General features: G+C 38.1%; 2 protein-coding genes across 4 annotated transcripts; both read left to right on the forward strand.

Moving 5' to 3' along the window:
- The first annotated feature begins 26,736 nt into the window (after nucleotides 1-26,736).
- Nucleotides 26,737-61,235, forward strand: ahnak (AHNAK nucleoprotein). The gene is given in 7 exon segments (XM_035532018.1): nucleotides 26,737-26,998; nucleotides 33,653-33,703; nucleotides 36,635-36,698; nucleotides 37,283-37,439; nucleotides 37,584-37,789; nucleotides 38,986-45,567; nucleotides 45,569-61,235. Coding segments are annotated over 4 exon segments (21,705 nt in total). The 5' UTR covers nucleotides 26,737-26,998; nucleotides 33,653-33,703; nucleotides 36,635-36,698; the 3' UTR covers nucleotides 60,329-61,235.
- Nucleotides 61,236-61,335: 100 nt separating this feature from the next.
- klhl4 (kelch-like family member 4) lies at nucleotides 61,336-113,031 on the forward strand. 3 transcript variants are annotated; one of them, XM_027016754.2, is made up of 11 exons: nucleotides 61,336-61,651; nucleotides 84,267-84,434; nucleotides 85,629-85,765; nucleotides 86,120-86,316; nucleotides 100,954-101,166; nucleotides 101,407-101,593; nucleotides 101,922-102,146; nucleotides 103,063-103,225; nucleotides 110,320-110,532; nucleotides 111,269-111,440; nucleotides 111,801-113,031. In XM_027016754.2, the coding sequence occupies exons 2-11, from the start codon at nucleotides 84,274-84,276 to the stop codon at nucleotides 111,858-111,860; spliced, it is 1,728 nt and encodes a 575-aa protein (XP_026872555.2). In that variant the 5' UTR covers nucleotides 61,336-61,651; nucleotides 84,267-84,273; the 3' UTR covers nucleotides 111,861-113,031. The 3 variants fall into 3 exon arrangements, with proteins under 3 accessions (XP_026872555.2, XP_026872548.2, XP_026872563.2); XM_027016747.2 differs by lacking the exon at nucleotides 61,336-61,651 and adding an exon at nucleotides 67,466-67,962; XM_027016762.2 differs by lacking the exons at nucleotides 61,336-61,651; nucleotides 110,320-110,532; nucleotides 111,269-111,440; nucleotides 111,801-113,031 and adding an exon at nucleotides 67,466-67,962 and having other exon boundaries at nucleotides 101,922-102,073; nucleotides 103,063-103,219.
- Nucleotides 113,032-144,179: the final 31,148 nt, after the last annotated feature.

Below are 144,179 nucleotides of genomic sequence, written 5' to 3' on the forward strand. Positions count from 1 at the left end.
TGCATTGTGGCACAGAGATGACTATCAGTTTCCTGGAGGGGGCCCATCTCAGGCCCAGTTGATCAGGCACGCAGATCAGTCCCCTCATCAATCAGGCATAGAGACGGTGACCCCCTACATCAGATGGGCCCCACTACATGGACAGAGCATTGAGTGGTCACCCCCTATATCAAGAGAGTTGGTGGCCTCTTTGTTGAGAGGGTTCTTTGGTCGACCAGATCACCATGCTCAAACACAAAAGGTTTAAATAAGGAACAATATAAGGACATAACAAGACCTAGGTGGTATGACCAATGAGGCAGGCACATACCACCCAGGACAGACGTGGTGTATAATCAAAATGTAAACAAAAGCCACATACAGACCCACTACCATCTGATGAAGGCTACCAGCTGGGGTGGTGGGGGGGTTGTCACCAGTCTTCTATCAATAATCTTCCAGCTCATGTGGAAGGAGAGCCTTCTTAACTATAGAAAGGCACTTACTACCACTTGAAAATAACAATCCTATATTTTTGCTTAGTAAAATTGCACAACTGACTAGGAATTAAAGCCCAGATTACATCATCACACAATAGGAATAACAACATTAAAGACCAGATTACATCATCACACAATAGGAATAACTTCAATACTTTTTTCAATGGGAAAATTAAACACATTAGAGATAACATTTAGAGTATTATTGTGGCATCAGGGAGTTAGAATTCCTTACTGCTATCCAAAAGCATCTTTTAACATCTACTTAAAATCTTCCACCTGCTTTTTAGATTCACTGCCAACACCATTTCTTAAAGACATTCTACCTGAAGTAATTAAACCTCTATTAAATATAATAAACCTCCCTGAACATTGGTTATGTACCTAAATCATTCAAATTAGCAGTCATCAAACAGTAGCAGTTCTCAAACTACAGGCTGAACTCAAAGCTTCCCTTTATTTCTAAGATCCTGTAACTCAGCAGCTGAGCTCATACTTGCAACAGAAACAGATACATGAAGTCTTTCAGTCAGGGTTTAGGCCTCAACATAGTAAAGAGACATAGTTAATGACCTGTTGTTGGCTTCTGACCAGGGTTATGTAACTTTTTTTTTTTTTTTTTTTGCTTGACCTCAGTGCAGCATTTGACACCATTGATCACATCATTACTAGACAGACTTGAAAATTTTGGGATTAGGGGAATAGCCCTTTCCTGATTTACCAGTTGTTACCAGTTTGTGAAATTACAGTACACACCAAGCTTGTTTTTGGTGTCTCAAAAGAATCTGTTACAGCCCCACCCGCTTTTTTCTTTATATATGCTACCTCTAGGTGCAGTGGTTGCTCAGTAGGTTAAGGTATGTAACTTGTAATTGGAAAGTTGCTGGGTCAAGCTCCGTCACTGTTGGGCCCATGAGCAAGGCCCTTAACCCTAAATTGCTCAAGTTGTACTAATTGTAAGTTGCTTTGGATAAAAGTGTCATCTAAATGCCATAAATGTAATGTAGATGTAAATTATCCATAAACACCTTGCTAGTTTCCACTGCTGTGATGATGATACTCGGTTAAATGTCTCTGTCATGCCAGAGGCCAATTATCAGCTCAGTATTATCAAGATACATGAAAAGGACAGAAGTCACTGGATGTTGAGAAACTTTAATTTAATCCTGACAAAAGTGCTTCTATTAGGTCCACAGTCTTTTATGAATATGCGACCTCATTGTTACCAGTAAACTGGGATGTTATCATGTTGCTTCCCCACTGTTTTGTCACTCAGATTTATTGCCTGAGAATGGTGGAGCACTTCTGTCTAGTTCGATCCAATTAGCTGTGCTGCTCTAGCTACATCTGCCAGAGTCAATCCCTGCACACTATAGATACCTAATTTACACACTTTAGTATATGACCATGCCTAATAATGTATCCTTTCTGCCAAGGTACAGCCACTTCTGGTGTCATGTTGTTGCTGAGCCTCACCTCAGCTCACCTCAGCTGCTATGGCTCCTCCCACCACCCCCTGATACCCCTGCTGTGGCCAATCCCCCTCCACCCCAGCCATCCACTTGCCCTGGGCAGACACTCGTTTCAATTGGGTTTTGGACAAATCTACACTCATCAAATCCAGACTAAGACTTCTAGAAACCTGGAATAGACTTTCAATATATAGATAGCTTATATATTTTCATTGCTTATTTTGTTCTTTATTGTTTATATTGTTGTGGTGTCTGGTGTCATCCAGAGGAGGATGGGCCTCCCCTTTGAGTCTTGGTTCCTCTCAAGGATTATTCCTCATACTCTTAGGTTTTTTTTGTTTTTTTTTCTCGTCACTGTCACCTTTGTCTTGATCACTGGGAGCTTGGACTCAGACAGCTGTAAAGCTGTTTTCTAACAGTGGCTCTTGTAAAAAAATAAATAAACAAACAAAAAAAACCTATATAAATACTTTGACTTTAACTTTGGTATCAGCTGGCCATTGTAACATTGTAAGATCCCTGTGAAGATCAGTGGGACCACGGTGGAGAGAGTAGATAGTTTCAGGTACCTTGGTGTTCACATCTCGCAGGACCTGTCCTGGTCCCGCCATACCAGCTCCCTGGCAAAGAAGGCTCGTCAGCGTCTTTACCACCTCAGACGCCTAAGGGACTTCAGACTGCCCTCCAAGGTACTGCGGAACTTCTACATCTGCACTATCAAGAGCATCCTCACGGGGAACATCACACTCTTGTTTGGGAATAGCACCAAGCAGGACAGACAAGCACTCCAAAGGGTAGTGCGTTCAGCAGAGCGCATCACTCACTCAGAACTTCCTGACCTGCAGACCATCTACTACAAGCGGTGCCAGACCAAGGTCAGGAAAATTGTGAAGGACCCCACCCATCCCAACAATACACTCTTCTCTCTGTTGAGGTCAGGGAGGCGCTTCCGCTCCCTGAAGACCAAGACAGAGAGGCTGAAGAGGAGCTTCTTCCCACAGGCCATTCGGGCCCTGAATCAGGGAAACTGATAAACTGTGGGGACCACCACCACCACCATGTAACATGACTGTATATCTGTACATCTGTATATATAGATTTAGATTTATACTCAATTACCCTGTTACACAACAACTGTAGATATGGTATTATACAAAATGGATCTGTACATTCTGTAGATTGTGTACATATATACCCAACCATATACATTGTACATTGTGTATATAATCATACTATACATATATTGTACATACATTGTTAATATATTTTTGTACATACATAGAATATATATATTTATCTGCATATATATATTTTTTTCTCTATGCACCCCTGTTTCTCTTCCTCAGTTTGGACAGAGCACTCTCCACCATTTCACTGCGTGTTATACTGTGTATGACTATGTATGTGACGAATAAACCGAACTTGAACTTGAACTTGAACTTGAAGTAGGTTGATAAGCATAGGGACTTAGAGTAGATTCTGCCATTATTGCAATACTTTTATTTTCATGGACCTTATTAAATCTAAATGTCTGTATATATCCATCATCATTATTTACGAATAAAAGGGGATATGTCGAAGGATATCATTTATCAGTTGAATTAAGTGTTAAAGGAATGTGATTAACACTGCAGCTCAATGGCACAAATACCAGGGGTTATTCTTGAAAGTTGGTTTAACAAGCCTTAAAAACTTAACCTTGAACTCTGAGTTGAACTAACACAACCCAAAATATTCAGAGTTATCGGGTCCAGATCAGCCTGTTAAAATCTCAGTGATGGAAATTAGTCAACTTTGAGTGTACTGAACTTAACTGAAGCATGTTCATGGCTAATTTCAAAAGCTATTATCAGTTGAACACTGATAATGGGATTCAGCATGGATGCAAACACTAAAAACTGTATAGCTTCTTATTGCTATATATCAGAGCAATGTCAGCAATGGAACAACAGTTGATGTTCCAAAAGAGATGACTGAATTAGTACACAAGTTTGTAAAATTGCAGCACTGCATTGTTTATTTAGTCATTCAACAAATATCATATGTTTTACTGGTTTCTGCCCTTTTAATTTGGGCTTATTGTGGTGGTTTTGTATTTGAATATAGCCTATGTAGTCCAAAACTAATTAAATAGCGTTGACGGCAAAGAAAATGTAAAATACATTTTTTAATCAGAATTCAAAATGGGAATTTTGGGAATCAGAATTCATTTTTTTTAACCCATATCAAATTAGTTTCTCTATAAGCCACAATTGTCTCATTATAACGCAAAGTCAGAATTATATATGATTTTTACAGACAATTTTCAAATTGGTAGGGAGTCTCATAACGAAACAAATTTGAAAACATTTTTCTTTTTCAGTAAAGCCTTTACTGCCTTCCTCAAACACACCTGCAGGGGGATGGTGATGGTCATTGTATGGTATGCCAGAGTGTCCATAATACTAAACAAGCCACATTAAAATCTCATGCCTTCTTAGAAGTTATCCTGGGTCCCCTCAGGCACTGTAAACTGGCCTGTTTCTATATGGATCCTGGATCTACTACTGTAGTGGGTGAAACTGTAGCAGGGTCAGGGTGTGGTGCCATTAGACATTAGGCAGGGGTACTCTCTTTTTCCAAGAAGGAAACCATCTGTCTTAATCAGATGGGAGAGAGTCTGTGGTTATTGTATGCCTTATGCAAATGTGTTGTAACCTACAACGTGTATATATGTAGGCTATGTGAGCCTACAAATAAATTATTAGACAATTATTATTAGGCTATTGTTGACTGTTATTTATCTGATATGATGTGGGCTGCTGTTGTTCTCTGACTTGTACTGTAAATGGTTTAAGGGCAAATAATAATTTTTAAACATATCTATAAGCTAGTTAACGTCATTATTTAGTAACGTCCATCGATAGCAGTGTATTTTTGGCCACTTATTTGCTGTCCCCAAATCCAAACCCATTTTCAAGAAAGAATACTTTTATTCACTGTCTGAACAAGTTGTTGGAAAGGCCGTTCCTAAAGACATACCTCTTCAAGGAGTGAGGACACGAGCTATATCAGAGATTGGCGACGAGAGTTCTTCCAGAAGAGACGGAGCGGATGTAGCCTGTGACTTAGTTTCTTGATATGAAACTAACATGAGCGCATGTAGCCTGTGACTGTTAGACTTTTAGTTTAGCCTACGAGTTGCTAATTCATTACGGCTAATATTTTCTCTCATTAATGATGGTACTTCTCTAGTAATGTTGTAAAATAATATTAGTGTGGTTTCAACTGTTAGTTGCAATGTGCGTGATGTATATTGCGTATTATTCTGCCCAGTGGTGCTACCTCTGTGTCGATCGAATGTTCTAGAAATTCGCATCCAAGAATATTCCGCATTCTCCCCTCTAGAGGGAACTGCTGGACAACCTAAGTAACCCCCCACCAAATTGAAATTAATCTTATGTCATGGAAAGAACTTGAAAACAGTTAAATCAAGTCTGATTTTATATCTGATTTTATCAGTCTGATTTGCTTTTTTTTTTTTACTTTTCAAACTGTAAGCACATCCAAATTCAATCGCAAACTATCAGTTGTCTAATTTTGTCTAATTCAATTTTTTTTTTATTTGAATTTTGTCATTCCACTTATAGAAACAGGTGAAACAAAAAGGAAAATCATACATTGCATTTTAATTTGCGTTTTGAAACTTAATCAAATATTCAGTTTGGTTTTGCTATTTCAACTTGAAATTCTTTTCTTTTCCAGGCTATTCAAATGCATCCATTTTATCCATTTTAATTGTTTATTATACAGCAAATGCAGGTATTTCATTTCAGTTTTCATTTTGGCAGGATATGTAAAAGGAAATGGCAAGTGTGGATGTGCATTTTCATTGTATTGTTTGTTACAATGGGCTTTATATTTGTGAACATCACAAGCTCTCATGAGATGCAAACATATATATATATATATATATATATATATATATATATATATATATATATATATATATATATATATATATATCTTTTTTTTTTCTTTGTGAAGAATAAAATTAAATATATAAATCTAAAATCACTTTTCTCATTTAAAAGCCTGCTTGCTGTACTAACTACAATTTGTGGGTACATGTTTTCCACACACCTGGCAGAGAGAAGAGACAGCAGTAGCAACAGCTGGAGACTTAGCTGGGCCCACTAGACTACCCACGTAGTGGTCCCAGAGGAGTCAGTCTACTGAGTGGAACCCAGAGAAAAAAATAAACAGTTGTAGCTCTTCAAATGTCCATGTAGCAGTATTAAAAATGTCATCAATATAACAATATATTCAGATATGTGAACGGTTTCGGTCCAGTATATTGTTCAAAAATGTTTCTCAACATATCCAATGAAGGTCTGCATAAGATGGTCCCATACTAATTCCTCTTATTTGTGAGTAGAACTTGGATTAGGTGAAGCAGTTTAGAGTTGTAACAGCAGGGTGCCGCAGGGCAAGGAGCAGGACATTCAGACTTGACGGTGATAGTTTATTGAGAAACACAGAAGACAAGGGCACTCACACAAAAGGTGTAAATGTAATACATGCAACATTGTGAAACACAAAACACTTAATGAGCAATGATACACATTACACATCCACATCCAACGACTGACAACACAGCGCACACCAGCATCGGTTTAAATACACAGACAATACACCCACTAAACTGTCTGCAGGTGTGCGTGGACACCAGAGGTGTGGCTATAAACAAAAACAATTACATTGCAATGCACTGCATGCAGCAGGCCGAACCACGTGACCAATGGAAAGAGGAGCAGTCCGTAACAGAATCCCGCTCCAAGGGCTGCGGCTCCAGATGCATCCTTCCTGGGACTGCGAACCCCAGGCCGCCGTGTACACATATAAACAAACACACAAACAAACGGCAATGCCTGGTGCCCACCCAACACAAGGCAACTAGGAACTGCCAACAAGGGTGACCTCTCAATAGGCGGGAGAAAGGCAGAATCCATGCCTCTCTCAGGGCAGTCCAGTTAGCTCCACATAATGTGACAATGCGCCTGTAGTCACACAAAAGGCACCAATACACACAAACAAATGCACCTATTTACACACACATACACACAGGCATTGAAGTCGTGTCCTTGGCCCCACTGGACATGGAGAGGTACACATCCTCCCCAGCTCTGAATGTGCTACTCTTTTCAACAGTCCTCCTTTTGCCAGCCATCTTAGGAGCGCTTCGGAAGCAGTCCACCTCCTGGGCTATGGGCGGACCCATCCAGTACTCCTGGCATGTCCACGGAAAAGGAAGAACTCCTCCAGAGTGGCCGCAAACGCCAGTCACGGTCCTCTCCAGGGATCCCAGCAGCAGCTTGGGACGTGCCTAAGCACTTCCCTCTAGGAAGTCTGTTTGCCATCGAGAGAGTAGGTGCCCTTGTATCGTAAAACACAAAACGCTTAATGAGCAATGATACACATTACACATCTACATCCAACGACTGACAACACAGCACACACCAGCATCAGTTTAAATACACAGACAATATACACATTAAACCCTCTGCAGGTGTGTGCAGACACCAGAGGCATGGCTATAAACAAAAACAATTACATTGCATTCCACTGCACAGGGTGGGCCGAACTATGTGACCAGTGGAAAGAGAAGCAGTCTGTGACAAGAGTTAACACAAGTTCTGACAGACTTCAGAGAATACCTGTAGAAGGGTTCGTCTCAGATCTTGCATCAAGAAAATGTTATAAAGCTTTCAAACCTAGGCATGACTGTGAATACACGTGTAGAAAATGTGAAGGGTCCTTAACATATGTAAATAAGGACTGAACAGTTGGTTGAAAAATTTCAATATATAATTTATATAATTTATATTGGACAGGAACATGCAAATAGAACATCCAGAATTATTATTTTCTTTATGAAGTTTAGGCATAAGATAGAAACTGCTGAAATATATATATATAATTATTATTATATATGTCCCTGCAAAACAAACTTTTTTATATTGCTGATATTTAATATTAATATTTTAATGTAATATTAATATTTTCTTAATATTTAGATGGAAATATAAACTTAAGCAATGCATAAACTGAAAATGTGACATAATGTCATTTATGATGATGAGAAGAACTCAAATACTGAAGCAATTCATTTGAGTATACTATGAATTTGTAATCACAAAAAGGGGCACTGTTCTCTGCTGATATATTGTGCATTACACAACCATGGTGATTGCAAGGAGGAGCCCAAGTTTCATCAGCCAAGGAAAATTCTCTGAATGATATCTGCCAATGACTTCACTTCACCAGATGTTATTTTCATGGAAATGGAAAAATTGGGAAAACAGTGATTTGATATTCTGTCATAGTGTGAAATATTGGAGTTTTGTTTAAGTATAAAACCCAGTAGTCTTTATCACCATGTAATTTATTCACATTGTTACCTTCCATTTTTTGCCATTAAAAATTGCTATTGTTTTACTCAGTTAATATAATATTTTGGAAGAATGAAGAAAGAAAAGAAATTAGATTTTGCCATAAACTGATTGGTTTAAGAGACCGGCAAGGTCTAGCCTCCTCTCTCCTTTTTTTGCATTTGTTCAGTACATGCAGTATGTTTTTGTGAAGGTCTGGAAAGGTGAGGAATGGTAAGCTACAGGACTGAGACTGGACCTCTTTTGCATATTTGGAGAACAACCTGTAGTTAGTTAGTTTCACATTTAGATATGAGCAATAATCAGAGAATGCATTTTAACTTAGTTTAGTCATGTGGTATGAAAAAAGCTAATTCATTGAAATTAATGCATGGCCCTTTAATCTTTGAAGATGATACAAGAGAAAATGAATGGTCTGAAGTTATCTATAGGTTTTTTTTTTCTGTGTTATGCTGATTTTGGAATGTTTCCCTGGAGCCTGTCACCATTCTAGTCTTTGAAGAAAAGATTACAATTCTAGTTTCAAATCAAAGTAACAAAGATAACATAAAAAAACAAGTTAACAGATGCATTGTCTCTACTGTTTCATGTGAGAAATGTGTGCTGCATTGTGCTGACATGTTCATGGATGTCTTTGAGGAGTAATGGAGATTTTTTTTCTGAAATGCAGGGAATGATTTCTACATTCCATTGCAGGGGTCGGAGGTCAGCGTGCTGATGGCAAGTAGGTGTTAAAATATCAAGCAGAATAGACAACTGGCAATTAGTTTGTTCAGAAACTTCTTTTATTTCAATATTTTTAAGCTTAGCTTTGTGCAGTGGCTTAGTTTTTAGTTAGTGGAATCGAAGGGGAGAGGGAAAACAGCCCCTGTGTTTTTGGATTTGAGACCCCATACACTTCTCTGCAAGGTCAGATTACTAGTCAGGGAGGTGGAGCATCGGCATGACTGAACTCGTCCAGAACACAGCTACAAAGCTTAGAAATATCAGGTAAGAGAAATATATGCCTATTTATGTATCTTGTTAAGTACACAGGATGTGGATACAGTTGAAATTTTTATTCTTCAAAGTTTAGATGGTGAAATTATTAAGTAACAGGAAAATGTCTGTTGTAGCCTAATGCATATGAAATATCGATTGATTTGACACTTTCAGTCATAAAAACGAAACAGATTTTGGAAAATGCTGTCAGGAAACGTGACAACAGGTAGTTTCAACACTTTCATCAGTTCTTGTCTTTATATTATACAATGATAAAATATAGTGAAAAAGTAATTTGCTTACTAAACTCTATATGCCCAACTTTTCGTGATCATGCAAACAAACAAAAAATTTGGCACAATAACACAATGTGATACTGCAGGTATTTTCATGACCATAGGTACACGCAGTAACCTGATAAAGAGCAGCGCAGTCAGAAAATGTCCAGAAATAGAATCCAACAGAATACATATTTAGCTCCGATGAATGATGCTTATCTGACACCTGCATTTTAGAATTGTTTGCATATGTTATTTTAATCAGTTTATATGATATGGTTATATTACTCTGATACTTAAGGTGGCTAAGAAGACCCACCATGCTGCAAGCATATATGACCCAATCCAGAACTGCTGGTAGATTTAAAAGTATAGAAAGCAAACAAAAATACTAACCAAGGTCAAACCTATTAGTGAAGGACCAGAGAGCCTACACATCCATGGTCATTATGCATGAACCATGCTTCACCATACCAGCTCCCTGGGCATACAAATCAGGCATTGATTTCTGTCATTATTTATTTATTTTTACATGATGTCCTATCACTGATGCTGAATGTGCCATAATTATGAGGACATCAATAAAGATATTCCACAAAGTATCCTCACGGTTTGGCCTGAAGAAGCAATTTCGCCTCACTTTGTGCATGCATGTGACTTTTGCATGTCTCATTTGCAACGTCTCTATTCATGTTATTTTTTGCACTAAAAAGCTTATATTGACAAACATTTTTAAGTGTTAAAGCAATTTTCATTAGAAATCACGAATGGAAACATGACCACTGACCTCGACAGTGGTCCCAGAATAAATGTTGTTAACATATTTGATGACAGATCACTGTCCAATGATATCTTAGCTTTCCCAGTTGATATCATATGTTGTCTGCACTTGATGCCATTTGTCTGAATAGTCTTTTATCAGCATATTATGAAAAATAGAGATTTTCCTGTTTATCTTTCCTATCTGTTTCTATGTTTTTGATCCATGGGATTCAGACATATGACACATGGTCTCTGAAAGCATTTCTTTACTTTGGTACTTCCCACAGCCCCAGTCTCCACATTTAGGCTCACATGCTGTGCCAATACTATCCCATCTCCACCATTCTAGGAAGTCCCTGAGTGAACTCTTCACAGAGCCTGGGACGAGTTCCTCCAGCTGTCTTCCCCAGTGGCATGTCCCACAGCATGAGGTCTCCAATGACTCTGATTGTCTGGGATGCTAGTTAGCTTTCTCTGTGACTTATGACTTAATTTTATTCTTTGGGTCAGACAGGCTCATTTAGCCATACTTGTCTCAAAATCATTTCTGCTGTTGCGTTGGTGTCACCATTCTGTGAACATCTACAATGCTGTCTAGTCCATAACATACCAATTGGTTAAATCCAGTGGTGCTTTTGGGAGTCTTTACTAGAGATCTTTAAAAGATACCGCATCATGATAACTGGTAGTTCTTGCAATCCATCTTCCACCAGGAGGCTTGGCTGTTATTTTATGCTGTTGAAGGCCCTTGATATGGTCTTTGAGAACACTTTTTGACATTGTTCTGCGAATTCTGGTGAAAGTTTACCAACTCCTCCTGCTCCTTTGTATATATCCTCCTGTCTCCATCTTCCAAGCTTCTTCTTCTCAAACCCCTGCTATTTCTACCCTTCTTTGCTTCAGCACTGGGGCACAGAAAGTAATGATGCTCAGGTGTATGTTCATTCTTGTAGTCCTGTTTCTTGCATAGGTAGGGGGTTTGCAGTGTGAACCATCACTGTGAACTTTGAGACACCTCTTGCACATCCCCATCCTCTTTACTGCAGCCCCCCCCCCCCACTATGTTTAGTGCTTGGAAGTGTTTGTAAAAGTAGAGCTTATTTTTGTGTTTAGCATCATCACACACTCTGGATGATTGTTGACTGATTTGGTGGGCTTGGTTCTGGCATGCCTCGTGCACTCAGTTTCAGCTGTTTGTAGCACTGTGGATAATTCAGAGTTGGGCAAAGAGCCTCCTCTAATCTAGACTAGTTTTAATTCACAATTATTTGCAGTATTTATTAGGTTGGCCCTTTGCTTTTTTGTTATTACACCTACTTCTTCTCTGCCCACCTCTTCCTTCAGCTCTGCTGGGGTCCAGCCTCTACATCATCACTGATCTCCATAATTCTCAGTCCTTAACGTAGAGCCTATTGAAAATGTCTCTGAGCTCTTCTTCAGACATGTGTTTATAATCCTCATAATACTACTGAACAGACAAGAGAATAATCTTTGTCATTCTCTTTGCCTTAATTTGCTCAGTTGACTTCCATAAAACTTGCTCAGCCATGCTTAATTTTCATCTGCCTTCCATTTTCTGAATCACCAGTTCCGAGTCTTCCAGTTTTCCACTGTCAAGTTTGGTTTAAGGATCTGTATAGCTTATTGACTTGAAAGGGCTTTATCTATCTGCACAGTTTTAAACTGGATTCTACTTATTTACCATACTGGTTTTCTTCTTTCTTCTTTTTATTTGACACACTCAGCAGCTTAACTCAATAGCATAATTTTCCATCAGCTAATAGCTTTGCAGTTAGAAACTGTAACGGCACAAGTGCCACAGGGTAAGGAGCCGGATGTACAGACTCCCTAGACGGTGACAGACGTTTATTGACATACAGTGAAGACAATGGCACTCACAAAAATGGTGGACGTGAACACAAATAACTTGGAACATTGTGAATTAAAGACGAACACTAACACTAACAAAGGCCATGACAAACGTATGACTGACAAAGACACACATGCAAGCAACGGTTTAAATACACACAGACATTACAACACTAAACCATGTTCAGGTGTACGCTGACAACAGGGGCGTGGTTACAAACAAGACACTGAACTGCTACTGCATGCGGCACACCAAACCACGTGATCAGTGGGAAGTGGAGCGTTCCGTTGCAGAAGCCTTTACAGTCATAAGGTGAAAATCCTTAAAATAGAAATCCAAAGAAGTAAAGAGACGCAAATTAAACATGTCAGTATTCAAGATAATAAGCTTAAATTATTTATTTTTGTTAACAAAGATATACATTTCTTCACAATAAATGAAAATAAAGTTACTACCACTGTTATGAATCACATCTTAAAATTGAGTAATATTTACAATTAAATGTATTCTTATTCACTATAAACATATTTGTTTAAAGTAGCAACTGAGCAGAATCTACAGATGAATACTGAACAACTAAACTACTAACACATGTAAATAGGCTAATAAACAGAAACTAGCTAGGCAGCAGTGGTGATCCCCACTAGAAAACCAGTGTCTGTGGTTGTTATGATTTTGCATCTCACTGGCTGTCTCTCTGGACTTTGTAGATAACTGAGTCCTGCACAATATTGTCATGAAGTTCAATGCTGTTTATGAACTTTTTAATCACTTTCTTATAGCACAGCAATTGTTAGTGTAGACTCACTCTCCGTGGCACTATGCATTTCTTCTCTTTTAAATGCTGTTTTAAAGGCTGGACTCAACCAGATCAGTTCTGTCTGGGTTACTTTTTAAATATTTCTTATGACTGGATTTACACTATTACTTTCTTTCGTGTTAATAATCATTTTCCTCAGTTTTAATATTCCTTGTAAACCAAAGTTTGACTCCACATCTGTAATTTTGTCAGATTTGTTTTTAATTTGTTTATTAGACTTACAAGCCTAAAAGGCCAAGCCTAAAAAGTTAAAGTGAACATAAGATTAATTAAAATTATTTTGTCACATGTATGCTGTACACAGACAAAACTGACATTGCAAAAATGCCCTCAAAGCATTATAATCAGCTCTGTGCCTTTTTAAGCCTCCTTAAAGCACCATTCAAAAGGTCATATAAAAGGTATACTTCATGTGTTCTTTCTAGCCATATGCTTTTGTGAAACAGCTACACACACACATGTTAAGAAGTATGACCTATGGTTGTGTGTAGGACATATACATGATTGACTAATTGTAGTCTGTGAGAAGGTGGGACCTATAAACCCTGGTCACAGTGAATGAAGTAATCTGTTAGATGGACATTGCACTATGTGTGGTGGGAATGCATCCATGCTATTTGCCAAGAGAATTCATAAAAGTGGTACTGTGTGCAGTGTACATTCCACCTTCTACCAAAGCAGATGTCATCCACACTATCATTGCAAGAGTGCAGAATTAAAGTCCCTGTACATTCATCGCATTGTTTGGAGATTTCAATCATGCTTCCTTCTCACCATGTCTGCCCACACCCAACCAGTTTGTGAAGTGCAAGACCAGAGAAAACAGGACAGGACACTGGACACTTGTCATATGTTAATATTAAAAGAGCATACAATTCTGCTCTCCCTCCAGTGGGCCAATCTGACCACAATCTTGTACTCCTTACTATACAGTATAAGCCCTTGGTACGCAGACAGCCAGTGTATACCAAAAAGTGAGAAAATGGAATCACTGCAATCATGTTTATTCTATTAGGATACATTCATTTTCACTGTTACTTTTATCTGACATGCTATTAAATTTCTCTATATTTCTACTCTCTAGACTCACCAATTTTGTCACTGTGATTCCTATGGTTAATATTTTTACTGACATTTTCACAACCTCTTTACTCCATTATTGCAATAATTACTTATGCTGCTCTTGTTTATGTCAAGTACATTGTCATTTATATATACAGACATTTCTCACTTGTGTTGTCATATGTTTTATCACTTAATATGTTTCTTAATGCAATACCTTCCAAGTCTGCTCTTGCATATGTCATGTACATAATATATATGTAAACACTGACCGCTGAAGGATGCCAGGGAAGAGGAGCAAGAAGAAGAAGAAGGGGAAGAAATCATGTAATCGTTCCTCCGCAGCCCTTGCAGGGAAACTCCCCATATTCCTTGGAACTCTCTACACAGGTACAACAGGGGAGAGTGTGCCTGGGAAATTTTTTGGGGGCCCTGAGTGTAGTACGGGGTCGGACTCGGCAGAGTACTACAGACCCTCGGCGGAGTACCGGAACGGCCACAATGGTGACCAGTTTCCAGGGTCGGACTCCGGGCTCTTACTAGAGGACCGGGAGGACTACGGGGAGTATAAGCAGAGTGAGGAGTATCAGAACGCCAGTCTCCGGACAGACTCAGAGGTCAACCATTTGGAGAATGCCATGATAGAGGTAGAGGAAGCCCTCCATGAGGATTCCCCTTCTGTGATGGACATGTGGTTTGCAGATTTTGAGAGCGACGAGCCTCCAGTGCCCAAGGCTCCACCCAAGGCATGTCACACTAGAATCAGCAAGCTGCCCCACATGACTCACAAAGAGGCAGTGCCGTCATCATCTGAGGACACTCCCTCACCTGGGGCACACAGCCCCAGGGCTCGTATGCCTGCGCGCAAGCCTCAAGGAGGCAAGAAGAAGGCATTGCCAGTGCCTGGCCCAGAGACAGGCAAAACCACTGGTTCACTTCCTAAGGCGTGTGCCCCAAATTCAGAGAAGCCACCGCCACCCAACTTGGCGAAGGGCGAACCCCCCACAGTAGAGTCGGACTCTAACCCAGCCAATGACTGGGGGACAGGCTGGGGCTCTGGCCAGCTTCCCTGAACTTATTCATACCCATTGTTTAATTATGTTCATGTACCTGTCCTGGTCACTGTGCCAGTCCCAGTCACATTTAATGTGTCTGTCGCTTTTTCTCCTTTTGTGTCTGTGCCTGTGCCCGTCAGTGGTGCTGTCCCTGTGTCTGTTATTGTTTTGGTCCCTGTCCTTCCCCCCGCTGTCCTGCTCGCACTGACCCGTGTCAGGTTGCTCGGTCCTCCAGCTTTGCCATTTGGCATAGGGTTTCAGGGCCGTAGCCTGATTGGCAGGAGTCACGCCATTGGAGAGGGGCTCTGTCACGGTATGGCCCCTTTCCCTGTGTGTGTGTGTTTGTGTGTGTGTGTTCATCCATGTGGCCATGCCCCCATTTGTTTCACATCTGCTCCCCGTTGTGCTGTTAGTGTGTACATATATAAGTCCTTTGTGCAAACGTAAATGTTGTTAGTGTTTGATCCCGTGATAGCCGTAGTGCTACGTTGTCTTCTGTGTCTCAAAATAAACGTCGTTATATGTATCATGGCTCCTTTTTGAATCCTGCCAAGTCTCCACGTGTTGCATATATAGACCCTTCTAACTCTTTTTATTTTCAGGTTTATAGTTTATCTGTACCACAATTATTTAACTAATTTCTACAAGCCTGCCCTATTTATTTTGATTTAATGTATGTCTTCTCTTGTGCAATATGTATAGTACTGTGATGCTGCAATTTCCTTCAGGATCAATAAAGTCTTGTCTTATTTATTTATTTACAGCATTTAGCTGATGCATTTATCCAAAGCGACTTACAATTATGACTGAACACAACTTAAGCAATTGAGGATTAAGGACCTTGCTCAAGGGCAACCTTCTGATTACTAGTCAAGCATCTTAACCCCTAGGCTACCACTGTTGTCTTGCTTGTCTTGTTATCTTGAATGGTTAAAACAATGCAAAACAGATCATATGGTCACTCTGTCAAAAATATTGTCTAAAATAGGGGTATATAATGTGTAAGGGTACACTCTGGCAGCAGTTTGAATAAAAGAGCCAGAAGGTAACAAAGACATGAGGGCTCCCAGAAACATCCGCAATCTGCCACTCTCAACCAAATTTGAGTGACAAAAAAGACGTGAAGTGACATCATCAGGACATTCCAATTTACCATAACTCTCAATGCCCATGAACTCCCAGATCTATGCCTTTATCCAAGATGGGAAATATTTAATTAATTAACTAAACAAATAGATTTTCAGCCTAGTATCATGATTGGCCACCTTCCTAGCATCCCTGTCTCCATGGTTTCCATAATAAAAGTTGTTCTCAGCATATGCGTCCACCTTGTGATTGCTTGTTGTTACCCCTACCCTTCAATATTGAATCATATATAGAATCAGTATTTCGCTGCACTCTCAGTGATGTTGCTGCACTTAAGAATAAAAAATTAGGGATAAAAAAATGTGGTATAATGATCACATTTTCAATTTAAAACAGAACACTCGAAAGACAATATAAATGACACCATACTAAACAAGCTCCAGGTAGTTCAAAATGCAGCAGCCAGAGTTCTTACTAGACCTACAAAAACTTGAACACATCTCTCCTATCTTAACTTTGCATTGGCTCCAAGTAAAATTTTGGATTGATTATAAAATACTTCGAATGACCTATAAAGCACTGAATGGTCTTGCCCCCACAGATGACTCCTAGTGCATTATGATCCACCACATCTGCTTAGATCAACAGGTGCAGGCTCTTTAATAGTACAAAGAATAAGAACATCTACCGCAGGGGGCAGGGCCTTTTCCTATAAAGCTCTCACACTATGGAATAACCTTCCTGTAAATGTTCGAGACTCAGACACAGTCTCAAAATTTAAGGCTAGGCTGAAAACCTATCTGTACAATCAGGCATTGTATTAACTACTTCCCATCTTAGGTAAAAGTGTAGCTCTGGGAGTCCATGGGCATTGAGAATTATGGTAAACTGGGATGTTATTATTTTGTCACTGCACCTCTCTTTTTGTCAGTCAAGGTTGTTGACTGAGAGCGGCGGAGTGCTGATGTTCCAGGGTACCCTCATGCCTGTGTTTCCTTCTGGCTCTATCCTTTTAGCTGTGCTGCCATAGCTAGATCTGCCGGATTCCATCTTTGCACATTATAGTTCTCTAATTTACAAAACCTTGTACCTGGACAAGCCTAATAAACTATTCTATCTTTCTGCTGAGGTACACTGACCCCTGATGTCATGATGTTACTGAGCCTTCCACCACCCCCTGATGCCCCCTGCTGTAGCACACCAAACCCCCCCCCACCAAGCCAACTACTTCTCCATTGTTATTGATGGACATTCTCTTGCGGGATGGGATTCGGACATGTGCACACCATCAGGACAGCACTAGGACCTCTAGAAAACTGGACTAGACATTAATTGCTTATTTTTCATTTTATTATTATTTATTTTTATTTATCTTAAAATTGTTACTATTGTGGTGACCACTGTCAGCCAGAGGAGGATGGACCTCCCCTTTGAGCCTTGGTTCTCAAGGTTTCTTTTTCATGCTCAAAGGAGTTTTTCCTTGCCACTGTTACCTTTGGCTTGCTCATTTGGTGCTTGGACTTGGACATTTATAAAGCTGCTTTGTGACAACATCTGTTGTAAAAAGCGCTATATAAATAAATTTGATTTGATTAGCTTTTCTGCATCAAGTGAGCAGAGTATGTTCCTAATCTTTGCAATGTTCCTGAGGTGGAGAAAGGCGGTCCTAGAAATATTATTTACATGAGCTTTGAATGAGAGACTGAGAATTACTCCAAGCTCTTTAACTGTTAGAGAAAATGTGTTGGGAGACTATACATGTTCATGTAAGGGTTAGCATTAGTGTTTATGTGCATTGTTCTTATGCTTATGTTTTATGTAATGCTGCACTAGCTTATATCTGCATGCTGTTTTTTTTTTGTTTTTTTTTTTCCATTTGTGTCTCCTGTAAAAAAATGTCTGTCTACGTTTGAGAGAGGTCTGTGCATCCTCCTACTTGCCCTGCGGCATTTTAACCAACATTTTAACCAACAAGAAACCTTACTAGACAGCATGTTTGGGATACTCATCCGAGTCAGCATTATGTAAATGCTTCAATAATGTCAATAATATACTGATTGTGAGAGTTGAGTAGATTTTCTTTTTCTTCTTGTACTCCAAACTATAAACAATATGCATAACACCAAATAGGCACTGATCAATTTGAACTTTTTCCAAAGTTATTACTGTCCTTATCTTTATAAATGCTATTAGAATTAAATGCAATATTCACTTACTGGTCACCTTATTAAAACAAGCTCCTTGTATCTGCACTCTTGGTTCAGATTATTAGATCCACTGCTCATATAGGTGCAATTTTGTTCTACAATTACAGACTGTAATCTGTCTGTTTCTCTGCACACTTTGTTACCCTGTTAAATGGTCAAGATCACCTCAGAGCAGGTATTTGGATGATGGATCAATTTCAGCAATGCAGTGACCTTGATGTGGTGGTGTTAGTGTGTGTTGCTGGTATGAGTGGATCAGACATAGCAGTGCTGCTGGAGTTTAAAACCCTGTATCCACTCACTTTCCATTTTAGTAAATACATCTACCTTGTACATTTACCTTTAATAAATATAGTCAGAGACAGTAGGTCATCTGTTGCTGTAGTTTGTGTTGGTCATCATCTAGTCCTTCACAAGTGGTCACAGGACACAGGAATGACTGGTGGACAAATTTTGAGTCCATCAGTGATGCTGAGGGCTTTAAAACTCCAGCAGCATTGCTGTGTCTGATCTACCTGTACCGGTGCAACACACACTAACACACATCAGGGTCACAGCAGTAGTACTGCTATGGCTGTCCTGACCACCTTAAGGGCTAACAAAGTATATATAGAGATACGGACAGCCTGTAATTGTACAACTAAGAAGTGCAAATATGTTCAGTAGAGCTGATACAAAGAGGTGGTTTTAATAAAGGTCAGGATAAATGAGAAATAAATTTGTCCATCGTAAAACCCTGGATGTCCTCATGAAGGGTATGCATGTTGGACTTCTGCTGGGAATTGAAGGTGTCCTGCATGATACTTTTCCTCATGAAATTATTAACATGGCCATGGTGGTAGATGAGGCAATTGCTCTTCATGACCTCAGAGATGTGCCCACTGGTTTTCCTAATTAATAGACACCATCTACTGCCCTAATCTGGAGTACCCTGAATGAAATGCTCATTTTAATTTCTGCAGAGGGTCATCATGAAAATAAAACCTGACCAATGTTCAGATAGGATACATAGACTTTGAAAAAACTGCTGAAGTATCATTTATAGACTGATGACTGCACAGCTCAAGCCTTAATTGGGAGGGAAATGTTACTGTTGTAACAGTTGAACAACACTGCTGTACTGAATATCGTTTCCATGGAGAAATTAATAATGAGAAATTAATGACAAAATGTTAAGAAAGAGGATAGACTTGTTTGGTACATCTCAACATGTTGGAGGACACTCAATGTGGTACTGTACAAAAAGGTTCTTGCAGCCCATGTCAAAGCCAAGCACTGTTGAAAAATCTTTTGTTTTGTTACAAGGTTTGTCAAGTCTTGAGGAAACATGAGAGGAAGTCTGAGAGGAAACATGTTATGTTAATCTGCAACATTCAGTGTTGCTTGTGTAGAGTGACTCCATATAGACAGAATGTGTTGCAGAACAATTTAGAGGCAGAAACATAGTTAAAATGATATCAACTTGGTAGTGTGAATCTAAATGATGGGGAATTATATTTATTTGACAAGATAATGTAAAGTAATAAGTTGTTTTAACTCACTGTATCAAGTTGAAGCAATTAATGATCATTAAACAACTTCTAAATCAACTATTTCAGTTGAAACATAGGTTGTCATCAAGTTGAGTTTACTCACCTTTTTAAGGCAGCAGGTGAATTTAAATTTCTAAGTTTAACAAACATGAAAAGTTTTGCAGTGTACCAGTCTGCTATTCTGTAAGCATCTGGGATCCTGATTTTATTAATTGATTTAGCTGTTAAAGAAATGGGATCAAAATTGTGGATCAATGGCACAAATCTCCACTTCTGTTGCCAAAATACATGCGCAATTTTCTTGTGACATTGCACCTGAAACCGTGTATTGGAACACATGATTGCATGGAACACATGTTTGTGTGATGGCAAGATCATATCTCTCTCTCTCTTTCTCTTTCTTTCCTTGAGGCACCTGACTGCCTTCAAATATATTTTCTGTATATATGTACACAAAATGTATATTGATCAACAAAATATTATCTTTGTCTTCACCCTGAACACTAGTCTTTAGAATTCATTGTGAATTTAGTTAATTTTATTGGAAAAAATATATATATTCATTAATGTATATACAATAATTCTATCCATGAATATATTCAATGTATGAATTAGCTATATATTAGCTAAAAATTGTATAAATAACCAGAAATCCCTGTCTGCATTAATGCATTATAATAGTTCACTTCAAATGTAATTAGATGGATCTGAACACTTAGAACATTGCTTTTGATGTCTCGCATGATTTAAAAAAAAATATTTATGTTGTTTACTTTTTATTAAACTGTTTTATTTATTTATCTTTAATTTTGCTGTTGTGTTGTATTAACGTATGTGCGCTTGGTTGCTGTTATATATGTACTTTATTTGTATTTTTTAAATAAATAAAAAAGCAGTTGACTATCTGTGAGTGAGCCAGTACAGCAAGAAAGAAGAAATGTGGTAACCCCCTCTCTGCCCAGAAATCGTATGTTCTGCTTTCAGAAAACGCACAAGCCCTTACAAAATATTACGTTACTGTAATTTGAAATTTAATCAGCTATTGCCTCTTTTCCGCTGTAGGTCCAAAGGTTCCTGAATACGGACAGCATCCTTTCTAATCGCATTTCCGCATGAACTACGAAACGTATACAAAGCCTGTTCAGTGAGGCTTTCTCAGTATGGATAGCTAACCGTGCTCTGGGAGGCAAAACGTTACGAGTGGGATGTCTTTATGACGTAGGGATTAGATGATTGGTTGTACAAAAATGAATTTAAGCCTCCTGTTGTTTTCGCTGTCTTTGCCAACCTAATAATTTCTTGCGGCGTTTCGTGCACACAAAAGAAACACTAAAACAGTCTAAATGCTCCAATGTATTAATCTCGTCACAAATACGCAACCAGTGGAGATTTGTGTGACATTTTTATGACGATAACCCGTCGCCGCCACAAATACTTCCTGGTCCCGATTTCCAATTTGTGGAAAGAGAAAACGTAACTGGTGTCAGGAGTCCGCAACGGCTTGACACGAACCTAGGATCTGTTTAGCTCTACAGTGCAAAAAGAGGCTAATGTCAGGACGAACGTGGGATGGATACACCCCCGTTTGCCGCAGATTAAGTGAATCAGGCTAGCAGTCAGGACAAATATCGTTTTGGACGTATATTAAATAAAGTGGGTTTGCAGCAATGGATTTCCATTTGACGGCCCGAGTTGCGCGTTTCCACCCATGACCACTGACCACTTATAGACCATCCTAGTTGGCGACCCAAATGTCAGTCGATCCTCTGAATTATGCGATCATTCGGCTAAATAGTTAAGATACAATTGCTAAAACAATTACTGACGTTTGCTAATCTTATATTTTTGACTCAATAACGACCTCATAATTTAAACAATCCAGTGATGTTTGCTAGAAAAATGTACAAAGAACAAAACGTATTGTATTAAGATTTGTTAACCTAATACATTTTCAAAAACTATTTTTCTCATTGGCAAAAAACCTTAGATCTGGAGTAACTTATATAGCCAAAGTTAACAGCATGGCATCAACGAAGGAATGATGACACGACTTAAGCGGTGTGTTCCTGGATACAAAAATAGCGAAGTGGGGAAAATGGCCCCCCTGACGGCTGACTACCAGCCACAAAGAGCTGGACTGAAGAAAAACATATGACTGGAATGTAAGAAGTATCTTGTAAAACAAACAAACACAATACATAAATAAATAAATAAATAAATAAATAAATAAATAAATAAATAAATAAAAATGAATAAATAAAACCAGGAAAGAAAACGCCAGCAAAAAACAGGCGACCATTTATTTATCACAAAGTACTTATCACTGGAATTAATTATTTTTGCCAATAATGTTTAGTTGATCCATGCATTTTTATCTATGCATTGGGCAATTGCACAGTGTAGATTAGTACATAATAATTCCAAGTGGAATAAAAGTTTAGCAATATCCTGATTTAGCTTACTTACTCTGAAAAGTGCTGCATTATTTTATACCTGTAAGACAAAAATAAAGATGTGAAAGTTCTTAGTTAAGTGAGACAAAGTGAGACAAATGACATTTCTGTATAACAAACACAGATTTAAAAGTATAAAAAGATGTTAGATACTGTTATTGTTAATAGTTATTTATGGTGGCATTAATACTGCAGTCACTGGGCCTATCTAGGTGTAGATGTCAGTGAGTGTCATCACTTTACAGTGCATGTGCAAAGCATCAGATTTTACCTTCTTCAACAAGTGTTTTGGCTTCTCATATTTATATACACAGACAAATTATCACTATGGAAACATTCCTGCAATAGCCTGCCCCCTTGCTTATTATGTAGCCATGGCAGCTATCCCAGAATAGTCCTTTTGGTTCGTCTGTCCCTCGTGTTGGTGAGTCATAATCTGCAGGGCAAACCACAATTCAAACCGTCTGACATTCTATGCTGTTCTCTTTTCTCTTTTCTTACTGGACAGCCATACAATCACAAGACACAGATAAGGGGAACCCCATGATATTAAACTAATAAACAATGTGACCATAGCAACTAATCTTATATGTTAGTAGAAAGGTCTTTCTTTATCTCACATCAATGAAAATATTTACATTTACAATGTTTATTTTACTTAATGTGACATTAAAATACAGTGAAAAAACAATAGCTTACTTTTAGAAAGAGAATGAGATAAATGAGAAGCAAGCAAAAGGAGAGAAATGGTACATGGCAATGGTCTGGTAATTGCTGTTTTCTGAAGTAGATCAACTGGAATGTGCAGGTAAAAGTGGGGCATGCCTAGCAAAAGGTGTTAAAACAGGACCAAATGGCCTAGATCAGGTAATCACAGCAAGGCCTTGAATGAACATTTTATAGTCAAACTAAAAGTGCTCTTTTGTGAACACAGTTGCCTGATGTGCTGCTTTTTCCAGTTCATGAGGGATGTGATGGCTTGTTTCCACAGTTGTACTGTTGTTCTCAAAAAAAAAACAACAAAAAAAAACCAGCTAATGACAAATGCATGTGGCTAAAGTGATATCCTACAACATGAACCAAAAGTTTACATCATTGTAAAATGTTGTAAAAAATACAACTTACATTCCATATGAAAATTAAGTAAAGCATTTAGTTGTCAATACTGTATAACTCATGTATGTAAAGATGAATGAATAAAGGTGTATAATGTCCATTTTAAAATGATCCTAAGGTTGCATGACCACAAGGAGTTAGAAAAGTGTCCTCCTCTATATATATCCACCTTAAAAATGTGTGACATATGGGGATGTTTCTGTAGAACTGTACTGAAGAAAGACTTCCAGTGTTGTTAGAATCAACTTTGGAAAAGTTGTTTAACAATATCATTACGTTTCAGAAGAGCCTTTTCTAAAGATGTTCTTGAGCTGAATGAGTGCAATTGTTTTCACTAGGAGAAATATAACTATTTTATCACAAAGTCAAAAAGGTTTTCGCCATGCCATTTCCATGGTGTTGCCTTCTCTACTGTTTCTTTTCACTTAACATAAAATGTTCCTCCTTTTATTTTTTGAAGTTGATTCCATGACACACCTAACAAACTCAGCCCCTTGCCCCTCCCTGTTCTTTTCCTTTGCTCCATTCTCTGCATGAGTGCTATGGTGTGTATTGTAGTCCTACAGGATGACTCATCCTGACACACCAGCACTCACTCTTGTTATTTACTCTACTCTAGTGCACACAAGCAGACACACCTATGCACTACACACCAGGAAACACACCCATTACCACATATCCTAGTATTAAGCTATTGAGACATTACATTTTACATACAGTTTACAGTAACTTAAAGCATGGGATAGATTTGCTGTGACTACAGCAATGAATCTTTTGTGGATTGTCCCACCTCGTAATTTCAGAAAATGTTTAATTCTTTGACATTTTTTCGCTGTTTTGTAATTGAGATGCTTCAAACAAACATAGAGCACTGGGAAAGTATGCAGTAAAAGCAACAGGGCCAAATCAACAAGGAATTTTAATGTATTACATTATTGCAGTGTAAGCTGTTGTTAAACCCTACTCTTCAATTCTCTTGCTTGCAAAATAGTTTTATTGTGCTTTTCTGTCTGTTGCAGCAAAGTCTACTGACTTTATTCTTGTCCTTAATTAAAATCACTTTCTTTACCCATAGTAGCTTGCCACACCCTGCTGTTCTTTGCTAAGAGAGGCAGTATAATAACCTATTCTTTGTTTACTGAATTCACCTACTGTTTGCTATTTCTCTGTGCTGAATATGGGTGTGACATAAATTTGTCGAAGTATTGCATCAAGGTTAAGCCTTTATGCACCCACTACTCCATGCAAACTGCTGACATGGACATTACTGTATTACTATATGTCTGTATTTCTGTATCTGTATTCTGTATGTTGTCTGTTACATAGCAACAATATCTGGCCAATACATGGCTGAATTTCTTCAAAAATGTTGTGCAATTAATGATCACTCATAGGAGGCAGGAAAATGTATCATAAGACACAGCCTTCATGCCAACTGTAAAGTACACTGAGAAATACTCTGAGGTAAATGGACATGTAGGGTAATTTCATGCAAAATCTTCTGAGACCAAAGTTCATCGTTGCTTTTATAATAGGTGGTACATAAATATAAAAGAACATTTCATTCTGTCCTGACGCTATGGGAAGCTGTGACATTCACTGAGAAACTAGTACGGTTTTAAAGTGTAACATAATGGAACTGTAACAGGACAATAGTAATGAAAGTATTTGCAAATAGCCCCCAAATGCTGCAATGCAATAATTAATAATACTAAAAAGGTACTAATTTTGTAAAACAAAAAGTTTTAAGCTCCATGCATACAATAAACATGCTTTACCTTAAAAGTTTGGCATTGCATTTCAGTTTTTGTGACTGTGCCTGCTTAATCGCCTTCCCTATATGATCATGGGATTTTTAAATCTTTCAAAAACGTGAGTGAAAATAAGAAACAATATATAAACTTTGTTGTTAATAAATGTATTTTTACCATTAATATCTTAAGCCCTTTAGGTTTCTGTTAACCAATGAATACAGTATTTGTAATGCCTGGTTAGAATGTTAGAACAAAGTAGGAATCTGAAAGGATATTGGGACAGTAGAGACCTTGGGAAGAGACTGTGTTGATAGGTGTAAGTAATGTACGCTGCAGCAGTTAAAAAAAGAAGAAGAAAGGATTGCAAATGGGAGAGGCCGTTTGGCACATTCTTAGCATGACAGGTTCGTCAGGTAAGTCAACAGCCATATAAATCAGATAATAGGCATGCTGGTTTTGTAGGATAGGTATATTGTCTTTTTCAGCATAGCAGTTCATATTTCATTTGAAAGTTCATTCTTATCATATTTAGAACATTTCAAAAATATTGTTCAGCAGAAATATTTAAATTCTTTCCAACCTAATTCATACAGATAATCTACATGGATTACTTTCCAATATTGAATATGCATGTATTTTATGTAAATCACGTGTAGCTTATGTATTTTTAAACAGACAAAATAGTTTGTGTGGCTGCTAATTATGTTGCAAATTAATCTTTCCTACCGAGACTAAGAAAAAATACAATAAGTTCTGGAATATGCTTCTCAAAATAACTCTACTAGTAAGAAGACTGACAATTCTCTGTAAAGGATGAAATAATCTTGAGTACTTTACAGTGTTTGGGGAAAATCACCACTGCACTAGACAAGAACAGACTAGTTAACATATAAGTGGCTCAGTGCCTCTTAACAAGCTCTATTTAATGACTGTTGCTTTGAAGTTACATTCATAACCCTTTCATAAATACTATAAAATATCTGATTCCAAACACATATGAAATATGTATTACTACAATATGTGTCTAATCAATGAATAATCACAGTCCCAACTATAAACCATTTATCATTTCATATGTGTAAATACAACACCTATTACACTATCATTACACCACTTGGGAAATAACCTTATTCAGTTATTATTAACAAAATCGCATTACGTTACATTAATGCATTGTAGGCCTTCATGAGTGTTTTGTACACATTAGTAAACTTATTTCACTATGCCAAATTCGTCTCGACAACAAGGCTGTGAGTGAATCAAACAGTGGGTGGGCTGGACCAAAGCGCAAACGGCCACTCCCTGTTACACCGTTACCTCCCCCCTTCTTTCCTACTGAAGATCTCTTCCCTGCTGTACTCTAAGCCATTCTCCATAGCCCGAAGTTACGACGACACAACTGTAAAAGAAAGAACAGTGAGAGAGTAAGGCAATTTTAAAAAAGTACAAAGTGCTTTTAAACCACGTGGAGAAAACGGAGAAAAAGAAAGTTTCCAAACTTTCAAAGAACACGTTTTCGGCAGTATTGGCTGTGGGAAAAAAAAAAAAAAAACCTTTTCGGGGCTGTGGAAGAAAGACGTGGACATCAAAAGATGCTCATGCCAAGGTGTTAAAAATTTGGAAGCAGGACCTACTCCCAGGTAATAAATACATTTTTTTCCAAAATTCTTTCTAGTCTACAACTAAATTCCATAAGTACTTGCATTACGTGCAGTCCTAAATTCCGTGTACAGATCAGTGCAGTTCCTGAAAAGTATCATAACGACAAAGTTACGATGGAATTACGAAAATTATAGGGACCATAAATAGGTCCCTATAACATTTTGTACATAACGTCTTGTATGTAAATGCCTATTTATGACTCTTACAACCGATAACTCCAAAGAGGGGTAATGCGAACATGAGAAGTGGGTGTGTATCTAGTTGCACAAATAATCTGTTGCGCATTGTTTTTTGGGACTATCAGCTGCAGAGTCAATGTTAATTTTAAAAATATAGTCTAAATCCGACATTAATATATTGTGTTGAAAAAATTGCGGCCTCATATTCTTTAAAGGCGATGTCAATAATATGCTCTATTGTGATAATATACAGAAGAAAATGTTTGATATTTTGCATGTTATGCAAAGAATACCACCACACTTGCAGTCGGTGGGGAAACTTCACCAGTTCTTTGGGGTTTGTGCAACGTGGATGTATCGGTCTGACTCGCTGAAGTAGACTACGCCTTTGGTTTTGCTTAAACATTTTATGCAACATATGGGAACGTTGTCCACGCTGGTTTAATTTTGTAATTAAGATTCTCATTTATTCTCAAGAGTTTCTTTTTAATAATCGACATTATTGTATTCATTTTTCAGAGTTATTTTCACACCCAATCTCTTGTGCAGTTTCATACCCTGCCAAATGTGGACACAGCCCAGTTTTTGGATAACGTCATCAGATATTCTGCTGTATGACTTTAGAAGTGGAACAAAAAGAAAAAATATTACTTACACTGGCATTATATCAATTATTCATTTAAACATTTTCTGAAATGAAGCTTAAATGTACTGAAATGGGTGGAGTTCCCTAGTTCTAGCAGTTTTGCCTCAATTTTCTTAACCTGGGATCCTGTCCAGGGTGTGGAGAGTGAGGAGGGGGAGGGGGACTGATGGAATGTAGTGGTTTGGAAAGACTTACTAATTGAAACCAGGTCTGAAGCAGAAGAAGGAAAAGTACAGCTTGTTAGAATAAGAAAGAATGAATGTTTTATTCATGCAACACTCTTATTTTCTTATTTAATATTATGTTTCCTTTAGATAAATTAACCCATCTTCAAGTTTCTTAAAAAAACCCCAACATATTTGTTGACGGGTGTAAAAACAGAAAGAAAGTGGTGTAATTTCTGTTACTTTTGTAAATGTTAAACACCAGCTTTTTCATAAAAGCTGAAATGAATAACTACAGGTCTGGAAAGTCATTTCGGCTGACAAACTGCATTTGTAGATCCCATCCCCCTCTCTTGCCACACCCTTCTAGCTCCCTTTCTAGCTAAATGTATCAAAAAATAAAAGTGTATCAGTGAGATTTGTTGATACAATATATGGAAGATGAAGTATAGCTTGTTTACATTTTTATTCTTTCCTTTGCAATAATTTCACTAATGGGATATTTTTATGATTTGCTTTTTCAGTCATATCAACAGTTATGATCAGTCAAAGTCGAGCGTTGTCTTATATTTCAAGTTTAATTATCTTTATGTTACTGTGTGTGCCTCTAGTACATGATGAATGTTCAGTGAACAATTCTTCAGAAATGGTTTTTGATGAATACTCTGTATTGTATGTTTAGACACAGAGTTGTGGGTTAAAGCATCCTGGCTCACAGGAGCTAGTCTCAGATGGAGGCACCGTTTTCTCCTGTGAGATGTTTATAGGGTAGACAGGAGGGCTGCCTTTGCAGAGTTTGCTATGCTAGTGTGAAACGGAAAGAGTCTGGACTCACACACACTTCCTCTGTCATTTCCTTACAGGCTTTTAGAGAGTTTGCTTCTACACCAAAGGGAGAACTGTAGAGTAGGAATAATCCCCTTAAAAACAGAATGTTATATTTCTTTGTTGTATCTTAGTGTGTTCCTGAACAAACATTTCTTGGCAAAAACTATTTAGATATAACAACAACAACAATAAGACTTTTCATCTTGTTCTTCTTCTTCTTCTTCTTGTTTTTCTTCTTCTTCTTCTTCTTCTTCTTCTTCTTCTTCTTCTTCTTCTTCTTATTATTATTATTATTATTATAAATTGTATTGTATGTATTGTATTGTATATTAAGTTTGTATTTATTCAGATATAAACTGTCTGTGGTTCATTTGGTTCATCACAGATATGTTTGGACCACACATATACTTGTTATCAAAAATAGTGAATCCACTCAAAGATGCAGTTATGATTGTATGATGATTAACACATTTTTTTTTTTGACTTCTCTGGCATTTTTGTAGATGTTCTTTGTGTTTTAACTCGTACAAATCAAGCCACACCTAAGAATTACTGACTGAGGAAGTTAGGAACAATTGAGTAAAAGAAGCAGTCTCTGCCAACATGCCAGTGACTTAAAATGCATGTTGATTTTTTATAATTTCACATACAACTGAATCTTGTAAAATAGCTTGGTTCATGTATTTTGAAAGATACAGAATAATATGGATTTTTTTTTCTTCTGGCCATAAAAAAGGGGGGAGGGGAAATAAATATCAATTTGTCTATGTATTTTTACTGTTAAACTCACAGTCTTTCCAAAACCCCAACTTTGTACATGCACACCATTTTCTTTAGTTGATAGGTGTGGCAACAGTATAAGCAATATGAATCTATGGGTACATCTTTTGCAGGAATGAACATGACTAAAAGATCAGAATTAGTGCCGAGGACTTCATGTTCAGTTAAGGTATATATGTGGTAAATGATTCTTGACAGCATAACAGATCTTTCTCAACTTGTTGATACCTGTTTGATGTATTGACAGAACTGTTACAAGAAGCCAAACACTGCTTTTAAATGTTATTCTGATGTAAGAGCTGTTCCAATACCTTTCTCCTGAAAAGAATTGAATTGGTTACACAAGATACAGTCTTGATTACTGAATTTATTAAGTTAGCAAATAGATAAAAAAGAGGATACTGGCTATGTCAGTGGCAGAAGTTAGCAGACGTGTTTATGTCACTCTTCTCTTAGTTACTCATCATTTGACACATTTTATATTATAATATTATTTCTATATTGTATAATTATTGTATTTTTTGAACTTTTATATTAGAAGGCTTAGCAATGTTTTACATGACCTCTGGTATGTACAGAATTATATGAAGCCACCAGTCTTCTGAGTGACATTAAGCTCTGCTTCTCTCTGTCCTTCACACTCACCACTATGTACAAATGTTCATACCATGGTCTGTGTTTATCATGGAATATTGCTTGTGGTATTATAAATAATACCAGTATTTATTACACATTGCATTCCTAAATTGGTCCATATAAATAGTATTCCTTTATAACAATCATTAGTTAAATTTTATATGCATCTTTTTTTTGGGGCGGGGGGGGGGGGGGGGGGGGGGGGGGCTGAGAATGCTATCATGAGTCATTACAGCATTTCAGAGTTCTGGACTACACTTTTTTCACTTCATGATTTACAGAGGTATTAGTTACTGAAAGTGAGCCAGTACTTTACATCAGTTCATTCTATTTTATATGTACAAAGACCACAACCAGTAGATTTATTGAGTATTGGGATCATCTAGAAGTGAGTTACCATGTGCATACTTGTCCAATTAAACAATAGAACATAAAAATTAAAATAACCAAAGAGGATATATTAAAACTGATTTTTTGTTCAGTGCTCATTTAAGGTAAGAGGAAACGTAAATTATGACATCATAATTTAACTGAAAATAATTTAACTGAAAGACTAATGCATTTTAATACGCTGTCATACACTCAATACAATATACTCTGCAGACCTATGTTTTATGTGTTATAAACAACAAGGTTAAGCCCATGGTTAAGTCCAAGGTTAAGGGTATAAAATGTATTTTACTCTTTTTTTTGTGAAAAAGAATATATAATTCAAGTCACTTTGTCTTCAATCAGTGTTAGGAAACATTTAACAAAATGGGGTGATTCTGTACGGATTCACTGGGGGAACAAAGTAATTGGCCAAGTGTAGAACATTGTTTTGGAGTTAGTCACTGCAGGAGGGGCTGGGCACTCTTCCAGCTGGCCCTACAGATCTATAAAGGAATGTGTGTGACTGGAGGCCAGGGTGGGGCTTTCTGCTCTCTGCTCTCTGCTCTGTGAGCATGGGAAGATGGCCTGCTTCTCTTTTTCAAATTTGGGTGTGTCTAGTATTACTTTATAGGCAGTATGTGATCACTAGGATGTACCATATACACTAGTATCTGTTACATTTTTGTTAGGTCTATTGGGTTTTCCTATCCCAAAGTCTGCATCTGTTTAAACTTGTACTGTGAAAACTTTGTAACTCTTACCATATTTTACATGCATATTTTGTTTGACATTGTTCTTGAGTGGGTCCATTAACTAAAGTCAGATCTTGAACTATTTAGTTTTTGTATTTTGTGTCCTTTGTTCTAGTGTGCTGACTCCAGCTTTAGCAAGGTGACCAGAATGATTATGGATTCCACTCTGAAGTGTACACAGCTGTTCTACCAGACACTGTTCTGTGCAAACACAGTGGCAAGCTCACCCAGCCTGGCTTTTATTGCCATAGGTCCATGTCTATTTCAGTCACAGTTCTGAAATAACTAGCCATATAATGAAACAACAGGGTAGTGAAAGGCACAATGTTTTCAGAATTATGGATGATGAGTTTTGTGCAGTTGAGAGACGAGTGAAACTAAACATTTCTATGTTGTTTATGAACAGCTGTGTACTATTGATATAACCACCATTAAATTGTGAAGGTCTCCATCTTGATCAGCTTTATCAGGTGAGAGTCAACACTTGCGCTAAGGAAGTATCCAGGTTTCTGAGTTTCTAATTAATCACTTTTTCAGTTATATAACTTGGATCCTCAATTCAGTCTATTAGGACAAGTGAGATTCTTAAAATTCTTAAAACTTTGAAATGCGAGTGGTAACGTGTTAAATCAGGATTTCTATTTATTGTATGTTAAGATGACTATTGACTCCTTTCATAAAGTATCTCTTTATTTCCAGTCTTTCTTAAATAGTTATTTTCTTTGAGTCCTAAATGGTCATTAGACTTAAAGTAAAACCACACTGAAGAGGCTTAATTATAGTTGTTTTTCAGCACTTGGGCAGGTCTCCACTGGCACATACCTGTCTGTGATTTTTGTTTAAAGTGTCAGTTAATGACATGGGAATTTTTTATTCCTCCTTCAGCTGCTCCAGTTACTTGTATCAAAAAAGCACTGGTCTTTGAAACAGGAAGTTTTGAAGGTTCAGTGAAAAAGTCTTAACATTCATCAGTTGTCATTTTTTAAATATACTTTTTCTCATCCCATGGTAAATGACATAACAATGAAATTTTGTTCAAACAAAGTGAATGCACCCCTGTTTTTCTTTTTCCTCAGTTTGGACAGAGCACTCTCAACCATTTCACTGCAAGTTATATTGTGTATGACTGTATGTGACAAATAAACTGAACTTTAACTTGAACTTGAATGTTAAGCACTTAAAGGGTTTTAAAAATATGATCTATCAATTCAGTGTTAGGACAACAAACATAAAAAACATCAATATTTTGCATCAAGTTTAAGTAATTAATTATTTTATCCACTATCAATTGTTACATTATTGTATAAAAGAAGACATAAGAAGCAAAATTATGTTTCAGTATTTCTTTTACAGTGTCCTGAGAAGAAAATCTAAAAATTCGAGAAAAAATAAATAAATCAGTGGTTGGTGTAGACAGTTAGTTATCCTGTTTAAGCACAAGAGCTTATTATATAATGTAACACATTTCATACTGTGAAATCATGATATACTGTATGCAGAATACCTCTGCAAGACTGGGTAGTCAAATTGGAATTTGCATGTGATAGCTTCCCTGTGAGGAAATCACAGGGTAGGGGAATAAATATTTAGTCACATTAAACCTAGATTATACCTGAAACCTGAAATTGCAGATTTAGTATAAAAGATTATTAGGCTGCCTTAATTGATTGTTTCCCCCTGAAATGTGTTGTATTTTTTTTATTTGGCCAGATAAAACAGATATAAGTGATCCAAAGTAGTGGGAAGATGCATTTAATTTTAGGTATGTAGTTGTAGCAGGTGTTGTACTAGATTATCTCTCATTTCTCATCTTCAGTCTAACATAGAAATTAACTAATTTTATACATGGGAATTAACAAATCTCAACCTTCATGTTCCAAAAAATTGAAAGCAAATGTTTGAGTGTGTGCAAGTTTAAATAATCTCATAATTATGGCTTGTTTATAAGAATGCTATCTTTATTGTTCTTATGCAGTATCCATTTCATTCACTGTCTCCCTCTGAGGTCAAGGCAGAGAAAGTGGAAAGCAATGGGTGTGGCTATATTTTAAAGAGAAAGTAGGGGAAAAAGGATTTTAGGCCAAGCAAAGCCAGTATAAACTGGTTTTCATGTGCATTCCAATATAATATCATATATTAAATATAGTTTTTAGTCTGTACAGTAATTGTTTTATGTATTGTGAACATGAGAGACAAGGTTTTCTTATGTGGCTATTAAATCATCCCAAACACTCTTAGGGGTCTACACTAATAATATTCTTTTACTTTTTTTCAGAAAACAAAGACAAGAGTGAGATAGAGTGTCAGGTTGTGCATGAGCAACCTGGTAGGTTTCTTTATTTATGTTCTAAAAGTATTAAGTTTAGTTTGGTTGAAAACAAAACAGATTTATTACATGGCATGCACAGATAACATTTATTACATTTTTGATTTGAAAATCTCTATCACTGCCCAGTTCTTGATAAATTAATAAAATGTAAAGCAAACAAAACCAAATCAATTTTCACATTATTAATGTATATACTGTACATATTTTTGTTATTTATATGTAGAATTATTATTATAACATTTATAACATGTAGAAAAATGTTGATTGATATAGAGGTGAGGGGGTGTGAGGGATGAGGGGAAGTACTGCCCCCTTTAGAGTCATGAAGAAATAACAGTGTGGCATGCCTAAAACAGGCAGAGGAATAACATGCCATTCTCAAGTCATTGCGAAGACAACAATCTTAGTTATTTCCATCTGCTGCTCTGTTAAATAGATATGTTAGCCATTGATAATAATGAGTCTAGTCTTAGGGCTGAATTGCACAGCTTCTACAACTCCTAAATTTTCTACCACTAAAAAGATTCTGTAAAAACTTTGATGTTTTAAAATGTTTCATAGAATACAGAGAACAAAGAAAATATGTATGAGTTTGAGTTTACCCATACTTTAAGAGAACTCAAAGGTGAACACTCAAAGCTGTAGCAGGTAATGTTGCTTGGCTGAGATTTTTTAAAAATTACTTTAAAATTAAGGTTACTGAAGATGCATGGTGATTTAGAAGAACATAATTCTGGGAAGATATTTTATACTACAAACCTATTCACAGTGTCACTATGTTTCCCAATCTTCAATAAACTTAACATCTTTATTATAATTAAAAAAAAAAATTATTCCTGTCTTCTATTGAATAGGAATAGCATGTTTTTATTATAAAGCTCTTTATTATACAACTTGTCTGTCTTTGATAATCTCTTGGAGATCAAGGCTTTTTTTTTTTTAAGTAGTATGTGTTTTTTTTTTTTTATTCAAGGGAAAATCAGTTAACCTTATGTGTATTTAACAAAGTTTGTGATCCTACTGTATCACATTGAGAATTGTTTTGAGCGTCAAATTATAGCTGGATGTGCATGTATTCTAATCACAGCACTGTACCCTGTAGTTAAGGTACATGCTTTGCAGTCAGAAGGTTACTAGTTCAAGCCCCACCCTTGCCAATTTTCCACTGTTCAGACCTTACTTTCTCAAGTTGTATGTTGTTTTAGATAAAAGTGTCAGCTAATTGTACCATAGCTGTCAGAAGTAGAAAATATTTTGTCAATTGATTTGCTATAAAGCAATGCTGTATGCTGTCAGCTGTTCTGTTAGCACTGTGTTCCTCCTTGGTTTTATGGATGGAATGTGTGTTTAAGTTTCTTCTTCAGTGCATTTGCATTTTAAGTCATACTTTGCATAACTTAAGATACTTGTTGGCATGCAGTTTTGTGTACAGTCATAATATTTTGGTTTTGGAGACCTTTGAAGAGTTGTTTAAAACAGTAAGAATTTATATTTTCTGTGGTAATCTGCACCAGGTGCAAATCTGTCCATACCTCCAAATGTTTACTAGCTTTTGTGTTATATTTAAATTTCATAATAGCACTATGTTTGCACTGAATGCAAATGGGATGTCGTGTGGAAAATGAAATTCTTACAGAATACTAGTCATTCAGGGTTGAACTATTCTTGGGGTAAGGAAACTCAAGCAGTATTTTAAACCATATCCTGTTGCTCTCTCAAATTTCCACTCACAAGAATATCCTTTGCGGTGTGAGAGGATTTATTTTTAACAAAAATCTTTGTTGTGGGTATGCTAAAGTTTTCAATGGCATTAACTATGCTTGGTCAAAGGAATAAACATACATACATTTTACCATCAGCTTTAACTCTTTGACCCCTTATATTATTGTCTATATTGGGCATTGATATTTGACCAGCAATGATTGGCATTTCTAAGGTTAAACCTATTGGATTAAACAGGGTCTTCTTGCATATTTAGTACAGAAGATACCATATAAAATTGTAAAAAAAGTAAAATGAATATTATTTTTGAAAATACCTGGTATTTTTCATCAGTAAATCCATATTAATCCTAATCAGAAGGGTCTCAATCACTCTGTTGTGTGAAATATGCATGTGGGTGTATTCATAACTAAAAGATCTCATGGTTACAGCTGAATGGATTGTTGAGGGGGTGGTAATAAGAAAACAATGAGATTTCTGTTTGAAGCTGGAATGGCAGTCCTACATGTTTACTGGACATCCTTCAGAAACATTCAGAACTAATAAGTTGCATACTATTACAGGCTTTAATCTGTATGCTTGGAACATTACATAATGACTTTTTAAAACTACACTAAATGAACCTGACCTGGTTGCAATAAAGTAATTTAGATGAGCAGATGGAAGTTAAGGTTGCAATGTAATGATAATTCTACAGTAACTTAATTTTACTGTATTCTGATTTGCACAAATGTTACAAGCTGTAATGTGAAATGTGAAGAAATGTAAACTAATATTATTTACAAAAGTACATTAAAAAATGAAAATACTTGCACTGTAACTTTTTATAAGGGTATTCCTATGGCATTATCTTGGCATTATTCTCTGATATTGAATCTGACATTTGATCAGACTGTTTTGTTCTGAGGATTGGGCATGGTGTCATTCACAGAATCAGTGAAGATTTTTTATAGATATTTTAGACAGGCATTTTATTGCCATCTAGTGGCATTCATCTAGCCTATCCATGGAATTGCTGGGAAAGTAGGCAATTTGGACCATCTTGTAGATGATTATAATATTATTAAAGGTTTGAAACTTAACTGAAAATGTGAATAAAATTGAAATCTTTGCAATACTGCAGATGTTGGTTATGGATTAAAAACTTAGAATGTTTACTATTAAATGTTTTATCTGGATTAATAAAATATTCTATTTTGATTTCAGGAAAAGAAACTAGAGCTGATTTAACCCATTCCAGCAGCCAGGGGAAGGAGAAACAAAACTTGACGTAAGCCTAATCAGAAGGGTCTCAATAATGAGCTGAGCATTAAGTGTTTAATTATTATTTAACTATAGGAAGCAGTGCCCTATTAGATGTTGAAAAACTATTTGAATTGTCTTATGTCATGTTTTTATGTAGTCATTAACAGTTCTTAAAGACAATGGTATTAGCAGAAGGTGCCTTACATTAAAAAATAATTGATTACACACATAGCTTTATAAAAAATCATATTTTATCACCTGGTTGCAAATTGCTTTCAAAACAAAGGGAGTTTACTCAAATAATGAACACACTGCTGCATGCCAGCAAAGAACTCCTGCTGATATTATTGTCAAAGAATGGGAAAGCATCTATATTCTAAGTATGGTTTAATGCAAAATGCCCTGTGGCATTACTTTATTAATTTATAATAAAGTAATCTCCTTTAAGCATTTATTAAAATAAGCATGAAAATTTTAATAATCAAAATGCTCAGTTGATCATTTGATGATACAAAGCAAAACAACAACAAAACACTACAATAATGCAGCATATCAAAGGCCAACTCAAAATTGGAAAACAATAATTTACCTTCTTTCCTTCTTTCCTAGATGGCTGATGATGAGGACACAAGGGAAGTCCTCTTCCCACAGTGGATGGGCCCTGATAAACATGGACTTAAAATAGAGCAAAAAGGTCAAGGAGAGATTTTCATCAAAGAAGTGACAGAAGAATCCCCTGCATCTCACACTGGGAGAGTATTTGAAGGTAGAGAACAGTGTTTCCCTTGATATATTCATATAGATATTTATTATAACTTTGCAGACTCTCTATCTAATAAACAAAACTTCCATGTTTTCAAAAATAAAGTGCATCTGCTGTCTAATTGAAAAATGTGTCCCACTTTGACAGGTGATCAAATTGTTGGTGCCACAATTTATTTTGAGAATATGAGCTCTGAAGAAACAGCTGAGTTATTGAAGACTCTTAACCGACACAAGGTTGGACTAAAACTTCAACACAAGACAGGAGATAAATCTCCTTGTCGTTCTCCCATGGGTACTTTGTCATGGGAAGGACAAGGTGGATTTGGAGGCTCTAGTCCTGACATCATTCTAGTAAGTAAATGGTTTATTGCTGGTGCTCTTCAAAAACATTGCACTAGCTTCTATGTTGTAATAAGTTAGACATTTCTGCTTAAAATGTTTTTAAGGGACATATCAGCTTTTCAGCTTCTTTAGTTGGCTGTATGACTGTAAATGTATTGAAATTATATTGCTAATGTATTGCTAATGTGTATTGCTAATGGAGTTACTGAAAATTATATTGATTTACAAACAAAGCATGAAAGACATTGAACTATATATTATAATGTGCACGACAACTCAGGAACTGAGATGTCATTACTTATCTGAGATATCACTGACCATTGCTCAGTTATAAGTAAAACTTTTGAGGGCCTGTCATTTGCATCTGTGTGCACCACTGGTCTTATTTTCTTTTTATTAAAATTATGAAAGTAATATTTATAGTTGTACTTAATGACATTTCTCAATATTTAATGATGCAAAAAAAAAACAAAACACACAAATCTCTAGTTAATATAGGCTATCAAATGAACAATCTCATCATTGACCGTTTTGTCACCTGATTCTTAAACTTATGGGGCTCCATTTTCTTGGAAATATTGTTTGCTATTTTTATGACTGGCACAGACAAATTAATCCGATGCAGAGTGGCATAATTATAAAAAGAGGTTAGATAGACTGAATACATGATCAGAAGATGTGAATTATTTACATTATTTAACATATTATTTTCTATGTGTAATGGCACTGATTCACATTTAGTAGTAACAATAGAATTGTTTTTCCTTTAAAAATGATTAAATAGGTTAGCAGTTAGTAATCGGGAGATATAGTGTGCTCTTGTTTGTGGTCAAAACCATATAGTGAGAAATTGGACACATCTTAAGCTGCATGTTTGAAGTGAGAGCAAGTCTGAGAAAGCAGCAGTGCAAATGGTGTTTTAAGTCAAACAGGGATAACAAAAATACTGTTGCACTGGCAGATATTACATGTCACATGTCACCACCTACCTTGTATCAGACATATGTATTTCTGTCCATCAAATTAACAAATGGCAGTAAATGTGTGTGTACCCTACAAAATTAGAAAAAAATGTGGCTTTAACACTCCAGTGCAGCTACAAAATTAAAGCCCATGTTTTTTTTCATCTGAGACTTTCTGGCCTAATTTAATAAAATATAAAAATATTACAGTGAAGCATCTGTCAGTGATTTTTTTCTTTGCAGAGTGGGGATGATGAGGACTACAGAAGAATCTACACTAAGAAAATTAAGCCCAGGCTGAAGTCTGAGGACCTTGCAGAAGGAGTTGATGTTCGCACAGAACGTCACAGCAGCACCAGCAGTGATGGCAGCACCATTACTACCATTACTCGTCGCATCACAACTTACACTGTGGACATACCAGGTGGACCTGGCAAGCAACAGATTGATATTTCAAGCCCAGAATTCAAATATTTTTCACAGCATGAGCAATTAGAAGGAGGCTCTGCTCAGATCAGATTACCACATGGCAGTGTTATAAGCAAGGTTGGTGCAGCAGAGGGAGGTGATATGGGGGAAGTTAGATTCAGAGATCCAGAGGACACTGGCACCTCTGAGAAGCACTGGAGTTCAGGGCATGTCAAAACCACAATTATAAGAGGGACAGAAGGGAGTGGGAAGGAAAGGACATTTAATATGTCTGACACTGGATATGAGGCAAGAGCAGGGGAAGGGGAAGTGAGGCCTTCTAGATGGAGTGAGCTTGAGGGTAATTCAAAAAGCATGGATGCTTTCACTGCAGACATGAGTACAGGTATGGAGTTAGAAAAAGATGTAAGTCATGTTAACAAAATTGACCAGCATTTGAAAGAAACTGGAAAAGAACCAGCATTTAGCATTAGTATGAACACAGAAGATGTAATGATTCCACACTCAAACAAACATGAAATTGTTATTTCCAGGCCAGATACTGAAGCTGCACTAAAAGATTCAAATGTGAAAGGAGGAACTGAATTTGTTTCAGTGTTTTCCACAAAAGTGAGAACATTGGACAGCACAACAGCAGGAAAAGGCATGGAAACATCACATTCCGGTGACGTAAAGCTCTCAAAACTAAGCACAGATGTACATGGGTTCACAGTAGAAGGTAACATTAAAACACCAAGGGCAGAAACTGCAGATCTGGATGTATCAGTTCCAAAGGGAATTGATGACTTAGTTTCAAAAAAAGCGGATATGAAGATGCCGTTTGAATGTAAAGGTCTGAAGGTAGAGGACCCAGGAGTAGTTAATGTAAACCTTCCCAAAGCTGAAAATCAAAAAAAAGGTTTAGAAACTGATATCAAGTTATCAGAACATGATAGTGAAGAAAGTAATGGAAAAATCAAAATTTTGATACCATCTGTCACTAACACAAAGATTTCCATGCCTGATGTGGACATGAACATAAAGTGTCCAAATATCAAAGATGATACAGATGCCTCAGTACCAAGAGCTGAAGAGAATGTAAAAATGCCTAAAGCAGACATTAAGGCTGAAAGGGTTGATACTCAGGGACTTCAAGAAGGAATCAAGATGCCAAAAGTAGATATCAGTACACAACATAGTGAAATTGAGGGACCTGGGGGAAAAAAGAGGGGTCATCAATGTAAGCTACCATCTGTCTCTGATCCAAAGATCTCTATGCCTGATGTGGATTACAATGTCAAAGGCCCTAAAACAAAAGGGGATGATGTTTCTTTTTCAAAGATAGAAGGGATGATTAAGGTGACAAAAGGAGATGCAGCTTTTCCACAGGCTGATACTGATGGGCCTGATGTAGGATACAAATTCCCAAAAATGGAAATGCCTTCATTTGGACATAAGGGTCCAAAGACTAAGGGTTCTGATCTGGATGCAAGTTATACAAAGGCTGAAGCTAACATAAAAGCACCAGCTGAAGGGGCTCTCAAAGCACATAAAGTAGACCTTAAAGGTTCAAATGTGAAAGGCCTTCAGATGGATGTAAGTCTTCCCCATTGTGATGTTGATGTGAAAGAACCAGCAATAGATATCAAGGCCAAAGAATGTGAAATTGAGGGATCTGAAGGAAAAGTGAAGGGTCCAAAATGCAATATCCCTTCACTTTCTGGTCCAGAGATTTCTATGCTTGATATGGACTATAAAGTGAAAGAGCATAAAGTAAAAACGGCTGTAGATGTTTCAGTTGCAGAGACTAAAGGAGAAATCAATGTACAAAAAGCTGAGACTGAAGGGCCAGAGCTTGACACTGAAGGCCCTAATGCAGGCTGTAAAATACCTAAAATCAAAGTGCGATCAATTGGATTCAAAAGCCCTCTGATGGAAGGCGCTGATGCTGATGTAAATATTTCAAAATGGGACACAGATGGAAAAGAAGCTATGACTGACATCAAAAGGGCAGATACTGATGTTGAAGGACCAGAAGAACACATCAAGGGGCCCAAATCCAAAATGCACATCATATCTGGTCCAAAACTCTCAATGACTGATGTGGATTTCAATATTAAAGGTCCTAAACTAAAAACTGATGTAGACATCTCAGGTCCAAAGATTGAAGATGACATACAAAAGCCAAAAGTTGACATTAAGTGTCCAGATGTTAAAATTGAGGGAACAAAGGGAGGGGTTAAAATGCCCAAATTTAAAATGCCTACATTTGGATTCAAGGGGCCAAAGGCAGAGGGCGCTGATGTTGATATAACCATACCGAAAGGTGATATTGATGTTAAAGGCCCTAAGATTGAACTTAAAGGTCCAGATATGGAGGTTGGAGGACCAGAAGGAAACATCAAGGGTCCCAAACTCAAAATGCCCAGTATATCTGATCCAAAACTCTCTATGCCTGATGTGGATTTAAACATTAAAGGTCCAAAACTAAAAACTGACGTAGACATCTCAGGTCCCAAAATTGAAGGCGACATACAATTGCCGAAAGTTGACATTGAATGTCCAGATGTTAACATTGAGGGACCAAAGGGAGGGGTTAAAATGCCCAAAATGAAAATGCCTTCATTTGGATTCAAGGGGCCAAAGGTGGAGGGCCCAGATGTTGATATAACGCTACCACAAGGTGACATTGATGTTAAAGGCCCTAAGATAGATGTTAAAGGCCCAGATATGGATGTTGAAGGACCAGAAGGAAACATCAAGGGTCCCAAATTCAAAATGCCCACCATATCTGGTCCAAAACTCTCTATGCCTGATGTGGATTTCAACATTAAAGGTCCAAAACTAAAAACTGATGTAGACATCTCAGGTCCCAAAATTGAAGGCGACATGCAATTGCCGAAAGTTGATATTGAGTGTCCAGATGTTAACATTGAGGGATCAAAGGGAGGGGTTAAAATGCCCAAAATGAAAATGCCTTCATTTGGATTCAAGGGGCCAAAGGCAGAAGGCCCTGATGTTGATATAACCCTACCAAAAGGTGACATTGATGTTAAAGGCCCTAAGATAGACCTTAAAGGCCCAGATATGGATTTTGAAGGACCAGAAGGAAATATCAAGGGTCCCAAATTCAAAATGCCCACCATTTCTGGGCCAAAACTCTCTATGCCTGATCTGGATTTCAACATTAAAGGTCCTAAACTAAAAACTGATGTAGACGTCTCAGTTCCAAAGATTGAAGGCGACATGCAATTGCCGAAAGTTGACATTGAGTGTCCAGATGTTAACATTGAGGGACCAAAGGGAGGGGTTAAAATGCCCAAAATTAAAATGCCTTCATTTGGATTCAAGGGGCCAAAGGCAGAGGGCCCTGAAGTTGATATAACCCTACCAAAAGGTGACATTGATGTTAAAGGCCCTAAGATTGACCTTAAAGGCCCAGATATGGATGTTGAAGGACCAGAAGGAAATATCAAGGGTCCCAAATTCAAAATGCCCACCATTTCTGGGCCAAAACTCTCTATGCCTGATCTGGATTTCAACATTAAAGGTCCAAAACTAAAAACTGATGTAGACGTCTCAGTTCCAAAGATTGAAGGCAACATGCAATTGCCGAAAGTTGACATTGAGTGTCCAGATGTTAACATTGAGGGACCAAAGGGAGGGGTTAAAATGCCCAAAATGAAAATGCCTTCATTTGGATTCAAGGGGCCAAAGGCGGAGGGCCCAGATGTTGATATAACCCTACCAAAAGGTGACATTGATGTTAAAAGCCCTAAGATTGACCTTAAAGGCCCAGATATGGATGTTGAAGGACCAGAAGGAAACATCAAGGGTCCCAAATTCAAAATGCCCACAATATCTGGTCCAAAACTCTCTATGCCTGATGTGGATTTCAACATTAAAGGTCCAAAACTAAAAAGCGATGTAGACATCTCAGTTCCAAAGATTGAAGGCGACATGCAATTGCCGAAAGTTGACATTGAGTGTCCAGATGTTAACATTGAGGGACCAAAGGGAGGGGTTAAAATGCCCAAAATGAAAATGCCTTCATTTGGATTCAAGGGGCCAAAGGCCGAGGGCCCAGATTTTGATATAACCCTACCAAAAGGTGACATTGATGTTAAAGGCCCTAAGATAGACCTTAAAGGCCCAGATATGGATTTTGAAGGACCAGAAGGAAACATCAAGGGTCCCAAATTCAAAATGCCCACCTTATCTGGTCCAAAACTCTCTATGCCTGATGTGGATTTCAACATTAAAGGTCCTAAACTAAAAACAGATGTAGACATCTCAGGTCCCAAGATTGAAGGCGACATGCAATTGCCGAAAGTTGACATTGAGTGTCCAGATGTTAACATTGAGGGACCAAAGGGAGGGGTTAAAATGCCCAAAATTAAAATGCCTTCATTTGGATTCAAGGGGCCAAAGGCAGAGGGCCCTGAAGTTGATATAACCCTACCAAAAGGTGACATTGATGTTAAAGGCCCTAAGATTGACCTTAAAGGCCCAGATATGGATGTTGAAGGACCAGAAGGAAATATCAAGGGTCCCAAATTCAAAATGCCCACCATTTCTGGGCCAAAACTCTCTATGCCTGATCTGGATTTCAACATTAAAGGTCCAAAACTAAAAACTGATGTAGACGTCTCAGTTCCAAAGATTGAAGGCGACATGCAATTGCCGAAAGTTGACATTGAGTGTCCAGATGTTAACATTGAGGGACCAAAGGGAGGGGTTAAAATGCCCAAAATGAAAATGCCTTCATTTGGATTCAAGGGGCCAAAGGCCGAGGGCCCAGATTTTGATATAACCCTACCAAAAGGTGACATTGATGTTAAAGGCCCTAAGATAGACCTTAAAGGCCCAGATATGGATTTTGAAGGACCAGAAGGAAACATCAAGGGTCCCAAATTCAAAATGCCCACCTTATCTGGTCCAAAACTCTCTATGCCTGATGTGGATTTCAACATTAAAGGTCCTAAACTAAAAACAGATGTAGACATCTCAGGTCCCAAGATTGAAGGCGACATGCAATTGCCGAAAGTTGACATTGAGTGTCCAGATGTTAACATTGAGGGACCAAAGGGAGGGGTTAAAATGCCCAAAATTAAAATGCCTTCATTTGGATTCAAAGGGCCAAAGGCAGAGGGTCCTAAAGTTGATATAACCCTACCAAAAGGTGACATTGATGTTAAAGGCCCTAAGATTGACCTTAAAGGCCCAGATATGGATGTTGAAGGACCAGAAGGAAATATCAAGGGTCCCAAATTCAAAATGCCCACCATTTCTGGGCCAAAACTCTCTATGCCTGATCTGGATTTCAACATTAAAGGTCCAAAACTAAAAACTGATGTAGACGTCTCAGTTCCAAAGATTGAAGGCGACATGCAATTGCCGAAAGTTGACATTGAGTGTCCAGATGTTAACATTGAGGGACCAAAGGGAGGGGTTAAAATGCCCAAAATGAAAATGCCTTCATTTGGATTCAAGGGGCCAAAGGCGGAGGGCCCAGATTTTGATATAACCCTACCAAAAGGTGACATTGATGTTAAAGGCCCTAAGATTGACCTTAAAGGCCCAGATATGGATGTTGAAGGACCAGAAGGAAATATCAAGGGTCCCAAATTCAAAATGCCCACCATTTCTGGGCCAAAACTCTCTATGCCTGATCTGGATTTCAACATTAAAGGTCCAAAACTAAAAACTGATGTAGACGTCTCAGTTCCAAAGATTGAAGGCGACATGCAATTGCCGAAAGTTGACATTGAGTGTCCAGATGTTAACATTGAGGGACCAAAGGGAGGGGTTAAAATGCCCAAAATGAAAATGCCTTCATTTGGATTCAAGGGGCCAAAGGCGGAGGGCCCAGATGTTGATATAACCCTACCAAAAGGTGACATTGATGTTAAAAGCCCTAAGATTGACCTTAAAGGCCCAGATATGGATGTTGAAGGACCAGAAGGAAACATCAAGGGTCCCAAATTCAAAATGCCCACCATATCTGGTCCAAAACTCTCTATGCCTGATGTGGATTTCAACATGAAAGGTCCAAAACTAAAAACCGATGTAGACATCTCAGTTCCAAAGATTGAAGGCGACATGCAATTGCCGAAAGTTGACATTGAGTGTCCAGATGTTAACATTGAGGGACCAAAGGGAGGGGTTAAAATGCCCAAAATTAAAATGCCTTCATTTGGATTCAAGGGGCCAAAGGCAGAGGGCCCTGAAGTTGATATAACCCTACCAAAAGGTGACATTGATGTTAAAGGCCCTAAGATTGACCTTAAAGGCCCAGATATGGATGTTGAAGGACCAGAAGGAAATATCAAGGGTCCCAAATTCAAAATGCCCACCATTTCTGGGCCAAAACTCTCTATGCCTGATCTGGATTTCAACATTAAAGGTCCAAAACTAAAAAACTGATGTAGACGTCTCAGTTCCAAAGATTGAAGGCGACATGCAATTGCCGAAAGTTGACATTGAGTGTCCAGATGTTAACATTGAGGGACCAAAGGGAGGGGTTAAAATGCCCAAAATGAAAATGCCTTCATTTGGATTCAAGGGGCCAAAGGCGGAGGGCCCAGATGTTGATATCACCCTACCAAAAGGTGACATTGATGTTAAAAGCCCTAAGATTGACCTAAAAGGCCCAGATATGGATGTTGAAGGACCAGAAGGAAACCTCAAGGGTCCCAAATTCAAAATGCCCACAATATCTGGTCCAAAACTCTCTATGCCTGATGTGGATTTCAACATTAAAGGTCCTAAACTAAAAACAGATGTAGACATCTCAGGTCCCAAGATTGAAGGCGACATGCAATTGCCGAAAGTTGACATTGAGTGTCCAGATGTTAACATTGAGGGACCAAAGGGAGGGGTTAAAATGCCCAAAATGAAAATGCCTTCATTTGGATTCAAGGGGCCAAAGGCAGAGGGCCCTGATGTTGATATAACCCTACCAAAAGGTGACATTGATGTTAAAGGCCCTAAGATTGACCTTAAAGGCCCAGATATGGATTTTGAAGGACCAGAAGGAAACATCAAGGGTCCCAAATTCAAAATGCCCACCATATCTGGTCCAAAACTCTCTATGCCTGATGTGGATTTCAACATTAAAGGTCCTAAACTAAAAACAGATGTAGACATCTCAAGTCCCAAGATTGAAGGCGACATGCAATTGCCGAAAGTTGACATTGAGTGTCCAGATGTTAACATTGAGGGACCAAAGGGAGGGGTTAAAATGCCCAAAATGAAAATGCCTTCATTTGGATTCAAGGGGCCAAAGTCCGAGGGCCCTGATGTTGATATAACCCTACCAAAAGGTGACATTGATGTTAAAGGCCCTAAGATAGACCTTAAAGGCCCAGATATGGATTTTGAAGGACCAGAAGGAAACATCAAGGGTCCCAAATTCAAAATGCCCACCTTATCTGGTCCAAAACTCTCTATGCCTGATGTGGATTTCAACATTAAAGGTCCTAAACTAAAAACAGATGTAGACATCACAGGTCCCAAGATTGAAGGCGACATGCAATTGCCGAAAGTTGACATTGAGTGTCCAGATGTTAACATTGAGGCACTAAAGCGAGGGGTTAAAATGCCCAAAATGAAAATGCCTTCATTTGGATTCAAGGGGCCAAAGGCAGATGGCCCTGAAGTTGATATAACCCTACCAAAAGGTGACATTGATGTTAAAGGCCCTAAGATTGACCTTAAAGGCCCAGATATGGATGTTGAAGGACCAGAAGGAAATATCAAGGGTCCCAAATTCAAAATGCCCACCATTTCTGGTCCAAAACTCTCTATGCCTGATCTGGATTTCAACATTAAAGGTCCAAAACTAAAAACTGATGTAGACGTCTCAGTTCCAAAGATTGAAGGCGACATGCAATTGCCGAAAGTTGACATTGAGTGTCCAGATGTTAACATTGAGGGACCAAAGGGAGGGGTTAAAATGCCCAAAATGAAAATGCCTTCATTTGGATTCAAGGGGCCAAAGGCCGAGGGCCCTGATGTTGATATAACCCTACCAAAAGGTGACATTGATGTTAAAGGCCCTAAGATAGACCTTAAAGGCCCAGATATGGATTTTGAAGGACCAGAAGGAAACATCAAGGGTCCCAAATTCAAAATGCCCACCATTTCTGGTCCAAAACTCTCTATGCCTGATCTGGATTTCAACATTAAAGGTCCAAAACTAAAAACTGATGTAGACGTCTCAGTTCCAAAGATTGAAGGCGACATGCAATTGCCGAAAGTTGACATTGAGTGTCCAGATGTTAACATTGAGGGACCAAAGGGAGGGGTTAAAATGCCCAAAATGAAAATGCCTTCATTTGGATTCAAGGGGCCAAAGGCCGAGGGCCCTGATGTTGATATAACCCTACCAAAAGGTGACATTGATGTTAAAGGCCCTAAGATAGACCTTAAAGGCCCAGATATGGATTTTGAAGGACCAGAAGGAAACATCAAGGGTCCCAAATTCAAAATGCCCACCATATCTGGTCCCAAACTCTCTATGCCTGATGTGGATTTCAACATTAAAGGTCCTAAACTAAAAACAGATGTAGACATCTCAGGTCCCAAGATTGAAGGCGACATGCAATTGCCGAAAGTTGACATTGAGTGTCCAGATGTTAACATTGAGGGACCAAAGGGAGGGGTTAAAATGCCCAAAATGAAAATGCCTTCATTTGGATTCAAGGGGCCAAAGGCCGAGGGCCCAGATTTTGATATAACCCTACCAAAAGGTGACATTGATGTTAAAGGCCCTAAGATAGACCTTAAAGGCCCAGATATGGATTTTGAAGGACCAGAAGGAAACATAAAGGGTCCCAAATTCAAAATGCCCACCTTATCTGGTCCAAAACTCTCTATGCCTGATGTGGATTTCAACATTAAAGGTCCTAAACTAAAAACTGATGTAGACGTCTCAGTTCCAAAGATTGAAGGCGACATGCAATTGCCGAAAGTTGACATTGAGTGTCCAGATGTTAACATTGAGGGACCAAAGGGAGGGGTTAAAATGCCCAAAATGAAAATGCCTTCATTTGGATTCAAGGGGCCAAAGGCAGACGGGCCTGAAGTTGATATAACCCTACCAAAAGGTGACATTGATGTTAAAGGCCCTAAGATTGACCTTAAAGGCCCAGATATGGATGTTGAAGGACCAGAAGGAAATATCAAGGGTCCCAAATTCAAAATGCCCACCATTTCTGGTCCAAAACTCTCTATGCCTGATCTGGATTTCAACATTAAAGGTCCAAAACTAAAAACTGATGCAGACGTCTCAGTTCCAAAGATTGAAGGCGACATGCAATTGCCGAAAGTTGACATTGAGTGTCCAGAGGTTAACATTGAGGGACCAAAGGGAGGGGTTAAAATGCCCAAAATGAAAATGCCTTCATTTGGATTCAAGGGGCCAAAGGCCGAGGGCCCTGATGTTGATATCACCCTACCAAAAGGTGACATTGATGTTAAAGGCCCTAAGATAGACCTTAAAGGCCCAGATATGGATTTTGAAGGACCAGAAGGAAACATCAAGGGTCCCAAATTCAAAATGCCCACCTTATCTGGTCCAGAACTCTCTATGCCTGATGTGGATTTCAACATTAAAGGTCCTAAACTAAAAACAGATGTAGACATCTCATGTCCCAAGATTGAAGGTGACATGCAATTGCCGAAAGTTGACATTGAGTGTCCAGATGTTAACATTGAGGGACCAAAGGGAGGGGTTAAAATGCCCAAAATGAAAATGCCTTCATTTGGATTCAAGGGGCCAAAGGCGGAGGGCCCAGATGTTGATATAACCCTACCAAAAGGTGACATTGATGTTAAAGGCCCTAAGATTGACCTTAAAGGCCCAGAAATGGATGTTGAAGGACCAGAAGGAAATATCAAGGGTCCCAAATTCAAAATGCCGACCATTTCTGGTCCTAAACTCTCTATGCCTGATCTGGATTTCAACATTAAAGGTCCAAAACTAAAAACTGATGTAGACGTCTCAGTTCCAAAGATTGAAGGCGACATGCAATTGCCGAAAGTTGACATTGAGTGTCCAGATGTTAACATTGAGGGACCAAAGGGAGGGGTTAAAATGCCCAAAATGAAAATGCCTTCATTTGGATTCAAGGGGCCAAAGGCAGACGGCCCTGAAGTTGATATAACCCTACCAAAAGGTGACATTGATGTTAAAGGCCCTAAGATTGACCTTAAAGGCCCAGATATGGATGTTGAAGGACCAGAAGGAAATATCAAGGGTCCCAAATTCAAAATGCCCACCATTTCTGGTCCAAAACTCTCTATGCCTGATCTGGATTTCAACATTAAAGGTCCAAAACTAAAAACTGATGCAGACGTCTCAGTTCCAAAGATTGAAGGCGACATGCAATTGCCGAAAGTTGACATTGAGTGTCCAGATGTTAACATTGAGGGACCAAAGGGAGGGGTTAAAATGCCCAAAATGAAAATGCCTTCATTTGGATTCAAGGGGCCAAAGGCCGAGGGCCCTGATGTTGATATAACCCTACCAAAAGGTGACATTGATGTTAAAGGCCCTAAGATAGACCTTAAAGGCCCAGATATGGATTTTGAAGGACCAGAAGGAAACATCAAGGGTCCCAAATTCAAAATGCCCACCTTATCTGGTCCAAAACTCTCTATGCCTGATGTGGATTTCAACATTAAAGGTCCTAAACTAAAAACAGATGTAGACATCTCATGTCCCAAGATTGAAGGTGACATGCAATTGCCGAAAGTTGACATTGAGTGTCCAGATGTTAACATTGAGGGACCAAAGGGAGGGGTTAAAATGCCCAAAATGAAAATGCCTTCATTTGGATTCAAGGGGCCAAAGGCGGAGGGCCCAGATGTTGATATAACCCTACCAAAAGGTGACATTGATGTTAAAGGCCCTAAGATTGACCTTAAAGGCCCAGAAATGGATGTTGAAGGACCAGAAGGAAATATCAAGGGTCCCAAATTCAAAATGCCCACCATTTCTGGTCCAAAACTCTCTATGCCTGATCTGGATTTCAACATTAAAGGTCCAAAACTAAAAACTGATGTAGACGTCTCAGTTCCAAAGATTGAAGGCGACATGCAATTGCCGAAAGTTGACATTGAGTGTCCAGATGTTAACATTGAGGGACCAAAGGGAGGGGTTAAAATGCCCAAAATGAAAATGCCTTCATTTGGATTCAAGGGGCCAAAGGCAGAGGGCCCAGATTTTGATATAACCCTACCAAAAGGTGACATTGATGTTAAAAGCCCTAAGATTGACCTTAAAGGCCCAGATATGGATGTTGAAGGACCAGAAGGAAACATCAAGGGTCCCAAATTCAAAATGCCCACAATATCTGGTCCAAAACTCTCTATGCCTGATGTGGATTTCAACATTAAAGGTCCTAAACTAAAAACTGATGTAGGCATCTCAAGTCCCAAGATTGAAGGCGACATGCAATTGCCGAAAGTTGATATTGAGTGTCCAGATGTTAACATTGAGGGACCAAAGGGAGGGTTTAAAATGCCCAAAATTAAAATGCCTTCATTTGGATTCAAGGGACCAAAGGCAGAGGGCCCTGAAGTTGATATAACCCTACCAAAAGGTGACATTGATGTTAAAGGCCCTAAGATAGACCTTAAAGGCCCAGATATGAATGTTGAAGGACCAGAAGGAAACATCAAGGGTCCCAAATTCAAAATGCCCACAATATCTGGTCCAAAACTTTCTATGCCTGATCTGGATTTCAAAATTAAAGGTCCAAAACTAAAAACCGATGTAGACGTCACAGTTCCAAAGATTGAAGGCGACATGCAATTGCCAAAGGTTGACATTGAGTGTCCAGATGTTAACATTGAGGGACCAAAGGGAGGGGTTAAAATGCCCAAAATGAAAATGCCTTCATTTGGATTTAAGGGGCCAAAGGCCGAGGGCCCTGATGTTGATATAACCCTACCAAAAGGTGACATTGATGTTAAAGGCCCTAAGATAGACCTTAAAGGCCCAGATATGGATGTTGAAGGACCAGAAGGAAACATCAAGGGTCCCAAATTCAAAATGCCCACAATATCTGGTCCAAAACTCTCTATGCCTGATGTGGATTTCAACATTAAAGGTCCTAAACTAAAAACTGATGTAGACATCTCAAGTCCCAAGATTGAAGGCGACATGCAATTGCCGAAAGTTGATATTGAGTGTCCAGATGTTAACATTGAGGGACCAAAGGGAGGGATTAAAATGCCCAAAATTAAAATGCCTTCATTTGGATTCAAGGGGCCAAAGGCAGAGGGCCCTGAAGTTGAAATAACACTACCAAAAGGTGACATTGATGTTAAAAGCCCTAAGATTGACCTTACATGCCCAGATATGGATGTTGAAGGAGCAGAAGGAAATATCAAGGGTCCCAAATTCAAAATGCCCACCATATCTGGTCCAAAACTCTCTATGCCTGATCTGGATTTCAACATTAAAGGTCCAAAATTAAAAACCGATGTAGATGTCTCAGTTCCAAAGATTGAAGGCGACATGCAACTGCCGAAAGTTGACATTGAGTGTCCAGATGTTAACATTGAGGGACCAAAGGGAGGGGTTAAAATGCCCAAAATGAAAATGCCTTCATTTGGATTCAAGGGGCCAAAGGCAGAGGGCCCTGATGTTGATATAACCCTACCAAAAGGTGACATTGATGTTAAAGGCCCTAAGATAGACCTTAAAGGCCCAGATATAGATTTTGAAGGACCAGAAGGAAACCTCAAGGGTCCCAAATTCAAAATGCCCACAATATCTGGTCCAAAACTCTCTATGCCTGATGTGGATTTCAACATTAAAGGTCCTAAACTAAAGACTGATGTAGACATCTCAGGTCCCAAGATTGAAGGCGACATGCACTTGCCGAAAGTTGACATTGAGTGTCCAGATGTTAACATTGAGGGACCAAAGGGAGGAGTAAAAATGCCCAAAATGAAAATGCCTTCATTTGGATTCAAGGGGCCAAAGGCGGAGGGCCCTGATGTTGATATAACCCTACCAAAAGGTGACATTGATGTTAAAGGCCCTAAGATTGACCTTAAAGGCCCAGATATGGATTTTGAAGGACCAGAAGGAAATATCAAGGGTCCCAAATTCAAAATGCCCACCATATCTGGTCCAAAACTCTCTATGCCTGATCTGGATTTCAACATTAAAGGTCCAAAACTAAAAACTGATGTAGACATCTCAGGTCCCAAGATTGAAGGCGACATGCAATTGCCCAAAGTTGACATTGAGTGTCCAGATGTTAACATTGAGGGACCAAAGGGAGGGATTAAAATGCCCAAAATGAAAATGCCTTCATTTGGATTCAAGGGGCCAAAGGCAGAGGGCCCTGATGTTGATATAACCCTACCAAAAGGTGACATTGATGTTAAAGGCCCTAAGATAGACCTTAAAGGCCCAGATATAGATTTTGAAGGACCAGAAGGAAACCTCAAGGGTCCCAAATTCAAAATGCCCACCATATCTGGTCCAAAACTCTCTATGCCTGATCTGGATTTCAACATTAAAGGTCCAAAACTAAAAACTGATGTAGACGTCTCAGTTCCAAAGATTGAAGGTGACATTAAATTGCCAGAAGTTGATATTGATTGTCCAGATGTTAACATTGAGGGACCAAAGGGAGGGGTTAAAATGCCCAAAATTAAAATGCCTTCATTTGGATTCAAGGGGCCAAAGGCAGAGGGCCCTGAAGTTGATATAACCCTACCAAAAGGTGACATTGATGTTAAAGGCCCTAAGATTGACCTTAAAGGCCCAGATATGGATGTTGAAGGACCAGAAGGAAATATCAAGGGTCCTAAATTCAAAATGCCCACCATATCTGGTCCAAAACTCTCTATGCCTGATCTGGATTTCAACATTAAAGGTCCAAAACTAAAAACCGATGTAGACATCTCAGGTCCCAAGATTGAAGGCGACATGCAATTGCCGAAAGTTGATATTGAGTGTCCAGATGTTAACATTGAGGGACCAAAGGGAGGTGTTAAAATGCCCAAAATTAAAATGCCTTCATTTGGATTCAAGGGGCCAAAGGCAGAGGGCCCAGATGTTGATATAACCCTACCAAAAGGTGACTTTGATGTTAAAGGCCCTAAGATTGACCTTAAAGGCCCAGATATGGATGTTGAAGGACCAGAAGGAAACATCAAGGGTCCCAAATTCAAAATGCCCACCATATCTGGTCCAAAACTCTCTATGCCTGATCTGGATTTCAACATTAAAGGTCCTAAACTAAAAACTGATGTAGACATCTCAGGTCCCAAGATTGAAGGCGACATGCAATTGCCCAAAGTTGACATTGAGTGTCCAGATGTTAACATTGAGGGACCAAAGGGAGGGATTAAAATGCCCAAAATGAAAATGCCTTCATTTGGATTCAAGGGGCCAAAGGCAGAGGGCCCTGATGTTGATATAACCCTACCAAAAGGTGACATTGATGTTAAAGGCCCTAAGATAGACCTTAAAGGCCCAGATATAGATTTTGAAGGACCAGAAGGAAACCTCAAGGGTCCCAAATTCAAAATGCCCACCATATCTGGTCCAAAACTCTCTATGCCTGATCTGGATTTCAACATTAAAGGTCCAAAACTAAAAACTGATGTAGACGTCTCAGTTCCAAAGATTGAAGGTGACATTAAATTGCCAGAAGTTGATATTGATTGTCCAGATGTTAACATTGAGGGACCAAAGGGAGGGGTTAAAATGCCCAAAATTAAAATGCCTTCATTTGGATTCAAGGGGCCAAAGGCAGAGGGCCCTGAAGTTGATATAACCCTACCAAAAGGTGACATTGATGTTAAAGGCCCTAAGATTGACCTTAAAGGCCAAGATATGGATGTTGAAGGACCAGAAGGAAATATCAAGGGTCCTAAATTCAAAATGCCCACCATATCTGGTCCAAAACTCTCTATGCCTGATCTGGATTTCAACATTAAAGGTCCAAAACTAAAAACCGATGTAGACATCTCAGGTCCCAAGATTGAAGGCGACATGCAATTGCCGAAAGTTGATATTGAGTGTCCAGATGTTAACATTGAGGGACCAAAGGGAGGTGTTAAAATGCCCAAAATTAAAATGCCTTCATTTGGATTCAAGGGGCCAAAGGCAGAGGGCCCAGATGTTGATATAACCCTACCAAAAGGTGACTTTGATGTTAAAGGCCCTAAGATTGACCTTAAAGGCCCAGATATGGATGTTGAAGGACCAGAAGGAAATATCAAGGGTCCCAAATTCAAAATGCCCACCATATCTGGTCCAAAACTCTCTATGCCTGATCTGGATTTCAACATTAAAGGTCCAAAACTAAAAACCGATGTAGGCATCTCAGGTCCCAAAATTGAAGGCGACATGCAATTGCCGAAAGTTGACATTGAGTGTCCAGATGTTAACATTGAGGGACCAAAGGGAGGGGTTAAAATGCCCAAAATGAAAATGCCTTCATTTGGATTCAAGGGGCCAAAGGTGGAGGGCCCAGATGTTGATATAACCCTACCAAAAGGTGACATTGATGTTAAAAGCCCTAAGATTGACATTAAAGGCCCAGATATGGATGTTGAAGGACCAGAAGGAAACATCAAGGGTCCCAAATTCAAAATGCCCACAATATCTGGTCCAAAACTCTCTATGCCTGATCTGGATTTCAACATTAAAGGTCCTAAACTAAAAACTGATGTAGACATCTCAGGTCCCAAGATTGAAGGCGACATGCAATTGCCAAAAGTTGATATTGAGTGTCCAGATGTTAACATTGAGGGACCAAAGGGAGGGGTTAAAATGCCCAAAATGAAAATGCCTTCATTTGGATTCAAGGGGCCAAAGGTGGAGGGCCCAGATGTTGATATAACCCTACCAAAAGGTGACATTGATGTTAAAAGCCCTAAGATTGACCTTAAAGGCCCAGATATGGATGTTGAAGGACCAGAAGGAAATATCAAGGGTCCTAAATTCAAAATGCCCACAATATCTGGTCCAAAACTCTCTATGCCTGATCTGGATTTCAACATTAAAGGTCCAAAACTAAAAACCGATGTAGACATCTCAGGTCCCAAGATTGAAGGCGACATGCAATTGCCGAAAGTTGATATTGAGTGTCCAGATGTTAACATTGAGGGACCAAAGGGAGGTGTTAAAATGCCCAAAATTAAAATGCCTTCATTTGGATTCAAGGGGCCAAAGGCAGAGGGCCCAGATGTTGATATAACCCTACCAAAAGGTGACTTTGATGTTAAAGGCCCTAAGATTGACCTTAAAGGCCCAGATATGGATGTTGAAGGACCAGAAGGAAATATCAAGGGTCCCAAATTCAAAATGCCCACCATATCTGGTCCAAAACTCTCTATGCCTGATCTGGATTTCAACATTAAAGGTCCAAAACTAAAAACCGATGTAGGCATCTCAGGTCCCAAAATTGAAGGCGACATGCAATTGCCGAAAGTTGACATTGAGTGTCCAGATGTTAACATTGAGGGACCAAAGGGAGGGGTTAAAATGCCCAAAATGAAAATGCCTTCATTTGGATTCAAGGGGCCAAAGGCAGAGGGCCCTGAAGTTGATATAACCCTACCAAAAGGTGACTTTGATGTTAAAGGCCCTAAGATTGACCTTAAAGGCCCAGATATGGATGTTGAAGGACCAGAAGGAAATATCAAGGGTCCTAAATTCAAAATGCCCACCATATCTGGTCCAAAACTCTCTATGCCTGATCTGGATTTCAACATTAAAGGTCCAAAACTTAAAACTGATGTAGACATCTCAGGTCCAAAAATTGAAGGCGACATGCAACTGCCGAAAGTTGACATTGAGTGTCCAGATGTTAACATTGAGGGACCAAAGGGAGGGGTAAAAATGCCCAAAATGAAAATGCCTTCTTTTGGATTCAAGGGGCCAAAGGTGGAGGGCCCTGAAGTTGATATAACCCTACCAAAAGGTGACATTGATGTTAAAGGCCCTAAGATTGACCTTAAAGGCCCAGATATGGATGTTGAAGGACCAGAAGGAAATATCAAGGGTCCCAAATTCAAAATGCCCACCATATCTGGTCCAAAACTCTCTATGCCTGATCTGGATTTCAACATTAAAGGTCCAAAACTTAAAACTGATGTAGGCATCTCAGGTCCCAAGATTGAAGGCGACATGCAATTGCCGAAAGTTGACATTGAGTGTCCAGATGTTAACATTGAGGGACCAAAGGGAGGGGTAAAAATGCCCAAAATGAAAATGCCTTCTTTTGGATTCAAGGGGCCAAAGGTGGAGGGCCCTGAAGTTGATATAACCCTACCAAAAGGTGACATTGATGTTAAAGGCCCTAAGATAGACCTTAAAGGCCCAGATATGGATGTTGAAGGACCAGAAGGAAATATCAAGGGTCCCAAATTCAAAATGCCCAACATATCTGGTCCAAAACTCTCTATGCCTGATCTGGATTTCAACATTAAAGGTCCAAAACTAAAAACCGATGTAGACATCTCAGGTCCCAAGATTGAAGGTGACATGCAATTGCCGAAAGTTGATATTGAGTGTCCAGATGTTAACATCGAGGGACCAAAGGGTGGGGTTAAAATGCCCAAAATGAAAATGCCTTCATTTGGATTCAAGGGGCCAAAGGCAGAGGGCCCAGATGTTGATATAACCCTACCAAAAGGTGACATTGATGTTAAAGGCCCTAAGATTGACCTTAAAGGCCCAGATATGGATGTTGAAGGACCAGAAGGGACCATCAAGAGTCCCAAATTCAAAATGCCCAAAATTAAAATGCCATCCTTGGGATTCAAAAGCCCAAAGGCAGAGAGCTCTGATGTTGCTATTACTCTACCAAAAGGTGACATTGATGTTAAAGGAGCTAAAATTGACGTTACATGCCCAGATATGGATATTGAAGGTCCAGAAGGAAACATCAAGGGTCCCAAATTCAAAATGCCCTCAATATCTGGTCCAAAACTCTCTATGCCTGATGTGGATTTCAACATTAAAGGTCCTAAACTAAAAACCGATGTAGACGTCTCAGTTCCAAAGATTGAAGGCGACATGCAATTGCCAAAAGTTGACATTGAGTGTCCAGATGTTAACATTGAGGGACCAAAAGGAGGGGTTAAAATGCCCAAAATTAAAATGCCTTCATTTGGATTCAAGGGGCCAAAGGCGGAGGGCCCAGATGTTGATATAACCCTACCACACGGTGACATTGATGTTAAAGGCCCTAAGATAGACCTTAAAGGCCCAGATATGGATGTTGAAGGACCGGAAGGAAACATCAAAGGTCCCAAATTCAAAATGCCCACCATATCTGGTCCAAAACTCTCTATGCCTGATCTGGATTTCAACATTAAAGGTCCAAAACTAAAAACCGATGTAGACATCTCAGTTCCAAAGATTGAAGGCGACATGCAATTGCCAAAAGTTGACATTGAGTGTCCAGATGTTAACGTTGAGGGACCAAAGGGAGGTGTTAAAATGCCCAAAATGAAAATGCCTTCCTTTGGATTCAAGGGGACAAACGTAGAGGGCCATGGTGTTGATATAACCCTACCAAAAGGTGACATTGATGTTAAAGGCCCTAAGATAAACCTTAAAGGCCCAGATATGGATGTTGAAGGACCAGACGGAAACATCAAGGGTCCCAAATACACAATGCCCACTTCATCAGGCCCTAAGCTCTTTATGCCAGACATGGATTTCAACATTAAGGGTCCGAAACTAAAATCCGATATCGACATCTCAGGTCCAAAGATTGAGGGTGACATGAAACTGCCCAAAGGTGACTTTGAGGTTACAGATATTAATGTCGAGGGACCAGATGGAGGACTTCATATACCCCAAATTAAAATGCCATCCTTTGGATTCAAAGGCCCAAAGGCAGAGGGCTCTGAGGTTGAAATTACTCTACCAAAAGGTGACATTGATGTTAAAGGCCCCAAGATAGACATTAAAGGCCCAGATCTGCATATTGAAGGACCAGAAGGAAACATCAATGATCCCAAATTCAAAATGCCCACTATATCTGGTCCAAAACTCTCGATGCCTGATGTGGATTTCAACATTAAAGGTCCTAAACTAATGTCTGATATAGACATCTCAGTTCCAAAGATTGAAGGTGACATCAAATTTCCAAAAGTTGACATTGAGTGTCCAGGTGTTAAAGCTGAGGGACCAGAGGGAGGAGTTAATATACCCCAAATTAAAATGCCATCCTTTGGATTCAAAGGCCCAACGGCAGAAGGCTCTGATGTTGCTATTACTCTACCAAAAGGTGGCATTGATGTTAAAGGCCCTAAGATTGATCTTAAAGGCCCAGATATGGATGTTGAAGGACCAGAAGGAAACATCAAGGGTCCCACATTCAAAATGCCAACCATATCTGGTCCAAAACTCTCTATGCCTGATGTGGATTTCAACATTAAAGATCCTAAAGTAAAAACCGATGTAGACTTTTCAGGTCCAAAGGTTGAAGATGACATGAATGTACCAAAAGTTGACATTGAGTGTCCAGATTTTAACATTGAGTGTCCTGGAGATGGTTTGAATATGCCCAAAATTAAATTACCATCCTTTGGATCAAAGAGCTCCAAGGTGAAATGTCCTGATGCTGATGTTAGTCTTTCCAAGGACAGTAAAATCAGAGCTCCCAAAATTGATGTCAAGATCCCACCTTTTGAAACTAATATTGAAAGCCCTCATATGGATATGAAGGGGAAGAAGGGGCAATTTAAATTGCCAAAGGTGAAAAGTAAAGTGAAAACTGACATTGATGTTGATACTAAAACTGATAATATGAAGTTAGATACAGACTCACCTGACTTCCACCTTAAAGGACCCAAGGTAAAGAAGACATTGTTTGGAAAAATACATTTTCCAGATGTTGAATTTGACATTAAATCCCCCAAAGATAAAGGGGCTGGCTCAGTAAATGTACTTTCAAAATCAGCCGATTTAGATTTATCACCTCCAAGACTTATGGCAGATATTGAAGGTGTTGACATTCAGACACCATCTTTCAGCTCTAAGGGACCTGATGTAAAATCAAAAAAAGCCAAAGTCAAAGCTTCAGATGTTAGTTTAGAAGGATGTAGTTTAAAAGTTAAGGGAATTTCTGATTCAACTGGAGTGAAGAGCCAAGGCTTAAAAATTACCTCTCATGACAAAAAAATCTCTGAAATGTCTACTCCAGAGTTTAGTTTGAAGGGTATTGAAAGAAAGGGAAGCTTTGAAGGTGCAATTAAGTGTCATACGATTGATAAAGAAGGTGTTAACATTGTAGGAGAAATTCAGGATATAGAACTGAAGATTCCAAATGAAAAGATTAAAGTGTCCCATGGAAGTGATTCAGCTGAGAAAAGCAGAGAATCTGGAGAGAGTACTAATCTAACAACATCTGGATCAATTGAACATCCTGAGGGCAATATAACCTTTCCTAAGATCAGGGTACCAAAGTTTGGAATTGTTTTACCTAAGGTAGATGGAAGGGAGATGGGTACAGATGTAGATTCAGGAGAACTAACTGCTACTGGTAGTGTTAGTTCAGAAAGTCCACAGATGCAGAGTCCTACTACTGCTTTGAAAAGCAGTGGTGGAAAAATAAAATTAAAAAAGCCACGATTTTTTGGCAAGTCTAAAATCAAGGGTGGAAGTTCATCTGATCTTACCCTTCAGGGACCTGAAATTGAAATCATTGGTGAAGGGGGTTCTAAGGTGTGTAAAGGATTAAGTATGAGTTCTGGAGAATTGGTAGAGGGTGGATCTTCTGGATTAAAAATTTCACCAAAGAGTAAATCAGCTTCACTTGATCTTTATAAAAAGTCTAGGCCTCGTTCTTCCTCAATGAGCGATGAAGGAGAACTTGCCTCTCCACTTTCTGTTGAAGGGCATTTACAGACAGAGGGTGGTAATATTTCAATGGATGTTGGAGGGGGTAAGGCAACAGGCAAAAAAGGAAAGTTAAAGTTTGGCACATTTGGCGGGTTTGGTTCAAAGTCCAAGGGTTCATATGAAGTGACACTTGGCGATGATAGTGAAGCAAGGGCTGAAGGAGCTAGTGGAACTTTTTCATCAAAGAAGTCCAGAGTGTCATCATCGAGCAGTGATAGTGGTTCAAAAAGTGGTTTTCGCTTCCCACAGGTTGAAATAGCTGTTTCCCCCAAAAAATAATGCATTGTGATACCATTAAGGGGCACTAATATTCTAGCCATTCTCTGTGCTATCTGCTGATATACAACTATGCCTCCTTACACTACAATGCACTTCCATAAGTTTTGTTGCTATGTTTTGCTGCATTTCTCTTTTGAACCATGAATAATCAGCCTTTCATTTTGCTGGGGTAAATGTCAAGTCTTAAAATCACAATTTAACTGTAAATAAGATAAATCTGTATTGTAATTTTAAATGTCATTTGTAAATAAAACACTATTGGGCCTACTATCACAATTTATATTCAAGATCATGCCCAATGGCTAGTGGAGATGAAATATCTGCATCTGGTTTTTAAAAAAAATTATGATATATTTTTTTAATGATTAACCTTTATTGGAAAGGGTTTAGCATACATCTGTCACAAAGAATCCATCTATTGTTACATATAAGAATATATTTGCAGTTGCAATAATTAAAGATTTTATAATTTCCATGCTCCAATTAATCAGTGCTGTATAATACAAAAATGTAAGCCACATAGCATTCAAATGTCATCATATATTTTAGGACTGTAAAAATGTAAATAAACTGCTGATACAATATATAGGAGGCATGGCTTTGGTATATATAATCAGGATGCAATCTATATAAAAATAATCACTAAGTATTTATCTCATTAAACTATTATACTGACATAAATTTTCTAACAACAAATACTTTCTGCATGTACAATAAAATCCAGAAAATGGTCTATCAACCTAAATTGTTTGCCATTTCACTAACATAATCTTCTCCATCTCACTCACATTAATTTTTACACAGAACAGGGCAACCCTTATGTGGGATGTTATACATTTCTAAGTTGTTTCTTACTTTCATTTTCTGTGTTAGCTGCAAAAAAATTCAATAAAGTGTTCAATACTTAGTGTGTATGTGTGTTGAATATATACAAAGATTCTCTTAATTTGAAGTTCACAAATATTCATACTATTATAAAAAGGTTAACTTTGTAAAACATTACCTAACAAATCACTCCCTGCTACCATTATAGTGAAGAAATATGCATGAGCACTTCAAACGGATCTTTAGTACAATTCATAAGCCAAGAAAACAGGAAATGATGCCTTCCTGATTGTTCAGAGTCAGCCACTGAGGCCATTGTCAAGGAAGGAATGTATTAGGAATTTCCTTTTTAGTAGGAAAATGTATTTCTTTCTAGCACATGTTTGTCAGTAGAGTAGAGATATGAAGAACAAAGAGGGGAATCATTGAATTCACTTAAAACCAAGAAAAAAACAATTTTATTCAAATAAAAAGACATTTTCTTGTAACATTTGAAAGGTAAGACCTCATTTTTATCTTATCCCATCATTTTGAACTGATAATGATAATGAAATCATCTCAAATGAATGCCAATGTTCTTTTGATTAAATAAATTCAGAACAAATTTTTCTTTATAATCAATATTTTTATTCAACATTGCAATGGAATGAATGCAATACAATTGACAATAGTCAATAGCTCAAAAAGTAAATAAGATTGTGAAGACTAAAGTGAAATTACAACTAAATGAACTTCAAAATTGTTTTGTTTTATAAATGATTTTGGTGATATATTTGCTTGAAATTCAAAGAAATCAAGAATAGTTATTTAAAAAAAACATAAAAAATTAGGCTGTTGTGAAGGTATGATTTGAATTTGGCATAATTTCAATTGTTAATATAGCCTGTGTATTTCAATGGCATTGACACCATAGTAAAAATATAGTCTAAATATACTCTTAAAAAGTAAATGACTATTTAGAAATACAGTTTATACAGTATTCAGTTTTCTTGCAGTGCAGAGTTGGAAAAAGTTTAATTTTGTATTTTTCAGTTGTTAGTTGTCACAGCTAACAATAAATGTTAAATAAAGTCTGTTGGCTCTCTTGTTTAGGTTCATTACAGCAATGGGGAGGTACTGACATATATAAAAGCACCATGTTACACTTGAGCAAAGAAGATAATTATGCATTTTGTCCTGAACTGCTTGACTGCAATGTCTTTAAAGTATTTAAAAATGTGACTGATGTTTAATGTTACATAGCCAATATTGCCACCAATCCATTGGCATTGGGAAAAACATTGTTCTGTGCAGAACTGCAATGAGCACAGGCAGTCATGGTGAAAATGCTCCTGTACGGATAGGAAAATATGGTTTACAACCAACTAGTTTTTGCAACTACTAACTACTACTTGGTATTTGTGGTTATCCACCATTTTAGCCAAAAAAGTGTTCTGAACCAATTTTAACATTTCTAATATTGTGTACTCTTTGCAGAACTTTTGGTTTTGTTGTAGCCTACATGATCACTACATTTAGAGTGCAGTTGCTTCAGTTTTACTGACTGCTGCGGTACGCTGGCATTGTAGCTGATGGTACATATCTACCCATTGACTGTTAACCAGTTACATTTGTTCTGCCTCCAAGGCAGAGCTGCCTTCAGAAATCTATTGATTACTGATTTTGCTTCCCCCTTTGCATCATTAAGTTAGCCAACTCTGTAAAAGAAAGTAGACCGATGAATGTTAATGTGAAAGTAAGGTGTTGTAATCTGACAGCATTAAGGATATTCTAATATATAATATTCTGACTAGCTAGGAACTTACAAATTGTCTAGCATATAATCAACAGAAAAATATAACAAGTACAGCAGATGAACTACTGATTTCACTGATTTTATATAGCTATTGACATTTCCTTGGACCACCTAGTTACCGTTTACAGTTATTTAGTAATGGGCAGCATATTGGCTTGGTAGTTAGCATGTTTGCCTCTTAGTGCTGGTTCATTCCCCTGTCTGGGTGGAGTTTCCGGGTTCTCCCAGTGTCCATGTGGATTTCCTCAGGAGCCTCTGGTTTCCTCTAAACCCCTAAAATTTTCCTGGTGTGATTGTGTGAAGTACTGTGTGTCTGCATGCCCAGTGATGGATGGCAGTGTGTACAGGACATGGGTAGTACAGTAGTTAAGCCACTCACCTAGTAACTAGAAGCTTTCAAGTTCAAGCCCCACCACTGCCAGTTTCCCACTGATAGGTGCCTGAACAAGGCTGTCAACTTCTCAAAATGTTTTCAAACATAATTATAAGTCACTTTGGATAAAAGCTAAATGCTGCAAATGTAAATCCTCTCTTCCCTTCCTCTGCCTGATGCAGACCTTTAGGAGTTGCCGCTATCTCTTACTGGTGTGTTGAATGGATGTAAAAGCTGTCATTTGATTGTAAAGTGTTCTTGGTTTTCTGAGAAAGGTGCTATATAAGTGTAATTTCATTCATATCTAGCTACCAGTCTTTCTAATTGGTCACCACAGTGTAAATATCATGAGAAGTAAAATGTCTAGTTACCTTGGGCAGGAATATTCTCACTAGTTATGTGTCACAAAGTGATTACCAAATTCACTGTTACACTTATATGCACAATATCTAGAATATCAAAAACTTTATCATGTTTTTTATCATGTCATAGCAAGTGGTTAGTATAGTGCTGTGGGAAACAATGCTGCCTCTCCTCTGGGGGATGAGGTTCAAACCTGATCTGGGCTACTAACTTTACATTCAAATACCTTTGTAATATGCTTGAAATTGTAAGTTGCTCTGGATAAGAGCATCTGTCAAATACATAGAATAAAGAGTTAGTCTCATGTTCTCTTCATAGTAGAATACTGACACCTCCAAAGCTGCTTTTGGATTTTGTCCAATTCAGAAATATTAGGACCTTATTTCCCCTTGCCACATAAATACAGAGCAATGAACAAACTATGTTCATCAAAGTTGTCATAACCGCATCCATTACTTTTAAATGTATGTGCCACTTGTGGTGTTATTTTGAAAGGCTCTGAAGTGTAAGTTTATCCTAAAAATGATAGGAAATCTGACCAATGGCCCTTCTCAGCATTCTGAAGGCATTATTCTGAAGGTCTATGGTATTATTAGTAAAGCGGTGACAATACTTTTGTTTTGTCAGCTGTATTCATATTTCTACTGCCTTTTGAGGACTGAGTTGTAATTTCTGAATCAAATATGAACCAAATATTCCAAAATTTTGAATTCACATACATCACTGTGTTCCTGAGGCCAAATATAGGCATATAGCAATATGCCTGCATATGGCCAAATCATATACCTGTACATTTTAGAAGGACAGTGTAATAACTGTATAAGTAATATGTCCTTATTCCAAAATGTAATTGCCCTGTCACCTAAAACCCAGATCTGATAGAAAAATTCTAAAACAATTTCAAATCCAGCCTGCTCAGGAATAGCAGTATGGGACATAGAATGAAAGACAACCTCTGTGTGACTGTGTGCATCAACATCATTGCCCAAATTATCAAGACATTAGAACATTTTCCCTAGTTTTTAAAATGTTTTCTAATGCAAGTCTGATGGTGAAATGCAAGATGCTGTCAACAGACTAGGTCTGAATGGGTCACCAGAGACCAGTGGATCAGTTCTGTTTCTAGCAATAAATACATGGCAAACTTCAATTTATAATATTGTTTTACTTATAATTATCTGTACTTATGTTCTTGTAATACATCACCCAGAATGTATAAATGGGTCTGAGTTTTCTACATTGTCAAATAATTTTTATTTTATGATTGTTCATGTTGTTGAAATCATACCATTGAAACAGTAAAAAAGGTTTACAGAAGCAGCATAAACAAACATCTAGTGAAGGGCAATCTCATATTGAGAACCCTATATATAGCAAGCATATTACAAATGTATAAATATGCATGTTTGATTGATAATACCATATTATATTTGCAAGAACAGCACATGAATACATCATTCTATTGATTGTAGATGAATGACAAATCCTAGTAAATAGAAACAGATGATGAATTGTGAATAATACTGTGTAGGACACTAGAATGTGTTTTCTTAAAAGTCTGCATATAATCATATCCCCTCAGTAGTTGAAAATAAAATCATTATCACAAAGAGGAATAATGGAAAAACCTGAACTAACAATTTTGAAAAAGTTGTTTGCCTGTTAAATATATATGCACATTCAATCTTGGTCTAGGCACATTATAAGGCTTCTGTTGGTTTTTGTAAAATCATTGACCTTATGACTGGATGTATTTCAAATTTGTTCCCAAAGACATTGTTGAAGTTGTGAGTCCTCTTCCACTTTACAGCATCGAATCATAATATACCATCAAATTTTTTTTTTTAGCATAAGCACAGCCTCTGACATTGGTTTCCACTGTAGAGCTATATGTAGGTGGCATTTTTCTACTCTTCTTTTCCATTATCCATGTGCACAGTCCTAACTGTAGAAATGTAAAAGCTCATATAATGACACTAATACAGTAAAATGGCAACATCAAAAAAGCATATAAAAAAACATATTAATTATCTTTTTCATTTGAAACAAGATGAAACTTTAGAAACCTTAATAAAACATTTATGTTCACATACATACAAAAACGTTTTGTGCTATCGAACTATAGTGAAGAACAAAAATGCTCTCATGAAAAACAAACAAAAAACCCGAATTGACATTCACCCACAGCAGTAACAGCTGGTGTAAATTGAACATATAATTCTCCCCTTTTCCAAATTAAGTATAAGTGTTATATAATTTGCCTTATTTGCTAGTATAATGGTAGAACAATGATGCTTTGTCTAACAATCAATTATTTTAAAACAGAACTTACAGAGAAGCATTAAGAAGTTATTGAGCATGGTAAAACTTTTCTTGTAGGCCAAAAGTCATTAATGAGTAAATCCCAACTATCAACTACAGCCTCTGATCTACTGTTGGAAGCATTTTTGGCTACTGTTTTGATAACATTTTGTACCTCAAAATGAATAAATATTTACAACACATAAAATAAATAGCTTTGGATCTATGTGCACTAAGTATACTGTGTGATGTGACAAGCAAGGTCAGATGCTCATGGATATAAGGTTGCGGTTTTATTGCAGCTCAAATCAATGGTGGGTGAACAAGCCAGGGTCAAAACCAAAAAGACAAAGCCAGGGGTAATCCAAATCATGAAGTAAACCAGTCTGAGTCAAAAAACCAGAGAGCAATAGGTAACCAGGCAACCCAATGCAAAGAGAGGCAGACAAAAATCAGAAAAGAGAGGAACCAAAACCAAATCCGATACACAGTATATGCAACAAGATAATAACGTTTGTTATGCACTGTACTGGAGGCAATACTTTGCAACATAGATGAGCTCTAAGCAGTCTTTTATACATTGACCTAAGTGACAACAGGTGAAATCAATACTCATGTGACGTGGATCTGACAGTATGTCTCTGATTGGCTGAGTCGCCATCTGGGTGACGAACAGCCTGCTGGGCAGTGTAGTGCACCAGGGGGATGGGCGGTATGACATAATGAAATATTTTGAGAATTATTGATTAAATAACCTTATTAGTGAAAGGTTAATACATATCTCTTGTGACTTCAGCAAGTTGTCACAAATGCTTGCGAATGACAGTGAGAATGTCATTGTTTTTCTGCATGGTTTTCTGCATTGAGATAAAGCCTGTTTCCCATGGGACCTTATCCAATCAGCAAGACTGTGCAGTGCATGTGTATGTCTGAGTGGCTGTATATGTTTGAGTGTGTGTGTGTGTGTGTGTGTGTGTGTGTGTGTGTGTGTGTGTGTGTGTTGTGTGAAAGCGAGAGAGAGAGAGAGAGAGACAGAGAGAGAGACAGAGAGAGAGAGAGAGAAAGCACATAAAAAGACTTGCAGAATATAAACAGGCGCAAAGAGGATGCTGCTTGTAAAAACATACAGCCCTATTGCTGCATTTTCTTGCCATGGTAAATTATTTACTTCACTAAAATTTGACCTCTGCATCTTGTTATTTTAGTACCATCCTTGCTCAACATTATCAGATGCTGGATAGTACGCTGTGCTTATGAAAGTCATCTTCATTTTGGCTTTTTTTTCTGTGCGTGTGAGTCACATAGCGACTGAAGGGACAGAAGGAGGGTGATTGAGACAGAGTGTATCATGCATGTGCTATAACTGAGCACTGGGAGCAGCAGACAGAGCTTGGGGGGGGGGGCGGTAAGCTCAGACAAAAGCTGCAGACTGTTCTCTCAACGACCACAACCAGCAACAAAGACAAAGGAGGAAAACCCACTGAAGCTGAGGCAGACTCATTTCCTTATTACTGCAAGAATTCTATAAATTGTGGGCATCATACTGAGGCCAAACAGAATGTCTGTATCAGGAAAGAAAGAGTTTGATGTAAAGCAGATCCTTAGGCTTCGCTGGCGTTGGTTTACTCATTCCTCCCAGACATCAGCAGGAAGCGGGGGCCACATACATCAAGACAGCTCGGAGCATCACAGCTCACCAGTCCAGAGCCGCTTCAAGAGTCACTCCCGGGACAGAGGAGGAATTCGCAAGTGCAACAGCCCAGTGCACAGCATTCTGGATCCCATTCCTGGCTCCACACCCATCTATGTCAGGCTGGGCAATCAATTATGGCACCGGCAAAATATCATGCAGCAAGCTAGCGAGGATATTCCTAAAAACAGTTCACCTGCCACTGTCAGGAAAGAGGAAGGCAAATGCAGTCAGGAGCATATGAAGAATGACTCGGAGGAGCCCTCTGAGGAAAAATCCACAGACAGGTAAAAAAAAAAACAAAAAAACAAACAAAAAAAAAAAAACAGCAGAAAAAGAAACCAAGGGGTAGATATCTAAAGATATGCCAGCAGCTGTCAACTAATGTTACATCTATAGACAATTTCTCAAAAAAAATAAAAAATAAAAATTCAGCATTGAATGCATGCAGTAATTAAGTACTGTAACTATCTTAAAAAGTTTAATGCCACAGCTATCAATTTAGCACCAGCTGGATTTATAGTAACTCTTAAAGACAGTGTTGAGTGGTTTAACTAGCATTATGTAGGCACTACAGTCTACAGTTTTGCTTGCCACTGTACTGAGGCTAATTTAGCCACTTAGATGCACTTACTAATGACAGGGTTTGATTTACTTTCATTTGCTCTGTTTACTAGTCAGCAGCATTGCTAGTATAATGGCATTATCCTCAGAGGGCATAATTTTCCAATAAACTCCACCATGCAGCTGCCAAACTGCTCACCTGGGGGCAGTCCATTTATATGGCACACTGGGTGTAGAAACAAAGCTGTGGATATATTATTCATTAGATGGATATATCACTTTCAACTGCTGAGGAGGCTCTGGCTTTTATCACAGAAATAAGGTATACGGTATGATACAGTATTGTTCACAGAGCTTTGCTGTCCTCATTATTTGTTTGCATTTTCATAACCTGCAGCATGCATATTTCATTGCATGTTAATGTAATCATATTCCGATTTCCAAGGAGAGCACTATTATGACTGACACTACTTGTGCAAGTGCTATAAAATTAGGAAGGGCTAAAGCATAAATAATCTATAGAAGGGATTATATTTACATGCAAATGCTGGTTGATGAAGTCAAGATTTAATTAATTTGCCTAAAGCAATTGACATTTATGAGATCCATAAAGATCCATAAATGCTTATTCATGTTTTAAATGCCTGGTCTTCAGGTGAAAATACCTTGTTTTTCTTTTGAGTAACTCTGTGTAATGTTATTATACAGTATGACAGGAAGTAAACAAATTTTTTAAAGAGAAAAGACCTATGGCAGAATTTTGATGCAAGGTGCTGCCATTAGAGACAATGTTAATTTCCCTAGCTCAACTTTCAGCTCATGAGTGAATGCTTTTATGACATTCTGAAAGACATATGTCGATGCAGAGCAAACAGTTAAAGAGGTTAGTGAGGGTTTTGAGATCAGAGGTCTTGAGCAAAAGTAGAAAAAGGAAGGAGTGCAGCCTTCTTTTTCAGGATCCTTTTAATTTTGTGAAGACCTTATTTAGTAAGGAAAAATCTGGGAGGTTAAAAGTTGGGAAAAAGGAATAAGAGGAGCATTTTGATGCTGTGTATTCTGATAAGAATAAGGCAAAGGAGCTAGAGTTGCCACTGGCTATTCTAATAGAGATACACTAGACATAGAGTGGTCATCGAATGGATGTCAGCCCACAGAAGTGGAGCTGAGGTCAAAGGCATGGTGCTTCATGCAAAGGCAGGTTCTGCACTAGGGCCTAATATTGTCCTGTATTGGATGTATAAAAGTACACTTGAGGTCTTGAAGGTCATATGGAAGATGAAAGTTGTAGTCTGGAAAAGGGGATTATACCAAAGGAGTGGAAAAGAGTGGGTATCATTATATCAAAAGAAGGATTCTGTGGATCTTAAACAGTTTTGGCCTTCATAGATGACATGACAACACTGACAAATATTGTGCCATGTACCTGGCAGTTGCTAGAGAATATTGATGATAATTTTAGGTGGGAAAGCATGAAAGTCTAGTCTAGAAGTTTTCAATTGTGAAAGGAAAACTTGTGTGGGAATTTTATTTAGTGGAAGGAGAATTTATGTTGGAAAAGTCAGTTAAGAGTTTGGATAAATAGTATAGTGCAGCACTAAAGGATGATGAGAAAGTTGTGGGGCTAAAGATTAATTGGGCAATAGCATTGGAGAAATGATGGAATAGCAGTAAGGTACCAGGTTTACCAGGTAAATTGAAATTTTGGTGTCTCCAGTTTGGCTTGCTGCTTTGTTTCAGATGGTTTATGAATTTGCTATTAACAAAGTAGAGAGGATGTATTATGAACAAGGCTATAAGGAAGTGGATAGGGGTGCCATGTTTTGTAAATAGTGTGTAACGGCCCGAGTGCTGCGGGGGCAAGGTGCAGGATGTACAGACTTCCTCGACTGTGAACAATGTTTATTGACGTACATGGAAGACAATGGCACTCACATAAATGGTGAACACAAAAAACATGAAACATCATGAACACTAATTTTAACATTAACATGAGAAATGACAAACGTACAGACATATACCAATCTACATAGCTAACGACTGACAAAGCAGCACTCACCAACATCGGTTTAAATACACACACAAACATTACACACTAAACCATATGCAGATGTGTGCAGAAAACAGAGGTCTGTTTACAAACAAGAACAACTATGAAATCCCACTGCACACAGCAGGCCTAACAACGTGACCAGTGGGTATTGGAGAGTTTGCTGGATTTACTGATGGCAAGTTTAGCTGAAGAATTTAAATGTGCTAAATCAAGAGATGATTTTGTTAGGATCTAAATATTTGGTGATAAAACTGGTGACACTAGTCACACAATCATGGAGAAATTGGAATTCACGATTGGTGGTGCAGTTAGCCAAGTGCAAATGAGAATACAGGGATGTGATAGGCAGAGTGCAAAGTGGAATAGCAGTACTTCATGTCAGGTGATTGATGGAAAGTGTTTAATAAGGCCACATCACCAGAGAGAAGATGAATGATTACTAATTCTGTTTGTGAACAGGAAGAGGAAGCACAGAATGCAACAGCAGAATTACAAGGAGAACAAGGTCAGTGACTTCAGTGGGAAAATCTAGAGAAGTGGGGAATCACTTGTCTAGAGTGGTGGGCAATGGACGTGAGTTGCACTAAATTTTTGCTTGGAGCAATCCAATATGTCTTACAAACCCCTCAAAACCTTGGACACTGAGTACATGAGGATCATAGTTGTAAATTATGCAGGGGGTTGGCACACTAAAGCATATTTTATTGGCATGTAAGATTAATTTGTTGCAGTGACAATATACAGGGAGACATTATCAGGTGCTTAGCGCATTAGCATGTTTGTTTGATGACAAGCATTTAGACATTAATGCTTTTCCAAGCATTGATATGAATAAAGCAGGTAGGTTTGTGCATGAATGTGTATTGGAGAGAGCATGCAGGCTATAAATATCAGTACATGAGTTGATGCACAAGATTGAAAAACTGGTAGCACAACTGGGTAAGAAACTACAGGTCCCAGAGTGTATTGCCTTAACTACACTGAGCAGGATGTGGTGTTGTACTCTAAAAGTAAATAGAATTTATTTTATAGAGTTAGCAATTCCATGTGAGCATGCAATTGGTGGCCCTGAGTCATTAACAGTATCAGTGGGGGATGGGTACAGCCTTAGTGGCTGGGGAAGCCAGTTTTGGTTTCTGTTTCAAGAGTTATGTGGTTAGGTTAAAGTTGATCTTGCAGGGGAGTGGGACTGGGAAAACAGATTGACTGTTGAGCCTCCTGGAGGTATAATAGTCTTAATTCAGCAAAACACAGATGAAGGGAGGCACCTGTGAAGACCCCTATGCAATATTGTAGTTTCTAGTGAGTGGGCTGGGCCCTATGTGCAGCTCTGATGATTTGATATTTTATCCTGTGTATAATTACAATAAAATCTAAAGCTTGTAAGTCATGCCATTTATGGAACCATACCACATATTGCCAAGCTTGACTGGTCACATTGTTATTGTCTGTTAGAAAATCAAGGTAGGTACCTTTCAAATTATTTACTGTAGATAGAGTTCCATAAATGAGTTGAATTGAACTGACAAGGCTCAGTGGTGTAATTAGTTCTGCTAGAGCCCAGAGGTAAACAAAACTATATAACTATAATGATAACTCTAATCAGTGATAATTTGACTTTTTTTTCTTATAAAATCATATGCCTGTAACGATTCAATGACTCTAGATATGCTTACTCATTTTAAACACATTTTAATGACATTGTCCTCTTTAAATAATATCCATGATACTGCAGCTTTGGTTGTCATAGTCAGCTCAGCAATAGTCTATCCTGTATCAGCATTTAACAACCACAATAATAATGAATACATTTTATTTATAAGTCACATTTTTACACCTCAGCTGCAGGCACATCACATGATAGCTGAAAATCAAATGACAAAAATATAGGAAATTAATAATAAGGACTCAGGGACCTCATTCCATAGTCATGGTCCAAAACATGAAAAGCCAAAGAGTTATGTACATTGACCTAAATAAAAGTGTTTATTGCATTAAAGTTGTAGTACATTTCTCTAAAAAATTGAATATACATATTGTAATCTCTTTTTTCTTATTTGGCCAGTATGATGACAAATACATGAATCAGCTTTTCTGCCAATTCTTGCATATATATGAAAATCTATATGAAAATTGTTATGTTGAGGAGGCAGAGTAGGATGCGGGGATGAGTTGCAGAACACAGAACATATGTTACATATAATACATAGTACAACGACTACATAGCTCACAGGCTATCAAGGTGAAACATCGACAACATTCATATTTAAAAACGAGACTTATATACACGCACACTAAGGATACACAACAAGGAGCAGGGGTGAAACACAGGGAGGGCGTGGCCATACGGACGAATGAACACACACGCACATACGGAGACATTTGGGGGGAGAAATGATTACTGGTTTTGGGTGACCATTTTAGTAATTTCAATGTGCATTCGTTCAATTAAACTGTAATTAAAACAAACTGTGAAATCTAAATGTAACGCGTGGTGGCCCGAGTGCCGCAGGGGGAGGGGCAGGACGCACAGACGTCCGCGACAGGGACGAACATTTATTAACATAAACGACAGCAGCACTCACACGTATTACAAACGATGAACATGAAACGATTGACGTAAAAAAAAAAAAAACACGTTACATTCCGACATCACACCGACAATGACCAACGACGCCGCGTACCCTGACGTGAGTTTAAATAAACACAGACAAAACGAAGTACAGGTGTGTGCAGGTGTGGCCACAAACGAAAGTCCTCCTACTGCACGTGGCTGGCCAAACCACGTGACTCGTGGGAGGCGAGCGTTCCGTGACAGTAGAACATATTAAAAAGTAATTATTTTAGTAATGGCATCAGTACATGTGTATTATATACCTGAGAAAACCTGATTGAAGTTCTGGGATGGACTCTTGTTTTGTATTTACATTGACCGTCTGTCAGTCACTTTATGAGACTCTCCTCAATGCCCTATTAATTCACTTCCATTTCCATCTGAGAATATGGCAGAACCAGGTAAGCACCCTGTCCTTGTACTGTGGACAAAACAAAACAACATGCTGTTCTGACAAAAAAAAGAAGAAGAAATAATTTATTTGATGGGGGAGAGCAGTGTTGTAGACCTCTACTTATACGCACCATTTACAAGGCTTCTGTGTACAAGTACTACATATCCAACTCCAACTCTGAGATAAAAACTACCACACAGTTCACTTTTGCTAACAAATTGTTAAATAACTAAGAATTGTTAATAAACAGTATAACTCATTGCTCAAAAGTAAAGTTGTGGAAAAAGGTTGGTAATGCTAGAAACTGTAATTGCACTCCTCTTGCCATGGTAGCTCTTAGAGGCTTGCAATGTGTTCATGAGTAGAAATGGAGAACAGATCCAAAGAGTGAAATTAAATGTTCCAGTGTTTTTCTGTTCACCTACCTAACTACTAGAGGTAGTGTTTCAACATTTTGACTAATGCACATTTAATTCCAGTCTTTCTAATCTGTCTGAAAGATTGTGCTGAACAACAATCTCCTATTTAGCACTGTTGAAGTTAGGTACATGCTATTTTGCAACTTCAATGACCAACATCTAAAAAAGGTAGACTCTAACTTTTAAAAGCTTAAGAAACAAGACATGCTTCTTTTCTTAAGGCATAAGGGTTCTTATCAAATTAATATTTCTAATATACAGCTTTGTATGTAAAGAACTTTTAACTTCAACCTTACAATAGGTGTATAATAGGCAAGGACCATTTAACATATAGTTAAAAATTTAATAAAATAAATCTGCAATATTACTGTGAACAACCCACATGTTAATATTTATTTGCCTGAAACAATTATCTAAATCTACTAAACTTATTTAGTTTTGACCTTCTAAAATGCAGCAGTGTGGACAGAGACCATCACTTAGGAAGGTTAATATACCAGGGAGCTGGCTCTTTGGGCCAGTGGGCAGTGCTCATGTTTACCTCCTGTCAGCCCTGGGTGTGAATCCTGTGTAGGGTAGCTGCCTTCAGCCTTTGTTATACATGGTGTCAGAAGTGGGATAGTGGCAAGGTCATTGGGAGTGTACCCCATGTTGATGAACCCACTCCAGTTAAGAGGGAATGGTGTAGCCCAGAGGAAGGACCTCTGATGAGGGGCATGGGTGTAGCCCTGATGAAATGGGCAGTTGTTTGCAGAGGGACATGTAGACATGTCATGTACAGGGACATTCCCTGGAGGTGAAGGCATTGTGATGGAGATCATCACCCTCTGAAGGAGAGGATGGTGCAATGGAGACTTAGGATGAGTAAATGGGTGCTCTGGCTGATATGCCAGAGAGTTGGCTCTTTGGTCCAGTGGTCAGAGCTCAGCCCTGGGTTTGAATCCTGTGTAGGGTGGCTGTCTTTATCCATGACTATGTGTTCAAGAACAGCTGAATGTATATTCACTTCACAGAGGGTTTTGTGTATATTGTCTTGTTGATGTTATTTTTCCAGGCAGTTTACTCTCATTAGTTATGATCATCAAACACTTCTAAAAATAGTGTAAATAGCAAAACAGTTCAGCAAGATGCAATATTCAGTGTTTTAGACCTGAAGTTGTTGTCTTGGATCTCCCATGATGGATCTCCCAACATGGCTTTGACAACTCACCTAGGAAGAGACACATGGAAGAGACACATGTAGAGATGGGGCTGCAGGACCAATGTGTAGGTGAGAATAAAACACCGCAGACTGTGACCCCCAATGTTCAGCATTTTCCTTGCCAACATTACATCTCTAAACCACAAACTGCATGATCTCAGAGGAAGAGTTGATTTCCAAAGAGTTGGGGAAACTTTATTTTCTGCTTCACAGAGACATGGCTCACCATGAGTATGCAAGACCACACAGTCCAGCCAGAGGGCTTTTCAGCCTACCGAGACAACAGGACAGAATCATCAGGAAAGAAAACAGGAGGTGGTGTATGTTTTCCCATAAACATACACATTGCATGGACATGAAAGCATTTTTACTGAACTGCTTTCCAGACTTTGAGCTTTTATTCATCAAGTGTTGACTGTTTTACCGGTTCAGTGAGTTTTTCGTTGTGTTTATGGCTGTGGCTTACATTCTACCACAATGGAACATACATAATGATATGGGCAAACTGTACTGCTGTCACAGATTCCAGGAACCACAGTCATCCCAGCACTGCCACGCCAAGCTCTTCCCACCGACATCTCAGATCTTTAGACCTGCATAGAATCTGCGTTTATAATCTCAGTATAAATGATTGTGAGTGGGACGAGTTGAAGACAGCCTTCATAATATGACATGAACACTATGAGTACCTAGTCATGCCTTATGGTCTGTCCAATAACCCCTCTGTTTTCAAGGCATTTATGTATGGAATCTTTTGGGACCCGATAGGCAATTTCTGGATTGTTTACATTGATTACCTCATATTTACTCAGTCAGAGGAAGAACACGTGGAACACATTACAGCTGTCCTGTCCTTGAAAACATCAGCTGTACACCAAATCAGAGAAGTGTGAATTTCACCATAAATCTGTCACCTTTCTTGGTTGCACCATCAAGCCAGGCAGTTCCTCCATGGACCTGGATAAAGTGTCTTGTATACAGTGATTCTTGGGTTTTACCAACTTTTATAGGAGGTTCATTTTGGGTTTGGATCCTCTCCCTCGTGTGTGTGCATTCATTACAACTGCATCATCACCAGATATGAGAAGACACGCCCCAAAAGTTCATTAGGTAGAAGGGCTTCACTCAAGCCAGCATTTGGAATGTTTACCCTAAACCACAGCAGCATGCCTCCTACCCCACTAGCATCACTAACAATCTCAATCACTGTTTCACAAAAGTGTGCTGATTTCTTTCACATCCACACCTTGGCAAATCAGTTCATGCCTCTGTGCTGCTACTTCTGGAGTCAAAACAGAAATTGAATGTGAGGAGCCACTGATGCAAACTGTACAGAGCTGGACAAGAAAGGTGGAGGAAAAACTGCAGGACTACTTTGATTTGGTGAACTGGGGAATGTCCAGAAACTCTGGACAAGTATACCCTGTTTTAATGGACTTCATTAGGAGATGAGTGAGTGACCTTGATTGTATACCCGTTATTGAAGTTTGTTCATTTCCCAACCAGAAACCCTAGATTAATTTAGAAATGCTTCACAAGATCCATAACTACATTTGTGCATTTCTGGAGATATGCATGCATACAAGTATTATCTCTTCAGTGGACTACATCTGTGGGAACGCTGTAGAGAGGGTGAAATATTTCAAATTCCTTGGGTTCACCATCAGTGATAACCTCACACAGCAGCCACCATTAGAAAGGCCACCAATGCCTTCACATCCTCTGGTGTCTGAAGAAAGCCTGGGTGTCCACTACAGTCCTAACCATGTTTGAGAGGTGTGCTGTGGAATCTACCTTTGTCATGTATTACATCACAGGAAAGAGTGTAAGGTGGGCTCAAAGCCAGGTCAGCTAGGTGATGACACCAACAGCCTACTGGGTGAGCAACCACGCTCTAACAATGGTGGGCCCATGTGCAGAACAGTTAGATCTTGGATCAGGCAAAACAAAAGGAAAAAAACTAAACACCACACCAAGCGTGGAAAACGGGAGAACAAAGGACACCACAGGAAAAAATGGCAACCCTGATGTACTGGGGAAAACCAAACTAAAATTTCCCAAACAAAACCAGAAAACGGGGAGGAACTTGAATGGCTAAGGGAAGCCTCGGGAGAGAGACAGACTTGAAAGGGAAAACTGGAGAGGGGAGGGGATGTGTAAAAACACAGACACCCTTCACAGCACAGAAGTAAGGTGTAGCACAAGGGGGAAAACTGGAGAGAGGAGGGATGTGTCAAAACACAAACACTCTCACAGACAAGTGTAGCACAAAGGCTCACAGACCTCAATACCTGAAGCTCCCAGCTAGGGGCTTGGCTCAGAACTTTGGCAAAGACCCAGCACCGAATGACTGGCTAGCTGGGCTTATATAAAGTATAGCTCAGCTGTTGGGTGTTAAGTCTGATTAGTGGTGTGTCTGACTCAAGGCCTCCCTCTGGTGGCCGGAGGGGGCCTTGGCCTGGCACCAGCCTTTACAAAGAGTACTTAAAATGGTTGAAAGGATCATCGACACATGGCTACCAATAATCCAAGGCATTTAAACCATGGGCCTCAGAAAGATAAAGCACATTATGAAAGATTTTAGTCCCCCGGCACTGGCACTTCTCTCCTTTCTGCCCTTTGGTAAGCAGCTCAGGGCTATCTGTGCATGCACAATGATTCAGGGACAGCTTCTATCCCAATGCTTTAAGACTGTTCAACATACAACACAGTGATTAGAGACTGTTCAGCACTGGTTTCATTGAGATGACAGTGAGTCTACAGAACAATGGGAGTGCTTTGAGGAAGAGCTCTTACTTAAACTGCTTCATCAGAACTGAGCCCTTTTTGTGATTTATTTATTTTATTACATTGGCTTCAACCAATGGGTTCAGTCACATTTCCACACAATTATAATAATTTGGTTTTAAAATGTTTTAGAACTGTTTTTGCTTGTAACAGTAAAAAGACTAAAAGTAAAAAGTAAAAAGAGAGTATGAAATGTATCAGATTTTGAATAGTATTCCTTTTCCCCATGCTGGTTCATGATAAATTTTAGATGACAAAAGTATGTGGGAAACATTTGCAGAACTGAAGTTATTTTCTCACTTATTTTGTTACTTTATTCATTATTCACAAGGATAGAGCATTTTCATGAAATTCACTTCAGAACTGTTTGCCAAGAGAAAGCAAGTATCATTTAAAAAATGCTTTATCGGAAGTATTTTCTGCAAGTTGAGGAAGCATAAAGGTTCTTGGATACATGGCACATATCTTAGATAGGGCACGCCCTGATAGCTCTTATGCTATCATATAGATGGTGAGGTTTCAGGTGTAGACCCTATAGGACCTATTTCCTATAGGCCCTTTATCAGGTGTCACTGAGAGAAATCAGGTTGCCAGATTTTGGTGGTCAGATATGATAGATGACCTAGGGGAAATGGACAAGGTGGGGCAGCCAGACTGAGTCATGACAAGTAATTGACAAGGTAATTGCTCCTTCCTCTGAGCAGTAGGAAAACCAGGACCCCCTGGGGTAGACAGCCCACCACCAGGAGGGAATCCTGTAGACTCAGCTTTGGACACTAGACATTTACTAAAGCTCATTGGAACATTGAGCTACTATTGGTAGATGAAGATATTGGTAATTTCACTGGCAAATGTAAATATTGGGAGTGTAAAAGTTTCTTGGCCTCTTCATATTGGGTCAGTTGGGACAACAGTTGCAGAGAGCTTCTCAACAACATTTTTAGCTCTGGGACAAAACGTGGCTACAATAATGATTTGTTGCAATTTAGGGTTGCTACCAGTTTGCTAACAGTTATGGGATTCCTTATCTACATGACTCAGATCTACATAGCCCTACTCTCCTAACTCTCTTTTACCATACTTTTTACCATTCAAACTAGATTTGTCTATAATATTGCTAGATAATAAAGCATAATTCATAATTTTAGAAAACATGTTTACACTGTTCTAGAGTCCATGGAGATCTAATTCCTGAAGCTCCCAAGCACAGCTCTTGTGCTAATGTTGCTTCCAGAGATAGTTTGGAAAATTGCAGTAAATGAGGTAACAAAGTATATGTGATTTTTATGCACTGCACATTTCAGCAATCAGCAGCAGCATTCTTTGAATTTGCATGCTCTAGTGCTTTGTGGCTGAACTCCTATTTCCATTTCACAACATTAACACTTACAGTTCATCCAAGCAAATATAACAGGGCAGACATTTCATAAATTGACTGGCATCAAATGTGGCATCCTTTGAGCTTCGTAGTACAACCCATTCTACTGTTAACAACTGGTCTATTACTGCATTATTATTTTCTGGATTGCATACACCTGTATAGCAGTAGATGTGGAACTCAATAATTAAGAAAAGTGACCACATACTCTTGGTCAGATATACTTGCAGTATACTTGCAGACTACCAAGTCAGTGGGACAATGCTGGATCTTATGACTGGCCTTGATTGATGTCAAAATATAGTGTTGGCCAAGAAAAATTAATCAGAAAGCTAATACATTTTTCCCATCTGCTGGTGGACAGTACTCCTCGGTGTATGATTGATGCTATCTCAGGGATTATTATTTCAGTACCCATCAATATAGTTTGCTTCAACCAGACTAGTAACCTGCCAATTTTCTCCTTTGCCATTGTTAAAACCTTCCTTAGAAAGAAATAGAAGTAATGCAAGAGGCTAACTCTGTTATGTGTTTTTATGCTTCTGGGAGATAGGAGAGCCACTGATGAACATAGAGTGGAAATGTGCTGACATTTTGCAGTTTTTTTGCTTTGTTTTGTTGGCAGCAGAAAATTAGAAACTGTGATATGGATTTGTATTGGTTTATTCATCCTCCAAATGGCAGCTGTGGGAAAATTGTTGCTATCGATTTTACTATGCTGGAACAGGCAAGCAATAGACAAGAGAATGTACTAGTGGATACTAACAGCTTCTCTCTTTAACCCCTTAAAATAGTGTGAAAGACGGGTCAGTGGAAGACTGGATCAAATAACTTCAGGAGTACCTCCACTCAGCATATGTGTACTACTATAATTACAGTAATAAAGTAAGGTAATCTCAAGATCCACGATATATTGGAATCGACAAAGTATAAGGTGGTTAGATGTCTCAATGATCCTGGAGTGTCATCAGTTAGGCAAACTCTATCCAAGCTACATAACATTAGCATATTATCTGCTAAGTACTCCTGTATGTACTCTGTATTATAGTGTTCTATGTACTGCGTTGGTGGAATGGATCAAGCTATGGGATGAGCTGGGTAGAGTGGATACAAGTGAGTGTGCTTGCTGTTTTGTTAACTTTAGGATGATTATATATATATGATTTGTATAATTGGGGTTTTCATACTGCAAGCAAATATTGCTCTGGTTAGCATACTTCTTTGACAAATTTGCTGAGTTTGTTTGTAAATTTAACCACCATTGACTGGCCTGTTAAACCTCCTGCTGTAGCAGTTAAGAAGGAAAGAAGTGCCTCCTGAGGTTGCAACTCATGTTGATTTAGCATTAGGTGAAATCAGGATTAAGGCATGGGTGAGTTCTGGCTACTGTGGTTACCTGAATGTACCCCGTGTGTGGAATGGCTTATGCCCTTATATGGGGAGTGGCGTAGTACCTGAAGTGACACTTTCCTGCTTAACTTGTAATGAATTCACTGACCACTTCAGTTTTGTTTTAGTTTGCTCTTTATTTCCCATCATAATTCTTGAATTCCATAATGCAACCTTTTGCCTGTCAGTTAATTAATATTACATAGTCAGAGAAACTAATTCCAGTGATTTGTAACTGTATAAGCAATGAACTAATTGATAAGCTATTTCAGCTCCAAAATCATATTGCTTTGACAGTTTGCTTCATGTCATTGCATGCTGGCATTTAATATAGTAACAGAATGATTTAAATTAAGTAGGCATTTTGATTTTGGGGGGTGCGGGGATGGTGTTCGAACAACTCCATCCTGCCTATGTTCCTGCCTGTGGTATTTAATACAGAGTTGTAAAAGCCTACATGTTGTCTAATGATCATGAATACTGATTGAAGATGCCTTGTGAATATCACCACATTACCCTACTCTTATTAAAACAGGCACCTTGAAAACCTTCACGAATCCATAGTTGTAAGCACTTTTCTAATGGTATTTTACTTACACCATTAAAACTATTTAATTAGATTGAAAATATAAATTTAATCATGTTTTTTGTCCAAAAATGTTAACATGTTTTTATTGATTTTTTTTAACTAATGGTAAAGACTAATATTTTAGGTGTACTCCACCTAAATGGGTACCTGTGCCCGTAGCCTTCTTCATTCTGTAACGGCCCAGAGCAAGGAGCAGGCTCCTACGAAGGTGACAGACATTTATTAAACAAACAATAAAGATAATTGGCACTCTCTTGCAACTTCAACAGTTAACACAAATACGAATAAAATGAGCACAAATATAAACATGAGCAATGTCCGACCACTAAGCACACTCCTACAGCAGTTTAAATACAGAGAGACATAACGAGACAAAACCAGGTGCAGGTGTGTGCTAAACAACATGGGTGTGGTTACAAATGAGTAGTTACAAACGAGACAGACAATGAGCTCCCAATGCACGCGGCAGGCTGTACCACATGACCCGTGGGAAGGGGAGCATTCTGTGACACAAGTGATGGTGGCAGTTCATGTTACATGTGTCTTTGTTTTGGTTACTTGTTAGGCCTCTCTCAAGTGGTGCATGCTGCACTTGGGGCTGTGACCCCTAAGATGGAGGATTAGCTCTAAAAAATCCCAGGAATGACATCTCAGTCAAGAAACATGCAATCCTAGGAACAGCTAAAAGAAGTCCCAAGTGTGTAACGATTGCACACACAAACAAGTAAGAGGATCCAATCGCAAAATATTTTATTATTTAGATCAAACAGCTTAGTGGGGTCAGGCAGGTATTCGTAGTCACGTTGTTCCAAGGTTGATAACACAAGGCAGAGTCTGGGGGGTGTTCAGGGGTAAGGCAGAAGATGAGATCTGAAACACAGGCAGCAGTCGAAAACCAGGAAGACAAAACCATAACTGAACCACTTGGTACGCAACATAAGGTTGGCAATACTTTGTGATGTGAGTGTGAAGGAGGGGAGCTTACGTAAGGGGGCAGTGATGAGGGAAACAATGATCAGGTGTGTAAGTATTCATTCAAACCAGATCGGAGGCATGTGTGGGAAGAAGTAGGCGTGGCAGTGCAGGGTTGAGCATGATTCCTGGCTTTCGTAACAGTACCCCCACCTGATGGGCGACTCCAGATGCCCGAGAACAGGGAGCCCTGGGCCTACCACAGTCCCATTCATGCCAACACCATTTTTTAAAAGCCATTCATCAGTTATAAGAACACTTTTCAGAAAACATGACTTTGTGAAAAGGAAGCCTGAGTTAAAAGCCAGTGGTGTATTTGTTCTATGAAGGGCACCAAAATAACAGTTTTGAATTGTTTGCCAGGGCTCTGAGCAATTACAGATATGCCACACAAAAGCATGTAATCTTCTAGTCCACAGGGAAAGTAGTTCAGACTTAACATTTTCACAGCCCTGTGAAAAAAAGGATCCCATTCAAAGTTAGTCTTTTGAAAAAAAAAAAAAAATAGCAGCTTGTAAAAAAAAAGCTGCCTTTCTGAATTCTTTAAATCCATTTATTTATGCAGATTATGTCTAAAGTTTTTTAACCTCTGACTAATATGAAGGAAAGAGACAGAATATCACGCATATACAACTAGTGTGTGTCAACCAAGAGGTATTGTCACGCTCACGGAACGGAGCGTCTCCCGTTTTCCTAGCTTCCTGATATCTTCCGTGTTTTCTAGCTTTCGCCTGTTTCCATTCCCGTCTTGTGTGTTATTTTAGTTCCAGTCCTTAGTTTCGTTTTCTCCACCCCTCGTTTGGTTTCCCACGCCCGTCATTGCTTTCACCTGCTCCTCGTTTCTAGTCTTGTTAAGTTCATGCATTTAAACCTTGTTCCTGCATCTCATGTTTATTGGTTATTGACTATATCATGCCATTTTTTTTGCCTCGCTCGCTTTTGGTTACGTTGTACTTGTTCTCTCTGTCCTAAATTAAGTTACTCACACCGTTATCCTCGCCTTTCCCCTGTTTAGTTATCTCTCTCATTTAGTTCCTACGCACTTTCTATCTGTACTCCAGTTTACACTGCCCTCCCAGTTCATGTTCGTTTAGTTTATTCTGTTCTCCTGTCCGCTGTACTTTATCTCGGTGCTTTCGTTTACATTGCTTTCCTGATCCGTTATCGCCAGTCTGTTTAATTCAATTCCTCATTGCTTCGCTCCCTTTTTGGTTTCTTTCACCTTGTTCAGTCATGTGTTTTTGGTTTTCCTTTTAAATCTGTGTTGTGTATTTTAGACTTGGCTATTGTTTACCTCGTTAAGTAACCTAGTTATATGTACTTCCCTTCCTTGTTTTTCTACCGTTTGTCTTAGTTTCATGCTTCGTTGTTTTCCCGTACGTCTTCCTTGAATATTTAATTCCCTTCTGTATCTAATGCTTATCCTCACCCTGATTAAGTCTATTATCCTTTTGTTTGTTCCTGGATTCTGTTCAGTACTGTTCTCCTGATGATTCCGTTATTAAACATGTCATTCACTTACACAGTCCTGTCCTGGCTTCTCTTGCTTTGAATCCTGTGCGCTCTTTACGTACGAGGCAGTGGTACTTCGTCACGTTACGGCCCCTCCTCCCAAGTGTCTCCCCGTGTGTGTATGTTCGTCCGTGTGGACACGCCCCCCATGTGTCACACCTGTTTGTAATTGCTTGTCATTTATATATGTATATAAACCCCTATGGTTCTGTTGTCGGTGTTTGACGTTACGCTAGCTTCATTGCTGCGTCGTATTTGGGTTCTGTATGAATAAACGTATGTGTTTGTTTAACGTAACTCGTCCCCGCATCTTTCTTAGCCTCCTTATGTTACACGAACGTGTGTTCGCCCTGGACCTTCCCGCCGTTACATATTGCATCTCCTACACAAGAAACATTTAATCAAATAACATGACTAAATTATGTGGTTAAAGTAGCAAACCTTTTGAAAAGTGAGGGTAAATTGTAAGCACTGCATTGCATTAAATGGGCATTTCCATTTCTCATGCTGCATGTGCGATGATTCCTACATTGTCAATTTCATGCAAATATGTGTGTGTAAAATAAGTGTATATAATAAAGCCATGCAGATGCTTTAGAATGTGCAACATTCAAATACACTGATACACATCAAATATTGAAGGCAGATGTGTTCATTATAAGGTCATTATGAAATGACCAAGTGAATTGTGATCAAATGCTTGTCTTCTGGTTTTTGTACAGGTTGACTATGAGCAGTTACTCTAGGATGAGCTCCAACTGCTCAGTTGAGTTTTTCCAGGCCACAAACCATGCAGAACAGACCTTTCATAAGATAGAGACTTATCTCCAACACAAGCAGCTGTGTGATGTGCTTTTGATAGCTGGAGATCACAAGATACCTGCACACAGGTTGGTATTCTGCCAGTAAATTAAAATTTTACTTTGAGCTGCAAGAAAAGAAGCTTGTTAAAGTAGATGTGTGACTGAGGTACACTAAGTTGCCAGTTTATTAGGTCATACATCACATGATTGAAGTATATTGAATAAGTCTTGCAGGCTATCATTTCTAGTATTATTTAATGTTCAGATGAACATTGGAATAGGCAAAACCAGAGACCCTTTAGATGTAGCATGATAACTAGGGCTAGACATGCTGGTTCGATTATTTCCCAAATGATTGTTGGTCTGGGCTTTTCAGACCAACAATTGCACAACTGTTTCAAGGGTTCACTGAGAACCATATGAAAAGGAAAAATAAATAAATTTAAAAAGTAGCCAGCTATTTTATGCATGGAGAAAAGGGTAAAAGGAGAATAAAGATAATAGTGTAAGCAAGTAATGGGGCCAGAGCTGTGCAAATCACATGCAGAATTACTATAGGTGTGCAGAAGATCATCTCAGTTCACCAAGTTCATGTTTTCCTGACTACAATTTAAACTGTAAAATGTGGTTCACTACACTTGGATAGTCACATATAGCATGATAATGCACAAAGATATTGCCACATTTTGTCATTTAATGGTTCTAGCAACATGCTGCTAGCAAGATGAGTTTTCATTTATTCAGTGACCTGAACAGTTCTAGATCTTATCTTGGTTGAGCATATTTTTAGGCTGTGTTTTGGAATGAGGTCGAAACAGCTGTCCAATTTGCAGCAACTTTGTAATGCAATCTTTTCTGGATTGTAGAACCTCACACACAGCACAATGCATTCAGGAACCTTTAGAACCAATACTCTGGCAAATGTATGCAAAGGAGACACACCAAAAGATATCCCTAGTAAACTGGCAACTCAGTCATACAACTTTTTTTTTCTTAATCAAAGACTTCTTGTGATTATGCAATAAATATTGAATTTATTGACAGTGCAGTATGTATCCATACACACAGTTTGGATTTACTTAAATGTTTTTTTATTCTATACATTTACTTCTTGAATTGTAACATTACTCACTGAGAAAGCACTTTCAGTAGCTAAGTGCTTCAGTGTGGAAGTGTGCTTAGTCAAGGTTTCTCCAGCTTTTTATGACAACCTGGTGAAAATAACTGCTGTATCTACACTGCATGCATATTCAGCATACTTGTTTGTTTTGTTAATGGCAGACTTGTCTTAAGTGCAGTTTCTGACTACTTTGCTGCCATGTTCACCAATGATGTGCGGGAGGCTAAACAAGAGGAGATCAAAATAGAAGGTGTTGATCCGGAGGCACTGAAATCATTAGTTCATTTTGCATACACTGGTTAGTACCAACATTGCTTTTTAAATAATCTGATTGTAATTTCAGTTTTAGTTAAACATGCATTTGAAGTGGATGCTTTTGCATTGTTATTGCACAGTTCTTTTTTTTTTTTTTTTTTTTTTAATACAATCAGTTCAATGTAAGATGTTATTCCATTAAACTCTTACTATGGATTACTAAGCCCATCAAAGTACTGTTTCTCTAACTTCTAACAAAGAAAAAAAAATGTTTTATTAATAACTTAACACTATAGGATATAGTATATCCAGCACAACTATTATTTTGCTTTGGTACCAATTTGGTTATATGTGGTAAAGGTTCACAAAAATTCAGTTTTTATCTCCAACTTCACAGGTGTTCTTGAGCTGAAGGAAGAGACTATTGAGAGTCTACTGGCTACAGCATGTCTGCTCCAGCTCTCACAAGTTATTGAGGTCTGCTGCAACTTTCTAATGAAACAACTGCACCCATCCAACTGCCTGGGGATCTGTTCATTTGCTGATGCTCAAGGGTGCACAGATCTTCTGAACGTGGCCCACAGCTACACTATGGTAGGAGTGTCAGTATGCTGTGAAAAAAATCACAGTAATAAAAGCTTTAAGAACTACTAAGTACGTAAGAAATATTTGTTATGATTCCACCGGGAACAGGCAGAGGTAGAATGCAACTGCAGGAGGCAGTTTATTAATTGAGGAAACATGAAGGGTAAAATGGAGGCAAAAGGGGTAACACTAAAGGTAAAAACACGCTACCGGAGTAAATAGAAAGTAATGACAACAGTAAATGAGCATAAGGCAGAACTGACACGACATAACTTGCCACAATAACCAACAACTAGAGGACAGAAACGCAGGGCTTAAATAACCAAGACAGACACTAAACAGGCTCAGGTGAACATAACAGGGAGAACTAACAGACTGGACTAAAGGAACATACAAAGGGTGGAGAAAATGAAACCAAGGAGCGGAATAAGGAAGTAAATGAAAAACAAAAAGATGACAGAAATAAAACAAGCGCCAAGAGGGTGGCCAATCGTTAGAGAACCCCCCCCACCGAAGTGCACAAAACTCAGAACACCAAACCAAAAGAGCCAGAAGGAAAAAAAAAAAAAACACACAAACCACACACACAGACCAGGGGCCAAGGGACAGGAAGCAAAAAGAGACAAGGGCATCAGAACGGACACAGGAACAGGGGCAAGGACAAAAACAAGCCTAATACCAGAGGGTGGAACAGGGGCGGGAGTTCAGGCAAGACAGGTGTAAAAAAAAGGGCTACACGAAACAGGGACCAGACCAAAATGAGGAGCTAGGGATGATGAGGCAGGGAGACACACAGAGCAAACAAAGAGGCAGAACCCGGGCCAGGATTACAAACAGACACAGGAGACGGGGCAGGACTATTGTCGGGGAATGCTATATGAATGTATGGGACTCAGGGCCAAACCATGAACAGGCAGTGGAGTAGGGACAGATTGAGGGATGGAAGTAGGATGGGGAAAGGGAGTTGGACCAGAAACACGGCTGGAGAAGGTGGCAGGCAAAAAGTCAGGAGAGGAAAGGAGAGGAAATATGCTGGGAGTGGGAACAGAGACAGGCACTGGGGCTGCCATCAGCGGTAACAGGTCTGGGGGGATCCAGAGGCAGGGCTGTGGCCATCAGCGGCGGCAGGTCCGTGGGCTGGGCAGCAGCCATCAGTGGCGGTGGCGGGTCTGGAGGCGTGGCGGCACCGTCAACGACAGGTCTGGGAGGCTGGAAGACAGGGCTACGCTGCTCAGTGGTGCTGCAGGGTCTGGCGACGTGGCTACAGTAGTCAGCAACAGCGGGTCCAGAGGTATGGCTGCGCCAGGCAGCGGCGGATCCGGGAGGCCTGAAGACGGGCTTGTTTTGCTCAGCGGTGCTGCAGGGTCTGGAGGCACGGTTACAGCGGTCGGTGGCGCTGCAGGGGGATCCAGAAGTTACCTACAGGCACAGACCTGACACAGGAACAAGAACAGATTGAGAGGCCTCTCGGGTGGCGAGGATGGGCCAGGGGGCCACCACTAGGCCGGGAACAGGCTCATGATTAGCAGAGTCTCTCACGCCAGGGCCCGGGACTTGGTCGGGATAGGTGGCATCTCTCGTGGGAGCTGGATCGGGCTGGGTAGCAGCATCCCTTGCACCAGAAACCGGATCAGGCTCAACAGCGTCACTCACGCAGGACACAGGGGCTGGATCGGGCCAGGTGGCTTCATCCACACCAGGAACAGGGGCTGGATCCGGCTGGGTGGCGTCTCTCTTGCCAGAGGCAGAGACTGGCCTGGCAGCATCTCTCGCGCAAGGGACTGGAACAGGATCAGGACGGGCGGTGGCCCTCGCGCCGGAGGCGGGAACTGGCCGGGCGGATTCCTTCATACCCAAACAGGGACTATCTAGGAGGAGCAAATCGTGTGGAGAGCAACCAGAGGAAACCCTCCACCATCACAGTCTCTTGAACCCTGTGCTAAGAGGATTATGTCGGCCCATTGTCGGTGCCTTACCCTGGAGAAATATTTTCAAAAACACTACCTTTACATACGCCAGGGGATCAGGGCAGGTCAGGTGCTGAAGGTAGTTACAGCATTGCATGACATATGTTCCCATTGACTTCCCCTCCACATTACACTCACTGGGTGTTGCCATAAGAGAGGGTAGAGCCAAGGGTTTCCCCTCCTGAAGCGTAGTGAGCAGGACCCTGATATATTCCATGTCCCTGTCCGGGAGCAAAGCATTGTGTGGGGGTGGCTGGACTGATGCAGACTGAACATGATGTGACACAGAGAGGTCCTCCTGTTGCATATCTGTTTTATGGTTGGATATTCTGTTACGATCCCACTAGGAACAGGCAGAGGTAGAATGCAATTGCAGGAGGCAGTTTATTAAATGAGGAAACACGAACACGAAGGGTAAAACAAACAGAGGCAAAAGGGGTAACACTAAGGCTAAAATAACATGCTACCAGAGTAAACAAAAAGTAAATGACCATAAGGCAGAACTGACAGAAGGATATAACTTACCACAATAACCAACAACTAGAAGACAGAAACACAGGGCTTAAATAACCAAGACACTCAGACACTAAAGGTGAACATAACAGGGAGAACTAAAACACGGACTGGACTACAGGAACATATGATGGGTGGAGAAAACGAAACCAAGGAGTGAAATAAGGAAGTAAATGAAAAACAAAGATTTGACAGAGAGAAATAATAAAACAGGCCGCTAAGAGGGTGCCCAATCGTTACATTTGTAGGACTTCAAATTTACAATATTTTTTTTAAATAATTGAATAAATAGTATTTCTTCTCCCCAATTTTAACATGATTCATGTTACAAAAACAATTAATTTTTATCTTAATGGATTTATTGTTGTTAGAATGTAATTATAAAATAACCACAAAACACTCAAGACTTTTTATTTATTGTAGTACTAATTGATTTTGATGTGTGCCAAAGTCTTGATGTGTGCAAAGGAACAAAAGCAACATTGGCCAAAAATAATCAATACATTAAATATTTCATAGACACTGTAGGATGCAACACACATATTTATCAGATGATATGTTTCTTACAAAGTGCAGAAATGACTCAAGAAACTGGATGTTATCTTCCGAAGGGCATCTGTACAGGATGTTTATACAGGGCTTACCTTAACAACAAAGTTAATCTAATCAGAGAGGACAGGCAAAGAAACTTCCTTTTCAGTCACTTCAGTAATCAAAATGGGGTGAACAGTTTTGGAGTTTACTGCCAAACATTCTGTCCAGATTAAACAATAATATTTGAATAATTTTGTTTTCCCTCAATTCTTAATGCAATTCCAACATTCTGCCTTTTAAAATAAAACTACCAAGGCAATATTTTACTCCATAAGTTCGAAATATCTATGGCATTTACCGACATCTAAAAACAAATCAGTGCCTCTTAGTTTTATTTGAACAACCCAGTACTTCATTTGTTTGCCAAATCTTAAAAATCTGTTCTCCTTTTTATCGTTTCTTCACTCCCAGATCAATGTTGCCAACTTCTGTTTGCCCTTACATTATACTACTTCTTCAAATTAATGTTTGTGATGAAACAGTACTATTCAAACATTGCAAATGAGTCTGTGATCATAGGAAAATATGAATCTGAATCTATAGTACTGTTTGGATTTAGTTTTTCAGACACATCCATAATGTAAATTTCACTACAAGGCCTATAATGTTTATGATTGATATACACTGGATAGGAAACCCCTATATAAATTACAGAGATGTGAGTGACTACTTGATTTGCATATATTACCATTACACAAAAAATCTACTAGTATCATATAGCTTTCACTGGTCACAAATAAAAATATATTGTTGCAACATGAAATATTAATTAAATTTTATCTATCTTGGACTATTATGAACCACAAGATTTAGATTTGGCTTATGTTCCTTACTAGTCTGTTATCCTACACATGTTAATGTTTAATAAAATTGCATATAGTAACAATAACTTGCAATTTAACATTAACAGGATAAATGCATGTAGTAGACTCTATCTAAAGCTTCCTAAAATTTCATTCCTCTGACAAGGCCTTTGGCCAGTAAATGCAAAAGTATATAATACAAGTAAATGTGTCATGCTACAGGTGCAAGGCATTCGGTACCAGCACATGAAAAAGTACGTGAGTACGCACAAAGCGTCTGCAATTCTTTTGTCCATTATGTATGAGTGTTGCATTCGGTATGAGCATGTGAAAAAGTATGTGATTACACATAATGTGTGAGCATTTCCTTTGTCCCTTATGTATGAGTGTTTCAGATGATGTGGACAGTGGTGGCATTACCTTTAACGTGATAACCATTGCAGCAAGGTTTGAGATAATACAGTTGACGACAGTAGATCAAATGAGTACAACATGTTTAGAATGGATTTGGGTTACACATGAGGAAGTAGATCACGGTGACTGGGAAGCATAGATAAGTAGATTCCTTGCCTGAGGAGGATTGGGACTACACTAGGTGTGATGCTGGCATAAGCCACTGTAAGAATTGTAGACAGAGTTTGCTAAAAGCTGGCAGAGAATTGGGAGGGTGGAGATTTGTTTCAACCTCCATTTGCCATGCAGTTAGCGTCACGTTTCCCTTAGCAACCTCTCTCATGTCCTTGTTTTCCTTCTGTTCTGCTCTGCCCTGTATTTTTTTAACCTGTTTCTTGTTTCTCCCTTGTTATTACATGTTCTTAAGCCCTGTCTTTCCATTTGTAAGTTTCCCTCTTCGGTGTCCTGTTAGTTTCGTGCTTTTAATTTTAATAACTGGGCTTTGGTTAGTTATGTTATGGTTATGGTTCTGTCTCTGCATTTTGTTTTAAATGATTAACCCAGGTGTAACCCAACATTACACCCTTGAATTAAAATGACAGATTATTTTGTTACATTCTAGGCATGTGTTGATTGCGGCCTTATTCGGATGTAGATGTAATTTAGACACAAGAAGAAACCTGCAGGTAACTCAGTTAAACCTGGAAGGGTTTAGCTGTGCCTGTAGAAGCTACGCTTCTCATTTTCATTTAATTTTTACTGAGTTTGTTTTTACTGCGTTTTAGATTCCACCGACAGGCCTGCATTGTTTTTTTTTTTCTCAATGTAGTTGACTGCCCAACTATTTTTGTTATATAAAGAGCAAAAGGAATAGCTGGTGCTTGGCTGCAGGATTTCTTTGTGCATTGTTTAATGTGGGGTTTTGAGCAGAGTGTGTTGTTCTAGTTAGGTCATTTGCTGTGTTGAATTTTCTGTGTCTGTTTTTGTTTGGGGTTGGATTATTTTGCTAATGGGTTGGTTTAGGTTTCACAGCCTGTGGGCCATTAGAAGCAGTTCTAATTAGTGTTGTGAGTTTATTATATTTTTTTACCTTTGTGTTCCCTTTTTTGTTTGTTTTTGTACATGCATCTGTGCCTTTGGTTTAGCAGCTTTCTTTGAGCCAAAAGGTTGGCTGCAATTAAAGTCTTGGACTTGCAGGATTTTACTCTACCAAGGAAATAATTGCAGTTTGGGACTGAACAGAACCTCATATATGATTGTTAGGAATATTTGTAAGAGGTTTATAATGCATATACATAGTACAGTAACTTTTTTGGATGTGATGGGTCGGGCAAAATCAGACGCTTATGGATATGAAACAGCAGGTTGGTTTATTTTTTGTTCAGGGGTTTTGCAATAATGCAGTGTGATGACAAAAAGAGAATATAAAGGGATAATCCAAATCATAGAGAGCATAACAGTCCGAGTCAGAAACCAGAAGATCAATCACAATTTAACCAGGCAGAAAATCCAAAAGGGGCAGGCAAAATACAACAATGAGGACTTCTAAGAAAAGGTATGGTACACAAAAAGACGATCCAAAATAACGTTCAGTATGCTTCTAAAAAACTATTGGCAAAACTTTGCAATGACTGTTTCAAACTCTAAGTCTTATATACTCCAATAATCAGGACACGCAGGTGAGTTCAATATTCTGATGCCTCTGATTGGGTGAGTTTTTGACTGGGTGATGAATGGGTTGCTGGATATTGTAGTCTGCTTGGGGATCTGGCAGTATGACATTGGGGATTAAAAAAAACCAAAACAGATTTGTGATATTTCTGATTGTGACAGCATTACTTCACAGAGCATCCAATTCAACAAGTGATTAGGGGTTTATATCTGTCCCTTTGTGGCATACTTTTTTGACTGCTTTCATGCTTTATAAAAATTGTAAATCCTTATCCACTTGATATGATGGAATATTTATTGATATAACGTGGGATTAAAATAACCATGTTGTTTCTAGTGGTTATTTTATGATTATAGGTGCTATAATCTTTACTGACATGGGAGCATACAGTCCATAAAATTACTGACATTATAGTCCTATCTGAATCTGCAATCAATGAAGAACACAAATACCCCATGTGCTGATGTAAAGCTAATGCCATGCAAGTACATCTCATACTTTAAAAGAGGCATTACTGAACTGTCTGTGGAAAATCTCATAAGATGCTGTGTTTGCTCTTATACTGTGATTATATTGTCCTGATGGCATCAGTCAGAAGAGGCTGTGGATAATGTAGTTGACGTCTTTGATGATCCTACTTGACAAACCACAAAGCCTGGTGAGATCAGCCCAACACATCACTAGGATTGAACTTCCATCACTCTTGGATGTATATTCAAATTGCTGTCTAAGTCACAGTATGTTCTTGTGGCTGCCATCTGGAATATGGTTCTACATACAAAGTAGAACCAGCCTGCTCAGGGAAGGTATCTTTCCACAGGTCATTAGACTGCTGAGCAGCCAGTTATACTCTACCATGGCCTATACCCTCACATACCCACACTCACATAGACAATCCCTCCCTCTCCACCATACAACCACCCACTTTTCTCTGCACTTTATAGACAGTGTTATGTAAAACAGCTTGGACAATAATATATATCACCCTATTACTACTGGCACACTCAGATCATTCAGTACTGTCTCATATACAGTGTCTACTCGGGGTTTGTATTACAATAGTGCACAATATGTGTGGTGAGTGCATGATGTGTGTAAGATGTGCATATGACTGTGTATGTACCTGCTGTACTTTGCACATCTGTATATAGTTTTACTTTTTTTGAATATGCGCATAGTATTTTGTAACAATACTGCCAGAATGTAAGGAGTAAGCAGTTAAGCTTTTAACTCACCTTACTCCTGTGTGTGTCACATGACAATAAAATGGATTTTTTTTGATTTGATGGTTATAATAAAGTCTTTAAATACTATTCAATAATAAGACAAATTACCATGATTACCATCGACAATATATCATTATATTAGTTGGTTAGTGTAGCAAAAGCATAACATTTTATGAATTATTGAAAAGGGGCACAAACCCTAAATTATAGGGAAAATACATCAACTAACACTGGTGAAGTACTGAAGGCTTATTATTATTACTTGTGCAGTTACCGAATAGCATTGATTGTGGCAATATATTTGCCACAACAACTAACTTGGTGAATAAATGAGAATTGTATTGATCAATGAATAAACAAATTATCGACATTATGAAATGGGTGCTACTACTATGACGGCTTTGGCTCAGGCATACAGAATACCTAACGAGTGACAACTGAGTGAGAAAAGAAAGGGAGCAAAAGAGCTAAAGAAAATGAATCAAATAATCCAGATGGGAAGTCTGTTATAGTCACTGAGGGGTGGTATGGAACAATTGTTTGTAGAATCCATCGCAAATACCACCTTGTTAAAAAGGAAAACAAAAAGAAAACAATTGATAAGATTATATTCTGCACATGTCTCTTTGTGATGCTCACGAAAAAGACCTTTCACAAGGGACATATCAAATTTCAGCATTCCTTCAGGAATATGGTCTTCTTAAGTTTTCCTGATCTAAGTATTCCAGGTTGTAAAGTCATCCCCAAATTCCACATGAGATGTTTTATGACTTCATTGCCGCCAGTCCAGGGCTGGGGTCATAAGGTTTGGGCCATGTGTCTTGGCAGGGTAATAAACCTTCCTTAGAGAGTGAGGAAGAGTGATGTGCTGTCCCAGAGGTGAGGGTCCACTTGCTCTACAGGTATTCCAGAGCATCTTGATAAGGAGACTTTCTGTGAGGGGTGTTGGGGTACCATCCATTACAGTTACCTATTACTTTTTCCCTGTCTCAATCCATTGTGGGCTTGTAGGGTTTTGCTACTATTTGTTCTAGTTAGAATATGAAAATCCATTAGAATTCAGTTAGAATTCATTGGCCATTCCCCTTCTGGATTTATAGACAAGGATATTTATTCCTGATTGGTGGTATTCTATACTGCTTTACATGGCAAGACAAATATTAAGTAATATTTATTAGTTGTCTGGCTTCCTTTTAAAACAGTTAAGATGAAACTTGGGTCCATATAGTTGATTTGTCAGCAAATCAGAATTTGACCTAGTTAGCATATTATTACTATATTATATATAAACACCACTCAGGTGACCAAAACATGGTTGACAAACAGGACGATGAGACACAAATGAACATAATGCATTATGTTGTAGTTAAGGCTTCATTGTCAACAATTAAAGCCAATTCTAATTTGAGTGAAAGAGGTCAAAAGCTACTGAGGGAAAATGCAGAAAACTGTGATTTCTTGATTTGATATTTACATTTTTAAAAATGTAAAAAAAGTTTGTGAATTATGTTTTTTTTTCCACTTCTGGAGTAAGAGCTGTGTATGTGCTCAGGCCATGGGATGATTAACTAGCCACATTTGTAGACTACTGTAGCACATTTGTCTAGGCCAAACTCCATTCCAATGACAAAATGCTGTGTCAGATTTGATGAGCAGGGACAGAGTTAAATGCAGGTACAATGTTTTAATAAGGAAGAGGGGAAATCCAAAGGCGTAGTCAAAACATAAACAATATCCAGAAAACAGTCAAAGAGCAAATAAATCCAACAGGGCACAGGCAAAAGAATAAATCCATTAAACAGACATAAAGGGATCAATAACCAGAATAGCAATAAGGAATACAAATGCTCAGAATCGTAAGGCGGGCAGACGAGACTTCACAATGACTGACTGGGCAAACTGAGCATACATACAAACATGAGGGATAACTAGACTAGACACAGGTGAGTTTAATAATCAGGTGATCTGGAATGAAGTAGGGGCTTGTGGGTAGTGTAGTTTGCATTGGGCTGAATTTGAGTGGAAGGTGTGACATGTTGCATGCCTGGTACAACTGAACTTTGTCCATGGTTAATACCCACAGAGTAGTTCCTGACTTTGTTGCATTTGTTCACTATAAATCAAATCCATCATATGTTCAGCAAGTTACTTAATGGTATCAGCGCTAAGAAAAACTGAAAGGGAGACAAGGAGTCACCCTGGAATATAACTCTCTTGTAATTCTTCCTGTCCTAATGTGGCCTTGGGTGAAGAACAACCACATCTCAGTCTTCCACTCTCACATCAATGCTTCTACAATGCCATACCCAGATTCTACAGGTGTGTCTATATGATGACTATAATCATTTTACTCACCAGCAGCTGATCCTTGAAAGCTTTCAACACTCTTCAATAACCCTTCTGCTTGTCTAAGAGGATTACATTCTTGAGTAAGAAATTCTAGACATAGTTCATCAGCACAGCTGTTAAGACTATTCAGACTTATAGAAGGAGATGATTAGATAGTAAATATTTTGGACCTTGGTTTCCTCAAAGTAGAAAATTGAGAAGTGATTCCAGATGTTAACCAGGAATTGATCAAAGGTCTTTGATGGTATCAGGCAACTTCCAGTTGTATGTTTGATGAACCTAGCTGTATCATCAACTGTGAAGTTTGGCAGTGAGTTATGATATTTGTTCATGGTCCTTTCTCTCCCTCTTGAGTCAATGCAATCGTTGTGGAACCGTTTTATTCCACAATACCATGCAATTACTTCTTTACTGCAGTTCATTTACGTCAGTGTTTTGGTTGTTGAATTAATGATAGAACACTTTGGTGTCCTCTTTGAAGAGCATGTTCTAAAGGTAGTGACTGCTCTTCTTTGCATACATTCTCAACCACTGAGATTTTGCCTGAAGCTTCAGATTGATGGTCTGTTCCAGCTTCTGCAGGCTCATGTCTATTCTGTACATGTTTCTCAGGTTGTTGAACCTCATGTGGACCCAGCATTTTGTGATTTGTTCAATATGGCTAGTTCTCTGGGATTGTCTTCTGAATCCTCATCTTCCATGTTAGTTCCTTCATGGCAGTTTTCAATGTTGTTCATTCTTTTGCTTCAATGGCTATGCTGTATCATATGTATTTGTTTAATTCTGTAGGGTTCAGGTAGTTGCCTTGCGCCATCTACTCAAGAGCTTTTCTTTGGCTACTAATATTGTTCTATACAGCTCAAGAGAGACACATTTTATAGAGCTTCATGATACTACCTTATATTAAGTAGCTCCTGGCAGATCTTTGACTCCACTTGACTAATCTTCTTATTGTTGATGTTTGTGTCTGGTAATGCTGACTGGACTTGCACTAGTGGTTCATCAACTGGTTGTTGTGATTTATCAGATGTTGGCTGTGCAGTGGAGCTGTTGGTTGCTGTTCCAAGATTGTCGTGTACAAAAATCCAAGTTTCTTGTATACATCTGTCTCAGTCTACTTAATGTCAGTGTCTGTACTTCCCTTTCCACACAAACTGAATCTTCTTTGATTGGTGTGGGTGTTCATTTCTGTGTTTCTCCATCTCCAGATTGTGTAGGTGCCCTTTGTCACACTGCCTTCAATGTTGATAGAAACAGAATTGTAGTAGTACCACATTATATCCTTGTATTACTCCTAGTCTATAGTTATCTGGCTATTTATTGAGTTGACTTGGATACTACTGAAGCTGTGGTATCAGATAGGTACAGTTAAAACAGCATCCTTATTTAGGTACTATTTAGCTGTGTTGGAGCTGTGTTTTATATTATTGTCCTATAAATTTAGTAATTGCAGCCCTAAATACTGTATGCCTTACCCTGCATTGTTTGTAGAGAATTCAGAGGTATAAGCACGCTGGTTTTAAATATGCAGGTCATTTGCTGCTGATCTCAGTATTTTGTGGCTGTGTGACTGATTCATTAGAGGTATGCATCACTAATTCTGTTTTTTTTCTTTTTCTGAAATTATTATGTTAGTGACATTCCTGGAAGTCCTTTATCCCTCCTACACTTTTTCTCTATCTGATATGCAAGGTAGATATATGCATCAATTGCCTCTGATTTCAATACTCAAACACCTATATCTGTGGGAATGTTATTGTATAGATTAAAGCTGGTGTGAATTCTAGTAGACTTGTGGTCCTGTATCCTTCTTTTGAGCATCAACATAGAATTGGATTGGGCAAGACAAAGATTAATCTGGTGCCATGATCGTTTGTCTGTTCATCTGAAGCTAAACTCCACTGTTCCTGCTTCACAGAAGCCTGATGTTAGAATAAACATTTTCATGCTGAGAATCATGATATAGCCTCACTTCATGAATGACATCAAGCTGCATGCCAGAAGTGAACAAGGCATCAACTCACTTATCCATTTCAGCAGTTATCCATCTCAAGCTCCATCTCAAGATCAAGGAAAAAGAGACCACCTGGAGAAGGGAGAGTGGGAATTGTGTTTTTTTTATGAACTTGTAGCCATTCATGTTGCTATTCTACAACTCCTCAACTGGTTTCCCCTCACTCCATATCTTTCTTCGGTTTTATTGGTTGTATCTAGACACCGCACTCACTACCAGTCATCACTACCAGGTTGCAGCACTTTAGACACTACAGGATTTGGACTTGCTGACAGGTACATATATTTAGCATGTTAGATATTTTTTTTGGAGCCTCTCAGATTGTGTCTTTGAACAATTCACACATAGTGATCGAGAGCCAATTTTCTAGCCACAAATGAGCACTGATTTGGCAATGACCTGGGGTTTTACTTGGCAACATCCATAATCTGTCAGTGAGTAGAAAATGGGTGCTAAATAATTGTGTATGGTCAACTCCTCATAAGACACCTGGTGTGTCAGCATACAGCCACTGCTACTATTCTGTCATAGAGAAGTACAACATTCTCAGCCAATCTTGAAGAAAATACTTTTTATAGCACACCGAACATGCTAGAGAAGGCCTTTTCTATGGGAAGTGTTGTGTCAGAGGCAGCTGGGCAGTGCATGATAGTTAATAGCAAATCAGTGAAACTGTAAATGCACTTTTACTGTGCAATAATGTGTAACTCAATCTGTCTGTACTCCTGGGTAACTGATCATTTCAAACAGTTTGGATCAATAATAAACCTTTCAAATACATCTTAACTAACCCTAGACCTAATACATGTGACAAGCACTGGGTCACAAAGTTGATTATGACATGTTATACATTTAAAACTGAATCAAATCAAATTAATCAATCAGTCTTTGTCACATACATAGTCATACAAGGTACAACTAGTAATGCAAGGCTTAGACAACTGCCCGTCCCATTAAACAATAAGATTGCAATATATACAAACAATATAGAACTATTGAAATATGGAAATTACAGTAGTTTTTATGGAAATATGGAAATTACAGTAGAAATTACAGTAGTGCAGAGATGAGCATAGTCTAAAGTGCAAAATGTGCAAAGTGAGTATGCAGCATAGTGCTGTGCAGTTAGACAGGGGGTTAATAAATAAACCTGTGATAAATGATCAGTGAAGAATAAGTCCTCTGTATGATGTGTGTCGGTAGGGTAGTCCTAGCTGCTGCCTTGGTTCATAGCCCAAATTACTTGTGTGAAGAAGCTCCACCTCATCCTCTGTGTCTTTGCCTTCAGGGAGCAAAAGTGCTTGCCTGACATCAACAGAAAGAATAGTCCATAACTAGGATGTCTAGTGTCCTTCTCAAACTTCCTGTCCTTGGTCCAACACCACTTGTAGTAGATGGTCTGCAGATTAGGAAACTTTCAAATAATATGCTCAGCTGAATGCACCACCCTCTGGAGAGCCTGTCTGTCCTGCTTGGTGCTGTTCCCAAATCAGGCTGTGATGTTTCCTGTGAGGATGATTTTGATGGTGCAAGGGTAGAAATTCCACAGTACCTTGGAGGGCAGCCTGAAATCCCTTAGATGTCTGAGGTGGTAGAAACATTGACAAGCCATCAACAGGGAGTTGACAGGTCTTGCAAGATGTGAATTCTCATGTAATTGAAACTATATACTCCACAGAAGTGCCACTGATGCAGGCAGGGTGGGATTTCCTCTCATGCTTCTTGCTGAATTCCACCGAATTCCACATGGACAACAATGGCCTATTATTGCAGGAAAAGGAAATTCAACTGACTTACATTACTGGTTGTTTATTTCACATTATAATAGATTAAACTGTAAGTTGTTACTTTGTGAATCTGTGGGATGAGAAAGGTTACTTGCCCTGGTAGGGATTTGAATTCGTAGGGAATTGGAATTTATGGTCTCATTTTCTTACAATATACCCAGGCTGGTTTCATTCCTTAATAGCCAGTCAGCTAGTTTTAAAAGTTCAAAATAGAAAATAAAATTCAAATAGAAAATCAAGATGCAGACTTCAGAATTAGTTAAAGAGAATAGCTGTCCCCGTCCTTTATTGTAGATTAACATTAACAAGCATTATTGAGGCACCCTCCGGAGAATGTCTAACAATCAAAAAAGAACACACATTTTCATACATTTGTCAGAAGAGTTTATTTATTCACCCCACCTTCTTTACATACTAGTGTTTGCATTTGTCACCATTACATCCAAACCATACTTTAGTCAATATATGCAAACTGATATTCAACACCCACATCAGTTGGAACCCATTACCACCACATTCCAAAAGAAGACTTCTCTTAACCGTGTCCTAAAGAACATTGTTTTTCTATAAGATCATGAGCCTGGTGGAGAGGACATATATCCTACCTTGAGTTCCACCAAATCCTACACAGGATCCTTTGCTGAAGCCTGCAGAGGCCTCTGCCCTGTATGCAGATCATTCCGAAAGGAAACAGAATCTCTATACTCCCTTATATTATTATTAGGTGTTATGCAATGTCAAACATCCTATCCCTGTAAACTCTCTTTTTATTACCTCACTGGTAAGCTTTTCATCTTCCCATCCATCAGTTTATGACCCATAAGGAGAGGGGGCTGAGGGTCAGAAACCAGGTCATCTGATATCTAGGCCATTTATGGATTTGTTGCTAAGCTTCAAGGAACCAGCATATCCTAGGTCTGGTCTGTGGCCCAGGGGTGCCAGAGAGCCCCCTACCCTTTTGACCAGGTCAGAATTTATCAGGGGAATAATTTTTAATATAGCTTCACTACAAAAGTATGGCCTGAGTAAACAAAGACTACAATGAATGGACCAACTGGAATCTGTTTGCTTTATAGGCTACCAACAGCACAGAGGTGTATATGGAGTAATACACATCTATGGTGCTTTTCTACATTAACAGCTGTGTGAACAGTGTTACATTGGATCTGATGGATTTTTGTTTCTTTTCAGCCCTTCTACGTTACAAAGAAGTACAACATGCCTATATTAGAGATCTCTTAAAGATACATTTTGTATATGCATGCATTTAATACAACTGGATACCTAATGACCTAATATAATTATATTACATTGCCTTGATCTTTCAGGAACACTTTCTAGAGGTCATTCAAAACCAGGAGTTTCTCTTACTTCCTACAATGGAAATAGTCAAACTGCTTGCCAGTGATGACATCAACATTCCAGATGAAGAAACTATTTTTCAAGCACTGATGATGTGGGTACGATATGATGTGCAGCACCGACAACGAGATTTGGGAGAGCTACTAGTGTACATCCGCTTACCACTTCTCCCACCTCAGGTTTGTTCAATACATTATCAGCCTAGAGGATCTGGGGAGAGAACATCCAATTCAATTGAATCACTCAATACTTAAAAAACTGGAAGTTTAAAGCTTAAAAACCCCCCACTACTTTTAAAAACAATAAATTGTAATACAAACAAACTAACCAAATTAACCAAAGGTTATGTGGCCTACATAACATTTGATTATTGCTGAATCAAAAAATAATTTGTTGAGTGACCATAATGCATGTTCTAGCTTCTTGCTGACCTGGAAAACAATAGGATGTTTTCAGAAGATCTGGAATGCCAAAAACTACTGATGGAGGCTATGAAGTATCATTTGCTGCCAGAGCGCCGTCCAATGCTACAGAGTCCAAGGACCAAACCACGCAAGTCCACTGTTGGGGCACTCTATGCAGTAGGAGGCATAGATGCCTCAAAAGGTGGGTCATGATTTGTTATCTCCTGGTTACTGGTCATACAATCATCTACTGCAAAATTTCACCTGCTAAGCTGTCGCATGTCAGACCATTGATTTCAAAAATTGGATTTCATGATTTTCATTAGGGCAACATAAGTCCTGTCACAATCTGAATAGCGATTCTACTTTCATATGTTTTAAAGTAAATAAACATTTCCAGGAGAACACTAGACAAATTTGAAAAGCCGTTCTAGTCCCTAATTCAGAAAATTTTAGAAAATATATATTTGACTTGACTTCCAAGAGTTGCCACATAGACATGAAACTAACTGACAATTTCAATGTTTTAGGTTCTACAACAATAGAAAAGTATGACCTTCGCACTAACACATGGATCCAGGATGGAGTAATGAATGGCCGACGGCTTCAGTTCGGTGTGGCAGTAATTGAGAAAAAACTCTACATGGTTGGCGGAAGAGATGGCCTCAAGACATCCAATATGGTGGAGTGCTATGACCCTATCACTAAAGTGTGGTGCACTATGCCTCCTATGTCAACCCACAGACATGGGCTAGGTGCATTCTCTCTTTGTCTTCTCTCTCTCTTTCATTAGTAATATAAATATTTAATATTGTTTGAGTGGAATTTTGGACATGCTGCAAAAATACCAATATAATTTTTTTTAAAAAGATCCTAACAATGTAAAAATAAGACCCTCTAGAAACAAGCAAAATTATATTAATGTTTAAAAAATGCTTAAGCAAAATAAAGTATTAAGCAAAAGAAAACAAAACTGCCAATCGGGTAAGCAAATTTGGCTTATTAAACTTTCTTGAAAAAAGCATAAATATCTACTTAAAATAATAGTAGCCGATCTGAAAACTAGACAAAAGTCCTTATAATTAAGAACATTTAGCTTGTTACTCAATTTAGTTTGCCTGATTTAACATGCTAATCAGATCTCCCTCCATTGGTTGATAGCTACCAACTTGGGAGAGTAAGGTTTAATGTATTATGGGACTTTGGCATTGTCATGATTCAAAGCAAAAATCTCTTGATAATAAAATAAACCTTAGACAGCAGTGCCACTTGGGAGCCATTGGAGCTCATGCTTTGAAAAAAAGATTACAAATGCAGGTAAAAAAGATCAAGCTGTGTTGCCCCAAATTAAGACACAAAAGAACTCTCTTTAAACAGATCCTAAAAAAGGTCTTGTAAGGCAACAGTTCAGTAAAAATCTGTCTGTAAGCTAATTTTCCATATCTTCTTTTAACTGAACTTTTAACTGCATACAGAAAGTAAATAACTGAAAACATATGCTGTCTTTAAGTACAATAATACTACAATAATACTACAATCAGTGTAGTATAAATAACATACCAAACTGTAGCATACCAAACTGTATCTTAATTCCATAGATTAAAATGTTGTTAGCATCTCATTCTCAAAATTGATAAAGCTGTTTTTTGTGTGACAAATTCACTTGATAAGGTATTGCTGTACTGGAAGGACCTATGTATGCAGTGGGAGGCCATGATGGATGGAGCTATCTGAACACAGTAGAGCGGTGGGACCCACAGGCCAGACAGTGGAATTATGTGGCTAGCATGTCCACTCCTCGCAGCACTGTGGGAGTCACTGCCCTCAATGGAAAGTAAGTAATTTTATCTTTTTCTTTTTCTTGTAGTTATATATTTTAAAAACATGCCTCCAACAGTTTTCACATACATCTTCTCCACAAAATTTCACATAAAGTACATGTAGCAAGAAGGCATAAGTGTATGAATTATTAGAAAGGGGCACCACCCTAAAATGTAGGGAAATATGTCAGCTAATGATTGTGAATTACTAAAGGTTTTAACATTTAACATTTAACATCAGTCTCATTCCTAATTATTTCATATCTTGTGCAGTGACCGAATACCATTGCTTCAAATATATCTGCCACAACAACCAACTTGTTGAATAATGGGGAGTTTATTAATTACTGAATAAAGAAATGATTGATGTTGTTAAATGTGTGTTATAGACAACTATGAAAGACTTGGCTCAGGTGTACAGAATATCTAACAAGTGACAACTGAAGGGGGCTGAAGAGATAAATAAATAAAAAGGAAAGGAAATAAAACAAATAATATTAATAAACCAACAACAAAAAAGGGATCAGAGGCTTCCCTCTTACCTCTTTGTTGTTGGTTTATTTGTTTTATATCCTTACTTTTGCACAAGCCAGAGAACTGTTTAGCTATGATGCTAACTCAGCTAAGACTAACCTATCCCAAAAAGTTAAGAGAGCTAGCAGTGAGCTTCACTACAGGAAGATTGTTAAATATGGAGGAGATTCCTATTCCTATTATTATATAGACTAATATGGGGGGGAAATATTAACTTGAAGAGAATTATCTCTAGGAAATGCAACTCTCTATAGACACCCCAAGATAGCATATGAATGGAAGGAAGCACTTATGTCAGTTTCCAGGCACAATTGTCAATTTGGCTGGTACAGCCGCGAAAGCGGGGTGACTGAAATTTAGGTATGGCCATGGTCAGCAGGAAAGAACACCTAACCCTGAATCTGGTACGCTGACAATGACCCCATATGAAAGGTTGTCCTGAATTTGCAAGCCTTAGCTTCACCGAGAGTGTACAGCTGAGATGCATGTTTCCTTGACTTCACAGATACCAATGCAAGAGTGTATCCTAGACATAGTTTGTAGATATCTAAGGTTGGCCAAACAGGATTCATTCTAACTTTACCAATGATACAAAACAAAAATGTCACTATGTTGACAGAATAATGGAAATCAAATGAAATGGTTTATGACAGACTAACACACTAGATATAAGACGAACATAAAATAGGAAAATGAATGCTATGTACCAGCAGTTCCAACTTCTTCTTTTCTGGATCCAATTTTCATGTTGTATAACGACATAAAAACTCTTTATTCCTTAGCATTCATGTTTATATCCTTGACTTGGGGAGGGGTAGAGATCGTTCTCAGGTTTGCTCATGCATATTCATGCCTCTTTGACATATCTCTGGTTTTAGCAGGTAAAAAACAATTTAACAAACAAAAAGAGAAAGGGGGAATAAAACAACTAGGTAGTAATATTTTGGTTATGAGATGTCTTTTAAACTGTAACAGGTGGGTTCGGTTACCTTTATTCATCTGAGCCATTTGGTCCACATATTTAGATATAGAGTGCAAATGTTCTTATAAGTAATATAAAGGACACAATTAAATATAAAAAAAGCAGTTACATTTCTATCAAGAAGCACACGACTTAAAGACTTGAAGAGATAGAGAAGCATAGAAGAGAGATATAAAGAAAGGTTGAGAGCATAATTATTATACATGTATGGTGCTGTACTACTATTACTAATTACTAATATTCAACTAATGTCTCTCTGTCTATTATAGTTGAGATGAAAGGGTAGTCACTATGTAATACATGTATAAAGGTTAATATGCAAACACTAGAATAATAGGATTAAGGCATGAATATAATAATTTCATGACTAATTGAAATAACCATACATAAGAAAAGTTAACATAAATTAAGAGAGAGGATTTCATAAAAGTTCAGTGATGATCGCTAGTTAGACTTCACTCAAGATTGAGCATGCTGAGCCTGTTATGTATATATTCTATAAATGATCATGGTGTCGTTGTGCGGGTCGTGAGAAGGCCTTTCACAAGGGAAACATCAAATTCCAGTATTCCTTCAAGAATATGGTCTTTATAATTTTTTCTTGATCTAAGTATTCCAGGTTGTGAAGTTATCCCTAAATTTCATGTGAGATACTTTATGGACTGGTTGCACCCAAGTCCTGGGCTGGGGTTGTAAAGTTTGGGCCATGTGTCCTGGTGGGGTAATAAACCTTCCTTACAGAGACCTGATAAGGGAACGGAGTAGCCAGCTGTTGAAAATAATATTAAATAGCTGTTATAGCAAAATGATTATTTTTGTCAGGATTAAGTAAAAGTTTCTCAATATCCAGTGTCTGATGTTCTTTACATATTCCTTGATAATATTAAGATGATTTTTGTGCTTTGGTTTGGCATAAATGAGAATCATCAGCCTAGCAGTGGAAACCAGCAAAAACTAGCACAAACTGGTAACAATTTGTTAAGTAAGATTTCAACCAAAAAAGGGCTATTCCCATAATCCCAAAAACATTTTTGAGTCTATCTAGTAAAGTGTTGTGATCTGTGGTGTCCAGTGCTGTAACGAGATCAAGCAATATGAGCAAAGACACTCAACCCTGGTTGTAAGCCTCCCATAGGTCACTACTTTAATCAGTATTGTTTCTGTATTATGATGAGGAAGATTTGATATCAGCCTTTAGTTTGACAACTGACATAGGTCAAGGTTAGCTTTCTTGATGAGTGGTTTGATGACTGTTAATTTGCATGATTTAATGTGACATGTTCACATGTAAGTTTATTATATTTAGTAGAAGTTATTTTACTTCAAGTAGAATTTCTTTAAGAAAGTGTTTGGGCAATGCATCCAGTAAGCATGTGGAAGATTTTGAGCAGGAAATAAATGATTTAAGTTCAGGCTCTTGGATAGGAGTCTAGAATTCTAATGCCTTTTTTGACATGATTGTTTTGATCTCTAACAGTGTGATGCCACATTAATACTCTTATTAATCTCTTATGCGCTTAATTTTCCCATTTAAAAAATTCAGGAAATCATTACTACTGTGTGTATGTTGTAATCTGAGCTTTGGTGTCTGTTTTATTCGTAGTTAGTTATGCTATTGTATTAAATAAAAATCTAGGATTGTTTTTGTTATTTTCTATTAGGGTAGAGAGAGAAGCTGTTTGTGTAGTAGTATTTGACTTTGTATAGATAAGAAGTCTCTCATGAGCTGGAAGATTAAACATGAGATGGAAAACTAAAGTTTAGTGTGGTTCCATTTGCATTCTATATTTCGACTGTTCTATTTTAAATTGCGAATGTCATCATTATAGCACAGTACTATTTTTTGCCTATTTTTTTTATTCTTAAGTGGAACATCATCATTAAATGTGCAGCATTAAATGTGCATCATTAAGTGCTGAGCATTCTAAGCATTCAGTCATTTGTTCAAGTTGTGAAGAGTTGAGCTAGGTGCAGGATCTTATGTGATCGAGCAACTGGTGTGGTAGTGAGGCATGATGACTGTATTGTGACTGATATGTAGTTCAAATGAAATAAGGGAATGGTCTGAGATGACATAATTCTGGGGTAGTATACTACATATTTTTCTCTAAGTCTATGCCATAAATCAATATTAAATAAAGTGTATGTCCAGCAGAGTGTGTGGATCCCTCCTATACACTGAGTTAAAACAATTGATTCTAGTATAGAACTAAAGGCTGATCTCAAGGGGTCTTGAGCAATACCAAAGTGAATGTTGAAATCACCAATAATAACAATAATAGCTGTTTCTACCAAAGTAACCAGATTAGAGAGGAAATCTGCAAACTCATTAATAAATTATGACTAGTGTCCTGGTGGCCTGTAGATTCCAATTAGTGGAAGAGGCTGAGTGTGTTTCTTATTGCTGGCTACATTGTTAGTAAAAATTATTTCAAAGGATTTTAAATCATAACCAGCTTTCTGCAATAACTGCAATGTCGCCTCCATGGTCAGTTTGACAAGGGCGGTGTACATAGCTGTAACCAGGACACTAGGAGGGAGAAATGAGGTAAACATATTCCCAGATGCACATAGTACATAACTAAGCCTGTGTTAATGCTAACAAGCAGAGAAGCATAGACTTGAGGTCAGTCTGACCTGATATGCGAGTCCTATTTGCTGTAGCTCCATCATCACACTGAAATGCTCCTTGTTACAGAGAATTGATTCTATGTAATAAAGTTTATTCTTGACTTTTTAAAATAGTTGATGTGCTGTGTTCTTCACTTGTCCTGAAGCTATATTGGGAGAAAATCTCCCCATGACTCTCCATGACTCCATGAATGGGTGATGACAACTGATCCTTTTGTCCCAGTTATCTTAATGCCTGCATTAATAAATATATATGTAGTACACATAGAGCAGTTGCAGACTACGGATATTATTTGAATGGTCATTTAGCTCACTCTTGAAGAGTGTTTTTGATGTTTTTGTTTTGTCTGTAGGAGATTAGTGGAGGATCCTTAAAAGGACTGTGGTCTCTGAATCATCCTAGAGGATTCGAACATGTTTAAGTATAATTTTAGCCATTGTTTTATTTGTAGGATTATAAATCAACACCAAAGGAATTCTTGTTTTGTTAAGAGTAGATTGTTTGTAGGTCAGTGCATACACTGAATAGATCAAACATGAGCAAAGGTATCATCTATGAATTACTCATAAAACCCAGAGTTTTGAGAATATTCACACATTTCCTTCCATTTCTGGAGGAAGTCTTCATTCTCACTGCAATGCACTCAAGTCTTCGTAGCTGTGAGTAAAGGGATAGAGTTTTTGAAGGCTTTGGTATGTGAAGAATTGTATTGTAAATAGGAATGAGAGTCTCTAGGTTTATAATAGATGGTGGTATTTAAAATCATTTCCAGACATCACATCCAAAAAGGTTATGCTTATGTCAGGATGTGTTATATTCCATGAATATTCCAGGCCTGGATGGAACTTGGAGAAGGATGAAATGAACACTTAGAGATCTTCAAATGTGTATGTAGTGATATCAAAAATGTCATCAATGTATATTAGAAATTCTAAAGGGTACAGGTCTAGTGTATTATTAAAAATAATTCTCAATGAATCCAACAAAGATGTTCACATTAGATGGTCCCATTTTTGTACCCATAATAACTCTTCCTACTTGTGAGAAGTGTGAAACATTAAAAAATGAACACAAGTTTTGACAGTCTTAAGAGAATATCTGTGAGAGGGTTCTTCTCAGGTTTCTCTCATCAAGAAAATGTTTCAAACCATCTGCATTAGGGAAGACAGTATATAAACTGTAATGTCCATTGGAAAAAAAGTAAGGAAGTCTTGCAGGTAACATTTGTTCTTTTGGGCATTCAAGAATTTGTAGAAAGTGTGAAGAGTCTTTACATATGTAGGTAAGGTGTAACGTTGTAAGCAAAGTCAGACACTTGCTGATAAAAGGAGTTTTATTGTAATCTGAATCCATAGGGGTTAAACTAGCCAGAGTCAGAACCAGGGAGATGTATTCAAAGGTAAACACAATCATTGAGGAAAACAATCAAAAAAACTGTAGAGCAAAAATACAGGCAGAGAAATCCAACAAGGGGCAGGCAAAAATCGGAATAGAGAGTAATGGGATAACTAGGTCAAAAACACAGGAGATCAAAAGGAAAATAATGCTTGGTATGCTCAGGTAAACTGGAGGCAATACTTTGCAACAACAAACAATCTTATATACATAGGAAACCAGGAAAACAGGTGAATCTGCAAGTGATGAGGATCTGATGAACAGTTGATGATTGGATGAGTCATTCTCCTGGAAACAAACAGCATGATGGGTATTGTAGTTTGGGTGTCGGGTGGCGTGACATAAGGACTGCACAATTGATTGAAGAATTAAATTTGGGTATAATTTCTGTTGGGCAGGAACAAGCAGATACAATAGAACATCCTGGAATGTTTTTCTTATGAATTTTAGGGAGAAGACAGAAATTATTACAGCAAGGATTACCTGTAATAAGATTCCATGCAGACTCTCTTCTTACTGGGAAAATATTTTTGTTGGGTTGGGGTTTTGTTTGTGTTTTAAACTATTTGGAGAGTGAGGTAGCTTAATGTTCTTTAAATTTTATTTTCATGTAGGTAAGTCAGTCATTATGTAAGACAGCTAATTTGGGTTTTGTTTGTTATTTTAGCCCGAGCCACACTTGAAGTTAACATCAATGTATACTATAAAGTTAATATATGCTAATTTATCATATTCTCCCTCAACTCTGCTGTTTTCTTTTCAGTCACACACATATAAAAACACATACAATGCTTAGTTAAAGCCCACCATCAATTGAGTAATAATAGCTTGTATGAGTACAAGTAAAATAAAGTTAGAGTATATTTACCCCTTATTCCATTTGCACTTCCTCTAAAATTTGGCTACATGGTCTTGATCTTCATGTTTATGTTATAAATGCTATAGTGCCAACTTATCTTGCTGATCTCTTAAAGTAGCCTATGACTGGCCATTGGGGCAGTTTTATTCAGTTCACTTTGTTGGAAGATATTTTCCTAATTGGCTAAAGCTGCTAAACTCTGGAATATTGTTTGATTAAGTATTCGGATACCAAGCCTTTAGGTGTTTCTAAACACATTTCCACATTAAAGTCTTATTTGTTTGCTCATTAAGGATCTGCACCCAAACATTTTTAAAGCTCCTTTGTGACAACAATTGTTGTGTAAAGTACTATATAAATACTGTATAAATAAATTTGACTTTGATTTATTTAGCCTATCCTATGCCTGGTTTGTTGGGCCTTTTATAAATTAAATTTTATATTTCATGATTTGCAGAAATTATGTTTTTTTTATTTTTTTAAATAATGTAACTTGTTTATCCCTTTTTGTGTAAAGGTCATTGTAATTCTGGATGTATACAGTCATATATAATAGAAAATAATACTAATAATAATGTAATAGACAATGTGAAAAGCATTATATAAATGCAGATTAGATTATTGTTTTATTATTATTTATTTATGCAAGGGTTAATCTTGTCAATGCTGGGATTTTTGAGGCTTTATATTTAATGCTTTGTTTCAGATTGTTTGCAGTAGGAGGCCGTGATGGAAGCTCCTGCCTGCGATCAATGGAATGTTTTGATCCCCATACAAACAAATGGAGTATGTGTTCACCAATGGCAAAGAGGAGAGGAGGAGTGGGTGTGGCTACATACAACAGTTTCCTCTATGCAGTCGGTGGCCATGATGCACCAGCTTCAAATCACTGCTCTCGCCTGTCTGACTGTGTGGAGAGGTAAACGTTTGCAGTAAACTACTTAATTCAAAACACTCATTACTGGCTTACCTAGATGTTGAAGAGACAGTCAACAAAAAGTCTGCACTTCATAGAATGTTTTCTGTTTACACAACTAAACACATTGTATTTAGTAAAACCACAATTATCAGTGTGGAATGTGGCTTCCAGGCTACTGATGATCTGTTTTCATACACTCCCTGCTGGTGCTATAAAGAACAGCAGTTGCCCTCTGCCTTTGTTTATCTCAAGTTGGACTGCTTCTAATGCATTAAACAGCATAGCCAAATGTCACATTAATTATAACTCCCTAAATAATAAACAATGCAGGACTGAATAATAAGACAACACAAAATACAGTTTGAGGAACTAATTATTTGGTTCATCTGTATAACCTTTCTCCCTTCCACTTAGTTTTGTATGGCAACTATCAAATATGGCAGTGAATAAAATGAAATGAAAAGGTTAATAAAATAAAATGTTGATGTTTACCTATGTATTGTGATATCACTTAGTTGTTGCTGATTCTATAGACCCGCAATTGCCTTCTTTAATCTGCTTCCTGCTGAAATGCCTTTGAATAAAAAACAAAAAAACAAAAAAAACCAAATGGTAAAATATAATAATTACTGTTTTTTACCATTGGTTTTCAACCATCTTAGAATTTGCTCTTGCGAGTCAGTAAAACCAGCATCATATACTGCAGCATTTTCTGTCTCTCTGTGCTGTACTTCAGGTATGACCCAAAAACAGACATGTGGACTACAGTTTCATCCCTTAGTGTGCCTCGTGATGCAGTTGGAGTCAGTTTACTTGGGGACAGATTGTATGCAGTAGGTGGCTATGATGGCCAGTCCTACCTAAATACTGTGGAGTCCTATGATGCGCAGAACAATGAGTGGACTGAGGTAACTTTTACTGTTGTTACAGTCAAATGATGTACAGCCATAGAGAGGAAGTGAAAGCTTTTCCTGCTATTCATCTCTTTTCCCTTTAGTCACAATGGCAAATGAGAAATACCAAGTTGACCTCTCAAGAATTCAGCAAGCAGTATTAACCTTTAGTTAGAGAAACATGTGTTATGCTTTAGTCTTCTCTTTTGCACACACAGAAAAACACAAACAGGAACTAAGAAAGACTGGCATAGAGAACAGGATAGTCTTTCCAAGAAGTCTGTACATTAAGTGAGAGCAGGGTAGAAGACTGCATTTAGTGGAGTTAGACTTGTGAATTCTGGCCATTAACTGCCACCTCTCTTGCTGTTTTAGGAGGTGCCTTTGAACATTGGGAGAGCTGGGGCCTGTGTAGTGGTAGTAAAATTGTCTTGAGCATCCAGGCTTCCTGAATAACACTCTTTCAGCAGACACACCAGCAGTGTAATAATAATAATAATAATAATAATAATAATAATAATAATAATACCTTCATGTCAACACTTAGAATGTTCATTCCTGTCTTGCTTGTTCATTCCTATCGTATTTGAAAATGTGAGAGACCTAAATAGCTGACTATTACTATTAATAATTGACTATTATAAGTAGACAGTGGAAAAACTGTAGTTATTATAATTATTACAGCATATCAAGCTTTACAGTTTAATTTTGGAAATCAAAACATTTTGCATATGAGTATCAAAATTGTTGAATGTGTATATTAAAAGTCAGTTTTACCAGATTAGCTTTCATATTGTTTACCTCATAATACATTCTGAGGTTAGTATTTTGATGTCAGTTACATAAAATGTGTATTTTAAATAATAGTGCATATGCAGACTTGCTTATTTCATTTATTTTTATTTTGTGAAAAAATGTGTTTTGACTCTTGCACAATGCTTTTTAAAAATCACTGTGAATTCAATTGTGGGCTTGCTAACTAAACATGAAGTTATTTTACACAAAACATTTTTTAAAGATCATTTAAGCACAAATCTCATACACATTTTTATGTAAAATTAGATACAGCATGAAACTTGAATATGCTTTGAATTAGCTGCAAAACACCAAAGTAATTATAACATGATAGTAGTTATAAATGTTAACTGTTTACAAAATAGTGACTTTACAAATATATCATATTGATATTCCACATTATTGTATAATTTCTTGTAATTAATTCATGTACATATTTCTTGAATTAGTGTTAAATGTAAATGATGGTCATATTTTTTGGCATGCTGCTTCAGTATATTTATAATTGATAATACTTTCATATATGGTATATTGAACATTAATTTCCAGAGATCAACACTGATGTGTTGTTTTAATTCTGGAATTTTTCATATGTGTTGACTTCCTGTAATGGTCATATATAAGCATTTCCCAAGTAAAATCTGAAATTTCTGAATCAGAATTTAACCATAGCAAGTCCAATAAATGGCTGTAAAAATAGCTTTTGCAAAGTGAGGTATTTGTAGTAAATGGGTTACTAAAAAATTAACAATAAGAAAATTTTCACTATTTTATATAGCATGTAAACATAAATAAATGTTTTAACTCTTAAGTCTGTTTACTTTACTGAGATTTTGAATGTGTACTATTGTGATATATTGATGTAACAGCCCGAGTGCTGCAAGGCAAGGAGCAATACGTACAGAATCGCTCAACAGAGACAGACGTTTATTGACACACATTCACAACACCGGCACTCACATATAACACAAGTAGTGAACACAAACACAGGCATTGATAAGGTGAACAGAGGCACAAACATAAAGACGAATGGGATCAATGACTGACAATAATGCACAAGCTAACAAGGGTTTAAATACATACAAACAAGACAAGACTAAACCGATGCAGGTGTGTGCTTTAACAACATAGGTGTGGTTACAAATGATACACAGTCAATGAAGAACTCCCACATCACAAGGTGGGCCATACCACGTGACCAGTGGAAGTTGAGCATTCCATGACAATTGAAAAATGTTCTGTGCAGTAGTTTTGGTCTCAGAAGTGACTAGTTCAATTAAATACTTATTTAAATTGTCTTCTTATTAGACTTGACACAGAGATAAATTTTGTAATACTAAGTACTGCCTACCAAAGGAAATCTGTTGTATAACAGATTTGATTGGACAGAGTCTAAGAGCTTAATGTAGCTGTTCCACTATAGAAAGAGACAACCTGTTTTGATACACTATATACTTTATACAGGATAGCATGTATACATTTATCTGATAGATAACTAAAAGTTAACGGAATCTAGTTATAATTACATCCAAATTTTAATCCATCTGTACTATATATTTACCTAAGATTACAGTTGGATAATATAAGGTCATGAAAAACAGGTAGATTCTGTTTTGTAACTATAATCAGTGGTGCAAATCAGGATTATTTATTATACATTCTAGCTATAGACCATGTGGCTGCTTTAATAAAATATGTCTTTTAGTCTTGAACTGACTACACTTGCGAGAAATACAGTTGGATGCAATCCTGTTTTAGCTGAACCTTAAAAGAAATACTGATTTATTTGTTAATATTCTTAAATGTCAGGATATAGTATGACAGATTTGGAGGGATGCCTGATGAATACAAAGACTGTTTGTGGTAAGAGACAGCTTGTTTGAAGATGTAGCCATTGTTAAGATCACAGGAAAAAGAAAGACAATCTTTCAAAGTCATATAAATGAAATTTGATGGTTTAACCACATCAGAAAAGTGCCAGGTGTTGTTTTGGGTCATGATGGCAGTGGTCAAAATGGTTCCATAACATTACCGGGCCTTCTTTTCACAACCTCCATTGGCAGCTACATATACTCACTTTTGTCCTACCTGTTACCTGAAAGTTCTTTGATGATACATAATTGGAGTTGTACATGTACAAAGGACAGCAATATTAAAACATTGCTAAAAATCTCAGTCACTGCAAACACTTTAATAAATATATTGTGTTATATTATGAATAATGATACATTTTGAATATCATCCACATTGGGATATTGATTCTGAATTGTTTGCTGAGCTTGGCAATTAGACTGCAGACGTTTTGTCACCAGTTGAGGAGACATCAAGGAGTTGCATGTGCACAAACCAACCTGGGCTAAAAATATTCCAAATTATTTTAAACATTGAGATATATAAGAAAAAAAAAAGCAGATAAATGTGAAACAAACAAAACAACTTTTTTTTTTTGGTAAATCTATTTATTTATTTATTTTTTGTAACAATATACCTAGCAGTCAGTATTATTTTATTAAAAATGGATATCTTGGATGTCATAGATTGCTTTGAACCATTAGTAGATTTAGGCAATATTTGTTACAGTATATCCTCAAATGTACCTGACCTTGTAATCTGATTTATTTATTTTTCTTGAAGTCTTGACAGCAGATGGCAATGTTGCACTGTAGGTGTTTCATCAGACACCCAGTACAAATGCAACAAAAATCACAGGCCTGGTCTTCTTGCTGTGAACAATAAATGTCAACCAGCATCATCTGGGTCAAGGTCAAACAATTTAGATAATAATCCTGCATAATTATCAGGTCAGGCTAATGAAATATGAAGAAATAATATGCAAAGACCCTCTCCTGCTGACATTTTACTAAAGGTACATATAAACCTACATTATATCTGATGTGTGATCAAAACATCAGGCCAAGCAACACCTTATCTTGACCAGGCCAGGACAATAATTTGAAAGCTATAATGCTAGTGCAATGTGACCAAACAAAAATCTACTTTGAGAGGTATGTACAAAAACACTTCTACTGTGCAACATATAGTTCAATTACTTGCAAAGTTGTTGGTTTTTTTTGTTGTGGGGGGGGGGGGGGTTATACCACTTATGTAGCAGTTTTTGATTATACATGGAGAATGTTATAAGTATAAATATCTGGTCCATGCATCACATGAGCTCCTGAATAACTGATAAGAGTAATACAAAAGCAAACTAAAAAGGCTTATTGCTGTGAACACTTCACCATGGACAGAACATTGTACATCTGTGATTAGAACCTGAATCCCAGCAGTCACAACTTTTATTAAAAGCTATGAATGGTTAATGTCAGTGCTAGTGTCAGGTTTTTCATTCATAATTCCATAGAACATCACTGGAACATTGTGTGGACCTATAACTCATGTTGTACAGCAGGTAGACCAAGATCATGGGTTTAATTATCAGGGGGCACATTTACTGTTATACTGACAAATATGTAAGTTTCTCTTCACATGTAAATGTACAAAAGCTAACAACCTCTTCATTGTTGTTATTATTGAGAATCCCTCATGAGGTCACATTCCAGCTGTCGAATCTCTGTCTGACCAGATAATCCATGCAATGCACCTCTGCAGGGCACTCCAATTAACATGCATGAGCACTACAGTGTTAAAACTACACATGAATTAGTCTCACTCTGTTCTGCTGAAGGGATGAAATGTGTAAGTGTGAGAGAATGAAAAGCAAAAATTTAGCCAAAAGTATTTCACCAGGCCAATGATTCCAAAAAGATACTTTTGAGAAAATGCTTACAGTAAGCATGGATTTTCATGGATGAATTTAAGGGAAACCTTTTGGAACAAGAAGCCTAAAGAAACATTTAAAACAAAATAGTGATTTTAGCAAAAATTTAAAAAAGTCAAAAGGTGTCCCTCCGTTTGAAAGATTTATTAACTTAAACACTGAAACATTTACTTCAATGCCACTACCAGACAAGTTAGGATCTTCAGATGTTGATCTTATGTCAAAGCTAGTAAATGAATATCACAGACTCAGTTGATCCACTGATTACTTACCAGGATTTGATCAGAGGGATACACACATCAATAAGCTCAAAAGATGAAAATGAGTCAACATGAGCAGATAATGCCTTTGAAATTATGCACAGTGGGCCTGTCACCAATGATTTGGTCCCTGGTTTTGGTTTGTCAAAATTTACATTTTTCTTCTGCTCAAAGGCAGTCCTCTCTTGTCACACAGGCTGCTGCCAAGGCACCAAGAGCTCATGTTAAATGTTTGTTGACCATACTTAGTCTAATTAGACTGATTTGAGGCATAGACAATGCTAGCATAAACTACGATACATTGCAATCTATCATAAAATGGGCCCCAATTTTTATGACATTTTATCATTTGGAGGTTGTTTCAAACACAGAAATTCCAACTTTGAAGCCAGACCATTCTTGACAGAATGACATAACATTGACAAGTGTATTGATAGTGCTGGCAGTCAGTGAAACAGTGTGAGTAGCCCTCTGGAGTCACTGATCATTCTGGGATGATCAAACCAAATAACTGGTTCAAGACATCACACCATAAAGACACAGTCAAGGTAAAGATTACAGTCATCTTGTATTGAAAGTTGAAACTTGAAACAACATTCTAGTTTATGTTTGCTGTTGATAGACCAAGTAGAAAATATATACAAAGAAATAACTAAAGTAATTGTAAATAAATAAAGTTTGATTTTATCTCAAGTTTACATTTACATATTCACATTTGCAACATGTGATTTCATTTTCAGTCTTCATTGAGTATGTTTGTGGATTTTTTTAACCTGTGTATGTCAGGTTTTATAGGTAATGTGCTGAAATAACAAACATTGTCATAGAACATTATTTAAGGTGGTATATAAAGGCAAAGACAGTAGTATTCAAAAGTATACTCCTGTTCCTTCCCTATACCCTGATTACTAGTTCTACCTTTGTCTTGTTTTCCCTCGTGTGTCTTCCTGTAAAAGCTGTTCTGTCCAGTTAGTCTTTGTAAAGTCTCATTTGCCTTGTCTTATGTCCTTCTCTTAATTGTTTTCTACCTGGATTCTGACCTTTGCCTGTTTTTTTTACTGCATGTTTGGATTGCACTTTCACTATTAAAACACATAAGTTTAACCAGCATGTGATTTCGTGCTCTGAACCTGACATAGCCCAAGATTCCTAACAATTAGCCTATGACTAAGCAAGCACTTCTGCTGATCAGGTGTAATTCGCATGAAAAAGGGAACATAACATGAAAATAATAAAATCAACTTGATCTCGGAAAAAATTAAATATTAATGTGGTAATCATGTGAAGCAGGCAAAAATTATTAATACATATGATTTATCTTCTGTAATTAAAAAGTCCGACACTGTCAGCTTTGTTTTGATTGCCAGGTAATTGTCAGGTATTCCCCTCTGGTGTCAGGGTACCTAAGGTGCTGGACTCCATGTGATTCCAAGTTCCCAGCTCTGTCTTCTGTTTTTGGAGTTATGGCTGCCACTCTGGCTCTTGGCCCCATCACTGAAGATGACAATCAATCTCTAGTCTCCATCCAAAATGGTGCCATCGCTGTGCCCGGCCTCCTGGAGGGCACCATTGCCATGCATTGTATCCTAAAGGTCCCCATCACCATACTCTACCTCTTTGATGGTGTCTCCACTGCTATACCCTGCCCCTAATAGGTGCTGCCTCTACTGTGCTGTACTCTCTGCTCCCCATCTGTGTTTGCCCTGTCCCCAAGTGGGTGCTGTCTCTGTGTCCTGCAACAAGGAGGATGGCACTCCATCATCCTGTGTCATTGAGGGTACCATTGTCGTAGCTGACAATGTTAGTTCCTGTCCAGTGCCCCATGCTGGCTTTCATTCCTGGACCCATTTCATGTCCTAGTCTAAGCCCAACTCCAGCTATAGACCTGCTATGTCTTTGGTCTTGGTCCATGTTCTTGACCTGGTTCCCAATCTAGTCTTCTGCTCTGCTGTGCTCTGTTCTGAAGTTGATGTTGCCTTGCCTTCAGACCTGTCAGCTGCCACCACACCTCCAGCCCACCAGCCACCACCATGTTTACATACCCACAGGTTATCACATCTCCCACTCTGTCTTCTACCAGGTCTTCTATCCATTCTGCCCCCAACACTTTGCCTGATCTGTTGCCCAGTGGACTGAACAAGAAGCTGGGTTGCTCCCTGGAGAAAAAATGGCAAATTCCCCCAATGTTGAAGAGGGGAAACCTGTATTACCGTTTGTGATATTATCTGAGAATGACAGCTGGGCAAACTTAATTACACCAAGGTTTCTTGCATTCTTAGATGGAGTAATCAATGAATTCTCAAAAGAGATGACAAGATCTCTGTGAAGACCAACTGCTCTGGGGATTTATAACAGCTTATAACAGATTTATAACAGCTCAGTTTCCTGTGTTGGACTGTCATCCATGAAGCAACAGTCAAACGTGCTAAGATGCAGCCAGAAACCTGCATGACCAAAAGTGGAAAGAATAGGATTAGTTGTTTATTATTGGCATAGCAATGGTAGGAGAATCCATGGGAGACAATTACATCACCAAGGGAACAGGGATAGAGAGAAAAGAAGACCAAGAACTGAGTCTCGTGGGACTCCAATGGAGAGTCTACATAGAGAGGATGTGGATGCCATCCATGTTACCTGATAAGAGTGTCTCTCTAGCTAGGTCTGCCAATACAATCTTGTGGTTCACTGTGTCAAAAGCAACAGATAAGTCTAGAAGAATCAGGACAGACGACAGTTTAGCTGATCTAACCAAATTTAGCTACTCTGTCACTGCAAGCAAGGCAGTTTCAATAGAGTGTACCAGTTTGAAGCTAAACTAATTAGTCTTGGAGCTGGTTCTGGGTAAGCAAGAGAGTTAACTGGTTATAGATTGTACACTCAAGAATATTTAAGACAAAGTAAAGAAGAAATACTGGTCAGTAGCTGTTGATGTCAGAGCTATCTAGTGTTTGTTTCTTCAGTATGGGCACTAACCTGGCAGTCTCAAAGGCATATGGTAATAATAGAGATGTTTATGTTAGGAGTAATGGGAGCAGGTCCTGGGAGATTGACTGAAGCAGTGTGGATCAGATGGGGTCCAGTCAGGGAGGTTGTTGGATTGCTGGATGTCAGAAGGTATAGGACTTCATTTGTAGAGAGAGGAGAAGACTAAGAGCAGAAGGACAAGGACTGGTGGAAGAAATGGAGACATGAGATCATGGATCATTTTACTTTCTCTTCAAAGGAAGTGGCAAATGCTCTGAGGTTATAGAGGTGGGCAGAAGGTAAGAGGGAAGAGCTCTCTGTAAACACAAATCTTGGTGAAGCTTTCTACTAATCTGCTCCCAATATCTTAATAATGTGCCATCTGGAGAATGATGTAACACAAAGCCACAGCAACTAGTGCATCATCTTAGAAGAAAAGACTTAAAGGAGATGATTACTGTGAGTCTACAATGTAACATGCCAACCAAATCTCTGGTGATAATCTAAATACTGTTTGACTATGCCAGAGTATTTATAGAAAATTCACAACAAATGATCATTAGGCTTTTGAACAAGTTAACATGGAAACACCAATATCATCTGGTGGTCAAAATTACAGTCAGATCAACTTTTCAAAGCAAGTAACACACAGGTCAATTTCCACCGGTCAACTCTTAAAGGAATAGAAATGATGCTTGAATTAGCGTAAAATTCCGCACGCATCATAAACAGGAAAACTCAGTATTATGAAATTTATAATATTTTTATTGGAATATGAAGGGTTTAGCCTGAAGAACTGAATGGGGTCAGGAAAATGATTAGCACTATACTATTACCCTCACCTGTAATTTAGGATATATTAATATCTATGCGTAATGCATAATAAATGATTTTATGAAACATTACTTTTTTTTTTTACTTTATGTAATATACTTCTCACATCTTTACTCATACATGAGCAATTTACTTATACATATATTTACTCGAGTGCATCAACATTATGCACTAGGGTAAAGATACTGTGCATACTAAAGGCATTAAAAGAATATCATGTTTTGTAGTGGAATTCTCTCCAAATTAGACTTCCACAAGATGGCAACATTGATTCATATTCTCAATCTGTCTAATCATTTTCTTTCTAATACAGGCAGTGGATATAAAGCACCCACACTGTGAAGAAAGAAAGTAAGCATTTTTCATTATCTGAGATTAGATAAACAGTACTGTAGTACTCACTTCATCATAAAACAACAGCAACAAAATCATGTCACAGACAACACAAAGATTTATTTATTTAATGCAATTCTCTTGTTATGAAGGAAGCTATACATGAAATTTGAATCCATACAAAAGGTGTAAATACATCAGTACAGCATTCATTACAGCAAGGAAAGACATTAAATGCAGGTCTTCATCTGCCCACAGAACATCTCTTCTTAATCTTAAAGGAATATAAATGATAACATTTAAATGCTTTATATTAAGCTGAGATTAAATGGTGTCCTGCTAAAATAATGTTAACTTTACATCCTAGTCTCTGTTTATCCCTCTCCAGTAAGATTTATTACTGTTGATAATTATAAAGCTAATCATTGTGTGCTGTATGCTAAGGTAGGCTGGTCTGCTCTCTCTCTGTAAAGTGTGATAGACACTATAGTTGAATTTATTTATAAGGCTCTTACTGGTTTTCTACCCCCTAACATTACTTCAGTGTTGTCGTTTAATTCAAGCCCTTACAGAACACATTGAAATGTTCTCTTACCTGGAATAAGATAGATAACAATTTAAAGATGACCTTATTTTTATTTTTAGGATACTTTATGTTTTTAATAACATCTTAATTCAGTTTTATCTGTTCTTGTTTTAGTTGATACATTTTTAAAAACATTGTATTTGTTTTATTTAATGGGTGCCTGGTGTACCATTGTATTATGGTTTTATTATTTTACTAATTCGGTTGTTTCATGAATCTACTTTTATCACTAGTTTACACAAGTATTACTTTCTTCCTACATTTTGTCTAAGATTTTTTTTTAGTTTTAGTCCGTCACCATTTTGGTGGCTGTAACGGTGAGCGGTTAGGTGGCGGACGCATGTGCAGACAAGAATGAGATTGATTAGGGGCAAATCCAGAGTCATAGTCACTGGAGTAGTCCAGGGTCAATTTACCGATACAGAGATTACATGGATACATAATAAACCAAAAAAACACACAAAGGCAAACAGGGGAAACAGGCTAGAACAGAGGCTAGGATAAACTCGGCAGTTAAGAAACACAAAGGCTAGGAAAAACACAAAGGCATAGAGTACAAACTTACATAAACAGGCTTTCAAACACATCCACACAGACATTCAATGTAAAAACAAAGGGAACAAGACCAGGTTTAAATATATTATTTAATCAACTCTAAACCAAACACAGGTGAAAGTAATGACAGGCATGGAAAAACAGACGAGGGGGCAGACAAAACGAAACTACAGAATGGAATTACAATACACAAGAAACCATGGAAGCAAGGAGGGACCAACCATGACAGTGGCTCACAGACATAGAAAAAAGCAGTTCTCTCTTTTTTTTGTAGTTTAATTTGTTTGAACTACTGGTTCAAATGTTAATGATCAAATATAAAATGTTTTAATCCCAAATATGCTACTGTGATGTCTTAGACTGTATAGAACAGACTGAATTCAAGTTTACGTATTACTCAAGCCTCACTGTAAATTAGGCACAATCTATACACACTACCTGCGTTCAGGTAGCATACAATCCACAGGAGAAAGCTGACAAATTTAAAGTTACAGGAATTTACAGAATATTTAGGAGTCTCATGATTTAATGTCAAATAAAACAATGTTTCACAAGTTTTCAGTAGAAATCTGAAATTTACTTACTAGGCATGTCAAATTCCTCTTGCCTTCTGGTATAAGACAATTCTAGAGCAAAACTGGGGGAGAAAACATTTAACAATAAATGAAAGAGGATATTTGGAAAACTTTTTATCTTGACTAAGACTATTGTAATGATGCCCCGCCAGCAGCCTCCGTCAGGTGGCAGTGGCATCCACATTGGTGTTGTTTATGTTTTGTTTTTGTTAGACACCACCTTTCTGTTTTGTCTCTGGTGACATGTGTTTTTCATCAATGACTGTACCACATGCACTTTAAGTTCTTATGTTGTCATTTGTGTTTGTATGACTGTCGGTCATTGTATTTTACATTGGCTTTCTTTTGTTCCTATTAGTGCACTTTCATTTTCATTTGTTTCATTAAACTCTTCTGTTGGAGACTCACACTTGTTTCCTCCATTTTCCCTGCATGTTCTAGACCCGTAACAAAATGACTGACCATTTTTGGAAGGAATAGGTCTCCCTTTTGTTTTAGTTTTGCTTTATTTCCCCTTTGTGTATCTTCATGTTATGTTGGGTCTTCTCTCTCTTGTCTGAGGGCATGGGAGTATTTTGTGCTTGGTCAGTATTCCCTGGAGCTTGTTGGGAGTTCTCTGCATGTACAGGGAAGTAAGGACGTTTCCCAGATGCTCGGCAGGGATATCAGTGTCACCTCCATCACAAGCCAGGAGATCTGTTCCAGCTTGCTCATTCGAAACAGCAAGGAAGCCATGATCCAAGCACTGCATAGGTCCTTCCTCAGATCTGCCTTCCAGGGGCCTGACCACCTGACCATAATGCCTGACCATTATGCAGGCAGGTCGGTCAGTCTGGAGGCCACCCAAGGTCATTATAATCAGTTGTGGTTTGTGTGCTTTGCAGGTGCAAGCATGGTGGCGGTTGCCCAGTCAACCAAGGAGCCCTAGCGATGCAAGAGGACATCAGCACCCAGTCAGTGACATGGGATGCGGGGTGTCTGCTTTAATATTTCTCAATGTTTTTATTAATATATCTGAAAAAAAAAACAGAGTAGAAATATGGTTCATATATTTCCTGAATCTTTGAAATATGCTGTTAAATTTTGTCGATAGTAAGAATAAAGAGCCTTTAAGAGGTTAGATTTGGAAGATAGATATAGGGTAAGATGCATGTCATCTAGCTCTCACTGTATGATTTGTGTGTTCGTGTGTCACTCAGGTCATAGCCATATAATCGCTGCATTTAACTGATGAAATTGTGTGTCAATTTGTGTGAAACTAACTAATAATCAATCATAAAATCACAAAGGATTTACCTTTCATGTTATTTCCTTCCTTGTTCAATCAACATTTAGCTAGATAGCTAAAATGTTGTGCAAAAAGTGTACAGCTGCTGAAAGTACAGTAAGAACCTTTAAAGTGAATTTATGAAAATATACAAAAACAGAGAAAATGCCCTTAGACTTCAGAGGGATAAACAATTATTTATTAATTTATATATAAACATTTATTACTTTACTCCTACTTTCATTTAAATATGTACATCAAAAATAATATCCTGTACTTAAATCAAGTTATATTGTTTGTTTAACAAGAATTAAGTTATTTAAACCCTGGAATGAAATGAAACAATATATATTTATGCCCAGAATTGAGCTAAAAGATCTTCATAGTGGGAGGCTGTGACATTACCCAATAAACCATGATACGTACAGCTAAAATTAATTACATTTAATACACTAATACATTAAATTAATTGAATATACTACATAATTCAAGATAGTAGATTTGATTTTGCATTTATATATATATATATATATATATATATATATGATTTTGCTGTTTCCGTAATTAGTACAAAAGAAAGCATTTATTTTTTCAAATTAAATTAGCAGCCTCTGTCAATTTTGAGGTAGAACTGCATGTGAACTTCAAGTTAGGAAGTACTTAGTAATTACAAATGGGTCAGAATACTCTTAAATTTACAAATGAGATTAAGTACTACATTAGTTTCAGGAAAAACTCATACATTTAAGAATGTTTTTAACTATGAGGTTACAAAGTACTTAGTGTTACAAGTGTTTTGGCAAACCCACACCTTAAATTATAAATAAATTATTAAACATTTGGATTTATGGTACCTCTTTCAAAATTGCATATATAGCATCAATACTAGCTAATATAATTAAAATGAAGTCTGGCTTGATTAAAGTAATGGTCAGGTCTGCTGAAAAAAAATGTAAATGTAAATGGTTAATGATTTGTTAAGCAAAAGGTCCTTGCAAAATATTGGCTAACCAAAACTTTTTAAAGGCTATAGCTTCATTAGAGGTTAATTTAACATAAATTAATATTTAAAACATTAATGTATATATAAATTAAAGAAATACATTCAATCCTTGGAGCGATGAAGAGGAATTCAAGCCACTTCAAAAGAGCTATTTTGATAAAGCAATTGGAGATATTTTACAAAAATGCAGGATCCCTCATAATCCAGCTGCATTGTGCTATTTGCATTCAATAAATAAAACAATGTCAGTCAAAATATATATTATCATGGCAGTGTCATGCTTTGCCAGAAGTCAAATTTCAGGAAGTGCAGGCAAGCTCTTTATCAGATGGCACACTTTGTATAGCATTTCATTATCCTTCTCAAGACAAGAGTCGGCAAGAAGAGCCAGGGATGTTTGATTTCATGCTCTGTCTCATAACCTCCAGATGTTCAGTTCTAAAAAATATCCAAGTAATACAAATAGGATCTTAATGACCAAAAAATTACCTAGACCTCAGGTAATAAAGTGCGACCTCTGTGCAATTTTAATAGGGCCTTTGGACAAAAATCACATGTAATGTGTTTCATGCATCACAAGCTTAAGGGAAAAAATTCTAGATCATTTATTTATGTGAAAAGAGTCCTCCCTCATGTGCCACAAGCCATTTAAATGAAGGGGAGCCAGTTAGTGCCAATGAGGAGAGCTGGCCACACATCATCTGCACAATGACATTCAGTGTACTTACTCATTACTCAGATTTAGACCCTGAGAATCTCCTTCCTCAGAAAGAAGGCTCAAAGGATCACATCAGTGAGGGATTGATGGATATCGATAAATATTGCTTGTTACTGCTCTGTTGAGTTTTTCTTTGATAGCCCTATCAGATGTGTACAGAAGGTTAATCTGTATTAATGTTTTTTATACAGAGAAGCAGCAGGGAGAAAAAAGCACCATTAAAAAAGTGTATATAGTTAACAGTGTATATATTACTCTTCATTAGTGACATGCAAAAATGTGCTAAAGCAAAAAAACAAAACCTTAAAAGGGAACACATTTTTCAAAATTACATGACAACAAAGTCCTTAAGATTATTCTGGTGCACATTTAAATAGAAATCTATATAATTGTTCACAACTGCAGCAAGCCTACTAGGACCTTTTTTCTGCTATTGAAAATGACCAGTGAACTTACATGTGCTACACGTTTTATGTCATGCTACCAATGGTAAAATAGTGCATTGTTTGGGTAGGCTAAGTAGAGTCGCAACAAAACCTATATTTGAGAATTCATCAGAGGGGTTGCAAGCTTGTTAGTTATTTTTCAGAATAGTGTTACAAAAATAAACAGTTGACAGGGGAAACAGTTGACTTTACAAGTACCAGAAATACAGAATAGACATGGAAACTGTAAAAATAAATTGTAAACTGCATGTGATGCTGGTGTTTGCCATATTAAAAGGCTGTAGTTACAGGCTGGTTATTACAAAAGCATGCATGTTTGTGAGCATTAATCTCAGTTGAGAATGCAATTTTGAAAAGAAACACAGACGTAATCTATGAGTAACAGTTTATTCTAAAATTGTGTTTGGGGCAGTGGTTAAGGTATTTGACTAGTAATCAGAACTTTGCCAGTTTATGCCCCACCACCACTAGGTTGCCAATGTTGGATCGCTGAGCAAGGCCATCAATTGTTTGAATTGTATTCAATCATAATTGTAAGTTGTTTTGGATAAAAGCGTCAGATAAATAATGCAAATGAAAAATCTTATAACAAAATATATCAAATATATCATATATCATAAAACAATGAGCACAAGCAATAAGTCACATGCAATAAGGTGAATGCAGTTTATTAGAGAACATGGGTATGCCACAATCATAATCCAAAGAACATAAACCAGGGTCAAAAATCCAAAAAGCAGTCAATGAGGGTAAACAAAACAGATGGGGAACAGGCAAAGAGGTTAATCCAAAAACAGGCAAAGATCGAACAAACCAGAGAAACAGGCAATGAAAGATAAACATTGACTCAGAAACATCAAACAATGATGAGGCTTTCAATGACTGAACACAAGCACAGGTTTTAAATACAAAGACTAATGAGGACTAACAATTAACCTATTACAATAGCAGGTAATGGAACTAAATAGGGGGTGGAATCAAAAGAAACCAAAACAGGGAAACAAAACCAAGAAGTAAATAAACATAGTAGCATTGACGTGGAAAACATGACACCAGGGAGAGGCAAACATGACAGAACTCCCTCCTTAATATGTGGCTCCCGATGCCCCCCCCCAAAAAAAAAACTAACAAAAGAACAAGAAACAGCGAACAGAACCAAGACTAGACAGGTACTGACACTGGAAACACAGACAAAACAGGATGCTGAACCATGGTACTGACTGCAGATTATACAAATAACACCGGGACTGGAACATAGACAGACATTGGCACTAGAAGCAATACAGTTAAGGGTACAGGGAATTAAACTGATGCAGACAAAGGGACTGACACAGGCACCACAACAGGAACTGGGACTTGAGTAACCACAGCCATAACATAGAGTCCAGAAAAGGTGGTGGGAGGAACATAGTGGTAGTAACTGGAACCTGTCAGAGGGTACAGAAATCATTGGGGTCTGGTAGGTCTCAGACCTCAGGAGTCACTTGCCAGCTGCGCGATATGGCCTCAAGAGTCCTGAGCATCACAGGAGGCCCACACAAAGCAGCCATTAGGGGCACAGGAGAGCCTTGAGGTGTGGCCACTGGGACTGGCCTAGCACAAAGCATGGGGACAGGACTGGCACAAGGTGTGGAGAAAGACCTGGTGCAAGGTGTGGGGACAGAGTGGCTTCCTCCAAGCCAGAGACAGGAACTGGCAGAGTGCCTTCCACTATGTTGGAAACAGGAACTGGCAGGGTGTTTCACCCTGCCAGGAACAGGAATTGGAACAGGCTGGGTGGTGTCCTTCAGGCCAGCAATAGGAACATGAACAGGTTGGGTGTAGCTGTGAAAGGCAACAGGTGTAGGGGCACAGTGTCAATCAGCAGTGTGTCCAGGGGTGTGGCTGCTGCTGTTGGCATGTCCTGCAGCACTGCAGACTTGACTGGAGCTTCCCCAAGGGCACAGCACGTGGCAAGTGAGCCCCCAAGCATGCCAGATGCAGTCTGTGTGTCTCCGAGTGCGTCGGAATCTAGAGGCTGGCCATTGCATACTTTGCTGGTGTGAGGAAGCTGGCTGTCATGTTCCTTGTCTGGAAGATGGTCAATTAATTCCTCACTGGGGAACATGGAGAAAGAGAAGTCCCTGTGTTGTCCCTCAGGCCCATAGTCATCTCCACATGTTTCATTGCCCAGGCCTGCTATGAGAGCCTGACATAGATGCATAGTGCCCCCCCACTGAACAAATACATGGAATACCTGACTTCCACCTTGGAAGTCAGGGTCTTGAGCTGAACCACAGGAACAGGCTGGGACTCCAAGAGGGAGACAGAGGAAACCTCCAACTGTGTAACAGTGGGGCAGTGGTAGCTGAGTGGTTAAGGCACTTAAGGCTACTGGTTTAAGCCCCACCACTGCCAAGTTGCCACTGTTGGGTCCCTGAACCAAGGCCCATAACCCTCAGATACTCACGTTGTTTTCAGTCATAATTGTAAGTTGCTTTGAATAAAGCATTAGGTAAATGGGGCAGACTCAGACTGGCTCTTAGACTTTCTTTTCTTATGCTTCTTCTGGCTGAGCTTAGCCTGAATTGATTCAGAAACAGGTCATTGGGAGGCTGAGTAGAAATTGTCCACTGCAGACTCTTACCATATACAGTGGTATGAAAAATTGTTTGCCCCCTTCCTTCCCCCTAGGTTATTTTTTTGCATGTTTGTCACACTTAAATGTTTCAGATCATCAAACAAATGTAATTATTAGACAAAGATAACACATGTAAACACAAAATGCAGTTTTTAAATGAACTGTTTTTATTATTAAGGGAAAAAAATCCAAACCTACATGGCCCTGTGTGAAAAAGTGATTGCCCCCTGATCCTAATAACTGGTTGGGCCACCCTTAGCAGCAACAGCTGCAATCAACCATTTGTGAAAACTGGCAATGAGGAATTTTGGATCACTCATCTTTGCAGAATTGTTGTAATTTGGCCACATTGGAGAGTTTTCAAACATGAACTGCCTTTTTAAGGTCATGCCACAGCATCTAAATCAGATTTAAGTCAGGACTTTGACTAGGCCACTCAAGTCTTCATTTTGTTTTTCTTAAGCCATTCAGAGGTGGACTTGCTGGTGTGTTTTGGATCATTGTCCTGCTGCAGAACCCAAGTGCACTTCATCTTCAGGTCAAGAACAGATGGCCAGACATTCTCCTTCAGGATTTCATGGCTCCATGAGGCTTAAGGGCCTTGCTCAGGGGCCAACAGTGACAACTTGGCAGTGGTGGGGCTTGAACCAGCAATCTTCCACTTAGAAGTCAAGTACTTTAACCACTGATCTAAGGATGTAAATAAATAAAAAGGAAAGGTGTTCTGTGTGCACATCATTAATGTCTTCTTTAACTAAGTGGGTGATGACCACCATCAAGTGCTTGCACACATAACAGGTATGGTAACGGGATGGCATGGATCTTAAGGCATGTAGTGAGGCTAAGGTCCTTGAAATTGCCTGCCATTCTAGAGTTTGTCAGGAAGAGGAGAGCTACCCTTGTGTGTGATTGACACAGTGATCCAGAACATTGTGGAGACTGGAATGCTATTCATCTTATTTGTTCTCTTCACTACAGCTCCACCAGGTGCTTGAACTCCTCAGGTACTACGGCCTCACATGCTGGAGATGCAGACAACCTTGGAGGATACGTCAGGATGTGACTGTACACAATAGCCAAGTTCCACCTGTAGCTCTCCCTGCAAACCCTCCATGAAGGCAACCACAAGAGCTGGCTCATTACAATGAGACAAGGCAGCCAGTATATGGAAATGGTGTAGACACTGAGCATTTGTACTTTTCCAGAGAAAAAGCATGGTTCTGCCACAGACCCTCCCCTGATGCAGATGCAGAATAATGCAGATGATGCAATACCACCCATAATTCCTTTATGAACTCATGGAAGTTGCTCAGCAGTGGCAAGGAGTGAGACACTAGAGCAGTTCCCCAGGATTTGGCCCTCCTCATGAACTGCGAGATGAGAAAAGCGACCTTGGCATGGTTTAGCTTCTGAGGCTGGTAGTTGAAGTGAAGTTCAACTACAGTGCATGATGAACCCCTCACAGCCTTCGGGGTCCCCACCGTAGACCTCAGGGGTTGCGATAGGGCAATGCACACCCTCAGCATACCAGGAGGTCTCACCAGCCCAGATGATAGAGTTCACAGAAAGGCTCTCCTCGCAACAGTCAACCATGGATGGGAGCTCGCCAAGCTCTTGCTGTTGCATCCTCAGGGTGAAAGCCTGAGCTGCCCAAATATTCACCCAATCAGCCACTTGCTGCACTCTCATCAGCTGGCTGTGACAGCAGAAGCAGGGAGGGAGTGAGATGTGAGTGTTCCATTTGAGTATCTTTATTAGACAAAAAACAAACAAACAAAAAAAAAGCTCAACATCAAGTTTAAAGAAACAAAAGGGGGCCTGAAGTAAATAGCACTGGCCATACACTGTAGGCTAAAATGAGGCTTGCCAGCTAAACTGTAGGTAGGTGCCTGTGCATTTTAAATAGGCAGAGCTGTAATTGAGGTGCAGGTGCAAGTGATTAGTAGGTAGGGGATTGTGTTTGATGTGGTCCATGGTGCTTTTCATTTTGGTACATTTTCTGCATGTCATATATGCACTGCATTAAATATTTCTCATTGTCATGTTTCTACATATTGTATTCTACATATTCTACATGTGAGTAGTGCATTTATCTTTTCCAGGGTTTGATTTTTAAGGAATTTATAATCTGTTTATGGATTACATAAACTATTGCAGGTAAATAGAGAACTTTAACTGTAACTGTTTGAAAGTAGACTTCCCAAGGAATGAATAGGCAATTTTTTATATACTCACATCTGCATCTTTTCTGTTTTGGGCTTTCAGGATATTTTATTTTCATTTTCAATTGAATTCACCAGCAACAAAATTTCTACTTGCCAAATCTCTCTATGCTTAATGATTAGATCCACCTAACAGCCACGATGGGTATGCTGATGAGGGTGCACACAATGCTGCTGTAGCACTGCCTATATTCAGCTATCTATGGCAAAGCAGCCTTTGAATAGCCTATTGCACTATACCAAGCAATGTACCAGAGGAACATTGCTCTTAGACCAGATGATAGGAGAGATAAATCACACCATTATATTACCACTTAATAATTCTGCAGATGAAGCTAATTAAGATGGCTCTTTCTCTTTTTCAGTCACCAAACATGGTGATGCGACTTCCACAATTTTTTAACTGCCAGCACCTTAAAATGGCTGAAGAAATGAATGTTTTGGCATTTATTCAGCCTTTTTATACACCAGATATGACTAATAAGAATGTTGCATTAAAATCTCATCAGGCCCTTCTTCAAACATATCTAACTGGCTTAAACTGAGTTATTCATCTCACTGGACACTTTAGAGACTAAAGTGACTAAAGAGACTAAAATATTCTTCTGTTGATTTTCAAATGAATGCAAGGGAATTATTCTTTCAATAGCTTTCACCACCTTCCATTGTAAACAAAAAAATAGAGTTTTATGTATTTTAATTTTGATTGAAACAATGAAATATCTTAATGTAAGTGAATTAGTACCTGACATTAAATAGTTTGTTAGATGCAGTGTGAGCATTTTTATATAATTTAAAACATAACATATTTAGAAGAAAATGTAAACATATAATAATTTTGAATTGAACTTTTCTTTAATGTACAAAAAACTTGAAAAGACTTAGTTTCAGAAGAACCAAAACCAAAAGTCTGAAGATTACAATTGAATGAAGATTACACATTACAATTGAAACATTATTATGATGTATGATGTAAAGCTTGAGAACCTATTTTCTCACATAAGTGACAAACCTGACAAACTAGTGTATTCCTGTGTTGTAGGTGGGAAACCAATTTCATCGTGCTTACAAAATACATTTTATGCACATTTTGACAGCAGTATAATTTTAACAGCTTTGAAAATTATATTTTATAATATTCTATTCTATAACATTATATACGATTAATTGCACATATTTTAGTATCAAAATATTATTTATTTTTGTGTATGTTTCTGAGCATTTAAGATGTTTTCTAGATCTCTTGCAGTTTACAGCAATAGTACTTTCTAACATTTTGACATGTTGAAGCAGGATTGACGTACAAATGGAGAAAACTAATATTTTTGATAATAAGAAGATAAAAGAAAAGCCATTTATTAAGCATAAAGTCTCTAAGGGACTTGCAGGTCTCATAGGTGCCAGGGATAGTCAATGCAAAGAGTGTACTTGAGCACTTCTGTGTTTAGATGAAGAAGAATAGGAGACAGGTGTGTGTGATGATCCTTAAATGGTTGATTGTGAGTGAGGAGATGAAAGTGAGTTGTGATTGATGTGTCAGATTTGGTTGGTTACCAGCCATGGTGTCACAATATTGACTGGGGACGACACAGGCAGTGAGGTGTGGGCCTGGAAAGATTGTCTCTGTCTTCAACTGTGCCCATGTCAGAGTCTGTTATCTGGCTGGTCAGCAGACAGCTCCATTTTTCAGGTCCATAACCCTCACAGTTCACCAGATACTACCATGGCCAAGAGGGCACTCAGAGCATAGGTTGGTTCACATCCAATGTACTGTGGGAGTGGAGAGCTGGATGGCAAGATGGCTTCTCCCAGACTTTCTGGCACTCCAATTGCAGGATAGGATAGTGGTGAAAACAGAGGTCAGTGGTTTCCAGGGGTACAGTGTTGGTTGACATTGATTTTGTTCAGGAGTGCCCTCCAGACCCACAATATAAACTGTACCCCTAAATCTGAAACAATATCCTCTGGAAACCCAAATTGGTGGAAGAACAGGGTTGGACATCAAGTGTTGTACTTTATATCCCACTGCATTGAGGGACACCATGATGAAGCTGACCAGCAGCTGACCAGTGTGGACTGAGGCCAGTTGACCTGTCCCCAGGTGTGGGCCTACAGAATTGAGGGGGGTGTGGCACTGGAGACAAACATATAACTGGTGGCTAGGACAATGCAGGGTGTTCTGTGCGATGTCCTTGGTTTTATGAAGGACATTTTATGCATGTTCTATAAGAAGATTGAGCAAGCAAATAAAGAACTTTACTAACATTCCATATGCTGTTTAAAAGTGTTGGAAGTGAATTACCTTTGGCAAAATCTGCACTCTTACATCGTAAACTCTTTCAAATGGCCATTTAAAAGGAAAGGCATAGTCCAAGTGCAAAAAAGAGGAAAAAACATATGAAATTAATATGAAATAGGAATTTCTTAATAGTTACAAAATGTAAAGCAAAACAAACAAACAAACAAAAAAGACAGACACACCACACTATAAGCAAAACCAAAAGCTCAAACCAAAAAGGCAGGTGAGCTCTATGTTTCCTGTGCTTCAGAACAAAAAACAATGAATAACATGAAAAAAATCTGTCTAAAATGTCATTTTGTACTGGCATTAGCAAGAAAACAAGCAACAAATCAGAAGAGGCTGGTTTATCACTATATTGAATAAAAATGACTTGTAGCTATCATTTGATTGAGAAAACTGTCTGTAGAAATTCAGTTGTTAGACTGGTTAACCATTTAAATGGTATCTTACTTAACCAAGGGAACTAGCTAGATAGCTAATAGTAGTGATATGAAACCATCTAATCACTGATAAGATTAATTGTGGCACCACCCTGATTAGCAGGGAAAATTAATTTATTCAAATTATTTCATAAATTATTTTTAATTCAGTGTCAACTCATAAAAGTCACAAGTTCAACAACATGATTATTTCTTGTCTACCTGAAATTAGAATACCACTCTTGAATCACAGGCATAGCAGCTAAGGGAACATTTCTGATTAATCAAAAATAAAGGACAAAATACATAAAGAAATTTGAGGAATACGTTAATTATGACAAGAAATATCCAAATTCCCTCAAATTGAGCTATAGCCAAACAAACATAACAAAATGGAATTAACCAGACAGGACTCTGGGTGGAACAAGCATGGCTAAAACAAATAAAGTTGGGGAAATAAAAGAGAAAAATGTATTAGTTTTTTTCCTGATAATTTTTCCAAACATTACACATATTTAAAAAAAAAAGAAACTCAAAGCTCTTAAAAATACAAACTATTCTTAAACCATACACCAGCAGAAGAAAATTCACTTTTCAATGAGAAACTACACACACACTCCTCAAAACCAATTAATCACAAATATTCTGTATACCACACACATTCAGTAAACTACAAAGTTATACTGTGTGCTGCAAAACAGAAAACTCAATTAATCAAAATACAAAGACCTAAAAAACAGCCACTGAACAAGCCATTTACAATATTTACATTCATGAGTCAAAAAACTAAGTTCTGAACTGTTGTATTACTGTACAAAAAATGAGGCAAATGCAATACACTGCATGTATATATTTTTAGAAATATACAAAAAAATTATCCACAAGTATTGCTGGAATGTCTTTGGAAATTGCTCAAACATATTTGTCTTCCCTACAATTGCATCTGTCATGCCAAGAACAGGCTGAGGCAGAGAACAGGATCTGGCTGAGCGGAGACTTTGTTTTTATTATCTGAGCATTCCATCCATCTATCAGCATATTGCGCTACAGGTTGCTCCTCCCTATTGTGTTGATCAAGACGAGTAGACTAATACCACTTACCTGGGGTCACAAAAACCTGCTGAAATTGAAACCACCTGCAGAGCATTCCACAAAAAAGATGCCCCGCTAAAGATGGCAGGGGATTTGCTGTCTCTGACTTGGTGGTGCTGAGACGTGGCACACTCTGACTGTATGGAAACAGTCAGAGTTTTGTTCCAGCAGGACAACCACATACCACATACCCTATATGCATTTTTCTTAGGCTGGTCATTCTGTAACATGGTGTGATTACGAGGTGGATAACTAGAGAGGCTAAATAGAAATGAACAACATGGCTAGAACAATGAACAGAAGTTAGAACAATAAACCCGACAGGCTAGAATGACTACCATGGGCAGAGCAAACAGCATAGAGGCATCGATAACAAACAGAGGCTAGCAATCACAAAGACCAGCCAACTAACAGGGAATTAGATGGGGTTTATATAATTGTATGCGTGTATAATAAGAGTTAACAAGACACAGGTGGTACAAAAGAGAGTGAAAAAGTGAAAAAAGAGTGAGAGTGAAAAAAAAACAGGACTGAAGAAAATGAAACAATAACAAGAAACAGAAACCATGGAGACAGGGATGGTGTCATGTTGCTGGTTCACAAGCCTATTCATGCGATGTGGGGCAGATAGACAATGAGATGACTCAGCTCTTCTTGATCCACTTGACTTGATTCCCAAGCTGGTTCAGTCAGAAAGCTAGCTGCATTTGCATGTATGCCTTTCCAGAAGATAACATATGAAGAGTCCTGGTACTGTTCAGTTCTGTAAGCTACTCTTCTCTTTGCTGAAGGTTCTATGACTGACTATTTGTGGGCTGACTAGGACTGACTAATGCAAACCTCTTTGTGTACCTCCAGTTTTAAGCTCATTTATTAACAATTTCCACTTGTTCACTTTAACACTAATTATCTGAAATAGTACACACAGCACAATGATCATTCAGGATAAAAATTGAACTAGACACTTGGGCCAAGATAGCCATTCACACCCAGGCTTATTTTTTTCCATCATTTAGGTTCCATTTGAGCTCATCTAATACAGAAGAAAATTTAAAAAAATAAATAAAATGCCTTTAATTTTGGGGGTTTATAATGTATATTTGGATGCTGGAGATTCATTTTCCATCATGTTCTACATTTCCTGATTCACCAGAGTCTTATATAATAATGTGAAATTATTTAGAAGCTACACTGTATTTTCCCACTTGTTGTCCTAGACATCTCCAAAGTGCTGAAAAACCTCTTCAAATTCATAGTCATTGGTCACTATACATCAAGTTTGCAAGATTTCTTTGCTAAAACATCACAACTTGCTAAAAGACAATATTAGCTTTGTTATAGCTTCATTGTTAAAGGCTAAACAATTTTAGCTTCATTGCTATTAGGCTAAATATTATGGTGGGGAAACAACTGGAATACTGTAAAGGAATAGTATGCTTTCTCATTTATACTTAGAATTTGTAGAAGGATTATGAATTTTCCAGCATTGAATGGAAACATCCATGCTAGTAGCCATGCTAGAAGCCACTGATCCATCTTTCAGCTTCCAGCTCATAACTGCACCCAAACAACTCCACATAAACTTCAGTTAAAATAAGCCTTTTCCTTTCCATGATATCTAAAAGTATTGGTGATCAAATTATTCACTAAAAACAATATCAATCACTGCACAAGTTTTGCCAAACAGTGTCACATGCATGCACTGCACTTTATCTGACTACAATGCACAAGCAATGTTTTGCTGTGCACACAGCTCTAGCTTATGTTGTGGGTAAACAAATAAGGCAAGTGATGCATCTAAATACAAGCATCCTCTATTTGTTGAATTTATTTGTTGAATAATTCAATGAATTTGTTGATTTATTTCAGTATGCCAGATTGGGCCTGCGGGCGGGAGGGCGCAGGTGCAGTAACCAGTTTAAACTTACTTTCATTCCTTTACAACTTGAAATCTAGACTACTAACTTTAACTTTAATAATATATTGTATAGTTGGTTCATTTAAAATTTCTAGTTACACAATAATAAATGGTTCACAATTTAGTTTACAATAAGTATGCGGCAAGCAACCTGTAATGAAAATAATTATGAGTAATGGAAAGTAATAATGAACAAATAATAATGAGAATAAAACAATGGACAAACTGCATTATGTTAAAAATTACATTACAAAATTTTTTGTTGTTGTTCCTGGGTAGAAAGTGTATGCTCCTCATTCTTTGGGCATAAAATATAAAGGAAATGGCTTTTTGTGGTCAGGACAAGGATGTTTTTCAAATTTATCAGTTTTCCAGGACATTTGCAATATATTCAGTGCTGAGAAGACTGAATAGAACTTTTCAGATGTTTATAGACCAGTCCAGAAATATATATAACTTTTGAGAATTTGTTAGAACTTTCTAGCAGTCCAATAGTATACATAGCAGTATAAATACAGGTGCATTAAAACAACCATTTCAGGCTATGTTACAGTTGAGCAAGTTGATAGTGGATATATAGCCACATTTAATTTAAATGGCATCAAGAGGTTGCATTCATCCTGCATTTTGCTACATCTGTGGCCAGTTATCAAAACCAGTGTAAAGGTACCCCATGAAAGCATCTGTTAAGATGTGTGAGGTCTACAAAGCATATTTCTGCATACGAGCAACCTCCTTTCCGGTGCAGGCACTGCAAGAAAATTCTTGAAGGCTTGTAACAAGGAGAAAAGAGCCAAGAATTTTGCTATCCCATGAATTTGGCAGGAACTGACTGACCACTCAAGCAATTGTTACTTCTGCATGATGGATGCTTAGAAACATCCAACTGGCAAGAATGCACCCCCTATCACAAATACAGACATTCTTCCATTGATTGCTCCAGTACCACACTCTCCTCTTGAGAAAGAGATCAGCCAACTGTAGTAGAGTACAGTAAGTCAGATAGCAAGCATGACATGGATTAGTTGCTTGGTCTCACCAAGTCCAATGAAATTCTGATGTCTAGGCTCAGGCAGTGGAACTTGATAAATGAATGTGTGGAGTAACAGTTTAGTGGAAGCATCACCAAGCTTTTTCCCGCTTCTTCAGTTGGCAAGATGAACTCTGCTTCTGCAACAGTATTGATAGATATTGATAGATTTTGAAAATAAGTTCATGAGGAAGTTCCTTTGTCCTTGGCATATGCAAATACAATTTTGATTGTCCTTGCAAGTTAAAATGTGATGGAATTTAGAACCATATTTCAAGCTGCTAAGATGTTCCTGCATTCCACCTAGAATGTCTTAATAAGGAAAAAGAAAAGATGCAAAGTCAAATGGTCTGGAAAAAAATGGGGTGTTAGTACCATTTTAAGGTTGTTTGCTAGGCCTCTTGGTGCCACAAAGGTCTGGGTTCCTGTGTATGGGCAGGAGAATGAGAAAATTAAACACCTTAGAGACAACATTATGAGTATTAATGTAAGATTCGGAAGATACTTAGACATCAGAACAACCAAGCCAAAGAAGACTCTAGACTTTACTCCTATCCAAGAGCCTGAACTTACATCTCTGATCTAACACTCAAAATCTTCCACATGCTTACTAGAGTCACTGCCCACATACTTTCTAAAGGAAGTTCTATCTGAAGTAATTGAACCTTTTACTAAATTTAATAAACTGTTGTGTGAACATCAATCACAACTTCTTCAACATTTAAAGATCTTGGAGTGATTATGGATCCCAGTCTCTCATTTGAAGCTCATGTAAATAAAATTTCTATGACCACCTTTCTCTACCTCCATGGAAAGTTAGTCCATGCAGTTATCACTTCAAAATTGGACTACTGCCTTACTATCTGGTTGTACCTCTAAGTGCCTAAGCAATCTCCACTTAGTTCAAAATGCAGCAGCCAAAGTTCTTACCTCGAACTAGAAAGTTCACATTACTCCTCTCTTAGCTACATTGCACCAGCTCCCAGGAAAATTTTTATAGATTGTAAAAGACCTACAAATCACTTTATGGTCTTGCTCCACAGTACCTTAATGAACTCATACTGCATTACGACCCACCTGTTAACTGCTAGATCAAAATAAGCAGGCACTTTACTAATGCCAAGTATAAGAAATTCTACTGCACGGGGCAGAGCCTTTTCCTATAACGCTCCCATACTATAGAATAACCATCCTGTAAATGTTAGGCTGAAAATCTGTACAGTCTGGCATTTTAAATATGTCCCATCTTAGGTAAAGGTGTAGATCTGGGAGTCCATGAACATTGAGAGTTATGGTAAACTGCGGTTTTATGATGCTGTCACTTCACCTTTTTGTCACTCACGTTTGTTGACTGCAGAGTGCTGATCTTCCAGGGAGCCCTTACTTGTTTCCTTCTGACTCTAGCTTTTTAGCTGTGCTGCCATGGCTAGATATGCTGGAGTCCATCTTTGCATATTATAGTTCCCTAATTTACACACCTTCATACCAGGTGTAGTTTTTTTAATACTTTTAATAAATTGTCAATTACAATGAATAAATTTATTTGGGGCACCACCCTGATTAACAGGGAAAATGTATTTTAATTTTTATTTTATTTCATTTTAAATTTAATGAATTTATTAATGATTAGTAGTTCAGACTCAAATCAGGAAAGTCACCAAATTAATACGTGATTATTTCTCATATACTAAACATTAGAAAATCACTCTTGACTCTTGATGTTTAAGCATTGATAGGAACAACATGCACAACAATCACTGACTAAAATTCTATTAATGACCAGGAGTATTAAGTTCACTAATATAACAATCATAAAAGGCAACCCAGCAAAAATTAATGCAAATAGTTTGTGGTTGATGAAGATATCTGGCTAATAAAGGAAAGAAAGGAATAAACAGGGAAATAAAAGACAAAACAAAAAGAGAAAGGAGACTGGGTAAGCCATCTCTAGGAATGACCAACTGGGTAATCTACTTATGAAATAAAAAGACCAACAAACAAAGCTTAATCAAATGAGAAATGTCAGCGAAGGCTCATCATGGGAACAGAGCCAGCCATTGTAACTCAGTAGATTGGCAACTAATTAGGAGTGATGATGGTGTATTACAGGTGAGGGAAAAAACTTAACTAATATAATTATATAAATACACAATTACATTACTATTGATACCAACTGATAACATTTGAGGGAATGCTGGTTCTTTTGACTCGCTGGTTGACCCTGTTGAATCATCTGGAGGTGGGCAGGAGAAGCATGTGTGCCATTGGATCATCAGGATAGTGTGAAGAAAATAAGGGAGTGTCCTTCCAACTTTGGGGCACTGACTTAACCCCCTTATGCACCAACTCCCCCTAGTGGGCCAGCGGACAGGCCCAAACTGGCATACTCAAATAAATTATTGATAACATCAAATATTCTTAAAGTACTGTCCATTTATCAAAATATAATTTCTTAGGACTAATACAAGTACCTGCTTACTGATTTTCAGCCATCTAGATGCATCCTTTTGCCAGAAATTGCACGCTAAAGACACCGTGTTTTTCGGGTAAATTTCCACAAGAACATGACTGCCCTTTTAAGTTGCCTTTTAAAACATTCTTCTGGTATAACATAAGTTCAAATTTTGTCATAGAAAATTCAAATACCATCAAAACAACTGTGTGACATGTTTAAATGGTATACAGAGTGTTTATAAAGTTCTTTAATTGCATGCTCACTTCTTTGCATAAAAACACCCATTCAGTTCCTTCGTGAGCAAACCCAAACTATGCAAGCCTTTGGTTAACTGAAAATGCATGTTACTGATGTAAAAGTGTTCCTGAATAGAACATTAGACCCCCCCTTTTCTATTTTATATTGATTTCTATTTGCCATTGCAGTGCCATTGTCTTGGAGTGACAGCAATTCTCACCTATGTTTGATGGGGTAAGGAGGAGGGAGGGTGACTATCATTTACTTCCAGGCATTTCCAAGTGTTTTAAGGGCAAGCTGCATGATTGACAGCAGTTTCTTCAAATAGAGGAGGCTTAGCTGAAAATGTAGACCCCTCACTTGCCTTATTGAATCATCCCTTTAATGTTTAAAGGTCTGCGTGCTGTGTACTGTCAGTGCTTCAGTTTGTTAGCAGATAGCCTAACGCATCGGTTTGGTGCTGTTTGGTGAAACTCGTACAACTATAGGAATGATTTGAATGCCAATACTTTTGGACAACATGGAAAGGAAGATGCTTATTTTAGCTGAAATTTATGTGGAGTTGTTTGGGTGCTGCTAGCATGGACTAGCTTGACTGCTAGCATAGACTAGCTTCGATGTTTGCATAACAAATCACTGGATGTTTCCATTCACTGCTGAAAAAATTTGTAATCCTTCTACAAATCGTAAATATAAATGAGAAAGTATACTATTTCTTTACAGTATTACAGTATTTACAGTATTTTCCCCAGCATTTACAGTATTAGCTACAGCATTTTCCCTCAATGATGCTAACAATGATGCTATGAAGCCAATATTGTTGTGGAACTTACTAAAGTAACGTATTGTGATGTTTTAGCAAAAAGAAACATGTAAACTTGATGTATAGTGATTGATGACTTTGTGTGAATTTGGAGAGGTTTTTGGACACTTTGGAGAAGTCTAGGACACCTACTGGAAAACATTGTGTAGCTAGTTAGTCATTTCATGTATATGCTCAAAACTGTTCAATTTATTACACAAGACCCTGGTGAATCAGAAAATGTAGAGTATGAGTGAAAATGAATCTCCACCATCAATTGACACATAATACACCAAAAAACAAAGGCATTTACTGTTTTTTTGACATTTTCTTCTGTATTAGATGAGTATTAGATGTATTAAATGTATTAGATGAGCTCACATGGAAACTAAATGATGGACAAATAAGCCTGGATGTGAATGGCTGTCTAGTCCCAAGTGTCTACTTCAATTTTAATCCTGAATGATCATTGTGCTATGTGTACATTTTTAGATATCTAGTGTTAAAGTGAACAAGTACAAATCACTCAAAAACTGCTGGTGCGTAAGATACAATGCATCTTTTACTTTCTTAATGACTAATTTCTAGAAGTTACAAACTACTAACTTAAATATATTGTCTCTCTGTTTCATATAGGATTTCTGGTAAACACAATTAGGAGTGAGTAATTTGTTTACAACAGGCATGAGGCAAGCAACTTACAAATGAAATAATCTGGGTGAATAATGCAAATTAATAAAGAACAAGTAGTGAACAGAATAATGTGACAACAGATACTTAAAATAACAAAGGCAAACATCACAATTTGGAGATTATATTAAAATAACCCTATACTACATGTTGATTATCATTTGATATCATAGTAGATTAAATGGCAAGTTTTTACTTTGTGAATCTGTGGGGTGAGAAAAGTTGGTTGTCCTCATAGGGATTTGAGTCTGATGGAATTTATGGTCACCATTTCTTGAAGTATAACCAGGCTGGTAAACTTTTCTTTTACTTGTCCATGGGTTTATAACATCAAATGAAAGGGGGTTGAGGGTCAGAGCACCAGGCCATACTGATAGATAGGCCATTTATGGCTTTGTTGCTCAACCTCAAAGCACCAGTGGGTTCTGCGTCTGGTGTGTAGCCCGGTCAAAGTTTCATCAGGGGAATAAATTGAAGTCTATTTTCTCTAACTATAAAAAGCAATATAAATAAAATGTATCACACTGATCATACATATATGGCATAGTACACAACTCTCTACATCATTCCATCTGTACATTTTGGAGCACTCCTTCCTAGATGATTAAAATAAAAGTACTATACTCCAGTGTAAAGTGGACTGTGACTTCTACAGCAAAAATTCACCTGTGCAGCGGCCCTTCCATAGTCCTCTAAACTTATGCCTCTTCTTGACTTATGCCTCTTTGCTGGCTGAGAGCCACCTACACTGATTTGTCCAACCATGGAGTGGAGAGAATTTCTGCAAAGGAGAAATATAATTTAACATAACAACAAATAACAACCACAGAAACAATAAGAACATAAGGAATACAGATACCTGATCTTTTGTTTGACATGCTGGAACTGCTAGATGATTCCCTTGACATGTACCAAATATATGTCCTCCTTCTGGAGTTTGGCTTAGAGGAGGTCCACATCAAGCATTATGTGGTGGAAAAGCTGGAGGCTCCAGAGCCTCTAGTAGCATAGGGAAGCTTCCTGCCTCTCTGATGGTAATGGGGTCAAAATCACAGGGAGTCTCGTATACTTTCAAAACACCAGATGAGGTGTATTCAAGCATGGTATTGATGGCACAGCTCTGAAAGTTCCATTGTTGCTGCATGTCGTTGAGACCATGACCATGCATTTTGGTGATCAGGAAATAAAGCTGGAAAATCCACCAAGGTCAGAAAAATTTTTTGGTTATTTTGGTTATGTGCGAAGTGGTCAAATGCATTATCAAATTGTGCTGATGTGCATAGGAGTGGATGTAGTGGGCCTTTTGTACACCTCTTATATCTTCCTCTGAACACCTGCAGTGGCATCCCTCATCACACTGGCTCCATCATACACCTGGCAGGTGAGCTTACTGTTCTGATACTCAGGAAGGATAGCAACAAGATTCTCTTTGTACAGTAGCAATGGAGACAGCTGTAACTGACTTGTTTTTTGCTTTAATGTAATGCAATACAAGTTGACACTGTTTAATAATATCCATCATGGAATAACTGAAGCAACCAATAGACAATTTGCTAAGTTCAGCTCACCTTGGTTACTGTTGCTTCACCAGTCACATAATCTGTGGCATTTTTAACAATAAAAGTGAGATACTCCAAGTGAAATGCCTGCGATATCAGAAAAAAAACAGACAAAAATCACTACAGTATGAGTGTGAGAGACATATTGATTTGTTAGCAAAGTATTGCGAATGAAGAGGATATTAAAATAGAGGGAAAAGCTCACTGGTCCCAATGATACACAGGAGCAAGATGCGAGAAAGCAAAACAATTCTGAGAGGAGTATAAGACAGCCAAAAAAAAGATAACTGAGCATAGCTTGATAGCAGTAAGTCCCAATGGGAAACCAAAAAAGAGTATAAGATGCAGGCTAGGCTGGATCTGAAGCATTGATGAAGGGCAGCTCTGAGATTTAAATAGTGCTTGTGGAAATGGGAGACAGGTGGAGACCTGTGATCAATAAAAAAGTGATTTGGAATGCAGAAGTGATCTTGTGGTGTGATTGGTGCTAGTGTGACTTGATGACTGCTAATGAAGTTGTGATGTGATACAATGGTTGTTGGAGACCACATTTTTTTGTGGATTCAAAGACTTCCAAACATTGTCATCTGGTGCAAATTGATGAGTAGGCTTTTCTGAGAGGAGAGGGAGAGAAGAAGATTGCACATGTAGTTTTTCAACCAGGGCAGCAGTGCAGTCATTGAGCAAGGTGTCCATGTCTACTGTAAAGGAAATACCCAGTTTACCCCTCACCCAAGCAGTAAAAAAGAGTCCTCCCATCACAAACAGGAAACATTTGGTAGTGGCACTAGGTGTCATTCAGTTCTCCCATAGCACAGTAGGCAGTATATCAACCAATGACTTGCTGGTCTACATCGTGACCTTATTTAAACATTCCTGAATCATTCTTTCCACTATTCCTGATGATTGTGGATGATGCTGAATGTGAAATTTCCAGTGAATGCTTAGGTAATTGCATAGTTTCTGCATGACTTTAGACATAGCATTTACACTGTGTATCCCAATAGGAATCCCATATGACTGTATCATTTTTTAGCCAAGATTTTACCAATGATATCCACTTTTTTCCCATTTTTTTTCATTCGGAAAGGCTTCTACCCATTTTGAGAGCCTACATATCCACAATCAATAGTAAATATTTATACCTTGCCCTGTGTCAGGTGTTCTGTCTCCATGCTTCTGCAGGAGAACTGACATCATACATCCATTTAGTTCATCAACTGTCTGGGTGAATGGCTTCTCTGGATTTGGTTTACCTAAGGTGGGTGTGGTTTGGAGAGACTGTTTTAACCCC

This window comes from Electrophorus electricus, chromosome 12 (assembly GCF_013358815.1).
Source record: "Electrophorus electricus isolate fEleEle1 chromosome 12, fEleEle1.pri, whole genome shotgun sequence".
Lineage (NCBI taxonomy): Eukaryota > Metazoa > Chordata > Actinopteri > Gymnotiformes > Gymnotidae > Electrophorus > Electrophorus electricus.

Bases quoted from the DNA above. Each gene is read 5' to 3' on its own strand.
- klhl4 (XM_027016747.2), top strand. From the start codon at position 67,544: ATGTCTGTATCAGGAAAGAAAGAGTTTGATGTAAAGCAGATCCTTAGG. The intron at 67,963-84,266 runs GTAAAAAAAAAA...GTTTTTGTACAG, and splicing joins GAGGAAAAATCCACAGACAG to GTTGACTATGAGCAGTTACT. The intron at 111,441-111,800 runs GTAACTTTTACT...TTGCTGTTTTAG, and splicing joins AGAACAATGAGTGGACTGAG to GAGGTGCCTTTGAACATTGG.